This window comes from Astatotilapia calliptera, chromosome 16 (assembly GCF_964374335.1).
Source record: "Astatotilapia calliptera chromosome 16, fAstCal68.1, whole genome shotgun sequence".
Classification (NCBI taxonomy): Eukaryota; Metazoa; Chordata; class Actinopteri; order Cichliformes; family Cichlidae; genus Astatotilapia; species Astatotilapia calliptera.
Genome location: NC_137437.1, coordinates 16,279,363 through 16,421,007, shown reverse-complemented (window position 1 = coordinate 16,421,007; position 141,645 = coordinate 16,279,363). Strand labels below are relative to the sequence as shown.

The 141,645-nt window shown below is 41.3% G+C and overlaps 8 protein-coding genes and 1 long non-coding RNA gene across 20 annotated transcripts in view; 5 read left to right on the top strand and 4 right to left on the bottom strand.

Moving 5' to 3' along the window:
- piga (phosphatidylinositol glycan anchor biosynthesis, class A) overlaps positions 1 to 7,979 on the top strand; it is a 10,733-nt gene extending 2,754 nt beyond the window's left edge. Inside the window, exons 4-7 of one of the 2 annotated variants that reach the window (XM_026145118.2) lie at positions 2,138 to 2,270; positions 2,610 to 2,742; positions 6,136 to 6,342; positions 7,388 to 7,979. In XM_026145118.2, coding sequence (XP_026000903.2) covers positions 2,138 to 2,270; positions 2,610 to 2,742; positions 6,136 to 6,342; positions 7,388 to 7,630 — 716 coding nt within the window. In that variant the 3' untranslated portion in view covers positions 7,631 to 7,979. Of the gene's footprint in view, positions 1 to 2,137; positions 2,271 to 2,609; positions 2,743 to 4,084; positions 4,402 to 6,135; positions 6,343 to 7,387 lie in introns of those variants that run through there. The other variant, XM_080290834.1, reaches the window with a different exon arrangement.
- A 640-nt stretch (positions 7,980 to 8,619) lies between these two features.
- asb11 (ankyrin repeat and SOCS box containing 11) lies at positions 8,620 to 14,734 on the top strand. The gene is made up of 7 exons (XM_026145119.2): positions 8,620 to 8,850; positions 10,974 to 11,053; positions 11,155 to 11,262; positions 12,592 to 12,742; positions 12,824 to 12,958; positions 13,815 to 14,003; positions 14,221 to 14,734. The coding sequence occupies exons 1-7, from the start codon at positions 8,754 to 8,756 to the stop codon at positions 14,343 to 14,345; spliced, it is 885 nt and encodes a 294-aa protein (XP_026000904.1). The 5' UTR covers positions 8,620 to 8,753; the 3' UTR covers positions 14,346 to 14,734.
- A 4,536-nt stretch (positions 14,735 to 19,270) lies between these two features.
- Positions 19,271 to 24,220, bottom strand: LOC113008058 (gastrin-releasing peptide receptor-like). Its single transcript, XM_026145197.2, has 3 exons — positions 23,787 to 24,220; positions 21,965 to 22,316; positions 19,271 to 19,736 (listed from the first exon to the last, which is right to left on the bottom strand). Exons 1-3 carry the CDS (start codon positions 24,203 to 24,205, stop codon positions 19,422 to 19,424), a joined length of 1,086 nt encoding a protein of 361 aa, XP_026000982.1. The 5' UTR covers positions 24,206 to 24,220; the 3' UTR covers positions 19,271 to 19,421.
- Positions 24,221 to 37,881: 13,661 nt separating this feature from the next.
- LOC113008333 (lanC-like protein 3) lies at positions 37,882 to 49,110 on the top strand. Of its 4 annotated transcripts, XM_026145686.2 has the most exons (6): positions 37,896 to 38,541; positions 40,839 to 41,009; positions 41,142 to 41,192; positions 43,129 to 43,294; positions 43,380 to 43,587; positions 47,384 to 49,110. In XM_026145686.2, the coding sequence occupies exons 1-6, from the start codon at positions 38,008 to 38,010 to the stop codon at positions 47,541 to 47,543; spliced, it is 1,290 nt and encodes a 429-aa protein (XP_026001471.2). In that variant the 5' UTR covers positions 37,896 to 38,007; the 3' UTR covers positions 47,544 to 49,110. The 4 variants fall into 4 exon arrangements, with proteins under 4 accessions (XP_080147203.1, XP_080147202.1, XP_026001471.2 ...); XM_080291077.1 differs by lacking the exon at positions 43,380 to 43,587 and having other exon boundaries at positions 37,882 to 38,541; XM_026145688.2 differs by lacking the exon at positions 41,142 to 41,192 and having other exon boundaries at positions 37,900 to 38,541; positions 40,839 to 40,962; positions 43,097 to 43,294.
- Positions 49,111 to 51,582: 2,472 nt separating this feature from the next.
- Positions 51,583 to 61,129, top strand: xk (X-linked Kx blood group (McLeod syndrome)). Of its 2 annotated transcripts, none has more exons than XM_026144871.2 (3): positions 51,583 to 51,957; positions 56,061 to 56,323; positions 59,073 to 61,129. In XM_026144871.2, the coding sequence occupies exons 1-3, from the start codon at positions 51,713 to 51,715 to the stop codon at positions 59,999 to 60,001; spliced, it is 1,437 nt and encodes a 478-aa protein (XP_026000656.2). In that variant the 5' UTR covers positions 51,583 to 51,712; the 3' UTR covers positions 60,002 to 61,129. The 2 variants fall into 2 exon arrangements, with proteins under 2 accessions (XP_026000656.2, XP_080147201.1); XM_080291075.1 differs by having other exon boundaries at positions 51,588 to 51,957; positions 56,061 to 56,449.
- A 1,098-nt stretch (positions 61,130 to 62,227) lies between these two features.
- LOC113007864 (dynein light chain Tctex-type 3) lies at positions 62,228 to 66,520 on the bottom strand. 2 transcript variants are annotated; one of them, XM_026144872.2, is made up of 5 exons: positions 66,335 to 66,520; positions 64,846 to 64,887; positions 64,627 to 64,750; positions 64,432 to 64,509; positions 62,228 to 63,158 (listed from the first exon to the last, which is right to left on the bottom strand). In XM_026144872.2, exons 1-5 carry the CDS (start codon positions 66,359 to 66,361, stop codon positions 63,082 to 63,084), a joined length of 348 nt encoding a protein of 115 aa, XP_026000657.2. In that variant the 5' UTR covers positions 66,362 to 66,520; the 3' UTR covers positions 62,228 to 63,081. The 2 variants fall into 2 exon arrangements, with proteins under 2 accessions (XP_026000657.2, XP_080147204.1); XM_080291078.1 differs by having other exon boundaries at positions 62,228 to 62,951; positions 66,335 to 66,487.
- A 1,933-nt stretch (positions 66,521 to 68,453) lies between these two features.
- On the top strand, positions 68,454 to 113,416 carry sytl5 (synaptotagmin-like 5). Of its 4 annotated transcripts, none has more exons than XM_026144491.2 (17): positions 68,454 to 68,767; positions 94,991 to 95,319; positions 95,410 to 95,625; positions 97,458 to 97,570; positions 97,696 to 97,792; positions 98,389 to 98,479; positions 98,606 to 98,699; positions 100,655 to 100,755; positions 101,370 to 101,459; positions 104,312 to 104,377; positions 105,633 to 105,811; positions 105,891 to 105,993; positions 106,119 to 106,280; positions 106,373 to 106,481; positions 108,728 to 108,866; positions 109,383 to 109,591; positions 110,222 to 113,416. In XM_026144491.2, exons 2-17 carry the CDS (start codon positions 95,201 to 95,203, stop codon positions 110,362 to 110,364), a joined length of 2,031 nt encoding a protein of 676 aa, XP_026000276.2. In that variant the 5' UTR covers positions 68,454 to 68,767; positions 94,991 to 95,200; the 3' UTR covers positions 110,365 to 113,416. The 4 variants fall into 4 exon arrangements, with proteins under 4 accessions (XP_026000276.2, XP_026000274.2, XP_026000277.2 ...); XM_026144489.2 differs by having other exon boundaries at positions 68,455 to 68,767; positions 98,389 to 98,485; XM_080291074.1 differs by lacking the exon at positions 68,454 to 68,767 and adding an exon at positions 68,837 to 69,520 and having other exon boundaries at positions 98,389 to 98,485.
- Positions 90,583 to 94,169, bottom strand: LOC145421180 (uncharacterized). Its single transcript, XR_013902483.1, has 2 exons — positions 93,551 to 94,169; positions 90,583 to 91,240 (listed from the first exon to the last, which is right to left on the bottom strand). It is a non-coding gene; the product is annotated as an uncharacterized LOC145421180 (long non-coding RNA).
- Positions 113,417 to 117,869: 4,453 nt separating the features above from the next.
- On the bottom strand, positions 117,870 to 137,335 carry srpx (sushi-repeat containing protein X-linked). Of its 3 annotated transcripts, none has more exons than XM_026145011.2 (10): positions 137,114 to 137,335; positions 129,950 to 130,006; positions 126,122 to 126,310; positions 124,995 to 125,171; positions 124,293 to 124,419; positions 124,061 to 124,182; positions 122,995 to 123,174; positions 120,861 to 120,994; positions 118,599 to 118,720; positions 117,870 to 118,508 (listed from the first exon to the last, which is right to left on the bottom strand). In XM_026145011.2, the coding sequence occupies exons 1-10, from the start codon at positions 137,172 to 137,174 to the stop codon at positions 118,325 to 118,327; spliced, it is 1,353 nt and encodes a 450-aa protein (XP_026000796.2). In that variant the 5' UTR covers positions 137,175 to 137,335; the 3' UTR covers positions 117,870 to 118,324. The 3 variants fall into 3 exon arrangements, with proteins under 3 accessions (XP_026000796.2, XP_026000795.2, XP_080146487.1); XM_026145010.2 differs by lacking the exon at positions 137,114 to 137,335 and adding an exon at positions 136,969 to 137,056; XM_080290361.1 differs by lacking the exon at positions 129,950 to 130,006 and having other exon boundaries at positions 137,114 to 137,280.
- Between the last annotated feature and the right edge of the window lie 4,310 nt (positions 137,336 to 141,645).

The window sequence follows — 141,645 nt, the reverse complement described above, 5'->3', positions numbered from 1 at the left end:
TGGAGAAGTGGAGGACAAAAGAATAAGTGACAGTCTTTAAAAATCTGTCTACAGCAGATGAAGAGTACCTGAAAGTGATGTGCTTAAGAAACAGGAAAAAATCCAACAGATCTGATACAGTAAGAGAGAGATGCACCTGGACCATCAGCTGATCCATGTACCTACCATTCACTGAAAACTTATCAAAAATAATGTCAGTGGAAGAGTACCAAATTACACAAGAACTGGACTGCAAATGAGTGTCAGCAGCTCTTATGGGTGAAGGATCCAAATTTGACATTTTTAGTTAAAATCATTGTTATTATGTGTGAAGACGATCGTGGCTCAAGAGTTGGGAGGTCGCCTTGTTATCGGAAGGTTGCCGGTTCGAGCCCCGGCTTGGACAGTCTCGGTCGTTGTGTCCTTGGGCAAGACACTTCACCCATTGCCTACTGGTGGTGGTCAGAGGGCCCGGTGGCGCCAGTGTCCGGCAGCCTCGCCTCTGTCAGTGCGCCCCAGGGTGGCTGTGGCTACAATGTAGCTTGCCATCACCAGTGTGTGAATGTGTGTGTGAATGGGTGGATGACTGGATATGTAAAGCGCTTTGGGGTCCTTAGGGACTAGTAAAGCGCTATATAAATACAGGCCATTTACCATTTACCAAGACAGGCAGGAGAGAGAAACAGTCATTTGTAAAACATGCTGGAAGCTCTGCTAGTTCAGGAAAAGCATCCCTGGAAAGAAAAATGTGCAATCAAACTTGGGCTTAAAGGGCACAGTATATGTAGCTCTGTTTCACTTAATAGTTTTAGAGCTACAGAAATAAAAATTCAAGTGGGGTTCCTCAAGGATCAGTTCTCGGTCCATTACTCTTTAATTCTTAGTGCTCCCACTTGGCACTTTCATAAAAAATCATAATACATCCTGTCAGTCTTGCATAGATGATACAGTTGCTCCTATCATTTACTTCTGTTCATAAACCAGTGAGCTTCGTTGATGACATTAACTTCTGGATTTCTCAAAATGTTTTAGAACTGAACAGAGACGAATCAGAATCAGGCTGCAGATGTGGCCGCGCCAAAAAGAAAACAGTGAAAGTATACACGTCAGGGACAAGGGGAGGAAAAAAAAAGAGCTCTACTCAAACTGGGCTCCTTACTGGGAGACCAGTTTGAGGACAGTAAAAAAACACCAGCACAAAAAAGCACATGAATATTCACATCTTACACCATGTAAAAGGACGTGACATGCAACGGGGGAGGGTATGGGGTAAGGAATGATCCGGTGCAGACAGCAGTCGTCTTGTCCTGCAGTCGCTGGACAGACCTGCTGTCTACATCAGGTGGGTAGCAAGCATCTGGGGTGTCTGGAATGGTGTAGGGTAATGAGTGTACATCTGTGTCAGTGTACGTGTGTGTGTGTGTGTGTGTGTGTGTGTGCGTATCCTGTGTTCACCCGCTTAAGCAAAAGTCAACAGTCTAAACACAGTCCCGTCATCAGGGAAGAATTTGTTGTTCCGGAGCGGCATGAGTGAGGCAGATGGTTGTTTGGGTTAATGTGAACAACTGCATCCAATTTTAATGCAGAATTACCTGAAAAATCATTTTATTGGTTCATAAAACTCACACTGGTTTGGCCTCCCAGTGCAATAAGTTACACTACACCTAGACCTCTCAGGTTATCAGGCGTAGATCTTTTAACTGTTCTCAGAAGAAGATCAAAGCATGCCAAGAAAACTTACCGTTACTGTAGATGTGTTCTTTGGAACATTGGAACAAGGTGCCTGCTGACCCAAGATGGCTTGCATCTGTGCCGACAAACAAAAGCACGGGCTTATTGTGTGTGTGTGTGTGTGTGTGTGTGTGTGTGTGTGTGTGTGTGTGTGTGTGTGTGTGTGTGTGTGTGTGTGTGTGTGTGTGTGAGAAACTTGGACTTTATCTCTTTGTAAAGTTTGTTGTTTTCACTGTCTTAAGACATTATAGACTTACTCTTATTTTGATGTATTTACCTTCTATGTTAAGAACCTCAAGGTTACATGTAATGAAATGTACTATGTAACTAAAATAGCCATTGCCTTTGCTTTCCATATGAAGTTCAGTAGAGAACTGCATCACTCTAATAGTGGAAGGAAGTCTTCACTTTCTTTCCTTCTTTGCAGGAATTGATCTTCTTGGTGGAATAATCCCGGAGCTTTGTCTCAAACATCCTTACCTCCACTTCCTGATTGGCGGAGAGGGACCAAAGAGAATTGTTCTGGAGGAAGTGAGGGAGAAATACCAACTACATGACAGGTACTGCTGGATGCGCTTATTTCCTGAGATAATGATGTCGGCATCTTTCAGGATCTATTAAAGCATGTCTAAGTATTTGTATATTAAATCGTGTCTGTGTTACAGCTTTAGTTTACTTTTCTTACCACAGGAGCAAATCTCATATAAAGAAACTTTCTGTAGTATATTAAAGAACCAACACTGTTATAGAATTTAATTAACTGGAATTTACTGCCATTGTTTTGTGTTTCCTTTACGTTTATTCAACACCTGGAAATGATTGTAGATTAGTAGATAAACCCAGGGTCAATCACTGGGTTCCTGAGTAAAGGTGCTACCACTGTGTTTTGATCTGCACAGGGTACGTCTGCTGGGCGCTCTGGAGCACAAAGATGTGCGTGGGGTTTTGGTTCAAGGCCACATCTTCCTCAACACGTCGCTCACTGAAGCGTTCTGCATGGCCATTGTGGAAGGAGCCAGCTGTGGACTGCAGGTTTGCTGCAGTTTCTGTTCCTCCAGCCATAAACCACGTTAAGTTCCACTGTGATGGGGTTAGCTGCTGTCTGACAGATCTGTCATTGATACACAAGGTCAATGATATGAAGTCCGGTAGCAGTGACTCTCGGTGTCAGGATTTCCTTATTTCACTTTAAGTGAAACAGCTTTTTTGAGATAAACACACCAAACATTTGAGAATATTTCTTTAATACAAATGGGAGAGGGCACATCTTGCTGCTACAAACATGCCACAACCTGAAGGACGGTTTAACCAGATTAGCTACATGATGTTATTAGATTGTGGGGGTAAACTTGTACATGCTTGTCATTACATGGTGCAATATTTCCCTCTAGCTTTATCATAGTATCAATTTTAACATCTTGTTTACTTACCATTTAGCGTGCCAATCTCTTAAGATAATGACATCTTCTGATGCACAACCAGTCATTTTATTGGAAACAGGCCAATATTTGACCTAAGTTGCCCCCAGTAGTCATCCGAGGGGCGACAGATCTAACACTGAATCTTTAGACCTTAAGCTCAGTTCATGTCACAAATCTAAGCAAAGAAAATGCAGATAAACTTTTAGTTTTTTATAGAATATATAATAATGTAATAATGAAAATTAGACTTTATCAAGACGAGGCACTTTCAGATCACAGAAGCAGCTCTGTGAAAGCCCATTCGGCCAAGCGGAGCCGGCACAACTCAGTTGAAGATGCTGAAGTGTTCTTGTGGCAGATTCGCCGTGGGCGTGTGCAGCTCATCTCATACCGCTGCTTAAAAAAAACTGAAGTACATGAGGGAGACGTGGGAGAGGGAGGATAGACCTTTATGTAAGAGCGGCAAATGCCAGACAGCAGCTAACCGCATCACAGTGGAACTTAATGTGGTTTATCGCTGGAGGAACAGAAACTGGAAATGTCATTCTTGTTATTTCGTGACGTTAGACCTACAGCTGGAAAAAAGTAACCTGAGAATCCATGAGAGAATCCTCTTACCTCCAGGTTATTTCCAAAAGAAATTACATTGGGAGCTTAATTTCTTTTGGGATGAAAATGCCTTCGAGCTAACAAACAGGCCCGTTTGTTATTCTTTCCTACTAGAGGGAATCCTCAGGTTTCATAACTATGGGGAAAAAAACGGGGAAACACACGCAGGTGGCATTTAATAACGTAATTTCTTCTTACTTTCTTAGTCAGACTGTATGATGAGTTATACCCTTTTCTGCAGATTCTTACACAGATATGCGTACAGAGATTACACAAAAAATAATTGCTTATGGGAAGACGCAATGAGTAACCACTCTTTATCTGTGATTTATTGGGACACGTAGGTTGGACATAAAGTTGAACATAAGTTGAACTGTGCCATAACACAGGGCAAGAAAGGAGACAAGCACAATGCAGCAACTTATAGTGTAAAGTGTGAATGCTGTTGGAAGAAGAAGACCAGACACCAGCGAGGGAGGATAAGAAGGACAGACGCAACAACATTGTCATCCCCTATGTAGCCGGTGTATCAGAAAAACTCAGGAGAGTTTTCTCCAAGCATGACATCCCGGTGCATTTCAGACCCAGCAACACGCTCAGACAGAAACTGGTTCACCCGAAAGACAAAACGCCAAAACACAGACTTAACAATGTGGTGTATGCTGTACAGTGCAGCGAGGAATGCCCAGACCTCTACATTGGAGAGACCAAACAGCCACTTCACAAGCGCATGGCACAACACAGGACAAGACTCAGCAGTCCATCTGCATCTTAAGGATAAAGGACACTCTTTCGAGGATGCCAATGTTCACATTTTGGACAGAGAGGACAGATGGTTTGAAAGAGGAGTGAAAGAAGCTATCTATGTCCACTGTGAGCGACCATCTTTGAACAGAGGCGGGGGTTTACGACACCAACTCTCTGCCATCTATAATCCAGTTTTGAGATCCCTTCCCAGACGCCTTAACGCCCACTCACACCCTGGGCCATCTGATCTCAGGAATTCGCATGATAAGGTGGGGCCAGGTTTCACAATGAACACACCCGAAACTCTGGCTGGGACCCACACCCAGTTTCACACCTTGGCTCAGGCGATTAGAGGATCATCAGGGGGTCCTTTTGTCCCTCTGTGGGGGGTTACTCCCACTAGGTTTATATCTGGGACTCTCCACCATTTGACCTTAGAACTGAAGAAGCCTCTCGGATGAGAGGTGAAACGTCTTCAAGCAACTTAAAGAAGTCCAGACGCTTTTCTTTGCAAGCTCCTTTGACTACGATGACCTGGATGACTGAGAACCTTCACAGACAATGCTGTTGGATGTGTATATTTACAAAAATACCTATATACACATTTATCTTTAACACCTTGAGCTCAATCAATAATTAATCTATCAATAAAAATGTTTTTAAAGACAATTCAGTTTGTAAACATGGAATTCTTTACTCTAACTTTATTTTGTTAGTAATATTCCAGTAAAGTGGAGTTTATTTGGGAAGCTTTTGGATGTTGATTGCTGTCATATAAACTTACCAGACACTTTATTAGGTACACCTCGCAGGTACAGGGTTAGACACTGTTTTGCCTTCAGAACTGCCTAAATTCTTCATGGCACAGAAATGGATGGTGGACGTGCAGCTGTCATGATAGCATCACACAGCTGGACATCCACAACGGGAACCTCCCTTTTCTTCAAATCTCAAAGCTCAGTCCACTTGAGCTAATTGTGATGTTCAAGAAACCAGTTCGAGATGATTTGAGCTTTGTGATACTGTGTGTTATCCTACTGGAAGCACCCATGATAAGGTGGGCATGCTGTGGTCATGAAGTAATTGACATGATTACCAACAGTACTCAGTTAAGATCAGTGCTCAGCTGGTCCTCAGGGGCCAAGAAAATACCCCGACATTAGTCTGCACTGTTGATGCAAGGCAGGATAGAGGTTCTCTGACCTCTGGCATCAACAAGGCATTTTCTCCCGGAGAACTCCAGAGCACGGAATATTTTCCTCTTTCTGGCTGATCAGATATTTGCTATAACAAGCAGCTGAACAGGTGTACCTAATAAAGTGGCTAGCATTTCATTTTCCATGACTCCTAATCTTTATAACTTTGTACATCTTTGACTGAAATTGTCACGTTACCATAGTGATATGAAAGTGGGTACACCCTGACATCACTGTTTGAGGTTCCAGGTACAGCAGAGCTTCCTTTTTCAGGTGTCCACAGAGCTGTGGTGCTAGTTTTAGCTTGAGGCCAAACACACACAGTGGAATTTTGCTAATAATCATTCCATGACATATTTTATACTTCAGGAAAACTTCTGTTTTTCTGTTCTCTCTTTTTTGCGTGTGTGTATGTGTTTGTCAGCATCTGTTTTTTGTCTCTGTTTTCTTAGGTGGTTAGCACTCGTGTGGGAGGCATTCCAGAGGTGTTACCTGAGGGTTTGATTACCCTGTGTGAACCCACCGTCCGTTCATTGTGCGCCGGTCTGGAAGCGGTCATCGCTCGGCAACGATTGGGCAACGTCCCGTCGCCTGCTTCCAATCACATGCGTGTGCGAAACCTCTACACCTGGAGGAATGTTGCGGAGAGGACCGAGAAAGTAGGTTCCCCAAAGACACCCACACTGGACCGTGTGCATGTAACAGCTTGTTTTACATTTTTGAAGAAAATGCTATCAAAGCATAACATTTTATTGTGGAAAATAAAAGACACAGGTGTGCCCTTTCATCACAAGGACATTTTCATAAATTGAAAACAGCAACTACTCTGAATCTTGATCAGATAACTCATTGGACGACTGCACCATCAGATAAGGCGTCCAGATTACCACACTTTGCGTAAACATGTTTTCTCTAAACATTTCCCACAGTATCTGATTTCCAAAAAACTCTCTCTCTTGCATCGTGCTTAGAAACTTGTGAGGTAAGAGATAAAAAGCTGAGGCACATCAAATTTATCTTGAGTGTCCTTTTTTTCTTTAATTGTACAACATGCTCAAACACATCTAACCTGGAGACGAGCTTTGCTCATTCATTATTTCTTATGGTTATTTTTGTGCCGGTGCAACTACGCTACCAAATATGCTCTTGAAAGGTACAGGAAAACCTCTGCTGTATGCAAATTCCTGTATGAAACTCTCTCTCTTTCTCAAGCTTGACAGTCATGCAAGGCAGCTAGACCTGACAGTTGTGTTTAGTTTTTTGGTATTTTCTAAGTGCTTGGCATTGCTCCATGGCTCTGTTAAACAATGGCATACCTTTAAAAAAAAAAAAAAAAGCTAGCAGTGTGTTAAAGTGCACTCTGAAGTCAATGTCAGTTTGTAAGCAGAGCCCGGCCTGTGAAACATCGCGGCACATTCAGGTACAACCTGTGAACTCTCAAAACTTGTATTCAAATAGCCAGAAATGTTTTTAACATACAGAAGTTTCTGCAATCAGCCATTTTTTCTTCTTCTTTCACAGCATTTTTAAAAAATAAACACAGCAAAACAACAACAACAAAAGTCTATATCAGTATTTAGAATTTCTAAAACAAATCCAAATCTAATCCTAAAAAATGTATTCCAGTTTATGTCTAGGTGGTGGTTTTTACATGTTTAACTACTGAAGGACACTCAGGTGATCAATGTGTTTTTTCCCTGTCAGGTGTACGACAGGGTGGTCGGAGAGGAAGTTCTTCCCCTGGACAGACGGTTACGGAGGCTGAGGGCTCACTGCGGCCCCGTCGCTGGCTCCATCTTTGCGTTTGTGGCCGTGCTGGACTTCCTCTTCCTGCTGCTCCTGCAGTGGCTGATGCCTGATGGGGTCATGGATCTCGCCGTCGACGCCACAGGCCCTCAGCGGCAGTGGAGACAGGAAAAGAGCCATAAAAATGAGGCTTACTCCTGATGTGCCACAGAGAGCAACAGAAACAGAAAGTTGATGACAGTGACCTCTCAGCACCTCTGCCTCTCTTCAAACTGCTTATATAAGTTTCCTATGTGATCTTCATGGTGCGGGCTAACATTTTGTTTACATTTACTCACCAAAAGGGAGTTGGTGGAAGAGACTTTTTTAAATAACTGGAATTTGTTGCACACCTTGCGAATTTATAAGCACTTTTTGAAAATGTAAAGATGACATTGAACAGAGAGGGTAAAGGGCTGGCTGCTTGTAAGCTCACAGGGAAACAAAGCTACTGTAACTTATCGAGAGACCTCAAAGTTTGTTTTTTAAATAAAATCCACTGTTTTGTGAAGCGTGTCAGAGCATGTGCAGCGGTGTACACGCTCCTACCTACTGCGGTACATTTGTGAATGAGGAAGCGTCTAAAAGTAGCTTTCATGATTGACACTCCTTTGAAACCTGCGAGCTTTTTTTTTCTTCTTTTTTTTCTTTTCTTCAAATGATAAGTAAACTTTCAGAAAACCCAACGTGGGAACCAAAGTGTACTTTCTAATATATATGGCATGTGCTATGTTCTCACATGTAATTTTTGCAGATCCTGGAGAGGCATCAAACAAATATTTGTTTTGTAGATGAATCTGATTGTAAGGAAGAGTGCCAAAAAAAATCACACTTGTGAAAAAGGAGCTGATAAATAGGTGTCGCTCTTCAGGGTCAGCGACGGGGATTTGCAAGACAGAAACAAACATCATATCAAGAAGTTCAGCATGTGTTCAATGTTAAGACAACATGTTCCTGTTGGAGCTAGGGACTTTTTTTGTTAGTTTAAGGCATTTCATTTAGTTCATGTGGCAGTAATATATTTAAGGGTCTTATGGGGCTTGTCCTGGTCTGTGTGTCTTTAAGTGCTTTGTTGAAGACACCTCATGATCATTCTAGCAGCTATTGTAATGTAATGCATATACCGTTAACTCTGGCCATTCACTGGGGTGAGAGTGGGTGGAAGGTGGTAATGTGGGGGAGGTGACCAAGGGCCCAGATAAGAGAGTGAGGAAGGCCGGATTCAGGTTTGTGTATCTGGCTGGGTGAAGGAGGTGAAGGAATCTGCTGCTGTTTCGTTTTCACCATGGCTGCTGTGCAAACAGACGTTTCCCTGTGGTCGCAACCTTGGGAGAGGCCTTTGTCCATCTACGGAGGGTTGGTTTGTAACTCGCTGATGGCCGGTGAGTTTAATGTTTGTATGGTTTTTTTGCATCAGTGTTTCCAGGCCTAAAAGCTGTCCATGTGAAGTCTGATGCTGCTGTAGACAATAAAATCTGGGATGAAACCGGTTTAGCATTTTAGGGTTGGGGGTCATGTTGAGAAACCAGAAGTCATAGCTGGACTGGCTAGCTGGATCAGTCCAGGCAGTCCAGGTGGGCCGATGGTAATTTTTGGTTTAAATGGGCCGATGTTTTGTTGTTGTTGTCTCCCCCCCCTAACCGTGTAAACAGTGACAGGTGGCGGATTGGATAGATGCTGGCAGACGTGTAAAAATAACTCAATTGTTTGGTAGTGGCTATGGTGGAGCTTTCACAGATTCAGTAAAATTAGCAAGTGGTGGAAGCCAGCAGGTGGATGGGGGGAAGGGGAGGCGGAGGTGGAGAGACCCAAGGCGGCTGTCAGGTGAAATGAGCTTCAGGTAAGAAGTTATGACCTGCAGTCTGTCTGGGTCAGATATAAACCAAGTTTAGGTGCAGTTTATTTTTGTTGTGCTAACTTTTTACAGTCAGTGACGATAACTCATACTGTGTACTAGCTAGCATGACGGAGTTTCTATACAGTTGGGTGGGTGCTATGATGTTACTGATAGTGAACTTTATTTTATTCAAGGTTAGTTAGTAGAGTTGCCTACCGTCCTGTAAAAAAACGGAATCCTCTGGTATTCAGAGTTAATATTACATGTTTTGTATTGAGCTGAAAATAAACGCGATTTGTCCCGTACTTCAGCTACAATAAAAAAAGAGCCTCTTCTTCTCTCATTCTCCCCCTCCCTCTCTCTCCTGTTGCTACTTCAATCATGAAACTGATCAATGATCAGCTGATCTGCTTTTCTCTCTTGCTTGTTTATCTCCCGCTTTGCGCCAGAAAGAGGAAACTAGCGGGGGTCGCGTTAAACAGCAGAAGCGCCTTTAAACTTGATCAGCTGTTGTTAGAATTTATTTAATATTACTTTCTAGTATCAGCTGATGTTTGTTGGAGCCACAGCAGTAAAAGCTGCTGGTCATGATGTCGGTTTGGTTATCTGGTGAGAGGGAAACATGAAGATGAAACCAGGAGATGTCCTTACTGAATCATCAGAGCTGTCAACAGGTTTACCTTTTAGGTGACATGAATGGGTTGAAGGAAAGCTATGAACTGTTTCTGAGAGACAAATAACACCAGGATCCTTTTTTTATGTAGCTGACAGCTGGTAACTGTGCAGGGGCTTTTGCCATGGGGCCAGGTAGGGCATTAACAGGGAAAGGGGGGCACAAAGAAATACTTTTCTTTGTTATTCTCATTTAAAATTTCTAGCTTTTAACAAATAATTATCCGAATCTTACAACCAAAGTTTTCATCTGATGTCAAATTTATAGAAATCCATTATTGTACGCAGTAAGTTTTTTTTCAGGGTCCCAACACAATTTCCTCAGAAGAAAGTACTGTACATGATGCCAATATTTTCCCACATTTTCTAGATACTGTACTAGTACTTTGTGTAAAATGCCATCAAAAAGTCAGTTAAGTTTTATTCTTTCTCACTTGTCTTTCTGTCTCCTTTCACTTTTAAAAGGTTGCCATGTTAGAAAGAATATTTTGCCCTGCCATGCTGTTTATTGATGTGGTAAATAAATAGTTTATGAAAATATCACTAAATCTGTCATTTATTATTTTTAATATTCAGTAATGGTCATGTCTCACCTCTAGTCTTCTCTGTCTTAATTTCAGGTTTCCACCATATGTTGTAGATAGTTCAGGAAGTTAACTCAACCAAGCAGTCTTTGGGTTTCGGCTAAGTACTGTTTAGAATACCAGAATAAGGAGGATGGTGTAGGTTTAAGTTTATTAGATTGATACATATATACCAACAAGACTGTGTACATCACTGTCACAACAACGTTTGTTTTCATTCAAAGGCTTTATGGTTTTTCCTATAATACCTGGTGGGCCGGTCTCTAGTCAAAATGCCTGGGCTGATTTTTTTTTTTTTGTCCCAGTCCAGCCCTGCCAGAAGTGTGTATGTATGTGGATGAGGTTACAGTGGTCTTGGTCTTTGTGCTTTCTGAATGTGGAAACATAACTAATTAGATTCTCTGTGTCTCAGACTTCTGGTCTGACAGAACTCCGCTCCATGAAGCGGCCTTTCAGGGCAGACTCCTCCACCTCAGGGCCCTTATCGCTCAGGTAATCTTAAATCTTGATTTGTACGTCGAGTACTTACAGTCTACAACCCGAAGACTTCTTGAAAAGAAGTCAAATGAAAATCCTCTGATCTCTCCCTGCAGGGCTTCCATGTTGACACAGTCACCATGGACGGGGTCACGCCGCTCCACGAGGCTTGCCTCGGGGCTCGTTACGCTTGTGCCAAGTTTCTTCTGGATAATGGAGCAAATGTAAGAAGGAACAGATACATTTTTCTGTCATCAAAGAAACCCACAAGTTTTATTTTGCTTATCCTTTTTGAACTTGATGCTTGATGGAGATTATAGATCATTTGGCTATTGCCCAAAACAAATGTGAGGCCAGGCATACATTTGATTTATGTGACGTGAGATAATTAGGTCATCGCTCACTCTTGGTATTTCTTTCTTAGACAAACAAAGACTTGGAAAATGATTCTGTTTAACTTGTCTAGCATTAAGGTTTCATCAAAAGGAAAAACCCACAGAAGTATAAGAACGTCATATCGTAAACCCTCCTTTGTTGTGCTAGCATGGTCTCAAACACGTTTCAGAACCTCAAAACTTTGAAATTATGTACAGATGCACCCTAAAGAGGTTACAGAAAAGGCTACATTTTTAAAAAATATATTAAATTAAGAGCATTTGGGTTGGAATGCAGGCATTTAAAGTCTTTTTTTCCAAATAAAGATTATTTTTGCACTCATAAGATGAATTACTTTAGCTGATATTTTGTATTTAGTGATAAGAATTTATGTACCGTCTCATTGCTTTGATCATACATGAAAGTGGATCCCTTCACTTTTGGTTTGAAAAGTATTTGATGGATTGAAACTCAATCCTAAACTTCACATACACTAATAAAACACTGGGGGTTGGGGGAATCTAACAATTCGTTTTATCATTGTTAAGTTGATATAAAAGACTTTGGCTTGTGTCACAAGAGAGCAAACCCAGCAAATGGACTTTAGGCCTTCATGTATTAAAAACAACCCCTATATTTAAAATTATATTAGCTTGTCCAGCTAAATAATCAGAATATTAGTGAGGGCTTATGTGTAAGTGCCCCAATAACCTCATGGATGGATGGATGTTATAAAAATGGCTAATTTTTAAATAGTTAATGCAGTTCTTTTGGTAAACCAATTAATTTACAGCTGAAAAAATCTGCACCTCAGTTGCTTGATTTGATTGGTTTGAGCATCGTACTCACTTTCCTGTAAATTTCACTACAGGATGCCTGAAATTGTGCAGTTCAAAAAGAGCTGAGCTCATTTGCGAACTCACAGATTCTCCCGCTTTAACACAGATTTTTGTTTTCACACGTTTTAAACCACATCTGGTGTTGTTGCTGAAGAGTTTAGATTTTACTGGAGAAAGGTCAGAGCTGAAATCTGCATGCAAAGAGGCCTTCAGTTGTTGGTTGTCTCGTGTGTTTGCTCTGTTTGAGCATTTGTGTATGTTTGTGTCACATGCATGAATAAATAAATGAGGTACACTCCGTTCTTTTGGATGCATTTCCTCACAAACATCATTCTCAAGGCAATGGCAGTGTCAACAGATGGCGCCACACCTCTCTTCAATTCCTGCAGCAGCGGGAGCGCTGCCTGCCTCAAGCTCATCCTGCAGCACAGTGCCTCCATCCACACCACCTACCAGCTGGCATCTCCAATCCATGAGGCTGCCAAGAAAGGTACACAAAGGTATCCATTTACAAGAAATTTCTGGTTATGAATGTGGACTACATGTCAGCATTTGTCATCTTCTCCTCCAGATCACAGAGAGTGCCTGGAGCTGCTGCTGGCCCGTGGAGCTCAGATTGATCTGGAGCTGCCTGACGTTGGGACGCCACTCTACTCTGCCTGCATGGCCCGGGCTGCAGCCTGCGTAGAGGTGCTGCTGTATTCAGGTAATATAAGTCAGGAATAATCACCAGTCACACCTTTGCTTTTTGTTTGTTTCAGTCATGAAAATTAAGGCACTTCAAGGCCCAGTCTGTATAATAGTCTGAAGTTTTTTTTAATGAAAAACTCCACTCTTTTAATTACACAAACCAGTCTATCAAACAGTTGTTTCAGCAAACACAGTAACAGCTCTTTTATTCGCTGTATACAGTTGTAATTATTAGTTAATTATTTCATTTAGTGTTTTCTCAAACGAGAGGATTTCTTCCTTTGACATAACTTAGTCGTGAAGCTTTTCTTCTGTGCCGCCTTTCATCTTTGGGACTTAAATGCTCAAACTAGACTGCATATCTTCGAGTTTGGCTCTGCTTATCAGACAAACCGAGGCACTTGAAGGTGTCAGTTGACATTTAACACGTCTGTCTTGGATTTTGCACGTTTGAAACGATAATCGCCGAGCAAAGGTGAACCAACAGGACAGAACCGTTCGTTCCAGCCATATAATATTTAAATACAGCTGACATTTTTTGTTTCTGCTGGGCTCTGAGTTACTTTTAGTGGCACGCTCTGCAGTTTCTCTCTATCGCTTTCCATCGAAGCAGAAACTCGGTGTCACAGTTCACATCAGCACACGTTTAAAAGCTTTTCTAATCAATCCAACCTGTCAGACGTAACAGCCAGTCTCAAAACTATTCAGAGCTGTGCTTTGGATTTATTTTTGAAAACTTTTTTATTAGTAGCTAATATATAACGACGTGCTGCTTTAACAATAAATCACTTACAACACACGGATGGGTTTTAATCAGAATTGTGTGATTTGCGTGCTGTTATGTGTTGAACTCTGTTTGCATGTTTGAGCAGGAGCAGATGTTCAGATCGGATGCGGGCCGGACAGTCCTCTGCATGCTGCAGTTTTGGGGGGAGGAGCTGACGTTGTGCATCTTCTCCTGGACTTTGGAGCTGATGGGTGTCGCAGGAACGCCGAGGCGAAGACTCCTCTTGATCTGTCGAAGCCAAACAGCTCAGTGAGAGCTGCACTGCTGAGCAGAGGTGTGTTATTGTCCTGTCATTATTTCATATTGTTATTATTGTTTTACATTGTTTCTTTTTAATGGTATTTTTATATTGTTAAGCACTTTGTGCAGCATCGTCTGTGTGGAAATGTCCTATATAAATAACTTTGACCTTGACCTTTGACCTTTTTGCACTTACATAGAGGACCCTCACTTCCTTTTATTAACAGCTGTGATCTGCCTCCTGTTCCCAGGTCCCTGCTCTCTGTCTCAGCTCTGTCGCTTACGTATTCGTCGAAGTCTCGGAAAGAGTCGTCTGCACAGGGCCTCGAGCCTCTTTGTCCCTCACAGTATCAAGGACTTCCTCCTCTACCAATGACACATCTCTGCCGTCCTTTGCCTTTTTTTTTTTTGCTTTTTTTTGCTTCGCCATTCAAGAAGAAAGGATAAAAGGCGTCCACATTCAGAGAGTTTTCATCCATAGCTTCATAATTCAGATGCTTTTAGTATTATAATAACAGCTTTCTGAGAACTGCTCAATGAAATCTTTTGGATACAAGGGAGGGACGCTTCAGGATAAGCTCTGTTCATCCTGCAGGGACTTTAATGTATCAGGTTTTTGTATTTTTGTACTTTCTTTTCAGCGCTCATGAATTTTACATGATTCCAAAGTGTTTTTAAAGTTGAACATCGCCAATTTTACACATCAAAGTCTTTTATGTTTGGGAGTACTTGTGCATATATTAAAAATAAGTTGTATAAAAACTAGCTCCACAGGAAGCTTTGTGGATGTCATTTGAATAAGCATCAGCTGGGGGTGAAAACTGCAGATCAGACCTTTTTGTAGCAACCACAGACTGTGTGCCTATGAGTACAACACAGGAGAATTCACACCACTAATGTTAGAGAGTTGCATTCTGGGTAATGCAGGTGGCAAGTTTTGAAAAAAAAACAAAAAACAAAATCTTATGTTAAAATTCTTTTTCTCATAAATGTTTCTAATGGTTTTGTAAACTTAATGTGGCCTGTTTTGTTCACATTTCTGTGTTTTTATTTGTGGAATCTTTCGTATTGCCGTTAGTACACGGGCCGAGGTGGTCATCACACATCGTCTCTCTGACATCACACAGAGTAAGACTGAGGGTTTCTGAGCACCTCACAGGATGCTTTATAACTGCTTTAATTCTTCGTGATGCTGATTCAAAAAGGCACCTGAAACATTCCTCATACAGTTTGGTCAGTGTTGATATGACAGCATCACACAGCTGCTGCTGATGCTTCGACTGCGCATCCATGACATAAGTCTTGCGTTACACCACATCCCATAGGTGCTTTGCTGGATTGCGATCTGGTGACTGTAGAAACTGTTTGGTCACAGTGAACCTGTTGTCATGTTCAAAAAACTAGTCTGAGATGATCTGAGCTTTGTGATATGGAGCATTAGGACAGTAACTAACTGAACTAAATCAAATAATACAATATATTACAAGGTTACAAAATAGCCCGAATAAACACAAAACACTGTAGTTATACATTTTCCAGTATATTACACATAATTAAATAGTTGAAGTTGAGGTGCTTCATATCATGTTGGCTTTATTTCTTCTGTAGAGGATGTGCTGCGGTGTGTATTTGTGTGCTTTAGATGGAGGAATTGTACTGCAAGTTAGCCACAGGCAGAAATGATTTCCTTTGTCGGTCAGTGGTGCATTTAGGGTAATCCAAGTCTTTCACTGACTGTGCTCCTGTGACTGGACCTCATGGAGTGGCTGGGAGGTACTGTCTGGCATTGTCCTTATCTTGGACAACAATACTCAGATATGCTGCAGGATGTTGGTACCAACAAGCCCAAGAAAATATCCGCGCACCAATAATCCCCAGCAGCCTTAATCAATGATACATCATCTGAATGTTGCAGCAGAATTCCCATCAGTCCAGGAAACATTTTTTAAATCTTCTGTTGTCCAGTTTTGATGATCTTGAGTCAATTCTAGCTTGATGTGTTCTCCTGCTGCTGTTGCTCGTCTGCTACATTTCACTGTGGATTCAAGGATGTTCTGCATTTCTTTGTCTTCTCTGAGTCACTGTTGCCTTCCTATCAGCTTGAAACTGTCTGATTATTCACCTCTGAAATCACCGAGACATTTTCCCCAAGAGAACTGCTGCTCCGTGGATATTTTATCCTTTTCATTCAATTCTCTCAGCTGGAAATTCAACACAGCATCTTGACCATTCCTACATGGATAAATGTACTGATTTGCTGCAATGTGACTGGCTCATTAGATATTTCTGTTAAAGAGCAGTTGAAAATAAAGTGGGCGGTGAGTGTATTTATGTCACAAGACGCACCTCAGACACCATCCTGAAGAGAACTAAGCTTCTGGAGACAAACTGTTTTATGCTTGATTACGACTGAGCTGCGTGTGAATGATACATTTGTGTACTTGCACGTGCTGTGGCTCAAAATAAGAGTTTAATAATGAGGGGCAGAAAAATAAAAACAAAATATACTGAAGGAAAACAGCAGCTGCAGTAAAGGATCCAAATAACTGAGGGTTAGTGTGTTTTGTGGCGGATGTTGCTCAGGGGGAATTAATTTTCTGACTTCAAATGTCACTCTGAAAGGTCACCTCTGCAAAGACCTGAAAGAACTTGTTGGAACAGATTTAACTTGACGTGTCTTCACCGAGACGGCAAAGAAAAACCTCAGCCTTCAGAAAAGGCTTTGTAAGGGCTGTATATAGCATGTACCGCTCATTTGTAAAGGTGTGTATTATAATGAGTCTCCTGCTGCTCAGTTTGAAACTCAGCACTTACCATCAAACTCCTGATATAAAATTAGGCCTTAATTCATTGCTGATTCATTCAGAGATTACAAAAAACCTCAATCGGGCAATTAAATAAAATTATTACCAACAAGATGATTTTATGTCTCAGTTCTGAGCTCCGTTCGGTCGAGTCGCTTGTTAGGAAAAGGTCACACAAGCAGCTCAGGGAAAGACTTTGTACTGCGATACAGACGAACTCATCCCCAGGTTTTATATTTATTTAGGTTTAATGAAATGCAAAAAAAAGGTTCCTTAAAAAGGAGAACTGGAGATATTAATACAGCAAAATGTTGAGAAACAAGGCATCCGTTATTTCTAAGTTGATGCTGGACTAATAAGGCCATTTTATGTTTGTTTATTCTTCACATTTTTACCACAGTACATTAATTTTTGTTGGGATTGACATTCTTACCCCGACAAAGGACGACACAGAGCAGTTGAGGTTATATTTCGTGACTAAAAATTAGTCACAAAATAAAAATTTAATTGAATATTCGTCCAAATAAAAGAAATGAAACAACAACTTCTGGTTGCTTTAAATGGCTGCAGCATTACATTAAAAGAAAAAGAAGGCTGTTGGGTTCATCTTCAAACACGTTACTCTGAAGCAACAAATATCTGCTGAATGTAACTGATACACTGCACAGCTGTACACAAGCAATCAACACTTCACTACCTCACATTACTGCACACACAATGTGTGATATCTCACAGTTTTAATAATGGGATTAAAAAAAACAGCCAATAAATGTGGCTTAATGTTTCTCTGCAGTACACTGAAGCGCACAAGTTACTGCGTTCAGCTTGAAGATTTTTACAGCTTATGAACTTTCAAATGTCACAGGCGATCGCTCCTCCGCTGACATTTTTCCTTAAAAATGGCATACTGTAGATATAAACAAACAACAAAATAAATATTGAGCCATTTCATGCATGGTTCACAACGCAAGTGGGAGTGGAACACGTCATTTAATGCAACAGAAAACTATACAATATACAACAACGCCCAGTTTTATTTCGCATGGTTTGTGGTTTTACATCTGCAAAGATTTGAGATAAACATCTGCATCATGTTTTTAAAGAAGACTTCATATAACTTTTTTATATTATAGGTTGACAGATGTTCATATTCAAATGCACTCATTGACCACCTTATTAAGGGTTCACAAATATCTAATTAGCCCATCACATGGAAGTGACTCGATGCATTTAGGGATGTAGATATGATCAAGACGACCTCCTTAAGTTCAAACCGAGCATCTCAATGTGGAAGAGATGTGATTTAAGTGACTTTGAACGTGATATTGTTTGTTTCAAAAAATGCTGATCTCCTTGGATTTATTCCCATTAAACTCTCTTAAGGGTTTACAGAGAATGGTCTGAAAAATAAAAAATATCCAACGAGCTGCAGTTCTCTGGGTGAAAATGTCTTATTGATTTCAGGGGTCAAAGGAGAATAGTCAGGCTCATTTAAGTTAATAGGAAGGCATTATTAATTCAAATAACTCATTACAGCCCAGGTCTGCAGAAGAGCATCTCTGGATAGGCTACAGCAGCAGAAGACCACACTAGGTGCCACTCCTGTCAGCTAAGGACAGGAAACTGAGGCTGGTTCAATGGGTTCTAATTTCTGCTGGACCCTTTGACTAGTAGGATCAGAAATTGGCATAAACATGAGCATAAGAATGCATCCTGTGTTGTATCAATTGTTCAGGCTGCTGGTGGTTTAATGGCGTGGGCGATTTTTCCCTTAAAACCACCAGGGCATCATTTAAACACTCAAGCCTACCTGAGTATTGTTGCTTAACATGTCCATCCTATTATGACACCATGTATCTATCACTGATGGCTGCTTCCAGCAGGATAGCACACCATGTCACAAAGCTCAGATCATCTCAGGTGTTTTCTTGAACATGACAATGAGATCACGGTACTCACATGGCCTCCACAGTCACCAGATCTTAATCCAGCAGCTTTGGGATGTGTTAGAACATCATGGATGTGCACCTGATCTGCAGCAACTCTGTGATGTTGTTGTATCATTGTGAAGAGAAATCTCTGAAAATTCTTACTAGTATCTTTTTCCATCAAACTTGGTTTAACTCAGTACTAGTATGGTGTACATAACAAAGTTGCTCGTGAGTGTATGTTTTTTTTTTTGCCTTTCTATTTTTGTGCAGCGCTGAGATCAACTCATCATACATTTCCTCATACAGTAACATATGGCAGGCACAGCCTGCAACACTAAGCAGTGGTTTTAGTTTATCCATAACATCTGCTTGTATTTTAACAGATATGATTTATACAGTTACATTTTGGAAACCCTGACCACATGTAAGGCCAAAACAAAAGTTTTCAAAGTTTTGAAACTTGAAAAGTTTTAAATGTGTTCTTTGTTTTCTGATTGTCTAGAATTGGGAGAACAATGTATGAAGAACCAAAATTACATATTCTGACTGTTCAGACTTTGGTTTGGGGTCATCACGACAACTTAGACCTCAGAGGATCTTTAATTCATTAAATTCAGGTACTATTATGATATAATAATTTTCTATCATGTTACTGAACTTAAAAGTGGCTCAAATCCTGCCAAAGCATGGGCGTGAAGTTCATGAACACCGATTGGTTCAGACGGTCGTTACATTTGTGCTCCTGCTGCTCTGGCTGCGCAGCTCTGTGGGAGCGGAGCAGCACAGAAGCTGCTTTTTGAAGTGTTTCCTGAAGCGTTTGCTCATCAGGTACAGAGCAAATGGGTTCACACAGGAGTTGGTGAAGGCCAAGATGCGAGCGCACACGCTGGCGACGAAGTGGCCCAGCGACGTGTCCACCTGGTTGTAGTGGTAGGAGCGGTACAGGTAGATCACATGACTCGGGAGCCAGCAGAACGCAAACAAGCCGACAAACACAAGCACAGTTTTAGCCAGACGCTTCCTGGACCTGATCTGACAGGAGAGGAGAGAGAGGAGACAGTAAGTTCTGCATCAAATGGATGGATGGGTGGAGCTTTAGGTCTGAAAAGTAGAGCCAAATGATTCTATGCAATGGCCAGCAGGGGGCGACTCCTCTGGTTTAAAAGAGAAGTTTGCCTGTATAGAAGTCTGTGAGGAGATTACCTAACTTTGCCCTGAAATTATAACCTCGGTGAACACTTTCCTGATAAAGTTTTGGCCTCAGTCGCTTGTTTAAGGTGTTTTTGAGTCTTTCATGATATATACTTTATAAATGAGGATCTAATTTAGAGTAAAAGAAGCAATAAAGCAAGGTGTGCTGTAGAGAATCATTTGGCATTAACAGTTTGACTTGTGGAGAAATTATTGTTCAGTGAAGCTATCACATTCGCAGTATGTGCGTGGCCTGTCTACATGCAGAAACTGTATGTTGTCATATGGGCACAGTGTCAGAAATATGTGGTGCAGCTGGTCTGTAGATACTCCAGGTTGTGCTGCTGCTGGTCCATCAGTCGGCTGAGGAGAAGAGTGAAAGACAAAGTGTTCACTCCTGCCTCTGTTTCTGTTTTTCATGCTGTATTTTGTTTGACTGCATCACAGCAAGACGGTCCTGGGTTTGAATCCACCATCTGGTCGGGACCTTTCTGTGTGGAGTGGGGAGAACCCACGCAGACATGAGACACAGTTTATCCCTGTGTCTGCGTGGGTTCTCACAGGTACTCCTGCTTCCTCTCACAGTCCAAAGACATGCAGTTAGTGAGGTTGGTTTACTTGGTGATTCTAAATTGCTCATAAGAGTGAATGTGAGAGTGAATGGTTGTCTGTCTCTCAGGCCGGTGATCTGTCCAGGGTGTACCCCGCCCCTCGCCCTATAGTATCAGGGATAGACTGCAGCACCCTGGTAGAGTAAGAACTGGATCAACACAAGCCTGAATAGAAAAAAAAAATTTTGTTCACATTTCTGGTGAACTCTGCTGTTGCTCCCATCCCTGTCACCCCGATATGTTGACTAATCACAGCATCATCCATGCTGAGCAACATTTGGGATTTTTGAGTACATTTGCGTTGGTTGAAAACCCTCTGAATAGGCTCTATGTACGCAAATACATATGAATATTGGACACAGTCACTGTAGCATAAATGGATCATGAATGTGAAGTTGTCACACTTGGTTTCACAAAACTAGGATGGCAAAGGCCAGAACTTTTAAATTGAAGCTTCAAAACAGGACTTTACTAAGCAATTAACCCAGTGTGTAACACCATTACAAAGGCCTCATTAGACATAAAAGTCTACAGTCCAAGGTTGTGTTTGTGTTTTTGTGAACTGAAGGGAAGTTTTCACTTTGGCAGATAAAAAAGTGAATTTCTTTTTCTTTTTCTAAATTTGCACTAAACCTTAATTTTCAACTATAATTTGCAGTTAATCAGGGGTTCAGGGACTCCTTTACTGGGAGACGTTACCAGGCAACCAGATGAGTAAAAGAAGAAAAAACCTTAACCCCCCCCCCCCACACACACACACACACACACACACAAAACCCCAACAATGTGTTTTCAGACAGTGGCCAGCAATTACTTTCATTATCAGCACATCCTAATTTTTTCTTTAATAACTGTTTGATTTTAGTGCATTGAGTGAAAAATGTCCTTCATTCACTGAGACCCAGTTTAACATCTTCACAGTGCTCAGCAAACTCAGAGATGTGGTTCAGTATCTGACAAATTTGAGAATTCGGAGTATTATGATAGACGAGTAAGATGACCTGATGGTTAGTGTGAATCATGTCCACAGTTTCTTTCTCTTTGTCTCTGTTGGCTTTGAAATAAAGACAAATTAGTCCACCTCTAATCGCCTTTCAGCCAACTAACTGACCTCTGACTGATCCTTGGGCTCCCAGTGCAGGTTAGTTTCTGGGTTTTTGGAGTAGGAATGAAACTTTAATGGACAGTGGGGATCAGTAGGGTCCCAGCAACAAATGCTCCAGCTCCTGAAGATGTTAATCTGGATAAAATGTGCCAATTAAAGTGAATTAAGACTTTGGATACAGCTGTTACCCCTGCACCCAGTGGTAAGCTAATTAATTGTGTGAAGCCCTGTGAGTCCCATGTCTAATCTTCTCAGATCAGAACAGAATGATCCTCAAAAAGAAAATAAAAAACAGCAAAAAGATGAATCTATTCTGCATTTCAGAGCAGAATAAGAAGAGCTCGGGGTCTGACCTGCTTCTGAAAGTGCAGGTGTCCCTCGGCGGGGATGTCCGCGGAGCTTCTGACCAGACTGCGAGCGATGAAGCAGTAGTAGACAGATATGATGAAGAGGGGCATGATGTAGAAGATGAGGAATGAGGCGGTGGAGTGGATCTTCGGGTGGAGCTCCCCCGCGTGAGGGTAAGGGGCGCAGGTCACAAACGTCTCATTGGTGTGGCTGGTGGTGAAGGTGTGCAGGTCGGAGAAGACGGCTTCGGGCACAGCCAGAGTCACCGAGAGCAGCCAGATCATCCCTGCGCGTAAACCGATGCTCAGAGCAGCACTGGACTTGTTGATGTCCAGCGGTTTGACGATAGCCTTGTACCTAGAGGAAGAAACAGCATTTGTGAATGAAGACGAGCTCAGTGCAGTTTCTTCATTACGCATGCAATCAAAAACAACCACAAAAAAAAAAGAGAAACGATTATCTCATGGCTGATTTTTAACAGCAGGCACGGTTGATTTTTTTCTAATCAAACCAAATTATCTCTCTGTGGCAGAGAAAATTAAAGCAGGCTTTGAATGAAAGGAAGCAGAAGATGAGAAAAGCTCCTGTGGCGGAAGTCAGAATGCTAATTACAGCTGGTGTTAAATACTCCAACTGTGGCTCAGTGTTTTCCTACAAGATATCTTAATAGCAGCAAAGCAGTGAACAAACAGAAAAACACTTTGATGGCTACGCTGCAATCAGCTTGATTAACTGTCACGATCTTCCTGTGTCTTTATTAAATTTGCAGGATAATTAAACACACTGGAAACTAAAAGCGTCCTCGACATATTTTCAGACATTTGCTTCACTTCAATTTTCACCCGGAACCCGTTTTTGATCTTAGTTCAGCACAGTGACTAATAATCCTCGGACGTGGACTCATCTATGCACGTGTGAAGTCAATATCTCAAAAAACAACAACAAAAAAACAAACAAAAAAACCAAACAAAAAAACCAAACAAAGTAAACCCTTTTGGCAACGACAGGAGAATGAAATAATATTTTTTAATGATTGGTTTAACCAACAAGAAAATGTTTTCTTTGTACTGAATTCATGATTTTCTGGGGCAACAAAGTCATTGTTTAATTCTCAAAGATCTGAGAAGAGTCTGACAGACAGATATTTTTCCATTTTTCTGCTCAGATCATTCTTTTTTCTTTTTCGCCTCTGACTCTGTGCAGGGGTACGGGCCCCCAAGTGTGAAGCTTTATTTATATTTAATCAATCTATACAAATAATAGCGCACTTAGTATTCCAACAAGAGCCTGATGTTTATCGGGTTCCTCTAAAATCTCATTTAAACCAACAGAACCGATTCTTCATTTAACCCAGAGGATTCAGAGACACTGCAGTGGTGCATGCTTGTTGTTGCATGTGGGAAAATATGAACACTGAGCGTGAGATTAATAGAGATTAGCTCAGGTTGCTTTCTAAATATAGATTTGTTTTTTCAAATATGTTAAACCATATACTGTTTTCATTTATTAAACAAATTGTTATTTATAAAATTCCTGCAGCATTTTAAAACATAAATCGAGAGAAAAAAAAAACATCTGCCTGGCACTGATTCTAAGAGCTATTTACAAAGAGGAGTTAACTGAACTACACAAACAGTCAAATAATCAAAATATTTTTTTGGAAGCAATTTGACTGTTTTAAAATTAGACTTTCTACATCTTGTGTCTACGATGCTGGAGCCATGCGTAAAAGCGCATTTCCCTCCATCATTTGTAAACATATTATCCTGCCGTTAACACAACAGCACAAAGAGTTATAGTAGCTCAGACTGGCTGTGTGACAAGTACCGGTCAGCGGAGAGAGCAGTGAGAGTGAACACGGAGACTCCCACAGAGGTGAGCTGGATGAAAGGGATCAGTTTGCATCCGACGCGGCCGAAGAGCCACTCGTCCACCAAGTACCGGCTGGCGTCCACCGGCGCGCAGGTCACCAGTAGCAGCAGGTCCCCCAGAGCCAGACTGGATAGGAATAAGTTGGGCACCGTCCGCATGGACCTCACCAACAGACACGTCTTCATTAAAGTGACATTTCCAATCAGCCCCACGATGATGATGATCCCGTAGATAGCAGCGATGCCGATACCAGGGAGCCAGATGCTGAAGTGGTGCTGCTGCTCTCCTGCGGACTCCCAAAATACCCTGGAAACATTCAGGAGCAGAAGTGTGCTGTCCTCTGGGGTTAACAAGAACGACTCCTCCAGCGACATATCGGTGGTCTTCAGTCTACTATTTCAGTCCTAATAATCATGCCTTTGTTGGCTGCTTTTATAAACGATACCTCCCTGCTCACGCGTGCGTCACAGGCTTAAAGAATGGTGGGTATAGTGTGATCTGACAGAACACTTGTGTTAAAGGCACTTAAAATCAACATATTCCTCACTCAGAGGCTGGGAGGGCTATTTACATGTTTACATACACATGCTTTCTAAGTAGGAATCCAAGAATATGATTGATATGAAGGAATCAGCCTTTCAGTGAAGGCTGACACCAAAGGAGTGCGTAAAATTGAGGTTACGCTGCGCATTTGGTAACAGAATGATATCAAGATGCCTTAAAGATCAGTATAACTCACGACTTAACATCAACATAAAGAGATTTCACATATGCCATCAAGTTTATTTTTTCTAATCATACTGGTTAACAATTGACTTCTATTGGATGTGCTGTGGAATTCAATATGAAGCTATTAAAAACGTTAGGTTGGACAGCACTTGTAAAAGGAAAATGAATTATGTAGCTCAGCTACACAATATTTCGCCATTTTGTACTCAGCATAAATGATCTTTATTGAACATAACATGCTCTGTATATTGCTTATGTTCATGTGTGATGTTTTTCAGGAGGCGGCGATGTATGCCAATAACTCATACACCTACGTCTCAACAGCTTCTTGTCACTTGGTCACTGTTTACATTATTTATCAAAAGACTGCTTCCTGATACAATCTGTACAACATTCCTCTCTTTTTCTTTGGATGGTGTTTTCTTGTCAAGCTGCAAACAAAACACGGTTAAATATTTAAACAGTTATTTTCTTCTGGAGATACATCAAAGTTGGACAAAGTCCAGCTTCTGGATTGTCATATTGGCTTCATTTCGGCTTCTTAAATAGGGAGATAACACGTATACTTATGACAAAATGTCACCATATATCATCCAATATGTCTCGCTTTTAAGACCTATGCAGTGCCTCTATCTGGCTCTGAACCAGGCCTTATATTTCCATCCATCCATCCATCCATTCGCTTCCGCTTACCTTATATTTCATGCTGCTGAAATCATCAGTTACATATTCACGTGTTACTGATGACTCAGCAGCTTTATGGTCTCCTCAGTGTAGGAGAGCTGTTAATTTGACCAGCTAGTGAAGGTCACATCTTTCAAAGTTTTCTGTTCCCCCTTATTTTCCAGGTAACTTTTCATCATCACTATTGTGATGGAGATTTTTATGATTCTGCTTTTTCTCTGTGTCAAACTGACCTCCCTGAGTGAAACTCAATAATCTTTCAGATATATCACGCTGATGTACGAGGTAGCGTTTGCACACAATATTCTGAGTGTGCTATCTGACCATGACAGATTGAAAGGTTTTCCCTATATTATGACTTTACAGAGGTGTGCACAGAGTGCTGTCAGGCTGTGTGTACTGTTGTTTGAGCCTTTTACAAATGTAAAGAAAACTCATAAAGCTGACTGTGCAAAAGTCTTAAAATTGCACCCCAGGGCAGCTGTGGTTACAATGTAGCTTGCCATCACCAGTGTGTGAATGTGTGGATGACTGAATGTAGTGTAAAGCGCTTTAGGGTCCATAGGGACTAAGTAAAGCGCTATACAAATACAGGCCATTTACCATTTACCATTTAAAATAGATGTTCTAGCACCAACTGCCACAGAAATTACTCTTTTCATTGGTTGTATCTCGCTTAGAAATGTCTTTCTGCGTGCAAATCCTCCACCAGTCTTCTTCAGCAGGGCTCTCTCTGCTGAAGCTCTGCATGTGCCACTGCTGTACATGCTCTGTGACACAATCTTTTATGCAGTGTGAGCAGGTGTCGAGAATCTTTGACTAAGGTGTAGATAGGAAAAGTACTTCAAAATAAAAGCATGCAAAATATATACAAACACGCATGAAAGCATACTATAAAGCTAAATCAATAAAAGACGCAATAAAGCAGTAAAACTACTTATATTCTGTAACAAAGGCAACCTGGCTGTGTGCACTGAGATTTATTTCAAATTTCCACAACAAATGTGATGACAGAACTGGGATCCCATCTGGAGTCTGAGATGGGCAGTGACTGGTTATTCTGGAAAAGCTTTGTGAGCCTCTGCCTTGGAAAGTTAAGAGATGAAGAGATCTTACCTTTTTTTTTTTTTTACCCCAGACCAGCTCCACAAGGATCTCCAGGAATGGACTGTGTTGTTCTCAGAGGTGAGATATCTGAAAATAATTGCTGTAATTTTTTAAAATATATATTTTCTTAGGTCGCCCTAAGGTTTACTGCTGTTGTGACTGTTTCTCTTGGTTGAGAGTCTAGATTTGTGTTGAAAACACTGTAGTAGAGATGAAGACCAGACTAGGAATTTGTGAGCAGGGGAAATAAGTATGGTAAAGAAAAGCCAGTGGATTACATGGCTCCAAATGTGGTTTCATGTGCAGGAATAATATGGAGATGGAGCAGTGCTATACATGTTCGGTTAAAACATTTTAGGTTTCCACAAGGAGAAACATTTAGCAGGACATATCTAATAGGTTCTTAAATGACCTGGCCACAGCAGACCACATACCTTTGGCTACGACATTTAGTGTTGTGAGTCTGTCTATACTGACAAGTTACAAAAAAGGGGGAAAAAGGGAAATGAAAGTACAGTTTACAGACCGATAAAGGCACCATTGATGTACCATTTGATGCCAAAAACATTAAATGGGAGAATCAATGTCACAATACTGATTTAGGCTTTAATGATGGTGCTGAACCATTCTTTCAAAAAAGGACTAAAACCATATAATCATATCCCTGGATCTGAACTCTATATAGTCTGAAGAAGCTTTTAAAAAGTGGCTTTTATCAGGTAAAGCTCGATACGGACCAGAGTATGAACACAAGAAATGTGCGAATGCAAGATTTAAATGTGCAGGGTGCTTTATTAAAAGAAATGAGCATGCCATGAGGGCAAACTCCATGCACAAAAAGCTGCTGCAGAATAATTTGTATGAATTTTGGAAAGAGGCTGTTAACAATAGTAAGAGGCCTCTGGCAGCCAGTCCTGATGGGATTTCTGGGGCTGAAAATGTTGTTGAAATGTGGAGAAAAGCTTTGTAGGGAATTTCCTAACTGTGTTAAAAGCGATAAGTTTAATGTTGGTGAGGTTTCTAACAATGAGTGTGTTGTTAGGCGGGATGAAGTGTGCTGTGCTGTTGAGAACTTGGCAGGGAACAAAGCATGGAGCCCTGATCTGTGCAGAAGAATCTCAGCATTACTCACATTGTATTGTTAATGCGTGGCGTCCTACCAGACTACATGTTAACTGTTCTGTTGGTACCAAATAGAACATTTTCACAGACAAAACTGGTTAAGTAAAATCCAGCCCAGAAAACTACAGGCCAGTTGCTCTGACTAGCATGCTGTCAAGGCTTCGAGAATATAAAACCACTAATATTCAGCTTGGTTTCAAAAATAAACACAGCACTGATGTGTGCATACAGGCTCTGAAAGAAGTTCTTCTAATACACAGCAGCTAAGACAGCACTATTGATTCAATTAAAAGCATTTTGTTGTATTATTCATGGTAAACTAGTACCAGTTACAAGGATGCTACTTACATCAAACTAAGCAAATCTGATGGGGTTAGAAAACTCTGGGGTTCATTGAGGTGGGATATTGTCTGTCAGCTGTTCAGTTCAGCTTATTTAGAGATGATCTTTCTAAAACACCAAACAAGCAGGATACTGGATCGTGATGGAAGAGAGCCTTTTTAATCATTTGATGTTTGCTGATCTCCTTGACGGCTTGCAGCAGCTGCAGTTTGATTTTGAATTCAACCCTTAAAAATAATGTAGTAATGATCGCTTCAGCTAAGGTGGACTGGAGGCAAATATTCAGTGAGGTGACTAAAGTTAGATATTTGGGTCACATCATCAGGGATGATCTCCGTGATGATGATGATGATGATGATGATGATGATGATGATGCACCCTTGTGGTAAACTGTATGCAGCAGCAAATGCACTAGTCTGTAAATTCCATATGATGGATGATGTTTTTAGAGCACATACTCATACAGTGCAAATAAATGATATGAAAGTTGATGGGTGGCATATAATGATGCATTCAGGATCTTGGTTGTTGTGCTCAGAGGTCACATTTGACAAGTGTAACCTAAATGTGATACGAATGTTCCCTTTCATGGGTTGCTTACAAATCTTACACAGAAATTTACATGTCGGTTAATTCAGTGCGTTTTGTCCTCATGTCGTCTTTTATTAATTTTCCGTTCTTTTATATTCAAATGGACTACAGTGTCTGAAATAAAGTTTCTCTAATGTAGTTGGAAGGGAAAAAAACATAATAGAATACAGGAGATAAAAGCCAAGAAAAATATGAAAGATTTTATTGAAATGCAAAATCACCTGAAGACATTAAGTGTGTGGAAATGTGACGCAGGGACAGAGAGAAATCTAAAGAAGAGCTCAGGAAAAGAGAAAAGAGGAAAGGATGAAACCTATAAATTCTGGTCACGGCTCTCCTCAGGCTAGTCAGAATGGTCACACTGAGGCTCTGAGGAAAGTCTTGACCTCCACTGCCTCCACCACCACCATACAACAAAAGATGGACAACTCACAGCGGCAGCAGACTCTTCCAGTGATTCTTTACTGACCACAGCCCACCAGCAACGAGCCCTCATTGGAATGCACGACAACCACACCAGTGTTGAGTCCACCACACCAGACAACAACAAGTAGACCCTCCAGCTGCCCTACAAAAGTCCACAGTAGTCTTTGGCCCTGGTCAGAAGCTCAGATGAAAGAAGTCATGGCTCACGACTCGTTTCCCAAAAAAGACATCAGCACACAGTCTGGTTTGGGATGATGATGACAGGGAGGTGTACAGAGAGGTCATGTGAGGTCAGACAACATTCACCTTGAAAATAACCTCAGAGCAGAAGAAAGTGGACAAAGAGATCCACATGTAGGCCCTCGCTTTTGTTAAGGTCCTGGGTCTCTTACCCAATCCTTTTGGGCTTTTTGGACTTTTTCCTAGTGTCCCACCTTTTTGTGTAAAGCCTCCATCAGTGATGTTATTTCCTCTTTTTATTTTGGTGACCTGTGTCTAGTGTGTTTGGCATTTAGTTACTCTTACCTCATTACTTCATGCATTTATTGTCATTGTCATTGTCTCCCCTCGCCCTTTGTCAAATCATCCCACTAGGTGTGCTGTCCCTAGTGTTTTTCCTGTTTCACCTGTTTCTGGACTGCCTGTGACTTGTTCTTTTCTTGGAATAAATCCTAAACTTTATGTTCAACCTTCATCTACCTCATTCGTCATTAGAGCCCTGGCGTGCAGCTATTTACACATGTAATACCAGCTGCTCCCCACCTTGAAGACAAATTGACAGTTTCTAAGTCCCGTGTGTTCAACAACCTGCGGAGTTCACCCCGTCAGGGCATCAGGACAAGTGGTGAGAGAAAGTTTTACAGTGATGATAAACTTTGAACATGTACTTTTACCGTCTTCTTGTTGCCAATTAATCTATTAAAACCAGATAGATGTTTAAGAAAGTTATTAAAGTAAAAATAAAAATTTACGCTACAGTTTAGAGAAAAACTCAGTGAAATGATTTTATGAATTTAGAAAACTAACTAATATAAAATAAAAAAAAACAATACATACCTACACCTACGAGAACGTCCGTCCACTGCTTTCAAATGCTCTGTGTTTTTATTATATTACCTGTACTAAGTTTCCTAAATCCTGCCTGCAGTGCATGTCCTCCATAAAATTATATTTAAAAGGACCAAAGCTAAACATTTTCAAACAATAAAAAATACACTGAACGTTTTCTAGAAACTAACTAAAAAAAACAACAACACGTAGACTGTCTCTTTGCACATACCTCTGGATGTACAAGGACAACTTCAGAAACAAATGCCTCGATATCACAAGCTCCTTGTAGTCAAAACATAAATGTGCAGCTCACATTTCAGCCTGTTTAGTCCACCAAGTCTGCTCCCTATGGGTCGCTGTCAAAGCATGACAGTGACAGATGGGAGGATTTTGGCTCGTTTACACGTGTTTGGTCAAATACAATGCAGTTCTGTGAAGCACTGCAGTGTTTAAATCCATGCATGTTGCTGCCCGTTGCTGTTGAAGTGGAAGAACATAAATGTGTTGCTATATTAAATGGGCTGTGCTCACCTCACCTCCCAGACGATTAGAGATGTGTGTAGGCCCCCAAGCAACCATTGTGAGATCAACATGTTGAAATACTGCAAAACTAATCTTACTGTGTTTTCCCAAAACACACATGATGTGACCCCCACACTGGGTGAACATCACATTTACGGGGAGAGCAGACGGGGAGAAGTAAAGTGCTCTCTTCCACCAAACACCAGGTCAGGGAGGAAAGTCTAAACTCCCATTGGCAAGGGAGACGTGCCAAGTGAGCTCTGCCTGCACTCTGAGCTCCAGCCACTGGCCCACTTTAGGGCTATAAAGCAGTAAGGTGTGATGGACTGACTTATCTGTGCTCTGACATGTCTTATTATTTCTCTCCATACATCAGTGTGACAAATGCACACCAAACCAGAGATGAAGGACATGCAAACTCAGGATCTTAAGGGAGATTTAGTCACCTCTATGAACTGAATATGGTGCCTCATTATGTTTGTCATTCAAAGTTTTTTGTCCTCTGTTCCGTTGATCGCTCGCCTCCCGCCCACTTAAACAAAAACACCTGACATGTGCCTGACCGGATCCCAACTTCTCATCTAGGCTGAGATACGGAATCTGATGTTTCAGAGCCTGCCTTCGTTTCTCCTTAGAGATCGCTACGCCTCAAGGAATGTCTGTGCCATACACAAAACCACCAACGTGCTTCCTGTGACTCTCACACACACACACACACACACACACACACACACACACACACACACACACACACACACACACACACACACACACACACACACACACACAGTGATGACCTACATTGAACCTGCCTGGATTTTTAGGTCTGTTGCTTGTGCCGTATTTGTGTAACAGTGTGATTAGTGAATGATGGAAATGGAGGAGTGTGTTGGATTTTTTTGAAAAAGTCCAGGTGACCTTCATGAACAAAAATCTCCATATTATAATCTTTCAGATTACGACATGCTGATGTGCAAGTTATCTTTTGCACTCCATGTTATGACTGTATCCTGTGACCATGCCAGACAGATAACTTGTCTTCATAAAAATTCCAAGTTTACAGCCTGTCTTTGTCCTAGAAGCATCCAGACTGCTGTCATGCTGTCTGTGCTGTTGTTTGACCCCTCTGCAAAAGTGCACCGCGATTTGTTTCTGATTTCCGCAGCGCTATCCGAGGCCTCTGTCTCTCGCGCTGGAGACATAGAGGGAGGCATCACTTTCTGGGGCATCAGATGGGGCCATGTTGAGCCCTAAATCATTTTCTAATATAAATGCAAATTGAGTTGTCTTGTATCAATGCAGCAGATAAGACAGATGAAAATATGCTTCTCTGAGCACGACTCGAGCCACTTTAATTTTCCAGAACTTTACTAAAAATTGCCTCAAATGTTTTTTTCAAAGAACAAAATGGCTGCAGTGTTTGGTAATTCTCCAAATTACCCCCCTTTCCGCCCAACCACAACTTCCACCCCCAGTGTGTGCACACGTTTCTGCTATTTGGAAAATGGCCATCAAAGTGCACTTGCAGTTGAACCGGGCTTTTATCTGAACTCCCAGAGAGAAACTCGCTCCAAGAAGCTGACATTAATTCCACCGCCGTAATAACTAGCTCGACCAAAAACAACGTTTTCTAAGCGCTGAGTGCAGCTGCATCCACTTTTGTTTTCTCTTGATGTTAAAGCAATCTCTTCTCCCGTGCGCCGTTTTAGGATAAATGCCCATAAAAAGCTTTGCCTTTGCTTAATTTGGATTTATTTCACTTCTACTTTGTCTTTTTTGGGGGGTAGAAAAGTGAAATTTAGTGGTGAAAATTTTGAATTAGTTCTATATTCATAAGATGGCCTTTACTTCCAAATTCATATCTCCTTGGCCTTCATCCTCTTTTTTTTTTTATCTCTTTGCATGCAAATGGTGGCAAAAAAGAGTCTGGTTTCAAATTAGAACGCTCAAAGCTTTTCACCATCACAATCTCGACTCTGATAAATACTCGAATCATCTTGGAAATGGCACACAGAGGGACAAAGCTGTAATGAACAGAGTGTGTGCCTAACACCTGTGACAGCCCTGAACATTTCACATATTTCTTGTAGGTTGAATAGAGCAGATTAAAAAAGCAACAGTGCAGCTTTCTTTTAAGTCTGCATTTGCTGGGATTGCAGAAGAGTAAAAAGTGTGATAATACAGTAAATCGTGTTTTGGTCGTTTACTGCTGCAGGGCTGTTTTCCACCTCTGAACACTCACGCTGTCACTGAGAGTTAAATTGAACCTGTTGTGCTCATTTCCAACTCTGTATTTTGATTCTTAGACTCTACAGTGGCTCTGCATGACACCTGGATCAAAATAATCTTTCTGGCACTTGGACTTGACGCAGCCCCCTTGGTTAATCTTCTGAGTGAAACAAGAGGTTTTAGCTCCTGAACCTTTAAGCCAGCCTCGGTCTGATTGGCCAAACAGAAGGCGATGATGTCTACTCTCACAGATAACCGCCTGATACTGAGTGTTTGGTTTAGTATGAAGTCTTTGGATCTGTGCAGCCACACAGCTATGAAGTCAATAACTGCATGCACCCTCGCTTTTATACAGTTTATCTGAATTTCACTTCATACAGTGCACACAGAAACAAAAATAATGACACGTAAATCTTGAGTTTAAATATCATACTCATATTTACTGTTGGAACACATGAACCCTGTTTGTAGTATGCATATTTAGTTAATTTTTGTGTATTATATTCAAATTTCTTAAATGATTTCTATTCTTTCACCAGCGTTAGGGGTACCAGTTAGCTGTTGAGGTGAACTGGCATCCATAACTCTGAACTGGATAAGCAGAAGAAGATGGATGGATGGATGGATGGATGGATGGATGGGCTACACCAAGCATCACAGGAGGGTGGGTAATTAATCCATTCATCTTTATAATTTAGCTTAGGTATGTAACCAGTTGTGTCTGATTATAAGTTTGAAGTAACTGTTTTTGCGTCTTTGTTTGTTTGTTTGTATTTGTTTCACCTTGTGGGTCTGAGTGGTCAAATCAGCCAGTGTTTAAGTTCCCTTTGTCTCATGTTCTTAAATTAAAGAGAAGAAGGAACAGCTCACGCCCCAATCCCACATCATCCATCAGACATTTAGGAGGCAGTTTTATGGCATGGCTGTGTATGGCTGTGAGTGGAACCAGCCTATTAGAGCTTATTGATGATGTGACTGCCGACGGAAACAGCAGGATGATGTCTGAAATGTACAGTGCAATAGTCTCTGTTCAGATTGAGCCAAATGCTGCTAAATCTCTCTGGCCAAGTGCATAGTGATGCACAGCAATGTACAAAAGCAAATCAAGGCAAAGAAATGGGATATTCTTCAATCACTAAGTCAGTTGACTGGTCTCTGCCCGACAGAGGATGCGCCACAAACAAGCTACAGCTGAAGGTGGGTGAAATCAAGATCTAGCAGAGTATCTGAACTTCAAAAATATTTGTAATTCCCAAACATTTAATGCAACATTTTTCTTAAACCCTCGAAATTACAGCTGAAAGTCTGCACTTCGATTACATCTCGATTGTTTGATTTAAATTCCACTGTGGTGACGTGTGATAGGAAAACACAACAGGTCCTCTTGAATGTTCACAAGATTGTTTTGTTAAAACTTTGGCTCTCGCTGCCAATAAAAGCTAACTAAGCAAAACTTTATTTACATTGTATTTGACTACAGACTTTGTCAGAAAAGGAATGCAATTATTCGGATAATAACATAACAAACACCTCAAAGAATTTTTTAATTGAAATTGAGAGAACTCAATCAGTGTTTGCAGAAGCACTCAGACTCTTTACTGAAGGAAAAGTACAACAATGCATTTTATATATTAACATTTTCCACCATGATCTGCTAAAAAAAAAAGAAGATTTTCTTCCTAATTAAACCAAGCGTAGCTCATTAAAAAGAAGACATTTTTCACACCAACTAGTTTTCCTTTGTATGCTGGATATTTGAATTCTTACAGAGGTTATAACTTTGTGCTCCCTCACTAATAAGCTAGTGTTCCTCCTATTTTAAATTGTGGTGTGGGTGTGAAATTTCCAGCTGGTGTGCCATTTGATTTTCTCACCTTTGTTTTGTAGAAAGTGAGCAAATGCAGTGAAATCTCTCTGTTAATTTCTGTCTTTTAATTGCTCTTTTGTGTTGTTGTTGTTTTTTCTGATCTTTTTGTATTCATTTTGTTTCTTTTGGACTTTTTCCCATACACCCTCTTGACTTTGGTTTGTTTCTCTGTGTGCATTTTGAGTCTCTGTGTAGTCACTTGGCGCCCATTATTGTGTTTGTATAATTCTGTTAGTTGATTTTACCAACCAATTCAATCTGAAGTGATTGGTGAAGCGAAGCTCCTGACCCAGTTAAGTAATCCTCTGCTCAGTGAACTCTCGGTCACAATTAACAGCGCCATGCGTCCTTCAGCACCATGGATAGCAGCCAGAGTGAGCCTGCGGGCTTTTGTCGCCACCTGCTGGTCAATATGATTAAGTGACATGAATGAGTTCACGTTGATGAACAGCAGAAGATGTTAATATTAGTTATATTGACAAACATGGAAGCAGAACACATTATGCCTCATTCCTGTACCAACCAGCATACTGGATATTTCCCAGTGGCCCCCAGGATTACAGGCCTGTGGCACTGACTTTCCATGTCATGAAGACCCTGGAAAGACTCATCCTTGACCAGTTCTGACCTATAGTCAGGCCACATCAGGATCCCCTTCAGTTCACTTACCAGCCCCACCTTGGAGATCAGGACCTGCTACGCCCATCTGGACCAGCAGGCAAGCACTTCGAGGGTCGTGTTATTTTTTTTTTTTACTTTTCCAGCGCATTTAATACCATCAGGTCGATCCTCCTGGGTGATAAGCTGACAGCGATGCAGGTGGATGCCCCGTTTGTGTCCAGGATTGTTGATTACCTGACAGGAAGACCACAATAGGTGCATCTCCAACACTATGTTTTTGACAAGGTGATCAACAACACAGGGACACCAAAAGGGACCGTCCTCTTCCCTTCCCTCTTCACCCTCTACACCACAGACTTCAGCCACTGCACATCTTCAGATGTTTTCTCATGACTCAGCGTAGCTGTGGTTGACTCCTTTGTCACATGGTGCAAGCAGAATCATCTCCAGCTCAACGTGACAAAGACCAAAGAATTGATTGTGGACTTTATGAGGACCAGGAAACCTCTGACCTCTGTTTCAATCCACAGGGTCAACGTAGACATTGTGGAGGACTATAAATATCTCGGATTACACATAGATAATAACCTGGACTGGGTTAAAACAGCTCTGCACTTTACAGGAAGGGCCAGAGTCATCTCTGTTTTCTGAGACGGCTGTCTTTTAACATCTGTCAGTCAATGCTCAGGATTTTTTATGGGGCTGTTGTGGCCAGTGCCATCCTCTATGCTGTTACATGCTGGGGCAGCAGGTTGAGAATCGATGCCACAAGACCCAATAAACTGATCCACAAGGCCAGTAATGTTGTGGGGACAGAGCTGGACTCCTTGAGGTGGTGTCAGGGAGGCAGATGTTGTCCAACATAAGGACAATGCTAGATAATACCTCCCACCTACAATACGACATGCTAGCCAGTCACAGGAACACGTTCAGTGAGAGACTGGTATTACCCATAATGCACCACTGAACAACACAGGAAATTATTCCTGCCTGTGGCTGTCACAGTCTGGCGAGGGCAGACTGTATGAATTGAGAAAAGGACCCAAAACGCAGACTCCAAGGAACAGGGAACAAAACTTGAATGTTAACAAAAGGCGAGCCGTTTAATATGGCTGGTAGAAAAGGTACAAACAAAGGGCAAGGCAAACTGAAGCAAAATTAACACAAACCTAAACTGGGGAATCTAAACAAACAATAAGAAAAACCTAGACAAGAAACTTGGAAGCATGGCATGGCATCGGAAACATGGCGTGGACAACAGATGACCTGACAATCACACACTGAAAACAGAGGACTTAAATACACAGGAGGTGATTAGGGGAAGTGGAGACACATGAGGAAACAGCTGACTAGGATAAACATAATGATGCACAGGCAAGAGTAAAACTAACCGCATGAGCACAGAACACAAGACCCCTTTTCAAAATAAAACAGGAAACATGCAGACTTAGACACGACAACCAGAACTTGACAATGTAAGACACAGACATGAAACGCATGAAGAGCAGGGGAGATTTAACATGGTTGGAAACGGAGGGGGAAATAATAAGAACTAGAAACACTTAGGCATGATAATACAAACTTGATAACATAAGACACGCAGCATGAAACACGAAGGGTGAGGGGAAGCTTAAATACAGGGGAAGAAAACACAAGGAGTCTAATAACCAAATGAACTTAGATAACCTAATGAACAAAATAAACTCAAACTTAAAACGCTGGGTCAAAAGACCCAGGACCATGACAGTGGCTCTCTCCTCCATCTAATGTACAGGACACAGTGCAGCAGTTAAACCCTTTTGCACATCCTCTAGAGTGAAATAACAAATAACATGTTTTACAGGTTAGAATAAAAATGTCAATCATATATACTCCACCTCTGCAATATTCTGGATATAATAACTGAGCTATTTTTACATTTCGGAAACTTTGTAATATAACTGTGTTATTTTGTTTAGTTCAGTCTGTTACTGTTCTTATTGTTTGGGAGCAACTGTGACCACATCATTTCCTTAGGGATTAGTAAAGTTTCCTCTTTGGAGCAATGATCCGTTCCAGATTCAGGTTTGTCATACAAAATAAATTCACAGAATATGATGGCAAATCTCTAACTGCCCAACAACATACAGCACAAAGGGTTATAGTACAATTGTATGCGCAACATGAAGCAAGCTATTGTTTCAAAAAACTAGTTGAATTTGATCAGCTTTAACATAAGAAATTAAAATTTTACTTTTCTTTTACATATCGAGCTTGTTTATTTTATTTTATGTTACTTTGTAACTGAGATTCTGTCTTCTGTGTGGTTTTCCCTTACTGGGTTACTTTATTTTGCCATATTGTTTTGTATTCTATTGATGTATTCTACTTTATTTAAGTTTAATTATTGGTTGTGTTTATTGTAACACTTGGAAGCACCCGCAGTTATCTTAATAGGAGGAAATGCACGGGCTGCATGAAGGGTAAACTGTCTCAGAGTGGTTGATGTTCATGACCATTCAGGACTTGTGCAGACTACTAACCAATAAATACACACCTGAATGAATTTTACTGCATAGTTTCCCATTAAAATGCATCTTTAGCCTGTTTTTGTTGTGATTTACTGTTAAAAGAGGCCAAACCATTCTCTATGCTTGTTGTGGCTGTTTGCGACTCTGCTACTTCTAGAAGGACTGCTGAGAGGGTGCAAGCTGGAGGCTGACAGGCTCAGGTCCTTCCAGCCAATATGAGGCTGAGCCATCACTGCTCGCGTCCAATCAGCTGAGACCTGATGGGATTGGATTAAAGTGTTTCTCCTCTTGGATACTTTGAGTAGCTGACACGGATCTGCGTTATCAGTGGGTCCTGCGTGCACGTCGTGCTGTCTCTATCGGCTTTTCGTCGGTGATGGAAAACACTCGCTGCTTTGCCAACCGTTTCTCCGACTACAAAGGTGCGCTGCTCCCGGGCCAGGGCGCCGAAGCTGCCGTGCCCGTCGTGGTCGCCAGCATAGATAAAATCCTTCAAACTGTTCCCATCGACCTCAGCGACTGCGACGGAGGGCTATACGATGGGCCGGCCGGGGTGGCTTACATGCTGTATCACGTCAGCGAGTTCCCGCTGTTCTCTGAGTACCGGGATGTCTACCTGAAGACGGCCAAGCAGATCATCGACATGTCGGTCAGATACGTGGATGCGGAGCCGGACGAAAACATGCGTGCCGCCTTCCTGCTCGGCGGGGCGGGCATCTACGCTGTGGCCGCTATGATCTACAAGTCCCTGGGCTTGGCTGATTTCGTGAAGCCGCTGACTAAATTCCGTAACCTGTGGGAGGTGTGCGCTCCCATCCATTTTCTGGAGTGCGGCTCGGATGAGCTGTTTGTAGGGCGGGCTGGGTACCTGTGCGCCGCCCTGGTCCTCAAACAGAAGCTGGGCATAGAGGTGAGCGCACAACAACAGCATGGCGCACTTTAAAATGATAAATCCCTCTCCGAGAATAAACTTCAGCTGCCGGAGCTGCCACTAACGAAAAACAGGTCTAAGTGTGGACTAGATTAGATAAATACGTATTCCTAATCTGAATCCAAAAGCTTGTTTACGTCAGTTTTTTCTGCAAAGGTTATTTTATAGACCGAGATTTTAAAAACACAAGTGATTCCAATTTTTATTTCGAAGCTCAAGGTGCTGTCATAACTTCCATTTCATATTGCAGTTCATTGATTTAAATACTTCTTATTAGTTTACTGATTATAAATTTTGTATGAAAATCTCTGTGGGAAAATCTCAAATTCCCACAGAAATCTTAACATTTTCCTCGGACAGTAACTAACTGGATAAATCCATCATCTCGATGAATGCTGATAAAGATTTTCTCACTAAATAAATTGTCCGATTCTTCTCACACCATTAATTATACAAAATAAAGATAAAAGCAGATAACACCACAGGGAGTCTGGGTACAAGTTTTAGGGCGTTGTGTTGAAGCGCTGTTTACGCCCACTGCTGGACAAATTGTGTGATGCACAATTTCCAAATTCCTCCAAGGTGGGGAAAAATGAGGGCGTATATAAAACTAATGTTGGCCTTGGTTCAGCGCTGGTGACTGGTCATTGCAAGTGACCAGTCACATTGTTATTAAGTCATAGCTTGACAAAAAAAAAAAAAAAAAAAAAAAAAAAAATTATATATATATATATATATATACTATTCAGCCAATAACATGGCAGCAACTCAGTGCAATTAGGCAAAGTAGACAAGGTCAAAATGACCTGCTGAAGCTCAAACCAAGCATCAGAATGGGATGATGGTATGACTACTTCAGCTGCTGATTCACTGGGATTTTCCCACACTATCATCTTTGAATGATCCCCCCCCCCCCCCCCCCCCCCCCCCCCCCCACATGTTGTTGATCAGAACTCAGAGAAGAATGGCCAGTCTACCTCAAACTCAGGAGAAGACAGAAGTAACTCAGATAACCACTTGTTAAAAATGTGTTCACATTTTCAGGTTGGATAAATTTAGGATTATGTTAGGAAGGGCATCCAGCATAAGAATCTTTCAAATGAAAGGTAACACCTTGTGACAAGGGAACAGTGGAAAGTAGCTTCATAAGGTGTCGCTGTTCCCCCTGTGAGACGTTTGGGTTACATGCCCTGAGACTGCTGAAAGAGCAGCTGTATGGGTTTCACACCTTTATCCATTAACAGGGAATTCAAGTGTGGAAAAAAGAGATGTAAAAAAAACCTTTAGTGATTTCAGAGAGAGATCTGTGAGACCAGACAGACTGGTTCAAGTGATGTCACTGGAGTCAGCACCACATGGATGTTTGAAAATGGAAAAAAAAGGTTGTTATGGAGTAGAAAAAAGTGAGTTTCCCAGACATCTGTGGCTCACTGTAGTGGATGTCTGCCTGAAGCTAACAGGTCTTAAACTTTTCGTCGTCTCAAAGTCAGTTTTTTAAACGTGTCAAAGACCTTTACATAAAATAAGTAAGTAATCGCACCACTCGTGAATTCTAATGCTTGTTGAGTGCCCCAGAGATGGTGGTTACTAACAGCTGTCTAAATGAAGCTCTTGAGCAGCAGCTAGAAATTATGCAACCATGGTGCAGTTTGCAAACAGCCCTATGTTGATGCTTTGCATTTCAAAATTTCTAAAAGTGTTAGTCTGTGAGTCTTTCTCAATAAAACATTTTGGAATCATAAGCTTTTATTTCACACAGAACTCATCCCTGCAGCACTTTGTCAGCATAATATAACCAAATGTTGTGAGTCACTGGAGTTACACTGAACATGTTGTTGGTTTTGACATAAAAAGATAACAGATGAATAATCTATGTTAAACATTAAGCCTGCTTCTGCTTTAAAAGTTTTTATTCTTGTCATTATTCCTTTAAACATTCATCACGAGTCAGTCAGTGTCATTATTTTGCATGATTAGACCTGTACTTGGAAATGTTTGGGGCTGGCTTTGCTGGGGGAGGAATAGCAGCACAGGAAGCCTTTTCACTGAGCCACTGTGCATTATCAGATGCTGGGCCTGCCTGGACTGAATCAATACAACCATCATGTTTTTAATTACACCTGTGCTTCAAAATATTAAAATGTCTCCTGGGAGAAAGGTCAGTTTGCAGTGTGGGTGTGCACAACCATTAAAATGTTTAATATTTTAACGCTGCACAATGTATTTCCAATTGAGTTTTTATCTGTGTTAACTGCAGTGTGTCATTTGCTCTGCAGATTCTGAGCAAAGATCAAATCAAATCTATTTGCCAGGCCATCATCGAGTCAGGAAAACAGTATGCCAGGAAGAAGAGAAAGCCTTTCCCCCTCATGTACTCGTACTATGGAACAGAGTACCTCGGTAAGAACCACCAGCTTCGTGCAACGTTCAGTGCCCTTGTTATAAAGGTAGTGTAAATGCACAGATATCAGGATTTTTCACAGTTTCAGTCCTCTGACCACAGCAGGAGCTTCTGTTGTCACAGGACTGGTGTGTTCATGTGTGTAAAACTAACTGTCCTTTTCCTTGATGGGCATCAGAGGAAGAGACCCCTCAGGGTTGAAGTAACTTTCACATCAACAGAGTTCATAGTAAGCATAGCCCTGCTGGCCACTTTTGCATGGATACAGCAACATCTTTGAGGATGACGAGGAAGTGGAACAGTTATATTTTGAGAGATCTGTAGATTAGAAATACCTGGATGAAAATATATGCTGAAGATCCTGCATGTGTTCTCAGTTTGCCTGTCATGAGAGGTTTGCTATTGGAGGAGTTTCTTGATCGATTTGCGGTGGGCTGGGCTGCCTCAGAGAGTCTTGGTTTCCTGCATGTGTTTAGCATTATTTAGGAAGTCTCGCTCCAGGATCCCAACGAATTACATCCATGTTTGATGATTCTGTAACTTACAATTCTCATCCAACGCCAGTGCAGGAGGAAGACATTTCTTTGGTGGAGTCTGGGGTGGTGGATGGTTGGAGACAGGCGCTATGGGCCTATGATAAATGCTTTCCTACGGTAACTGATTCAGTCATGTTCACAGTGTTTTTTCACGTTGCTTTCAGGTCATTTAAACATTATATGAAAACCTGAATATTCAGTACAAAAGCGCAACAGTGCAAAAGTCTTGAGCCACCCCTCATTTCCTTATATTTATCGATTAATATGGGAAACAGCTGCAGTGATTTATTGAAACATGTGCAAACATACATGGAAATACAGTTTAAACAGCAAAAACAGATTCTGTTTAATTCTGTTAAACTTGAAAGTCAATATTTGCGATGATCAGCTTTATTCTCCAGCACAGCCTGAACTCTCTCTGGAAAGCTTTCTTCTATTTTCTTTACGCAGTTTTCAGGAATAGTGCTCCGGGCTTCTTACAGGATGGATCTTGGTTCCCTTTTGTTCCATTTTCTGTCAAGATGATCCCACACAGCCATTGCCACTTTCCAGATGGTATCACACTTCAGTGTCGTGTCTTTTTATGCTTGAATGATTTATAGGTCAGTATTTAGTGGCTTATTTAAAAAAACAAGTCCTCTGAAAATGTCCAGGTACAAAGACTGGATTGAATTTGAGTGAAAAAGCAGCCAATGTCCAAAAAAGAAACCCAAACTTTTGAAAGACCTTCAGAAAGCCTAGAAAACTACTACTAAAGACCATTTTGATAATGACAAAGTCTGGCTCTTTAGAAGCAAAACAAAAAGAAATTATGAGTGACTCAAGACATTTGTACGTTACCATAGTTACTACCGTATTTTGAGTATTATGTAGTTGTTACCTATAATGTGAGAGTTTGGAAATATTGTCATTGGATGTGGAAAGCAGTTAAACTTGATGCGAATCTAAAAATGTGCAGAATCATCCAGCTATGATGTTCTTGTCAGGAGATAATCTTCTTGGATGGTTGCAAGGCTACAAAGGGTTACTCTTCTATCTCTTGTTATTTCCAGCGTCAAGCATGTCCGTATACTTGTAATTAGATCAGTGTGTAGACGTGTGTGTCTATTGTTCAGACTAGAGGACCTCCGGACAACACATGTGTTCAGATAGTCTGAAGCCTAATTACTCTATATTACTGGATCCCTTCAGTGTCTTTTTAGCTCTTTAGTACAGGTGCTGCATTCCTGCATCATGTACAGTAAATACTGTCCTGACGAAGTGATCTCTAGTTTTGAAGCATTCTATTTGTGGGCCAGATGTCATGTAGCTGACGGACACTTCCCTGTTCTTGCATCAAGTTCGGGCTGCTGATGTATTTCCTCAGTGCTGGAAAATAGGACTTTATGTCACCTATCAAAACTGTCAAATATGTACAGTGAGCTCCGGATTAGAATGGAACAAAAACAAGTCCTCCCGTTGTGCTCTGTGAGCGTTTGCGCTTTTGTGCTCTGGGTGGTGTCCGTCTGTGTGCCTGGCATGGTGTTTTCCTGCATGCCTGATTTTGTTTGTGCATGTGCGACCCTCCCCACACACCTCGCCCTCCCTCCTCTGTCAGGCGCAGCCCACGGCCTTTCATCTGTGCTGCAGATGCTGTTGAGCTACCAAGACATGCTCAGTGGGGCTGAAAAGGATCTGGTGTGGCAGAGTGTTGATTTCCTCATGAACCAGGAGCAAAACTGTAACTGGCCTGCAGAGCTGGGAGCCATCATCGAAAGGGAGAACGAGTTGGTGCACTGGTGCCACGGAGCCCCGGGTAAGCTCTGAGCTGTTAATGCCCATCATCCTGTTCCTGTCCCGTGGTTTAGAGCCCCACTGCTACACTGTCCTGTCTCTTACAGGTGTGGCGTACCTTTTCGCAAAAGCCTATCTGATCAATAAGAAGCCACAGTACTTGGATAAATGCATTAGAAGTGGAGAACTCGTATGGCAGAAAGGTCTGCTGAAGAAAGGTCCTGGGATTTGTCACGGAGTTGCAGGCAGCGCATATGTCTTCCTCCTGCTTTATCGGCTCACAGGCAACTCCAAATACATCTACCGTGCTCAGAGGCAAGAAAGCCCTCCTTTTCTGGGGAGCTGCAACAACCCAGCAAACATTTTGATATTGAATAACTGTTTTTTGTCAACATCAAGTTCGAATAAATACACTCAACAAAAATATAAACGCAACACCTTTGTTACTGCTCCCATTCCCCATGGGATGGACGTAGAGACCTAAAGCGTGTACCAGTTCCCACGAATATCCAACAACCTCGCACAGCCATTGAAGTGGAGTGGACCAACATTCCACAGGCCACAATTGACAATCTGATAGACTCCATGCGACGATGTGTTGCACTGCATGAGGCAAATGGTGGTCACACCAGATACTGACCGGTTCTGGGTCCCCAGACCCCCAATAGCGCAAAAAACTGCACATTCCAGGGTGGCCTTTTGTTGTGGGCAGTCTGAGGTACACCTGTGCACTACTCATGATGTCAGATCAGCATCCTGATGTGGCACACCTGTGAGGTGGGATGGATTATCTCAATATAGCAGATGTGCCCACTACCACACATTTGGACTGATTTGTGACCACTGTTTGGGAGGGATGGTTATATTGTGTATCTGGAATGAATTTTAGGTCTCTACGTCCATCCCATGGGGAATTAGATTAGATTAGATTAGATAGAACTTTATTAATCCCTCGGGTGGGTTCCTCTGGGAAATTCGATTTCCATAAAAGCACAGCACCGACAGAAGTTACAGAGTTACAGAATATTATATATATATATATATATATATATATATATATATATACATATATATGTACACACACACACACATATATATAAATACAGAGACAATATAAATAAAATATACGAAGGGGATAAATAGAATAAATAGGAATAAAAATAAAAATACAAGTGAATTGCACATTTCAAGTATTGAGTCTATTGCACCGTTGACTATTTACAAAAGTATTGCACAAAAGGTAATTGCACAGTGAGGTGAAGAGGCACTACAGCTTAGTTGTTCCCCCCTCCTTTGTCCTCCTGTTTCCCCTCCCTCTCCCCTCCAGGGAGGAGTTAAACAGTCTGATGGCGTGTGGGACAAAGGAGTTTTTAAGTCTGTTAGTTCTTGTCTTTGGGAGAAGCAACCTGTCACTGAACAGACTCTTCTGGTTGTTAATGGCCGTGTGCAGAGGATGCCCAGCATTGTTCATAATGTCCATCAGTTTCTTTAATGTCCTTTTCTCTGCCACTGTCACCAGAGTGTCCAGCTTCATGCCGACCACAGAGCTAGCCCTCCTGATCAGTTTCTCCAGCCTGGATGAGTCCCTCTTTGCTGTGCTGCTCCCCCAGCACACCACAGCATAGAAAAGTACTCCAGCAACCACCGACTGGTAAAACATCCTCAGGAGCTTCCTGCAGATGTTAAAAGACCTCAGCCTCCCGAGGAAGTACAGTCGGCTTTGGGCTTTTTTATACAGGTGCTCTGTGTTGCATGACCAGTCCAGTTTATTGTCCACCCACAGCCCGAGGTACTTGTACTTGTTGACCACCTCCACCTCCTCCCCCTCTATCTGAACCGGTAGTGGACCTTCTCTGGACCTCCCGAAGTCCACAACCAGTTCCTTAGTCTTTGAGGTGTTGAGTTGCAGGTGGTTTGTGTGACTCCATGCGACAAAGTTCCTCACCAGACTTCTGTACTCCTCTTCCTGATCATCCCAGATACACCCCATGATGGCTGTGTCGTCTGCAAACTTCTGAATATGGCATAATTCAGAGTTGTAGCAGAAGTCAGAGGTGTACAGGGTGAAGAGAAGAGGGGACAGCACAGTTCCCTGTGGTGCTCCTGTGCTGCTGACCACTGTGTCAGACGTGATGTCCTTCAGCCTGACGTACTGTGGTCTGTCGGTGAGGTAGTCGGAGATCCAAGCCACCAGGCAGGGGTCCACCTCCATCCTGTTCAGTTTTTCTTGAAGCATACAGGGCCGGATGGTATTAAAGGCACTGGAAAAGTCAAGAAACAGGATCCTGACCGTGCCTTTTCCCCCATCCAGGTGTGAGTGGGCTCTGTGCAGGAGGTACAGGATGGCATCCTCCACTCCGACACCCGCCTTGTATGCAAACTGTAGTGGGTCCTGGGCATGTTGTACCTGTGGTCGGAGGAGGTTGAGGAAGAGCCGCTCTAGAGTCTTCATAAGATGTGACGTCAGTGCCACCTGTCGGAAGTCATTCAGCTCATTGGGCCGGTTCTTTTTGGGGACCGGGACGATGCAGGACGTCTTCCATAGGGTGGGCACTCTCCCCAGTCGCAGACTGAGGTTGAAGACTCGTTGTAGCGGCTCCCCAAGTTCAGCAGCACACGCCTTTAGCATCCTAGGACACACCTTGTCTGGGCCTGCTGCCTTTCTGGGGCAAAGCCTCCTCAGTTGTCTCCTGACCTGATCCACTGTGACACTGGGAGATGTTTGGGAGGAGGGGAGGGGGGGAGATGTCTTGCTGCTGAGAGAGGGATTGGAGGAGGGGGGTGTCATGGTGTCAGGAATGGGAGCAGTAACAAAGGTGTTGCGTTTATATTTTTGTTGAGTGTAGTTTCAAAATGACAGCTGACCTGACATTGGTTTGAGGTACTTCAAACCATCAAGGCAGCTTATGTGAGAGCAGTGTGTAATTCAGGGTTTGGTAACATTAACATCTAACCATCTACAGTTTGGTTTCTGCAGGTCTACTGCATCCAGTTTCTACCAGGAAGATGATGCCAGGGTTTCAACCATGTCTGCTATTAAGAAGTGTAACATAAATGTGATTAATGGCTTTGTAAAACCAAAATAGTGGGAATATTCAGGCTGTATTCAGCATTATCTGGTGTGTGTAAAATTACTGGTGATTTAAAGGAAATGCTTAAAATTTTGAGAACTTTTGCTTGTCAAGAATTAGATGAGTAAATTGACACAATGGTCCTGTCTTCGTGTCTATTTGAAGCTGACCGAAGACAGTTAGCATAATGTAGCACAGAGCTACATGGGAGGAACCAGCTAGCCTGGCCATTAAACAGTGAACTGTCATTTTTACACTTTGATTTTTGGACACATTTCAAGGGCTTTAGGGGTCCTGGCATGTGAATTATTTCACCTTTATTATATTACCTTATCAAAGCCAAGCTGTCTGCTTTGGTTTATTTGCAGTGCTAATGCTAAGCTAGGCTTCCTGGCTTTTGCTACATGTATAACACAAGGAGTGCGGCATCAATCTTTTCTAACTCTTAAATGTTTGAAAAAAACACATTGGGCATAACAAGAATCACAAAAACTGTTTCATCACAAAAGCTTCATACATGTGGGTCATGTTTTTACATTAGCAGCAGTGACAAACACGCATTATCTACATCTACAGCAGCCGTTGTCATGTGACTTTTACACTATATGCATATCAGGTCTGTGACTTTACATGATCTGCTTGCCCTTTGCAGCAATAACATTTACAGTTGATTGTGGAATATCTTGGTAGGAAGAAATTTCACAAGACTTGTTGCAATGATGACATCCTGTTAGAGCACCATGCTTCAATGTCATGACCTCTTTTGAAACAACCTACTCTTTTACAAATGTTTGTTTAAGTTGTACTGCGTGGCTAAGTGCTTGATTTTATACACCTGTGGCACTGAAAACACCTGAAATCAAAGATTAAGAGGTGTGGCCCAATGCTTTTATCCACATTGTGTACATTTATTGTCTTAAAAGGAGGTTCAGAAACTTCAGGTGCACTCCTGATCTCTACAAGAAGTTATAGCTCAGTTCTGGACATGCTGCTTTCACATTGTGTTTTTATGTGTCTCCATTCTTGTTTTGTCCACACAGGTTTGCAGAGTTCCTCTTCACTGAGGAATTCAAGGCAGGCTCTCGCTCAGTTACCAGGATCTACAGTCTGTTCGAAGGCCTGTCGGGGACCGTTTGTTTCCTGGTCGACCTCCTGCAGCCAGACCAGTCAGAGTTCCCTCTGTTCAGTGTCTTTGTGTGAATGGACTGAAAGGTTACTGCTGTTCACTGACCTGAACAGACCCCGCCCCTTTCCCAGTGAAATCGCTAAACAACTTATAGAAACTTTAGAGTCAGGATTGATATTGTGATCAGAACGAGAGTGGAGGGATGAATGTTTTTTGTTTGGGCTTTAGATCAATATCACACAGAGGAAAGTTGCTGTAGAAAAATTGTCTTTTTTCTGTTTGAATGTTGAGCTTTGAGGCTTTATCCGATGCATGGCACTCACAAAAACATTGTCCATTGTTGTCACTAGTGATGGAGGTCTATATGAGATGTCCGTTGGGCGTATACATCAATAAATCTGTTTGGGGACAAATAACAAAAAACAAAGATGCTTCTTGTAACTCCAGATTCGTCTGGGAATCATCAAGTTTGCTTCTGTATCGTAAAAGTAATGCAGTGATAGTCGTGAATGCATCCATGGGTACAGTGCAATATTTTTAATGGTGTAAACAAATGTAGGCTAAAAACAACGCGGCCACAACTAACTCACTGACTCCGCTAACACTAAGCTGTACTTCTTGTTTACATCACCCAAAGCGCCCAGATTGTTCCGTCTGTGTTGTCGTCTGCTTTATCAGGGTCACTCTAAGAAAGGAGCCCAGCACTAAAGTACAGAGATGAGAAACTGAGATATTCTTCCAAGATGCTGCTCTCAGGTCAGAAACACACAAGCTACTTACACATAAAAGTAAAAGGCAATCACACCCCAGTCACACACACAAAAAAGCTGCAAACAGAAAAACGAGTGTCACATAAATGCCTTTAAAATTTTTCTACCAGTTCACCAGCTCAGCGTCACATATCGCAGACCTTTGAGTTCATGTCTTTACATAATCGCAAACTATAAAGATCATCAAAGCTGGGTGGGGAGGTACAGAAGGGATGTAACTGTTTATCGACATAAAAGTAACACTTTGTTTCCGCTGTGCTGTTCTCACCCGCTGAAGCTGAGGTTACGCCTTGTACCAGTGTGACAGCCATTTGTGTTTATTAATATTTCAAAACTATGTTAGCTACTGTGTGGGTACTTTCAAAGTGATCAATATGTTGTGATTGGTTTCAACTTTTACCCTACAGATAAACAATAAGTTAGTCTGTACCTTTGTGATGGAGATGGAGGAGAAAAGAACAAAGTGTGCTGCCGATGTGAGAATTTCACTCTTCGTCCAACTCAGTCCGTTTCTTGAGGCGACTCTTTCTGTGGTGAATTTCTTGAGCTAAATGCGCAAATGAGGCTTTACAAACAAATGTCTAGCTTTCAGATATGATATCACATCTCTCAGAGAATAAGAAGGCAGAGAATACAGGAAACTGAAGATGCTTTGGGAAGCTTATATGAACATGTGGCTCATGTTGATTAAAAAAAACTGCCTGCGAATAACAGCAAACCAAAGCAGTTTCCCAACTTTAACTGAGCCGGTTGTGAAACATTTACAAGCTGTACATGTGTGCTGCTGTTTTTCATTTGCAATCCAAGCTGTTTAAAACAATACCTGCTACTGGATTATTGATACCAATAAAGTGTCCAGATGACAAAATAATAGAGATGACTGGTGTTTTATTCAAGGGAAAGGCCTTGCAGGAAAACACACTCAATACATGAAAACACAGAACCGAAGCGTCCACTGGTGATTGATGAGGATCTGTTATTGGAGACTGCATAAAAACTGATGACTTTTAATTGCTGTAATATTTTATCAGCTTTTCAATGCCGCTTTATGAACAATGTGACAGAGAAAAAAAATCCCCCTGTGAGTGGATCAGTACTCGCAATAGAAAAATATTACACTTTTTCAAATGTATTTTTATGCTTTTCAGAGCTGGAACCATCGAGCTTGGATGTGCTGGTCCACAACCGCACAACAGCCGTCAGTGAGGTTCATATAGATAAATAAATGATGCTGTACATACTTGTTTAACAACATTTTAACAGTATTTTATAGGTATATGCAAGTATGTATAGGTTGCACTAATTATATTTCAGTTTTGGGGGGTTCTTTTATCAACCTGGCTCCTGCTGCAGTCTTTAAGGTTAGAGCAAAAGTGGAGGTTGAAGATGGAGCTAGTTTAAGTCCAAAGGTGAAACAAATAGACTTAACCATCTTCTATGACCACATGGGGGGGTAACAGGTTTTTTTGTGGTTTTTTTTACAAAATTAAATTTAGCTTTTGTTCCTGTTGTTTCTCCTTTTGCATTTAAAATTGTTTACTCAGTTAATATATACATTCAGCTGATTTAATTTTGTTAGCCATTATTTTTTGGTGCCGTTGTATTTAGCTGAACCTCTCAGTGCCCATTTATTTCTTAAAATGGCTTATTTATGTGATTGTGCATATCTGACATTATTTTTGTTGTTTGTGGGGTAAAATAAAACCCACATTTTGGAAATCATTACACTTGTGCCTGTAATGGCTGCTTAGTCCCTGATATTGGTAGAGGCACTGAACAGTTGGCTTTTAGAGCGTAAGAGGAGAAGGACGCTTCGCTTTGTTGCAGCCTATAAACATTTGTAATTTAATGGAAGCTGCGTATTCTGAGCAGATAAAAACTACACTATTACATCTTTTATTTTATATTTTACCTTTATTTTAATCCATTATAGGAGTGTTGAAGACAATGTGAAGATATTAATACTTAACGTGGGTTAGAGGCTCTTAATGTCGTCTAGAACAGAGTCTCAATAAAATGTCTGAACCTTTCTCATCAGTATTAAACTCCAGCACTACAGGCTATTTAGAGGTGAGTATTTGGTCCAGCTGCGGCCCACACATGTAGTGGGCCACAGCTGTTACGTGGGTGAGCTCAGCTGCCTCAGTGCAAGAACATTTTCACCTTACATGGGCCAGATGTCAAGTCACACCTGTTCCTGCCAGGACTTTAACTGAGCTGTAAGTGCCAAAAACAACATAGGTCTCATCTTGGTCATATCCCACATACATGTACACTCTCTGGCCACTTTATTAGGTACACCTTGCTAATATTGGACCCTATTTTGACTTCAGATCCAACAAGATGTTGAAAACAGTCCTCGGAGATTATGGTCCATATTGACATGATAATATCGCACACTTTCTGCAGATTTGTCAGCTGCACATCCATAATGTGATTCTCACATTGCAACACATGCCAAAGGACTGTGGAGGCCATTTGAGTGCAGTGAACTGTCCCGTTCAAGAAACTAGTGTGAGATAATTTAAACTGTGCAACATGGTGCGCTATACTGCTGTAAGCAGCCATCAGAACATTGATTCACTGAAACTGTCATGGTCCGTGGAAGTGTCTGGGGATTTTCCAGCCTGAGTTAGTGTGTTTCCTGCGCGGAGGTGGTGTCCCACTTGTGTCGTTTCCACGACTAATCAGCAGGTTCTTTAGGTCAGCGCTGTCTGAATGAAACCCTTTCAAAAAATTTGGACCAGCTTGCTGGTGACAGGAGACACCGAGAATGTGTACAGTGTCAGGTTTATTTAAAGCTGACTTATGTGTTCCTTATTTTTCTCATATACAGTTACAGTAGTGTGTGTGCTCGTACAGTTTCAAATGTTTTTAGCCTCTGTCACAACTTCACTGCAGCAGAGGAACATTTGTTATGATTTGGGGGCGTCAAAGCAGCTTTGCGACTGTGTTACGTAGAGACAGTTTCCTGTGTCACGTTTGAATTGTAAGCTTTTCCTTCCTTACAGACTAGTCATAGCTCATGGTTGTTGTTTATTTGTTTGTTTTATGTTTAATTTTACGTGACATTAGTATTTGGGCTTTCTGGCTCCATGATGGATAGATTAGTAGGCCTGTGAAATTGTCCAAAAAATGAGTAAGCTGGTTAGTGAATTGTAATTGAAACTCTTAGCCTCATGGCCCTGCAGATGTTTGCACCACCATTGTAACATCAGTCTTCGGGGCGTTATCGTCTCGTTGACTGGCGCTTCAGTGCGCACTGGAGAGCGCAGCGCTTCTTGCTCCCCCAGCAGTCTCTCCCCGGGACAACACTTGGCTGTGAACCTGTCCCGCCTGCCTCACATATCGCAGACAAGCTGCTGCTCCTGCGGCGGCGTTCCTCCAACCGACGACTCGGTGGTTTCGTTATGGACGTGCAGACTCTGAGCGAAGCAGCGCGCCGCATTCCCCAAATGGCGGAGTGAGTGAGGATGCGATTCCCCAGTTCCATCTTTGTGTCGGTGTCTCTGTTCACGGCCGAGACCACGGCAGCGCTGTACCTCAGCTCTACGTACCGCTCCGCCGGAGACCAGATCTGGCAGGGGCTCACGCTCCTCTTCACGCTCGTACCGTCCGTGCTCGTGCAGCTCACCCTCACCTTCATCCACCGGGACCTGAGCAGAGACAGACCGCTCATTCTGCTGTTGCACATCTTGCAGCTCGGTCCCATCGTCAGGTCAGTGCTGACATGTTTACCTCCGTTTGTCAAACAGGAGCTTGGATCCCATTGTATCCACAGTGTCCACTGTGTTCTGCCGAGGGCATGTCTCTTACCTCCCACAGGTGTCGTGCCCACGGATGTTTTTTTTCCTCTTAAAAACATGCCAGGCCTGCCAGCGCATAAGCTGCTTACAGATGGTGCGATGAATGCATTGCGCACATGCTGTTGTTTTCATTTTCTCTCGCCTTTTGTCTGGTTGGCTCCATACATACTGGCGCATGATGTGCTGTATGTCCGTGTTGTTCAGCTCGGAAGCAAAAGGCTGATCAATGTTGCCACTGTTGATCGATATATGTTACATATATACACAGCTGGCAGGCTGCTGAGCCAAAGCACTTACAGTACAATAAGGTCTTCTACCAGTTTGATCACCTTCAGCCATGATCGTTCGGGCAAAGCTGATTTATGACTGTTCTGACTGAAAGGACATTAAATCATCGTTATGAAGCCTAACTGGAGTCGCTCCACACTCACGGAGAAACCTTTAAATCATAATAGGCCCGGTCTTCCTCTTTGTATAAGCCTGAGCCCAATCCTGTACATAGAAAGCATCCCTGCTGTACACACAGAGATGAAACTGCTATCAAACATACAAACAGCAGGAAATCTGACTCTGGTAAACTCATTAAAACCCACTCATGGTTTGCAGTTGGTTGATTAATTCATTTCCAGATGGACAGAAGAGTGATTTACAGACTATGTGTGTGATTCAGTGATGAAATGGGAAGACTTGCTCTTGTCTTAGTTCAAAGTTGGTTATGTTATGGGTTGGTACATTTCTCCTCTTTTTCCTATGTTCGATAAACCAGAAATTTTGGATTAGTCATTTGGGAACTGATCAGCAGTTTCATCACAAACGCAAATCATTTTAGTAGTTGCCCAAAGGGAAGTAAACAATAGAACCCAGCGACTGATCTGCAGTGGTAAAGACTAAGCATTAAAGGTGTTTCCATTATTAAAATCGAAATAGACTTTTGTTTTTGTAACTTAAACCTAGAAAGGCTTCAGAGGGAAATCCTATCTTTCATTTGACCTAAAGGTCAGACTCATGCCATGAATGATGATGACGACTATGGAAGTGCAACTCCACATGCTCATACTACCACATCTGTTTTTATCACTCACTCTTTAAGTCCTTTCTGAGCTAAAATGCACAACTGGTTTCTCAACTGTGAACATGTATCATGTTGGACAAAACAAGCTGATTTAACAAGTAATTATTTTTTAAGATCGGTTATTTGAGCAGTTGATTAAACTCATGGGTGTTTTTCTAATCTTCCTCATTCAATTCAAGCTTTTGCTATTTTCCAAAATTAATAGACCATATTAATAACAACTGTGACAGGCAATCCTGACAATCTAAACAACCAGTATTTGCAGCCACACATACGGTAATTATGCCTCCTCATGATTCAGCTCGTGAATAGAGTCGTACTGAGCAGCACAGCCTCCCTACCCTCCCGACTGCATTCAAATGATTACTGTTCAGACCTCTACATCCTTCCTCGGTGAAGACCAGATCTAAGAATAGCACATGTCACTGCTGGCTCCTTATCTCTGACAGCAGACCGGGGAATGTCTCTCTCTTTCTCTGCTGCAGACAGCACAGCAGCACTTCCTCCTCTTGACTTCCCAAAACAACACCTCTGATATTTTGATGTGTGTCACCATCAGAGAAAGTATTCAAATCTCTCACAAGTCTGCGTTGGGTGTAATCATTTCTTCTGTTGTCGCCCTAAAGAGAAGTGCTCTTTAATCTATTTAACACTAAAGTGTTGCTGAAGAGTAGTTTGTCAAAATAACAGAAGTCTACTTCCGCCTTTTCTGCAACTCGAAATAATTTAAAGCTCATGTACAACTTAAACAAGTGCAAAAGCTTCAAAAAATTGCATAGATGTGGGATTTTTAAATGGGCGTATGCAAAATTATTAAACAAATTATCCTTAAGATGTATTTAAACCTCCAATAACATTTTTTTTAAATACTCGTGACTCTGCAGTAATGTTACAGGTCAAAAATCTAAATGTTGCTAGATGAATGGGAACAGAGGCCTCATAGGCTAAAGGGACAAATACGCAGAGCTGATCTGGGAGTGAAATGACCTTTTAACTCTTGAAAGCTTATTTGGAGAAATCTTGTTTTTTTCTTTTGTGAAGTGAGCAGTTTCTGTGGTATTTCAGGCCTGCTTGTAGAGCAAAATGACTGGATGTGCATCAGAAGTCTTTATAAAGTGACGTGTCCCAACCTGCCATCGGGGATATAAAAATAGTGGTTATAACTGCTATATTTCGTAGCAAGAAACGTGAAATAACCAAGTGAACTGGGTCACTTGTAATATGAATCCAAAGCAGATGTTTTCCTCGCGAGCTGGTGGAGACCAAAGACGAGCAAAAGAGAGCAAATGCTGATTTCAAATACACACGAGTGACTGAAGCATATGACTATCATTCTGCCAGCAGTTCATCATATGACCTGGAGTGTTGTAAACAGCTGTTTACATGATCCTGTTACATAAGTTCATGAGTTTTGTCAGCTAAAGGATCCTGTTCTACGACGTCTTTAAGCTGTTCTACAGGATTCAGATCTGGTAGCTTGACAGACATTTTACTAAACTCATCATGATGTTCATAATGAATCCAGGTTGCTTTTGCTCTGTGACAGGCTGGGAGCAGCCATAAAAACATGCTGAACTCTAAAGGGCTGCACATGTCCAGTAATAACACTAAAATAGGCTGTGGCATTGAAACAATTGCTAATTTATATTAATGAGCCCAAAGTGTGCCAAGATGACAAGACAACACCACCCCTCCCCCAACAGAAAAGCCACAGCTTTTTTGTATTCAGCTGACATCTTCAGCTTCAGTCTCAGGATCGGACTCATTTTTCACTGCAAGATGCTGTTCTGCTCAGCAGTTAAGAGTGGTTATCTAAGTCACCGTAACCTTTTTCTTATCTCCATCCAGCCCAACCGTTTTGGCATCACCGTCTGCAGCACTGCTGCTGACACGATGGGTTTTTTGGTTGTTTTTTACTCAGATGTCTCTGAGTAAACTCTAGAGACATCTGCGGTGAAAATCCCAGGAGAGTTGCAGTTTTAAAAATAGTGAAATCGAGCCATCTGGCGCTGTGATCACATTTTTTTCACAATTCTGTTGTTTAATGAAAACATCTGCAGGATTTTGCATCACCAATAGTCGAATAGTTACATGGGATTGCAGGTGTTCAGGTATTCCCGACAACATGCTTTGCTCTGCAGAGACAGAGCGCGAGACTGATATTCACCCTTGAATGACGTCGTTTATTTTTACTAACTCAGTGAGGCGTTCACTAAGCACGTCTGTTCAGTGTAAGTCATGCTGATAAACGGTGTGTCCCTGAGCACTCCTGTGGCTAAATCCTTGCGACTTGCTGTTTACCGGCTGTGCATCAGCACTGCTTGACAAGGACAACGCTGCCTCAACCTTTGGCGCTTTGCCCGCTCTATGCACCTCAGTGTTTTTAGAGTCGCACTTGCCAATACATGACTCTGTCCTGTCATTGAGGCCTCATTTGACACAGATAATGGATAGCCAAATGAGGATCATATGAAAATTACCCCTGGCTCTTTGGGCTTCTGTAGCTGCTCATAATTCTGAGCAACAAGCATTGAATTAATATGCAGAATAAGCTATATGTATTCTTCAGCTATACTTATTATAAACAGTAATAAACTTTATGTTACATCAAATTTAAGCTCTGCATAATAGCATTTTTCCTGTAAAGTACAACCTCACATAAACTCACAAGACTATATAATCAGCAAGCAGAGAAATGGACTAAATCGGCCTTAGAAGGAAAATGAGTCCTTTCCTTAAAGAGCTGTTATGGCCATTAAAAGATAAGCACAGTTCATTTGCCTTATGCTGGTCAGTGTTTCTAAATTAAATAAAGAGAACTACCTTTACAACACTGTGCTGAATTATTAGATTAGAGGGTTGTTAATGAGACAGTACAATATATCCAACTTTCATCAGGTGGATGAAATCCGATGCACACGCTCATCTCCTCTCCTGTTTCAGGTGTCTGGAGGCCTTCTGCATCTACGGCAGCGTGGGCCGCGTGGAGGAGCCTTATGTCAGCATCACGAGAAAGAAGCAGATGCCCCGCAGGGGTCAGGCAGAGGAGGTGGAGCGGCAGGTTGGGCAGGCAGAGGGGAAACTGTTTACGCACCGAGCGGCCTTTGCCCGCACCTCTGTCATTCAGGCCTTCCTGGGATCAGCCCCCCAGCTCACGCTGCAGCTCTACATCTGCGTCCTGCAACAAGGGGTGTCCATCGGAAGAGGTGAGGGGAGCACGTATGACGTAAGCGTGTGTTTGTGTGGGACCGGACAGTTTTATGGATCATCCACCCATCCGGCTCTGCTAAGAGTCCGTCACAGGTCCTCTACAATGTGGGCTGATCAGCTAAGTGCGATATTGGAAATGAGAGAATGGATGTTTTCATGAGTCAAAGTGGTGTTATGTAACCGCCTCTCTGATACTAAAGATGGAAAATGGTGATTCTGTTTGCCAACAGGGAGCCAGGCTGTGTGTGTTTCTGTGTATGTGGAGTGGGGGGGTGAGCAGGTCTATTCCTGAGTATTCCTGGGAGAAATCGAGTAAAGGGTTCAAACAGTCAAACTAGGACATCTGGTCTTTGAATTGGGTCAAAATAAAAGATTTTATAAATATCTCAGTCTTATTTTGTGTCATAGCCCGAACATGAAAATCTTAAATTACATATTTTAAATCTGTCCTAAAATAATGGTCCCATATTGCTATAGTCATTTATACTCATACCGCCAATTTAAGATCCCATCTTTATTTTCTTGCGAGTGTAAATTGTTCACTTACATGGAAAGCACAAACAGCTTTTTGTTTTGTTTTTTAAAATCTTTCTGAAATCGATCTGTGAACACATGAAGAAACAACCGTCTAACTTCACTCATAATTTGTATATAAACCAACTAAAGTAACTGAAGTGTTGTTACGACCCCCTCTGCTAGGCGACAGGAGGGGAGAAACATACACCAGCCCTCTCACAAAATCTGAGTAAATAAGGGGTTTTAGAACAGAAAAGAACAGGCAAGAGTAAAAGCTTAGGGTTAACTAAGGCAAGCCAGCATCACAAAACTCTAATGAAACTAAGTTCAGCTGTATACCAGGTTTAAACAAAGAGCAACACAGCAAACAGGTTTAACAAACAAGCTTCACATGCAAAGCAGACGAGGAGGCCACTGCATGTTCACCTCAGAGCAGCAGTTCACCATAGTGTGAAGGATCTTCAGCCTTTTATACTCCCCGGTGCAGACAATCAGCCAGTCAATTGGTCATGGAGTGGTCATGGGATCTCCAGGCAGCCAATCGTCCGCGAGGTCTGGCACACTGTGATCTGCATAAGCACAAAAGGGTAGTCTCACTCTCTCCAAGGCCCAGGGCCGTAACAAGTGTTAAATGGGATGTTAATGGCTCAGCATGTGTAAAATATTTTATGAAAGAAAACTAGTTTGTATAAAATTATGTTGCATGTAATTAAACTGTGATATGTTGTTCTTCTTTTAACCTTTTTGGGTTTATAAATAGAGAAATAACCTAAAACTTTAGGCCTGTATGTATTTAGAGGCCTATCTCTGCTTTGTGCCTTGTTACTTTAATACTGTGTACCTAGGGGAGAAAGCTTTAACTACACCTTCAGTCTGCTTTTGATTTGTTTCAATTAGCAATCTCTAATCACAGATTAGTTTCACGTGCAGAAAATGCCAAGTTAATGGTATCATGTCTGTGAAGGTTCATCCACTTCTCCCTGTGATTCAGTCTATCCTGTAATAAACTAAAAATGTCAGCCTTATTACTGTTCTCGAATATTACAGAAAACATAGTAATTTTGACAGCAGAAATTTAAACTCATACCAAGCTTCTTTTATATGCACAGGACGTCTGTTTTCTTCCAGCTGTGAAATGAGTCTGCAGTGGCCTGTCATATCTGTCTTTGAGTGAGACGTTCTGTCAGTGCTCCAACGTCACTGCAGTGATAACACTGTGTGACAGCTTTCATAGTCATCAGTGGATATTTTCTTATTTTCATTCTCTGTAAACCCTGGAGACAGTTGTTAGAAAATCCCAGTAGATTAGCGGTTTCTGAAAAAACGAACGCAAACATCCTTCTTCTCCATTCTGATGCTTAGTTTAACTTCAGCAGGTTGCTTTGATCGTGTACGAATGCCTAAATTGAGTTGCTGCATGCGACAGCTGAACTATGGACACGCGCACACATACACTTAGACTTACACTGATAGGCACTCACTCATCCCCCCTCCCTTTCCAACGCCTTCGATGCTTGTTTCCTGCGAGGGAACACGGCGGGTCTGTGTGCCGCGCTGGAATGGTAGCGCTGTGCAGGGCGGCTGCTGTGTTCGCTTCGGATTACTCCTCACCCCCCACCCACCCCTGTGGCTTGTCATGTCTTCACAATGTTGTGCTGTGGACATTTATGTGCTTTTTTGTGCAGAGGAGTTTTTTTGTTTCCTGTTCTCATGCTGTCCTACCATGGAAGCATAGCATGAATTGGGGTCTCTTTTTTTCCTCTTGTACTTTCCCCATTGTAGTGTACATTTCAATGTTTTTTCTCTGATTCTACCAATCTCCGACCTGTATGTTTGCATGTAATGTTTGTGCTATATGTGTAAGGTCGGGGGGGGGGGGGTCCCATTTCACTGCAGGGCAACCTGCATGTGACGAATAAAGCTTTGATTGATTGATTGATTGAGATATTTATCTTAATTACCAGTTAAGCAGATGTACCTTACAAAGTAGATGGTGAGTTTAAAGCTCTATTATCATATTTTTTCTCTCAGAAATCTGGCAACGCAGTACTTCATGTACACACTCACCTTGGTAGAAGAGTTTTTCAGGAACGAAGCAGTGTTTACATGGAATGAGCTGCAAAGTATCCTAAACTGGAGACGTGCTTTCACTGATTTATAGGCAGATTTGTTTGTTTTATTTTTTCCAACTTTTTTAAAAAAATGACTCTGTCTCTATCTGCATGTCAGGCACACTGATGGTGATCTCCCTCCTGTCCATTGTGTATGGAGCCCTGCGCTGCAACATATTGGCCATCAAGATCAAATATGATGACTATGAAGTGGACGTCCGGCCTATGGCTTATGTTTGCATATTCCTGTGGCGAAGCTTTGAGATCGCCACTCGCGTTGTGGTTTTGGTCCTGTTCAGTTCGGTGCTCCAGCTTTGGATCCTGCCTGTGGTTCTGCTGAACTTCCTCGTTTTCTTCCTCTACCCCTGGATCCTGTTCTGGCAGAGCCACTCCCCTTTCCCTGAGAATATAGAAAAAACTCTGACCAGAGTGGGAACCACCATCGTGCTTTGCATGCTCACGTTCCTCTACGCTGGCATCAACATGTTCTGCTGGTCTGCCGTGCAGGTGAAACTCAGTGACCCAGACCTCATCAACAAGTCCCAGAACTGGTATCGCATGGCCGTGTACTACATGTTGCGTTTTGTGGAAAATGCCTCGCTGCTCTTGCTCTGGTACATCTATAAAACAGACATCTACAAGTTCATCTGTGCCCCGCTGCTGGTGCTGCAGCTGCTGGTAGCCTACGCCATCGCCATCTTTTTCATGCTGGTCTTCTACCAATTCTGCCACCCATGTCGGAGGCTCTTCTCCTCCAGCATGACCCAGGGCCTTTGGGATTGCTCCTCACTTCTCTGCCTGATGTGCAGCTCTGGCTCTCCACAGAACCGGCCCATGATGAAGGAGGCCCCGACCCCATCTGCGCCAAAAGAGCCAGCCACACAGCGGCCCCACGACACAGCCAGCGACAGCACAGACGACATGCCTAACGACACGACGTATGACATGCTCAATGACACCACCTTCGACACGCCGAACGAAATGGACAGCAACATAGGAGGTGGAATAAATGGCGACATTAGACACGGTGTACCCTGCACCGTTTAACGCATCAGAATTATTCTTACGTGCCATTAAGAGGACATTATCTAACCTTCTTTAATCTTTTTAAGTGCCACATGGATCCCTCATACATCCATTGCAATTCTACATGAAGCAAATGTGTCCTTAACGTGAGAGCTATCCTTGCTGTAAACGCGCAGCCTGTCTTATCAGACTACATGCCAACAATTCATCCTGCAGCCTTTAAAACCAAGAAAAAACCCACAGGCACCATCACCTCACTCTCTTCTTTAGGTTCGGAGACCGTGTCCACGTATATGCTGCATTTACTGATCACAAGGAGCCAATGCATTTGAAGTGATTGTATTTAGTGTCTCTTTGGCATGGAGGCGTGCATGTGTGGAGCCTCAGACGAGGTGTAACTGGTTACTCTGCAGAGGAGGGGGAGAGCCGGCCCCGTGCTAGTTTTTTTGGCCACAATTATGCTTTTGTACTCCTTAATAAGAGCTTTAAGATTAATACGCGCTGCTTTCGTGATGTGCTCGTGTTTGATGATGAGATGTTAATCGCCACACGTTGTAAAAGAGCCTGTTCCATCGCCAGACATACTGTTACTGTAAAGCACGGACATTCCCAATGGCTTTTGCACGTTTACACAAAAAAAGAAAGGACTTTGGTGGTTTGGTTCATTTTTTGAGCAGCAGCAGCTGTAGTGATGTGCTTTGTTTGGATGTATTTGCATTTTCCTTTTCTTATTTTCGCCTATTATGTCTGTCAACTGTGTTTCTGTCTGTCTGTCTCTTTAGTTGGAAAATTTACACTGAGTGCACGCGAAACATTTACTGTATCTAACTGAAAAAGAGTCTGTGTTTTGAACTGTTAAAAGTATTTATTCTTATTTCAACCTTTAATGTACTAAGAAAGCAAGAGATAGAGAGAGAATGTGATTGTGGTTGTTTTTGCACTAACTACTTTTTGCAACGTGTCTGCAGAGAGATGATGACCTCGGGAATCACATGAATGCTTCTTATGTTTGTACAAATAAGAAAAGCACTGTTTAAGCCAAAAAAAATTAATATACACATCAAACATATAGAGACACAAAAGGAGGCACTGAAAATATGAAGTCGTACTTTAAAAAAAAAAGAAATTAAATTTATATTTATATGTGAATATTGTCTTGCATTATTTTGATCTGTCACGCAATGTGAATCTGTGCTGACCTCTAGTGGTTGATCAGTGAAACTGCCTGTTTTAGCAAATCCTCGTTTGCAGATGACTAGTGAATTTTGCTCTATCCTGACTTACTGAAGTGACCTGGGAGGGATCTGTGTGGCTAGTGGGATGCTCTAAATGCAAATTAAAGGCACCCACTGTTTACTTAATTATCTACTTTAGCAAAGGTGCATTGGCACACCCTTTATAAAAGACTTCTTTTCAGTGGGTTGGAGGTGGACACAGAGAAAATCAGGATATTTAATCAGAAATAAAAATAAATTTGACGTAAATGTTGAGAATAACTTGTGTTTCAGTTAAAAAGTGTGTGGCAGCATTGTGCACCAGCTGAAGATGAGACAGGGAGGACTGGCTAACACCAACATACAAAGAATTACAGTAATCCCATGGTAAAGATGTGGATTATGGTTTTAAAATTAGATTTCAACAATGTTTTTTTTTTTTTTTTTTTTAAATCTTCACCAACTGTCTCACCTGAAAGAAGCTGGATTTCACCACTGCACTGATCTGACCATCCGGTCTAAAGCCGCTGTCCATCCTAAAACAAAAGTTTGTGACAGTAGGCTATCCATACTGTGCCATAGGGTAAGTCCCACCGGTGACATCAGAAACAAAAACAATCACCTCTTAAAATTTAAGACTTAGGCTTAAGATTTAGAGCCATGAAAGCTTTTAGTTTCTCAAGACACTCAATTCAAATTTGAATAAAGCAGTCATCCTTCCCAATAGCAGAGGCCCAAGTATTGAGCCCTGTGGAACCCCACATGACTAATATGAAAAGTTCTCTGAGCCAGGTACGCTCTGAATCACTCCAGAGCAGTGCCAGAAATGCATACACAATGCTCCAAGTGGTATACAAAAATATGCTACACTGAGTTGAAGGCAAGTTTAAGCAAATGTGGTGCTATGAAGAGACCAGAAACTAGAGTGAAAAACCAAGTACGCTGTACTCCAACACTGGTTAAATCCATCCTCTCATCCAAAGGTGTTGGCCTTCAGCTTCTTTATCAGTGCTCACGAAAACACACAGTGGAACATCTTTAAGGACTTTATTGGACAAAATTCAACAAAAACAGTCTTGAACTCAACAGTAATACAGAAGATCTTAAAAAAAAAAAAAGAAAAGAAAAAAAATCCTGGTTACAGGGACTGACCATTAAATGCATCACAGGAAAAACACTGTTGTTTTGTCTAAACATTTCAATAACTTATTAAAATATTAATATAGACTAGTAGAAATACAGTATACTGTAGTGATTACTTAAACAGAGCTTCTCTAACATACAAAGCTTCTTATAGTCATAGTTCAGTTTCTATTAAGGGAACATAGTGAAGGAGACAAAGTTGCAAACATGCTAACATTTTCTAATTAGCAGCACAAAGCACAGTTGAGACTGAAGGAATGTCATCAATTAAAATTAAAAATTAAAATAGTTTTTCCTGAGGGATGAATATCAGTGCTAAATTTAATAAGAAACAATCCAATGAATGTTCAGATATTTCAGTCAAAAACACAAATGTAAACTTCCTGCTGCACACAAAGAGCAGTCATCTGTTTTTACACAACAGGAAAAAAAAATACAGTCAACATGTGGTACTTCTGGGCCAAAGAAAACACCTGAGCATGTTTGAGAAGTACTTTCCAAACAGGTCTGTTTGCAGATCATGACTCCAGTCCAGACCAAACAACATGTTGTCACTGTCAGACCTGCACGTATTCACAGGCTGCCAACTCACAAACCAAAACTGTTGTTCCTGCCTGCAGGGAGAAATAGATACTTGTAGGTCAGCGTCTATCAGAGGGTATATAATCAGAGGATCTTCAGTGTCATTCAAGCAAAGTTTGAGACATGACAGTGTTCGAAGATGGAGAGGTGGGCGCAGGGCTGTCACAGCGCCACAGCTACAGCAAACACACTGACCACACAGTACATGGTGCGGTTCTCCCACCTGACAGTACAGCTCCCTGAAAACCCACAGACAAGCAGAGGAAATTACTCCAAATCATACATGAAATACATGTTTTTATGATTTCATTTATAAACCAGTTTTGTGGGCAAGTTATTCAATAGATCAAAAAAAAAAAACTGACCAACAACCATGGCACCATGCATCAACATAAGGGAGGCAAATCTGGTCTGAGTGTTGGGGGGTGTTACAACCCACCTCTCATAAATTAATTAACCCGGTTTAATCCAAAATGTAACATCAGTGTCATATGTAAAATGCAAACACAGATATTAACTATTATTATTGTTATTTCCACAATTATAGCTCCAAGTTGGCAGCACAGTGGTGTGGTGGTTAGCACTGTTGCCTTATAGCAAGGAGGTCCTGGGTTTGAATTCACCCCCTCTCTGGGCGCTCTCTGAGCCTGTGTGGGTTCTCCAGCTTCTGTGTATGTTAGGTTAAATGGAGATTCTGCATTATAGCAAGAAAATGTGATTTATTCTAACATTTGAAAACAAAAAACAGAAAGGAGGTTTCTGGCACAACTTCACCAACTTCTAAGCTACATAGAGAAAAGAATAAAAGATCAGTCTCTCCAGTCTATTTAAGCCTAGTCCTTGACTAAAAACTTCTTTCAATGGCAATCATAATCAAAGTTTTCTAAGATTAGGCTTAATCCATGTGTGGGAAACTGAGCCTTTAACTTATCCTCTTCTCCATGAACCTTGGTCGTGGGTGAAGCAGTCCCAGAAACTTCTTTAGGAGCACTCCCTGTCGACAGGGACGTTTCAGTTTTAATGAAAGTCTGAAAAAATTAGAAGTCCAGTAACTGGTGACGAAGTCCAGAGTGTAGATCAAACAGTTAAGTTGTTCCATGTGCTGAAAATATTTTTTTGGAGTTTTAATTTCCTCCATGGGATTAATAATTACAAGAACACGTATAGGTTTCATTATGATTTCATCTGCTTGCAGGCAGGTCTGTGCTGGTCCGGCCATCTACTTATATTTTTATTATAAGATCATTCCTCTATTTTATGCTGTGGGTGATTGAGTACCTCTGTATTTTGACTGTTGTGGTTATTTTTTGTTTGTTTTAAATCAGTAAAAAAAAAAAAAAAAAAAAAAAAAAAAATCACTAGATAAAACTGATTATTTTCTCCTCTTGGATGTGGAGGAGAAAAAAAGTGGCACATCACTCTAATGTGTTATCATTTGTGCCACTTCCAATTAAAAATATTGGATTTAAATGATTTTGAAATAATCTTTGTTTGTTTTTTTGAGTGTCTCACCATCAGTGGCTGTGTCCCAGTAGCAGGAGTTGGCTGTGTGGAGCCCAGCGCCGCTCTTCTGCATGATCGTACAGTTCACTGGGACAGATCAGAGAGCGGCTTTACAACAAACACACGCTTACCTTCACACACAAACGCTACAAATAAGCTTGATGTCCTTGAAGCTCACGTTATCGAACACAGGGACTTGCTCACCTATGTATTTGAACGCCCGACCTTGTTTCACCAGGTGAGTGAGTGAATGCTCCACTATACTGGCCGTCCACTGGTTGACTTTACTCTGGTTATAATCTGTTCCACCGATGATGCCTTCAACGCACTGAGATTAAATCAGTAAACAGGAAGTCATCCATCCATCTGATTGCATTTAAAATACTGTTTATTATGAATGTTTCCAAAGATTAGAGAACATACCTCTTTTACCGAGACACTGATCTCATCGGGATTAAAGCCGACCTGCAGGATCAGTTTTAAAAGAAGCACAAAGAGGATCCGGGTTATTCCATGAATGTTCAATCACTGCCTCCACCTGAATCCCTCAACATCAACAGATTTTGTGTGCGGTCATTTTCGTATATTTAATCAAGTGATGCGAAATCTGATGTTCATGCTACAAAAATAGTCCTCATTACAGGTCCTTGAAGTACACAGGGCAGGCTGAAATTTGGCCCTTTTTAATTCATCATATTTTTCCCAGTACACGAGATTAAAAACAAGTGAGAATTTCAAACCAAAATCTGTTTTACAGGCAACTTTGACACCAATATCATAGGATACGTCATAGTTTCAACTGCACAAATGAACTCTTATGACACAGAGGAACAGAGACGTGCATTTGTATCCTGGATGTTTTATTTGTTTTCTGACAATTCACTGGCGAAAACTTCAAAAAGTACATTTTGATTAAACCTGGTGATGTCATAGGCGGCTGGTTTAAAAAGAAAGTTAAAGACTTCATTTTAATCTGAGTAAAAATAATCTGAACTGGAAATCATCCTAAATAAATCACATAAAAATCCAAGTCCATGTTTCATTTGTTTTGTTTTGTTTTTAAATGCACGCTTCGGTAATTTTATATGCGTGTGTATTTTCTCTAAAATAACGTGCCCATAAACGCACCACTGAACTCTCATTAAGGTCGACATTCTGCTTTGAAATTAAAGTTGCATGAATCACATTTTTGAATCACAGTTAAACTAAGTATTACTAAATGAGTCAGCTTGCCCTCACCTCTGCAAGTAACTAATAACCATTTTATTTTATTTTTAATGAGAGCAGGAAGTTCTTGTCCTACTGCGCTTCCTGTTTGTATAGCAGAGGATTTATTGCTTTGTATAATGGAGATTTGAGACCAAACCACAGAAGTGTCCAACTCCAGGCCTCAAAGACCAGTGTCCTGCAGGTTTTAGATATCAATGATTTATTCATTACCAGCCACTAAAGAATTTCGAGACATGTTGAGGAGGAAATTTAGTCATTTAAATCAGCTGTGTTGGATCAAGGACAAATCTAACACCTGCAGGACACCGGCCCTTGAGGCCTGGAGTTGGACACCCCTGAAGGCTTTTCTCATTTCTCCAATTTGTGCCTCCTCGTCTCCTATCCCTGTGACCTGGAAAGCAATGTCAGTGCACCACAATGAAGGATGTTTGCATCAGGAGGATAGAGAAAGCTGTATTATTTGTTATTAATATTAATATCAGATGATTAACTGCATGATCACATTTTCCCTTCATTGTATTTGAGGCTGGGTTAAATTAAAACAAATGTTATCGCCTTAAATAAATCTGATAACAGGACCACACCTAGCTAACAGGCTAAGCTAGCAGCTAGGTAATTTAGCTGTAAGTTTACTGCTGGCTGCGGACCTTTGGATGAACTTCGCTCATAAAGAAAGCCGTACCTCCTCTCCAGAGTTATACTCCTCCATCGCTGCCGTCACAGATAACACTGCTGCCTGCCCTCTTTGTGGTCTCCGGTGTGTCGGCTGTTATTGTTCCTGTTCACTTCCTCTTGTTCGCGGATGACGAGCGACGAGAAGAGCTGGACCCGCAGCCTGAAGCGGGACTCTGTTTTCTCTGTATCGCCTCTCAGTGGCTCAGTTCAGACATTACAAAAGCGTTTTAGCACAGAAGCGCCACACAGAAAGAAATATACTGAGAAACACAAGAGGAGAAAACATTTGTGAAACCTTTAGGATGACTAAGATTCATCAAATATGTTAGAAAAATGACTATACTTATTATATTACTATTCTTTTTTGGGGGGATAAACATGGTCAGCAACAACACTCAGGTAAGCTGTGGTGTTTAAATTATGCTCCGGTCCAAAGGGCTGAAAATATCCCACACACCATTACACATTTCACTCTCTACTCACGTCCTCTGATGCAAACAAGCTGCCAAATGTTGCCCATAAATGAAGTGAAATGGATTTAAACAGCATTTATAAAGGATGACTGGCAGGAAGCCCTGGTCAAACCTATCTCTACATTTAATAGACTGAGAGAGACTCAGTATAAGATTTGTTATGGACTACATATCACTGTTGTTTTGCACAAGACAAATCTCTCTCTCTCTCTCTCATCTGTGCATTAAGTGCCATTCTGATAGGGAGGAAGCATCAATTGATTTCCAAGTTCTGGACAATGATTTCCAAAGAACATAATGAGATATTTAAAATAAAGATAAAATGTTAAAATCCTGGCGTTTTCCTCCCCAACCACAGCGCATTAAAGCCTTCTGGAGAAGTTCCTTGTAATTGCCAGAAAGTGTATTTTACACAGTTGGATCAATGCTTCTGAGCCAAGTGTTACCCTTTGTTACCGGGAATGAAAAGACTACACACAACTTTGTTTTGTGTGTGTGTGTTAAACTGTTTGGTGTTCATTGATAAAACTTAAGAACAAGTATTGGGGGAGAAACAAAGAAGATTGCACAAAAGCCAAATGATCTAATTGATTAGAACAATTATTAGACTGATCATTTTTTACTTTTACATATAGGATTTTGCTGTAGCCTACTTGTAAAACAATCATACTGCATTATTTTCATTTGCTTAATGGTATGATGGCTAAGCATCCATCCATTATCTTCCTCTTATCTGACCTTGGGTCACTTTTTGCAGCAGGGTAAACAGGATGTTGTTGACGCCCTTCTTCAGCAACACTTTCCAGTTCCTCCTGCAGGATTCCGAGGGGTTCCAGTGCCAGATGAGATAAATGACCTTCCCAGTCGGTTCTAGATCTAACCCAGAGTTTCTTTCAGGTTGGGCAAATATCTGAAAAACCTCCAGAGGGAACCACCTCAAGCAGCTCCTTCTGAGCCAAATGAGCAGCGACTCTACTCGGCGCCATCTCTAAGGCTGAGCCTAGCAATGAAGGCTGGGCTGTGGGTAAAGGTGGGTGTCTGACCCCCAGCTTCACAGACTGGCAAAAAGCATTTGTTAATTTTTTCAGATTTGTTGCAACATTTTTAATTTGATTAAATTATTATTCAGTCATATCTCTAACCCTTCAAATGATCCCAGTAGGTGTTCTGTTTTTTTAACGAGTTACTATATTAAAGAGTTCACTGCCATTTTGCGGCTGATTGCTCAGTGTGTTGAACAAAAACAGACAAATACAGCTGCTTGGTGTGTGGATGGATGAGTCAGATTGTGTTTGACATTTTAAATGTAACCAGAAATCCTTTTTATTTCAGACTCCTGCACTGTTTACCAAAAGGTGTGCGGCACACAGACATAAACAAGTTGTGTGCCTTGTTAATATTGATTTGTGTGTTTTATCCAAAGATAATCAACCCTCCCAGTCCTTCGTGAGACTAGTAAATAAACAGTCACTCTACAGCAGGCATCTCCTGCGGCCATTACCACAGAAATACAGACTCCCAGAGGATGCCAGCAGGGAAATCCATAATACATAATGTAGCAGTGACAAGTGGGAGTTTCCCTCAGCCTAGATCTGCACTGCAGTGTGCGCTTTATGAACCGACTTGCCCTTTAAAGTTTAATTTATACGGACAATAAGAAGAAAAAGAATGAATGTCGCATTGTCAGAAAAGAGCCATTTCTCTGTCTCTCTTTCTCTCTGGCTCTCTCATTCACACACACACACACACACACACACACACACACACACACACACACACACACACACACACACACACACACACCACGCCCCCTCCTGTCGGGAACACCCTGGCTGTGGATCTCTGCCTTCAGACGGTGCTGAGGCGCACCGACAGGCTCTCACACGGTTCATGATTCTCGGGCTGACTCCGCAGCCGGCCGTGCTCACCCCCCTCCGGACCCTCACCGTGAAAGGCGAGCACACCAGGTAAGACACCGCCGCTCTGCAGGTCAGCCGGCAGCGCTCCGGGACGCTGAAACACCGGCGCGTTGCATACGGCACATATGGTCAGCAGTGCAGCTTGTTCGCAGTTCCTGATGTTTTATTTGTGCCTTTTCCTTGTTTTGCGGGGACGAAAGAGGAGGGGAGGGGGCTCTCTCCGTCCACCATCACGACCACGACCTCAGAGGACTCAGCACACATCAGTGGGTCCAGACAGCCCCGCTTCTTACCTAAAGTTAGGCGCGTTTGGGCAGGTGCATTGCAGCAGAAAGCTGGTATTTCCCTTCTTGCCTCCGCTGATTTCGACGGTAGATTTACCTGTTCGTTAATTTAATAACCTGTTGAGAATGTGTTGCACTGCTGAACTTGTTCCAGCAGACCGAAGAGCTGTTAAAGATGATGTGAAACATAAATAAAGCACAAACAATGCGTGTTTAGATCAAGTGATCTGAGCTGGGTTTGATGTGACAAGAAGTGACCGTGTAACAAGGCTGTTTCATCCTATTCTTATAATAAACCGAGTTTTAGCCTAATTAGTGATGACCTTGTCCGCGGAGTCACCAGGATATCCCACCAGGTCTTTTCATGGGGATTTCACCATAAAGGTGACAGGCGCACAGCAGTGGCCTCGGGATGCTGCTGAATGTATGGAGGCTGGGCTGGTTGTGTGACACAGTGCTCATTGTACTCTGGCTGCGCTGATAAAGAAACAGGCTGACCTCATTCTGCTGTTCAGAGGTGGGTTTTGCTTCAGATGAGCAGAGGTGCATGTGGGTGATTCAGAAATGAGAAGTTCTTCTTCCATTTGGTGGTTGAAATGTTGTCAGCTGCAGGATGTAAAAAAAACCCTCTGCTCAGCTACCAACAGGAAAACATGATGTATGCAGGATTTATTTATTAATATTTTATGCTTGGTTGGCTTTCCATCAATTTGGGGCCTCAGCCGTGGAGAATAAGTAATCATCGGTGACTCAAATGCATATTTGTGTGTTTTTGTTTCGGGATACAAAATGACAGAAAATTGAGGAAAAAGTGGCAAAAAGGATGTTTTCTGATTGCCTTGTTTTGTCTGAATCAACAGCGTAATAGTGAGCTTTCACTCAAGAATAGTTCATTTTTTCATCAGTGATTTAGGCTCCAGAGTGAATTATTTGTTTGTAGATGGGTTTTTTTTTTAAGTGCTAAATAATTTTTGATTTAGAGAGGATGAAGTTGAATACTTTTTGAAATATCCAAGCAACAAGAAATCACCTAATGATATTTACACAACTGGTGAAAAAAACCCTTTTAATTTCTTTCTCGTGTAATCAAAATAACAGTTTTTTCTTTCTTTTTCTTTTTTAATTTGTCACTTGTTTGAATTTGCAATATTTGATTTAAAAAAAAAATATTTGAAGCACCCATTGAAATGAGGAGCAAGTTTGCTCCTTAGGTCAGACATGTGGGCTGATCCATAATTAAATTGTATTTACTTTTCTTATTTGGCCTCAAGTGTTACATCTTAACAGCCAGTATAATGTGAAAATAGAAAAGCCCAATTCAACTTTCCCAAGTGGCTCTTAGACCTCAGACAGGGTTGGCTGCTGTCCAGAGTGGCTACTTAACACTGACAAAGTAGATTCAGACGAGAACTGGCAACGTTTTCATCTGTCAGCCCCGTCCACTGAGTAGATTTAAACAACACTGCTGAGCTAATGAGCTCATATATTGCATAATTTTTATTATGAACCCCTAAAGGCCAATGTGAAAGATCCAAAATGTACACTGCTGTTTCCTTCATAAACAACAAGCCATTGCAGTGTAAGAAATTATCCTGCCGTACTGTAATTTGTCATACTGACGCTTCCCTAAATTGGTTCATTCGGCTCCTCTAAGCAATAGGTGCGGTTATCATTTGAGGCTGTTGTATCGTAGTCTCGAGCAGGGTACCTCGGTGATGATAACCGAACCTTCATGCAGCACACCCGCTGTGGGGGTTGTGAGGGGAACAAATGGGCAAATAAAGAATGAGAGAAGCAAGCGAATGTAGGGATTCCCTGATGTCTTAACACAAAGGCAGGGGAGCTCATCCAGTAGTGCAGAAAGAATCCCTGGGGATTGCAGTCACACAGCATTAGAGGTCTCCGGGATCTGCCGGCACAGGATAGAGGAGTGTGTGCGTGCATTTGTATGTGTGCACATACATTTGCTCGCACATGCATTCTTGTGACAGACACTGCAGGCTGCAGCCAAATGTGCCAGACTGATACTTGTGTGCTGCAAATCCAAAACCTCTGCTTAAAGTTTGAGTCATGGTGTGGCTCTTTGTATCAGATTGACTTGAGACAAAACTATTATACCACAAATATGTCATACTTTCTACAAAGTCGTATTTCAAAAAGCAAACTAGACAGCTGCACCACCTTTCTGTAGCTGTCTAGATTGCAGTATCTGACTAGCTCATGCTGCGCTTGTGGTTGATGCTCGCAGCGTTGTCGTGAGCTGTGAGATCTTGTTGTTGTTACAGATAAAGAAGGTGAAGCTTCTTTGGGAAGATGGTAAAATGTTGCTCAGTGCAGCATTTAAAGCCTCAATCTAAACTTGGTGTGCTCATATTCATTTCTATTTTTTTTACATGAGAAAATATGTGAAGATATTTTCTGGAGTCTGAGAGCCAAAGTCCTCTGATTTCTTACGCTTCCTTCCATTCTTGTCTGCCTAACCGATTCAGGGTCCTGAGGGAGTGGAGGGAGGGTTTTTGGAGACTATCCCAGCTACCATAGTTCGAATCAAGGGGTACACCCTGTACAGGTTGTTAGCCTGTCGCAGAGCTAACACAGAGAGACAGACAACCATTCACATTCACACCAATGGGCAATTAAAAATCACCAGTTAAACTAACGTCACTAACTACATGTCTTTGAACTGTGGGAGTAAGCTGGAGTAAGGATTTCTTAGGCTGTATGATAAAATGTTCAAGTTGAAGGTTATAGTGCTGGATAAAAGAAGAGTAGCTAAGCCTCACACCTGACTTGCTGTATCCATAAAATATTTAATTCATTCCCTTGGCTTTGTCCATAAACTGTATATAAAAGATGGCCATGGCTTCTGTCTTCAGAAAGTGTCTTAAACAAACATTCATGTTTATGTCTGTGGGTGAAAAACAACATGTGGTGATCTCTAGGCTGTATCGTCATATAGTCCCTTTCATGTGATCACCAGTAACTGATACGGTTGTCACTGGGGCAGGTAAGTGGAACGGGTTAATGTATACTAGTTAATGGAACTATATCCACCCACCATAATGCATACTGCACACCAGCGAGTTTATTTCCTCCATTTATCTCCTTCACAAAGCGACCAGCAGATGAGCCTTGTTTAGACTGCATCGAGCGATTGGAAGTACCGTAATTAGTGACCTTAAGTGGATGGATATGAGCTCAGCAGTTAAAGCAATGTTAACCTTTGTGTGACTTTTGTTTTCCTTAAAATTTCCTCTTTAGGACTAAATTTATAGTAATGTGTTCAAGACTTTCTTTGTGAAATGGCTTCCTGTCGCTTCTCCCTCTTCACCCTGCCCTCCCTTTACAGCAACACGCACACAAAGCTCTAGTGAAACCAGAAGTTTAGGAGAGGACATAAAGTCAATGTCTCTTCAAATGGTCAGTTTTATTCACCTCTGTTTTAATATAATGGATTTAATTTAAGTGGAGTGCAGAACATAGATTTGGAAGATGGTGGCATGAAGCTTTAGGAAGGCAAAATAAACTTCATATGAGCCGAGTAATAACAATATGTCATGCATTAATATTCTTCACCCTCACATGTCTAACTTAACAGTTATTTTTTAAATATTTGAATATTCTCTTAACACAATGGGCCTAAAATCACACAAAAGACATAAAATCTGGCTAAATAAAGTCTATAGTTTTGTTCTTTGTAACAGCTTTTTACCATATTGAAACAGATTTAAACAAACAGTGAACTGATTTCTTGCAGAAGGGTTAGTGATAGATTTTATTTTGATACAGTCTTTTCTTGTAATTTTACCAGTTTGGAAATATCTCATACTTGCAGTCCCTAATATTTCAAGCTTCATCTCTCTGTTAATGAGACATATGAATGAGCTGGGGCTAAAAATACATAATGTGCTTGCAGTTTCCTAGAAAGCCTGGAAACTTGAAATCCTTTTTTTTTAGTTGTTATTCTCCGCCTCTCTAGGGAACCCTCTTTGCCTCTTAAACAACGTCTCTCTGCATTGTTCATTTACTCATATTTTCACAGATGTCTTAAAGAATTATGGAGATTCACACATCAAACTGTCGTCCTTTAAAGCGCGAGTCATATTGTGTTTAAGATTGGTGCACAATTACATTCAGATTAACTGCTGATGCCTGAGGTGCTGAAACAAAGCTCCTCCATGCTGCTGCACTGAATGTCTGATCTCTGTAGTGCAGTGTTGTGCGGGGTTTCCCTCCCTCCCACTCACTGATGGCGCTCTCATCCAAAGCTCTCCAAACGCATGCTGCTTGCCCGTTTGGTATGCAGCCTATAGCCCCGCGTGGCCTCAGAGATGCACCGCATCCTTGTTCAATCACAGCAGCAGCAAGGCAATCAGTAGGCAACCTGTCCAAACAACAACCCCGCGGATGTGGGAGGGGAGGGGAAAAGCATCTCGACAGCAGAAATGTAATTTGGAGGCAGTGCTGAGGGAAAGGGCTCAGTTGAGTAATAGATTGCTGGTCAGGGAGTGATGCCTCACTGTCGCCCTCCATAAACCTTGAATGTGTGGACACATGCCTCTGTGGGCGCTGCAGTGGGATGATGGGACACTTGAACCTAAACACAGAGTACAAACACTGAAAATGCCCCTTTTTTATTTAAAGTTGTATCCTTATCTTAGTGTTTCACAGCACTCAGCATGCTGACCGGGATGTGCCAGTGAAGAAAATCCACCCAGCACGGTGTACATGTAACACAGGCATTAATTAAATTCATTGTTGACATTTCGTGCACATTACGGTGTTTAATCATAACTATTTTAACCAGCTGCAGTGACGTGAATGGATGTGAGGAATTAATGGAAATGTGCAATAAACCTGGGCTGTGAAATGACTGCAGAGTTATGAATGATGAATGGAAAACTACTGATTAAAAAGCGCTATATGTTTGAAAACCAACAAATGGGGTATTACAGAGTTGAATGACTGTTATTTATCATTTAATTATTTGGCATTTTGCTTCTAAAATATGTTCTAGTTAAATGGAAATCAACTGGATTTGAGCTTTAGAGTTAAATCTTGATATTTGGATGCTAGGAGTCGACTTAATCTTCCTAAAATCGATGTGACATGCTGTTAAACTCTATTAGTAAAGTAACTTTTTGACAATGGAGCCAATAATCAAAAGAATTGGGACTCCTAATAAAGGCTAGCTGCTAAGCTCTAAGCGAATAGACTTTTGTTTCCAGTAAGCGCAGGTTTGGAAAACATAAAGCTGAATCTGAAGTCAATGTTTACCTGCTGCTGAAGAAAAAGGCGAGGTTTTATATTTCATCTGGTCAACAAGGACTTTTATCAGAATGAGACAGGAGGTCACTGCCTTTATGTCGTCATAACAGACGGAGACTCACAGGTGTAGGATTATAACATAGTCCTCGTTGCTGTGTACATTTGAATCATGTAATCCTGAACATTAATCAGAAGTTTCGGTTAAATTTTCCGCCGACCTCACCCATATTTGTCGACAAGGGCAAAGTCCGTATTGGTTTTGTTGGTTCTGAGAAATGCAGTTGTGTTTTTGTTTTGTGTCTTTAGTAGTCCTCTTCTTACATTAAGGTCAGATCATGTTGGAGTTTTTAATTCATTTGAGCTCATTAATTAGCTGTTTTAGTTCCTCCAATGACGTTACAGTTCATTGACTCACATTTTTATATGTCGCAACACATCCAGTGCAGCGTGATTTCGAAAGTTGCATAAGTTAGAGATTATTGAAGATTTATAAATATTTGACTAATAATTTGTAGACTTCAGAGATCATTTGCTAACACATAGTTAACCTTGGCTCACTTTCAAATCCATGCAGCTGGAGATTTACGTGGGTGTGAATGTTGGTTTGTCTACTGAATTAAATACAGAAATAGTTCTTCATAGACCCTCCTGATATAATACTGGAAATGTGTTGGTGAGCAGGCTTTGAAAGGCTTCTAGTTGTTCTTCAAGCTGCCTGCTAATTACAGTAGCCTGCTTATGAGCAGAACCTAGCTCACATTAGGTTAGTATGCTGGGCCCTGATCACACATGCCTAGAGACTGGTTGGCAACCACCTGGCAACCACTTGTTGCTAGGATAAAAACAGTATTCCTTCCTGACTGATGTCAGTCGCTGTTAAATTGACTGCTAAAGCCCTAATTGTGTAGGCTCTAGAGACCAGTTTGTGAACCACTACTAACCATGGGACACTAGAAAAAAGTTGCATTTCCCAATCTGTAGTTGGCAAGTGTTTGCTGGAGGTTGCTGGCAGTTAGGCGAAATTTTCAGAGCTAAATGGCGGTACACCAAAAATCTACTTGTGATTGCTTTGGTTGCTGGCAGATTGCCGTCATCACCTGTAGTCTGTATAGAAAACGCCAACTACTCTCCAACCAATCACTAAGTGCTAGTGCAATGCGAACCTGAAATGACAGTTTGCAGTTAAAGTAAAAGTTACATGTTTGGAAATGCGTTCATTTTAAGTGAAAGCACAGCTCGAGTCTTTGTTTCCAGTTTACGTATCAAGTTTTGTTACTGCTTGGTCTTTACAGCTGTTTGCAGGCAAATTGCCATCTTCCATGCAAATTACAGGCGACTGTGGGAGTCTGTTAGTGACCACAGCAATCACAAAGATTTTTCTCTTTGTGCCCTGTTTCACCTAGCAACAGACAGTAACCTCTAGGGACCGCTTTCCAACAAGTCGAGGACTACACTTTTTCCCACGTAACTGAGGCTTTAGACCTTGAGAACTTTGAGTGACTGTAAATCTATAATCTATAAGAAGTCTTCTAATAGAAGATCCCCAGTCCAAACCAAGAAGGAAAACGAAACTCTTTGGGGTTGCATCAGCAAGTTTAGCTGCTGTTAAAAATCTGCCAAATCAAAGTTCCCAGTCTTGTGTCTTGAATTTTTGTACTAATTTGAAGTCTCCCATTCCTTCTGGCAGCTTTAGTCTTGCTTTATAAGAGTGCAAAGTGATGTTTCACAACATGACACCCTTTCGTAAAAATGACTAATCCACAAATTAAGCACAATTAAAGCAATATAAGGCATGAACAAACCTGTTAGCTGCTTCTTTGGTAACGCTTTCTAATTGCGAGTTGGAGGGGCATCTTTGAACTTCAAAACAAAACCTTTTTCCAGCCTATGTGAGAAATCAGTAATTGTCTGTGGTTGCTCTGAAATGCAGAGCAGGATGCCCTTTCTGTCAAAACGTCCTGTGCTCTAAATATTGGTTGCTGAATGCTAATTATTTTGCAGAAGCAGTTGTTTTGGCTCCTAGCCTGGATTTTCCACAAGCATGTGGGATGCCAGGAGCTGGCATATAGAACAGAAAATGTTTTGTTCCATTTCAGATGAATGTATGTCATGGCCATTAACAACATAATCCTTAGGAAAATTATAAATGCATGCTCTAACACGTTATGGGGATAAATAACATCCAGAAGTGCTTTAAATCCGGAGGATTCAGGTCCCACCTGTCTGTCTAAACAGCAGTTTGTCTTTGCTAGAAGATCTTTATTCATCGATCTGCTGTGGAGGCTCTGCCAGCCCAGACGCTTAACACTGAATTTCATTGTGCATCTGTCTAGATTTTCCAGCTATGCTAATGTACCAGCATACAGCGCAATAAAGCCGAAATGATGCAGGGCTTATCATACGAATTTTCATAATCCATTAGCATCTGCCCAGCCTTAAATTACACATGCTGTTCAGTTGTTACGCTGTGATTAATACTAATGCTGCTATGAACATGTACGCACGCATGCATGCAGAGGATCTCCCTTCTGTCCATTAGCTTGTAGTGTCTTGAAAAGATGAAGGAAAGTACAATTTGGTTGGACTGGAGTGTTATGAAATAGTCAACCATGTTAGTGAAGGGAGCTGGTTTAACCCGAACATTTCTCTCACTCCTCTCCTCTTGAAGAAGAAGCAGCAGTGGCAGCAGAAACTGGGTTAATGAGATCCTGCCTCAATCTAAAAGCTCTTGTCTCTTGTTCTTTAAGTGTTTGCGCACTGGCAGCATGCAAATCTATTACATATCTGACTATGTAAAGTTTTCTCGAAACATAAAGACAACATTTTTAAATCTTAGTTTAATCTGTTCTTTAAAATCTGCCTCCCCTCATCAGAGGGTATGATGGCAAAGAGTAAAAGATTTCAGACTCTCTGCAGTGAAAATCTTTGTTTATCCAACAAACAGACTTCCTGCACTTGAACCGTCTCACAGTTTCTAAACAGTGCCAGATTTGAGGAACAGGCGCCAGACTGTGGCTTCAGTTCTGGACAATTTTACTGCTGCTTTTCAGTCCTGCCAGAATAAACTGGCAGCTTTCACACTGCAGAAATGAGAGCAGCTGATCATACTGAAGACTGAAGGACCAAATGGCATCTCTGTCACTGGCCACGCAGAATCTAAGGAAACAAATGTAATAATACAGGTTAAATCATTATTTTGATTTACATCAGAGGCTTGTCTTATTTCAGCAGGTGTTTTACACGTCTGCTGTAGTTGTGAGAACCATTTTCTAAATTAAGTCTTGTAAGTGGGTATACATTTTGTCATCATGCACTTTTATAAAGCAAGAGAAGTACAAACAGATCAATTTGCAGATGTAATTCAGTGTTGTAGGCTTTGCAGTGTTTGCAGCTGTTGGTTCTTGGTTTTACCCTTAAAAAACATCATATCTTGTTGATTTCAGTCACTCTGAGGTCATTCTAGGGGCAAGCTGAATTCTTTTTGTCAATGTGATGCTGCAGATTGATTCAGACCTGGCAGTAACAATTTCAATTACAATGTGAGATTCTTGTCAGAGTTTCATTCTGAGTCTGTGCTGCTCATATAACATCTTCCATTGTTCATATGGGCTGTCTTCTGTAATATGACTGCTAGCTGCATCGTCTTGACACGGTGTATTATTGCTTACAGTGCATTGTGTGCAGCCCACACACTATAAACCAACCCTTTTCCCTCTCGTCTTGTTGTTTACCTTCAAATGTCTTAACTGTTCAGTACACCGTTCACTGTAAACATGACAGCTCTTTTTGTATAAGACAAGACCTCAAAACCCATATCAGCTTCAGTGTAGATTACCAAACAAAACTGCAGTTACTCCAACAATTACAAAGCACTCCATCTTCGTTCCTGCATGAATCAGATGGAGGAAGTGAGTCATCAAGCTGAACGAGAATTCCTATTGGGTTTGCTGGCCTGTGGGACTCCAGATGCAGTGCGGCGCTGGCCGAACAGCTGAAGCAAAAACCTAGCTGTGGTAGGCCAGTGTCAGCCTAAAAGCAAATCTGGCACCATAAGGTGACTTGGGAGGGGAACATGATACAGTGTACAGTGGAATACTTTGAGGATTCCCAGGAAAAGGGGATGGCTTGCACATCACTGGGGAAAATCTCACTGAGGTAGTTAAACCACTCCTCATAGCAGGGCCCCCTGGGGCCTGAAGTTCTGGATGCTGTGGTCTGTCTGCATGGAGGTCTGAGGTGGTGGTGCCTATTTTTAACAAGTGGTGCTGGAGGTATGGTAGAATTACAGAGGGGGCCATACTCCTCAGCCTCCCTGGAAAGGAAGGCCAGGGTATTGGGTAGGAGAGTCTGTCCATTAGTCAAACCTTGGATCAGGAGGAACAATATGGTTTCTTGTCCTGATTGCCAAACGCTGGAGGAGCTCTTAGTTTTAGGCAACAGTAATCACAATGCTGAGGAGATGAGGAGAAGAAAGGTCCTTTGTTTTAGTTTGATTTGTATTTCTCTCACAAACCGCTGTGTTTTAAGGCATTCTGTACTCCAAACAAGGCTTTTGGGGTCAGAACACTTGGTGTGCATTAAAGGTAAAAACCTGGTGTACGTATCTTTCCCTTTGAAGTCCAGATGGGCTTTTCTCTTCCTGGAAGTCTTTTATTTTACCAGCAACACCTAACAGCACAGCACAATAATCACGACCAATTTTCTGGCTCTGTCTCTTCTGCAGTTTCTTTGCTGGTTTGTTTTGGAGGATAAACAGCCTTTTCCTGAGCTCACGCTGCCCTTTTCCTCTTAATTAGCAGGTGAAATGACACAAGCAACCTTTCAGCACAAGGACAAGCAGCCTTCAGATAAGAGTGATGCCCGAGAGTTCAGTGAAGGTGAAAAGAAGAAAAAAATGGAAGGAGTGCAGGGAGATTAAGAGAGCACAGCTAACGGGGGTTGAGAGAGGGGGTGGGATAAGACTTTTTTTTTTTTTTTTTTTAGAGGAACTGTCTATGCTGGTTTGTTTTTCCTATTTTCTGCTCCATTGAGCCTGGCAGGGAACTGTGGAGGCCTGCAGGCTTGATAGGTCATTACAGAGGACGGCTCTGCTGCGAGTGTAATGTTACAGCGGCTGTGACATGTGTGCTTCATGGCTGTAAGGGCAGCACTTTAAATGTTGGTCAAGGCTTGGTAGCAAATGTGTTAAACATCGGTGGCTTGTATCTTAACTGTGAAAGACAGCCATGGAGGAAATCTCTTTTTTTCTTTTCAGTAACTCAAGAAAGGAATTTTTTTTTCCAAATATTATTCACAAAAAAATCTGAAATATCAAAAATCTAAATTTCAAACTCAAGTTTTTCTTTTATTATCTGTATATTTTATGCATTCTAGGTAGCGTTTTAGCAATTTAGCTGGTGTCTACTAACATAATGTAATATATAAACTATACACATTTCTGACATGCTCTCACTCAAAGCTTAAGCTGTTAAATGAAGGATGGAAAAACATCATAACAAAAAGTAAGCTTACCACTTCTTTTAAAAAAAAATGTAATATGACTTGTCCTGCTGGTATTTGAACCACAAAATGGACTTCTCGTTTGTCTGTTTGAACAAAATGATGCCACAATGTCAATTTCCTTCTTAAGTGTCATTGAGTTTGGAGCTGACTCAGAGTAAACATTCACTAAGCTAACAGTCACTTTAAGTTTGAGTGAACTCTGGTTTCTCAGCAGTAGTTTGTTCCTCCTGCTGCCAAAGATAATGGCTGAGTCCTGAAAGACAATTGATGTTGGGTTAGCTCTTCTTACCCAAGTAACTCTGACAGCAGTCGGATCAAAGAGAAATTGGTCAGAGAGTAAACATTAGAGCAGGTAACCGTTCATCTCCAGCCCTAGTATAAAGCGGCAGAAGATGGAAAATCTCATATAAACTCTATAAACACTAGACAACTTTATTAGCTATACCTTGCTAGTACTCAGTCAGACCCCATTTTGCCTTCAGAGCTGTCCTAAATCTTTGTGATACAGATTCAACACGGTCCTGGAAACACTTCTCAGAGACTTTGGTCTATAGTGACATCATAGCATCACACACTGGCTGCAGATTTGTCTGCTGCACATCCATTACTTGATGTCAGGTCAAAGATGCTTTACTGAATTGAGATCTGCTACTAAATGGAGGCTATTTGAGTAAAATGAACTCATTTTTATGTCCAAGAAACCAATTTTAGATGATCTGAGCTTTGTGACATGGTGCGTTATCCTGCTGGAAGCAGTCATCAGAAAATGGGTATGCTGTGGTCATAAAAGAAACAATCGCACACACCATTACATCACCACCAGCTTGAACCATCGATACAAGGCAGGATTGAGCTATGCTTTTTTTTTTGTTGTTGTTGTTTTTGAAAACTTCTTACCCTATCTGCCCCTTCTCACTCTACCAGCACTTAACACTACAATCTACCTCAAGGTTCAGAAATGATCTTCTTCATCTACGTTGTAATGCGTGGTTATTCGAGTTACTGTCAGCTTGAAGTCATCTGGCAAATCTCCTCTTATCCTTGGCATCAACAAGGCATTTTCTCCTCGAGAACTACAGCTCACTAGATATTTTCTGTTTTTCAAACCATTCACTGTAAACTTCAGAGACGCTTGTGTGGAAAATCCCAACAGATCAGCAGTTTATGAAATAATCAGATCAGCTCATCTGTCACCAATAAAGTCAATTAAATCAACTTTCTTCCCCATTCTTATGCTCAGTTTGAACTTCAGGGGGTTACTTTTACCATACAATGATACATACATTGAGTTACTGCCATGTGATTGGTTGATTAGATATTTGTGAAGCAGGTGAACATGTGCACCTAACAAACTGGCTATTGAGTGTTTGTACCCGCTTTAAACATCCTCCTCTCCCACAAATCCAAAATAATATTTGGAAGGTTGCAGGTATCAGGTTCTTTGAAGTGAACTACTTTTTACAATACATTTTTGATGAGGTCTTAATCAACAAGCGTTTATAATTGTTCCAAACTGTGCAAACGTGGAGGGGAGAGGGGTTGTTCCCCATTTATAGGAAAAATGTTACAAATTTTGGGACGTGAGTATAAGAGAGATTTATCCAACTGCTATTACAAACAAAATATCCTGAGCAAAAACCTCCTGAGTGTCTATAGCTCAGGAGGGTAGAGCAGGTTGTGTACTAATTGGAAGGTCAATGCTTGATCCTTGGCTCCTCCACCAGTGACAATGTTAGAAAACCCTGAGGCGAGATACTGAACCCTAAGTCACTCCTGTTGCATATGTCGGATGTACGAGTGTGTGAATATTAGCTTAAAGCTAAGAAGAAAGTGCTTGTATGAATGTAGATGAATGAGGCATCTAGTAAAAGACTCTCTGTGTGCTCAAATTGAGTAGAAAACTGCTATATAAGCACCAGTCCATTTACCATTTACAGATGTTCTTACTGGGACACTAAGTGTGGATTAATTAACTACTATCTTATTGGCAGGTTCTTGACATATTGCTCACACTGCATGGTAACAAGCTGCCAAGGCCTTTAACAGCTTACTGAGATACAGTGTCAAGGGCAGTGATTTTTTTTCCCTCCAACATTTATCACTGGAAAAGCGCTGGAAAAACGTCTGCAAAGCCAACATTAGTGGAAACAGACTGCTGCAAACATGTAACAACAAATTAAGTATTTCGCCTGGTGTGACGGTGGGGTTATCCGTGGGCGGGGGAGCTATCTTGGAATAATGAAGCTTGAACAAATGAGTTTTTCTAAAGCTTTTCCTCAGCAGGCAGCTTTGAATGCTCTCACACAGGGCGAGACGCAGTGATCGGATAGCTCAGCTAGCAGTCATCCTTTCTTTGAAGACGTTTGTTAGACTGCACTCAGCAGCCAACAAGAAGTTCAAACAAAACCCGTTTTTTTTTCTCTCAGACACAGGTGGTCACAACTTTTAGGGATGTTGCAGGAATCCTTTAAAGTTACTCCCCCCAGTTCTGTTTTTGGGAAGGTGCTTATAGTATTTGGGGATGGAAAGAGGCTGGAGATGAAAGCAAATGTGAAAAGCACCTCATTTGAAGCAAACTGGCAGCTTGCATCCAACAGTCTTCTGAAACAGCCAGACTCGAACAATTATGATCACACAGCGGTTGACTGGCTGTTTGGAGATGAGACACTAAAACTCCCTCGTGGTTCCACAGAGCTACTTCTGCCACACTTTGTGGTTGTAGACTAGTGTAATGTTTGTTTGTTTTTTATTCCTTTTTTTTAAACGATCATCATGTGTCACCTCTCTGTGATTGCAGCTTTGACTGTGGTGGTTTGAAGCACCTTTAAAGCACTTTTGCCTTCAGATACGTGAACAAAGTCACCCCACTCTAATCTTCCGTCCAGGAAAGATGACTCGTAGACAGCCAATCGAGGAAAGATATCGCAAAGTTTGGCTGCCGTTCTCCTATATATGTCTTTCTGCTGCATGTTGGCATCACCTTCTTCGCAGACAAAAGGCCAAATCAGGCGACGACAGAGTGTTAGTCACTGTTATGCAAAGTGTCAGGCTTGATGGAGGTGGGTTATTCATATCGGCACCTAATGCTGCTTCATTACCTTTAAGCCAACCAAGTAATTAAGGTTTTAAATTGGATTCCAGTTGACAAACCGTGGTGAGCCGTGTTTCGGGAGAGTTATTGATATGCAGGGAGTTCAGGGAATGAATTGATGAGCGAGGAGTGAAGGAAATTCACGCTGACAGCAGGTTTTCGCTGATTGGCAGTGACACGAACAGTGTGTCTGACAGACCTCCAGGCTGAGAGAAAGGGTCATTAGTGCACTGCAGATATATTATCCACCCTGAGGTGTGTGTGTTAGAGTCTAAGCAAGAGACTAAAAAAGAGAAATCTACGAATGCTTTCCAGTCGGACAAACACGTCATGTATTGTTGCTGGTGTGATTTTTGTCCTCACCCAAATCCACCTCACATCTCTTCCCAGAAACCTCTCCACTCTGCTCCAGCGTGCCACATCTCATCTCGAGCTTTCCGGTGAAGACGCAGCCTGCCTATTGATTTCACCCCACTGTGAACACTGGTTCACATCCGATAGCAGGAAGTAGATTACATGGTGGGGAGATGCACGGCTGAGATAGCAGGATAAATCTTATTTCCGCCCTCAGATAAGATGGTTGAGCTGGAAACCATTCTGAACATGCTTATGGATTGTTGTCTGTATCTGCACAGCAGAAAGCAATAAAGTAAGAGTCTGTGCGCTAACTGCTTTATAAAGAGCTTCTCAGTCTGAAGACTCTCCGCTGGTAAATTATGTTGTCCTGAGCCTGGCTTTTATGTGCAGTCGTCTATCTCAAGAGGTTTGTGCTTCATCTCATTCTGACGCTTAGAGAAGTAATTGAATTTTATGTCTGAGTGTAGATTTGTCATCATTGTGAGATCGGTTGTAAAAGTATGTGGGTTAAAAAAAAAGTTTGACTCACAGGTGCAAAAGATCAGAAGCAAACGGTGTACAGGAAGCAGGCTGAGGCAGAATCCAAAGCACACGCAAGATTAAAGAAACACAAGAGCTGAGGCACAGAGTCGGTCGGATCAGGCTACTAAAACTAGAAGAGCCTTTGTAAAGTATTAAGGAATTATCCAAAAACCTACAGGTTTCTTTCTTAGCACAAAATCAGTTTGATAGTTTTTGTCCTGCTGACACTGTAAAGATTTATCCAGCAAGACACAAGTCAACATCGTGGCATCAATTTTATTTTATTTTTTTTAAATAAATAAAAGTATCTGAGCATTTTAAATGGAACCACAGCAAGCCCATTTGAGTCATACCTTCAATTTGTAGTTGTACTTAGATGGATGTGTGTGGCAGTGCCGAGAATTGCTTTCCTGTTAAAATGCTCCAGCTCTGGTTGAGCAACACGTTTTGGACATTATCTTCAAGCACTCTCTTTATATGATGCAGTATTTATTGTTAAATCGATGACTGGAAGCAGGCCCGAGGCAGTGAAGTAGCCCCAAACCGCATTCTGATCACCGTGCTTCAAGGCTGGTTTGAGGCTCTCCTGAAAAGCTTTCTTTGGTTTGCACGAAACACGTCTGCACTAACTCTGCAAAAACAACTCTGTGTCCATAGCACATTACTCCAATAGAGCTGCTCTTTGTCTTCATGGTCATTGGCCAATAGTCTTTTATGCACTGATGTTTGCTCTAATACCAGATGCTTTTTGTCTGGCACACCTCCCATATAGGATCTGATTTTACACGTGATGACTATTGTTGCGTCTTTACCTTACAAGATAAAACACACCTTGAGGGGTTTGTTTTTAGTAACATCATTTTTGCACCAAATGGCCTGTTCCTATTGGTTGGCAGCTGTTCAAAATTAGATGAGCATATTGCAGTAAAATATTTTATTTCATGTTATTAGGAGATCTTTTCAAATCCCCTGCTAGGATCATATTCATTCCCAACCTTTTCTTCTAAAGGCGTCTGAGAATCCTTTTAATTTGATCTGACCCTACGTGACCTTTTTCATAATCACTCAAGACTTTTGTACAGTGCTGTGATTTAATGGATGTGAAGTTGTGATAAATGTGACTAATTACCAAGATGACGTTGAAGTTTAATTTTAAGCGTAAGTTGTTTATCGTGCTCATCTGTTAGCACTTTATCAAAAGGATCTTTGATTATCTAAATATGCTCAACAGACGCGTGCCGACTGTAAAGATTTCCACTCTGAAAACAAAAGCGTTTGAATGATGGCAATAAATTGAGAATCTATCAATAATCTGTCGGTTAAATGGGGTGTAATTACATTCTGTATTTGTTTGCTCTTTCAAGCAGGTCTGCTGTATTGGTGCAGTCTGCATGGTAACATAAGCAGCGTTTATGAGTCAGAAATGTGTTTTTGCAGTACTGTCAATATAACACGAACATGACAAACGCGCAAGCGAGGGGTGGTGATTAAAAATGTGTGCGTAAACAGGTGTACTGTACCTGGGGGAAAGAGGCACTTGCTATCCAAAGAAAACAGGAATTTGCTCTGTCATATTCTCTGGTGTTTGCAGTGGCAAGGCGTAAGCAGCTGTGAAGTGTGTTATTATTGACCTTGGATGGTGAATAATTGATGCTTCCTACACTTAGAGGAAGTCTGCCCTTGTGTGTTTGTGTTTGCTCCACATAAAGACCCCGTGTTGTTTGTCTGAATCCGGCAGAAGGTGGTCTGCGGCTGTGTCAAGCGACCCGCTGTTTAATGGTCATCAGGGATGATCTCTGTTATTCATCATCACTACCGAGTCCGACTGCATTAATGATTCAGCATCCTGTGAATCGCCGCAGGAGGATTCAGAAGCTATACATTAAAACAAAAGAGTTGAGCCACAGTACAATCTGCCAGTTTTTATCCTGGGGAGAACTTCCCCGACTGACTGACTGTTATAAATGAAGCTGTCTGATACATAGAGCTGGAAATCTTTAAACTTTATTAGGTGATACAGACTCTCAGTTCTTGTAAACACTTCTTTGGGCGATATATATTGCTGTGCCTGGGGACGTTATCTAGAAAAACCTGTGCCTCCCAGGAGATGAAGAATCTGCTGATTAAAGGTGAAGGGATAACTCTTTAAGGAAAAACTGATCTCTCGAGTCAAAGATCTAAGCTGCTTCTTGCTGCAATAACATGTCTAACGCTGGAGTTGAAGCCGGTGAATTTTCAGTTTGAAGAAGTCAGCGTGACCCACATTTTCTACATAAACACACTATATAATGTTCTCACAACCTCACTCATCCCGCTAGAACTCTCTCACAGAAATGCTTTGTGCAAGGCTTTCAAGGTTTATAATCCAATATGATTTATCGAATTGCAGCAAAACCTTATATCATCTAACGCATATCTGGCATTGAGAGCTATAATTAAAAATATACTGCAGTGAACAGTAGCTAATGCTATTTCTGTGGTGCTGACATTAAGGACTCTGCTGCGCTACTGTTTTCGTTTCACACCTTCTCTCCATAGAAGTCAGACTCTATGTGCTGTCTGATGAAAGGACGGCAGTGTTTTATTTTGTTATTTCCTTATTTTATTTGTTTGCTGTTTTAAAGAAAATCCACTGGTTTATTGTTTTTTTTAAATCCTTAGTGACAACGCCAGCTGTGTTTGTTAATGTTGGGGAGTTTAATCGGCTATGATGGATGGAACATAACAGTTAAGCTGAAGCAAAATGCTCCCTTGGAGTCATTCTGAGCTGCTGCATCATTATTTCACAAGTAACAGAGATGAATGAACTGTACATCAGTGCCTTCTTTCCTTGTCAGACTCCAGGGTGGGGGGGCACACATAAAATATTACAGAGGGCTGCTCCTGGTCTTTGGGATGCACTGAACCCTAGTTGTAAGGTTAACTGTCTGTAGCACATGACCATGTAAAGAAAATTGGAAAGCTAGCATTTGGCTCAATTTGTGGCAGTGATTGCTTTTATGTACACCCACCTGACATTATATTAGGTACACCTTTCTAATACCAGGTTGAATCCCCTTTTTTGCTTTCAGAACTGCAGAGTTCGTCATAGCACAGATGCAACAGGTTGCACGAAACATTCCTCAGGGATTTTGGATTTCATCGTCATGCTCAAGAAACCAGTTTGAGGTGATTTGAGGTTTGAGACATGGCTATTGTTGCGTTTTCAGTTTCACCCCAGTTCTTTTTATTCCTCAGTTCTCCAGAGACGACACCGGAACTTAGTAGTTATTTCACAAAACCTTTATCTTCAGTCACTCATGCACCTTCCAGAAGTGGAGAGAATTCCTCTGCAGATCTCAACTTCTTTGTCTGGTACAACGAGTTTTATACAAGCGACCCCCCACACCCCCCATCGTAAAACCCACACGGTGTGTTGTAAACCTAAAACACTGTGTTTGTGTATGTATGTGCGAGCAAGTGAGTGCCTGCGTGTGCGCGTACCTCTGTGTGTTGTGTGTGTGTGAATGTGTGTGTGGGTGTGTGTGTTTTAACAGTGTGTGTCTGTATATGTGACTTCCTGCTGGTCATAAAGTCATCTCCTCCCACCCCCAAGTCACAGCAAACTAAGATCCCCACTCGGGTATCCCTTGGGGAATCTCCACTGAGCTGTTGGCTTCTTGTTGTCTTACTCTTACAGCTAAGGATGAGGAGGGTCTCCTGCAAACCTACTTCTAAGTTGTGACAGTTATGAGCCTTTATTACATTCAGGGACAAAGGTAACAGAGTTTTCCTCTCTTTCCTATCTGTTCCATATAGTCCTAGCATCCCCCAACTGTGGCTTCCTATTTCCTTTTATGACTGGCAGATCAAATTCTGATCCTACCATTTGAATGTCACAGCAGGAATCAAGAGTTATCAGACCAGTTTTCCAATGCTAGTGAGCCTGTGTGAGTTGCGGCCTCAGATTCCTGTTCTTAGGTGACAGGAGCAGCGCCTGGTGTGGTCTTCTGTTATTGTAGCCCATCTGTTTCAAGTTTCAACATGTGGTGCTCAGACCAGCCTGTCTGGCACTAACAACCACATCATGGTCAAAGGTTCTTTTTCTTCATTCTGATGCTCAGTTTTAACTTCAGCAGGTTGTCTTGATCATGCCTACAGGCCCAAATTCATTGAGCTGCCTTCATGTTATTGGCTAATTAGATTAGCCAGCAAACCAACGGCGGTTTTCTTCTTGAACTCATGGGAGACTGGGCCATTTTTGCCCAGTCTCTTTCTTATTGTTGAATCATGAACTCTGACCTTAACTGAAACATGTAAGTGGTTTTTTAATGTTTTTCTGGGTTCGTTTTTTTTGACTTCCTGGATGAGTCGTCCATGTGCTCTTAAAGTAATTTCTTCAGGCCGGCAGCTCCTGTGAAGCATTACCACTTTTCCAAATTTTCTCCATTTGTGGAAAATGGCTGTCATTGTGGTTCAGTTTAGTCCCAAAGCCTTAGAAATGGCTTGTAACCCTTTCCAGACTGGCTTTTTTTTCTCAGGTGTTTCCGTTTTGTTTTGTTTTTTTATGAGTGAAGTAAAAAGTGTTTGTTAAAGAAGATCATTACTGTAATTAAATGTAGAAAATAATGAGCATCTCTAACCTGACTGCAAGATTATTGGATATGACTAATGTTTGGCTTATTTCTGCCACATCAGTTTGATTATAATTTGATGATTTTGCGTATAGATTTATTCTGTTGTTTATAAACTGCAATAACGATTTCAACCACATTAGCAGTCAGTATTAAATAATCGCATATGTATTTTTTCCCATCATTTCCTGAGTGTGCAGAGTTGAATGCCTCCCTCACTAACTGCTTTATGAGTAAGCACTGATGTGGGTGTACCCGGTGAAATATTGTGTTGTTTGCAACATGCAGTAATGCTCAAATAACAAAATAATAGTCATGAAGTCTTCCAGTTAAACCAGTCACGGTGTGTGTATAGAGTTTCATTCAGCAGCATATTGGAGCTCGAGACTACTTGAATTTAGTTCAGTTTTTTTTTATTTTTTCTGCAAATCTTAAAGTGCTAAACAACTGGGGAGAACAGATGTTTATTTTAATCAGAGCAGCAAAACAATGTGAGCAGAGGGTACAGCAACCATTACAAACAAAACATGAAAGACACGAGGGAGATGGTGACTGATATTTCATATTTCATCCCCGTCTTCTCTCCGGACCCAAGATGACTGGATCTCAGTGTGGGGGGGGAGGAAAAGAAAGTTCAGAGGCATTTAGAATCATTTATTTAAAAGCCACACAGCAGCAGGATGTGACGCTGAATCAAGTTGAGCTACAGTGCCTGTACTCCTCACAGTGAAGAAACAGTGCAGCAATGCAGCTCATTGATGTGTTTTTAATTGTCTTTAGGCTCTGTTACATATGAATGTATTAAAGGACTCTGGATAAAAGCGTAGCACGGGTACCGAGGATCACTCAGTGTTGGTTTTGGTCTTTAGAGGGGAATCTGTGACAGTAAGGAAAATATAACACATCAACAATATCAACAAGCCCATCGTTCAGAGGCTGACAGACATACTGTGTCTGACTCATCCTGTTTTTCCCCTTGGAAGGTTTCCTTTCTGAGAGAAAAGAGCTGAAATTAAAATACCGACGCTTTTCTACCAGCGTCCTGTGGCCTTGGACTTTGAATTATTCCATCCGGCCGCTGAATGCTCAGTTCATGTTTGTTGCATGTTCATTTCTCACTCATATCTATTTTGCTCTTCTGCCAAGTGGAGCCCACCTGCGACCTTTAATTGGCAGATTGATTCTGCTATTTGTAAGCTCGACCACCTGCAGAAAAGACCAGACTGACAGCTGGTGAAATGCCACAGAGTTGCAAAACACAAGGAAGACCGCAGTGTGGCTTTGTGGCCAGATGTCCTTGATAGAGCACAGAGTCGGTGACAAACAATCCATTACATGCTTGGATTGTGAACAGTGCAAAATATGAAAACCACCGCTGTGCAGCGAGTGATCGAAACAGTGAGTCACCGTACTTTCCTCGAAGCAACGTTTATTAGCGCAGAGCTGAGCAGCCAGTGTGTTTCTTCCACTCGGATCCCAGAGTTTCACTGCCTCCTCACTCGTGTTTACTCAGGGCAGAGCGGTAGCGGGAATGTGTGTTGTGTGTACTCAGGGAGGGCTGCATCAGGATACCAGCCCTACAGTAGCACACACAAGCGGACACACAGTGCAGTGCCTGTGACTATAACATGACAGGAGCTTAGATAAATATTAGTTTTGCTTTATTTATCTTGTTGACCAACTATTGTTCGTGAGTGGACTGTACGTCAGAAGGGTCATGTGACATAGGCTGTGTTGTTCTGCTCCGTATTTTTTTTTATCTGATGCACAAAACTAAACCCAAACACTACCACAATCATAACAGAAATTTTCAGTATTTGCAAAATTATTGTGTTGATTAAAAACAAGCAAGATCCCTTGGCAACAATGATGATTATGACCTTTATGAGTTTTTTTTTTCTTTTTTCATTTTTTAATGGCCCGTAATAATCCCCTTGTAACTGCATCTTATTTTCTGTTCTTGCTTCTATCCATGCAGAAGTAGAAATCCTTGTAATTTTCATTAGATCAGTCAGTTAGAGGATCACATGAAGTGTGAATTAGCTGATGCAGAGATAAAACGTCTTCTGCTAGTTTCCAGATTTTCCACTTTCATGCCACCAGAAGCTACAAGCTAACATATATTTTGTCAACCCTGTAATGCCAAGTGTATCATGAATTCTTGTGAGTTGTTGAGGCTGAAATGCTGAATATAGCAAATATGATACAAAATAAAACTAGTACATGTATAAGAATATTTTTTTATTATTTTAAATATAAATGTAAATAATAATAAGTAAATAATCCAACATGTATTGAATAGATAAGGAAGTAGAAACATGTAATTATACAGCAGATTTTAAATCAAAGTGTGTAAAGTTAAAAATAAAAGTACATTTAAAAAAGTTCTTAAAAAGCTTAGACCTCAGGATGGTCGAGTGATTGGGAAGCGACGATCTTGAGGGAGTTTATGGCTAGAGGTTATCTACCACATGCACGTGAAAAACATTTAAAGGCTTTAAATTCAAACTGTACCAGTTTACACTGGATTCTGTCATACCCAGGGAACCAGTGCAAGGCTGCTGTATTGTCCTTTTTGGTAATCAGTTATTGGACTAATTGTATATGTAGGAAATGACTGACTGACTCCAATATACAGTGCATTCACATCAGACATTTCTAGATGTAAAAAAGCATGAATAACCTTTTGCAGATCAGAAGGTTTTAAAAGAGAATTTAGTCTGGATGTTGTTCTGAGCTTTAAGAAGAAGCCCACTGAATCTCACTCACAACGCTTCTTGATTCTCAGGCGTTTTCTTCAGCTTCAACTTGAGGATGAATATCTCGGCAGCTGTTATTCGTCCTTTCTCGTCTCATTGAGCCGTATCACAAGGTCACGTCTCTGCTTTAGGACCAGATACAATGAAAGACCTATGTTATTCCTGCCATCTTCAGATGTACTACATTAGCATGCTAACATCCCCAAATTAAACAATAAGCATGCTAATGCTTGTTCTTCCTTGGCTTTAAGCACAAGCTAGAAGTATGGCTGCAGAGGCTCAACCCAATCCAGGATTTCTGGGACAGATACCCATTTTTGGCAAGTAAAAGATCTCATATGGAAGCTTGTTTCCACCACTGAAAAACGAAAAAGTGGGGGTTTATCTCAAAATTGTAAAATCAGTAACTCAAAATACGTCAGAATTTTAAAGTATTCTCCCAATATCTAATTATTTACTGCGATTTTTACATTAGTAAGTTGAAATTTTGACTTATGGATAGTAAAGCTTTTTACTATTTACCATTTTTATTTAATTATTTATTTTCCCAGTGACAGAAACAAGCTTCCATACATTCTTGATATATCTGAGCCAACTTTGACTTTTCATCACTAGCTGCTTAGCTGCATTTGCTCCAAACAGCAGAGTTGTAGCATAGACACTATGTGTCAAGCTGTCCTAAACATATTTTTCTTCATCATATTCACTATAAAACTGCTGCTCTAATGTCTGCACTGATATTGTTATCAGTATCACTGACAGGTTCATATCATCCTAAAATATTTGCCAGCCCATATATGAGCAGTTTTTCTTGTTCCAAGTGAAATCACACATTAAGTTAATAGCTGATAAAAGGCAAATCTGAATTCAACTGCTTGAATCATTTAAATTCTAAGGTATCTTTTATTATTCTCTTTATCAAATCCCCAGCTGACGTCTAAAAGGTGAAGCAGTATCTCTTCACAGGTTACAATGCAGCTGGAGTTCGGCTTAAAATGCCATAATTGCTGATGTCAAGATGTGCCTTTGGCTGCAAATGAAGCTGTGATGAAGTCTGCCGGTTCATTAGTGCTAATTCATGTAAAGTGAAAGGAAGAGGGAAGAGAAGAAAGGACGAGGATGAAAGAGACAGTAATGAGTAAGGACTGAAGGAGACTGGTGTGGGCCTGGGCGGATCTCTCCAAGCCGTCAAATTTGGTTTCCCGACTTAATTCACGCAAGCACAGGCAGAATTTTGTCCTCATTCCACCCCATATACATTAGTATGTCATCTTTGTGGTTGCTTTTATTGTGCACAATATTCTTAGCAGTTTATTTGATCAGGCACTGCAGCGAGACGGAGAATATTCTCTGTGTGTTCAGATACTTTCAGACACATCAGAAGAAATCAAAGCCACTCAGGGTTTCCTTAGCACAGGAAGGATTGGCATTTTCACTCATTTACACTTTTCCTTGTGGACCTCTTATCATAATCAGGACTGCTTTAGCTCAGATGGTGCAGCTATTAGTTGTAGGGTTAGTGGTTTGTTTCCTAGCTCCTCCTCATCATCTTCCTGTCTGTCTGTAAGTCTTCAGCTTTTTTTTCCCCGGTTGTTTTTCTGATTAAAAATTCAAAAACTTCAAAGCACAGATCAAAACAACATACGAGGGAGACTAGATAAAAGAGCTAAATTATATAAAAGTGTTGGAGCAAGACACTGCTAAACTCCAACCTGCTGCTCTTTGAGGCTGCACCAACAAACACAAATGTTTTAAACGAAATAATAGTATCAGCGTGTGCAAATGCAAACCATGAAAGAGATGATGTTTGGTCATTTCAGCTTTTTGATTTGGTCTGGTTTTGGTAGGATGTTACCATGGTAATATTTACTGATGGGATTGTAGCACAGAGGGCCAATCATGTGAGAGGGTAATCACGGGCAGCAGGAGAGGAGAGGGCAGGTTGATCACACAGACTGAAATTGTTTCATATTCCTGTAGCTTTGTAGCATCAACCTTCTTTTATTTATATTTTTAAAGTTGTTGTTGTACTTTTTGAGTGCCTTAGGTGTTTTTATTTATTAATATAGTGGCTCTGCTAGAACTTTTATTGTAGGTTTAAGAGCTGCGGAGATGAATAACCGTTAGCTGCTGCAGAAGAATGCAGTGAACCGTATTGATTTTAAATACAGTTCACTGCAAATGATCGGTCCTGCCTTTTAGCAAGTTTATAACACTGCAGAGTTGGTTTGCAGACAGATTGTTTTGGTTAATGTTTGGCTTTCAGTATTGGGTATTTCAGTCTTTTGTAAAACTGATTATAGTTTAGCAATTCTGACTCTGTTTTTAGTGCTGTGGCTGGTTGTGTCCTCTGGTGATGTTCCCTTATGTTCGGTGCTGATATTGTCTGTGCTGCTGCATTTAATTAGTGTCATTTGAAGAGTAATTTGGTTTACATTTCACGAAGACGATAATCCCAGTGCTCCATCACTGGGTAGTTAGCTTCCAGCCTTTAGGATGGTTTTGTTTCTTCTTCTTTTTTCTTAATGCCTTAACAAATGGTGGTTTTGTGGCTGATGACCCACACTGACTGCTGCGACCTTTTCATGGAAGCCCTTATGTCTTGATTCACCTGTGATACAAAAAAGTGCTTATTACTGCCGGTACAAAAGCAAGCTGCCTCGTGACGGTGCTAGAGGTTAAAATAAAGTTGTGCTAATTAAAGCAATATATTCAATAACTGTTGAAACATGTCAGTAAAAAACATAAATGTGGAAGTTTATGTTTAAAATATTTAACAGTACCAACATTACAATTTATGTATGGACAAGAAAGTCACCCATCTGCACATGGACTGCACAAGGGTCCAGATCTGTTGTTGAGAAATCTCTCTCCAGTCCTGAGTGAGTGCATTGATAATTGATGAACGTGTCCCAGGTATGTTGCGCAGGACACATATCGGGACTAAATGGTGGCTGACAAAGTGTCTGGATATGCTCCTGATCCAGAGAGACCTGCACTGCTCTGTCAGCAGGGAGGGCAGCTATTGTTCTGGTGAAACAGCCGCAGGGTGGGTGCTGCTGCAAGAATAGCACAAGTACAGGTTGGAGCACCTGATCTCAGCACCTCTGTGCACTCAGATTTCCACCAAGAATAATCACATCATACATGGTGCTCTCGTGGACATGCAAGGCTGCAGCAACACCTCAGAAACATCACCATGTGAGCTCCTTTGTGTTCAGTAGACAAATTTATCAAAGGCACTGTTGACTCAAACCAATCAACCTTATCAGAAAACTACAGAAAACTAGATTAAATGATATCCTGAGAAATGACTTTACAGTACAACAAAGATTTGAAAGCTTATTTCACAAAATAACACTTATAACACCTGTATGTACTATAGTGTATATAATCCTGTGTGTATGATTGTTCCCATCTGCGTTATAGATATCTGCATTTCTTAGCAGACTGAGCAATACTGCCATCTCTGTGGCTGTGTCAGGTTATATAAAAGCCGTTGCCATGAAGCTAGGTGGTTTGGTTTGCAGGTGTGCAGATAATTAGTACAAGTCTTGTCGGGAATTTCACGGAAAGATAGAGCTTTGCTAATGTAAGCTCAGCAGCAGCGCTCTGAATGTCAGGCTCAGCTCCTAATTGGGAGGTTGTTAAGCTGCTGTGGAGCCGTCAAATGTCTACCAATTACTTGTGCTTCCACTTGTAATACAGAAAATCATTGTCTTATTTTAATTAATGCTTTTCAAACTGGCCTGAAGACAGGTATATTAACCAGGATCAAACAGGATTTTTTACCTCGAAGCCGTGATGATTTATAAAGTTATTATTGCCAGATGTATGTTAGTGACTTTTCTTTGTGTCTGCTTGACCTTGTCTAGGTCTCCAGGGAGTTCCAGCTTTCCCTCCCCCCAAAATAAAATCAAATAAAAGAAGAAGTTCTGGAGAGACCCTGGGAGCTTTGAATTCATACCTTTCCAGCACTAAAAGAACAAGATGAACACCGCAGGATGATGTAGTTCTTGCTGACGCCCTCCATGCAACGTATTCCCCTGGCTGACATAACTGGATAACTGGTGACCGTGGGATCAATGGAGCAATCTGGGAAGGATCTGAACCTCTCCTTTCTGCTGGAACATGAACGAGAAATGATCCTGAAGGTGCTGCAGAAAGACGAGAAGCTGAGGAAAAGAGAGGAGAAGAGGATTCGGTGAGGACTTCCACGTCACCATTTAAACTCACCGTCATCACGTTTACTTTTCTTAGTGTCCTGTGACATTCTTGTGTTTCTGTCCCGCAGGAGGCTGAAGAATGAGCTGCTGGAGGTCAAACAAAAGGGTTTCATCCGGCCACATGATTTGGGAGCCCGACAGTGCACTCGCTGCCTCAAGACTCTGGGCCTGATCTTCGACCGGGGCGATCTCTGCGAGGAGTGCCAGTCTCGAATCTGCAGCAGCTGCCGTATTGTGAACCCCAGAACACGCGAGTGGAGATGTACCTTCTGTGACAAGCTCACGTAAGTGTGACATCTGAAGGGGGACCAGAGCAGCGTTCAAGCTTTTCTTTGTACTAAAGATGATTAATTGCACCACATCTGCCTCCATTCATCTGTGAGGGTGCCCTGGGGTTTCACTGCTGTGATCTACAGGGCTTAAAAGAGAAAAAAGCACTGCTGGTCTGTGTAGATCTATCATGTTCAAAAGTTAAATGAGCTAACATGTGAGGACTAAACAGATACAACATTATGCAACATCTTTCTCTGACACTTACCTTTTCTTTCTAATCAGGATTGTCCTTAGTTTCTCTTGAACTTACCCTGCACTATTGCCACATTTAGAGTTTTTCTGGCCTCTAAAATTTGCAGGGTTTTTGTTTATTTGTTTGTTTTTAGCTGTAAAGCCTCGTTTTTCAGCTGGTTGTTTTACTGTAGTGTGATTGATCAGGTGCTGTGAGCTCTGTTTGGAACCATAAATCTTCCCATCTCTGCTCTGACAAGCCACTGTCCCTGACTGTCGCACACCTGGACAGTGAAAAAAGCCAGCAACCGTGAGCCGTCACCAGCCTTGGCTCCTGTGTAGTGATATTTTGAATCAGGGATTTTTAAACTGGTACCGTACGTACAACATTTGAAAGGTGCATTTAATGCAAATATCCCCAGTTTCTGTGTGACAAAGCGTCTCGACGCACTAGTATTCGAAACAAATGTAGTCTAATGAGCACTCGAAGGTTTCCAGTAATTCTCCCCGCCTGCTGATTTCCGTGATGGAGGGCTAAATAACAGAAACACCTCCCTGTGCAGTTCATTAGTGTCACAGCAGCTTAATAACTGTGCTTTTAAATAGGCTACGCTCTAAAACAGTTTCAGCAATAACTCAACATTATAACCCTCATGAATAAAGGTGTTATTTTTAACGCTGAACTGAATTAGCTTCGGTGTCAGATAAATAGTGTGACCGAGTGTGTTAGGATATCTTCAAACCTCGTTTCTTTGAACCTTTGGGTGCTCCTGGTGGGCGTAATTGTCCAAAGGCTTTTTAATGCCACTTTTGATTGTATCCTGACATTAAAACCTGCTTTAATCTGCTTTAGCTTTAAGCTCCAAGCTTCCAACTACCTGTGCGTGGTGGCTCCGAGCTAACTAAACATTCACATTTAAAAAAATGTTTCTGAGAAATAAAGACGCAGGTTTTCCACTGCTTAGTCTGAATAATTATGCTGAGGCCAGAAGATCATGTCTGCAAGAAGTAAAACTTTTCTCAGCTCACGCCCACACGTGTAGCGAAAAGGTTTACATGCAGAAGATCACAATCCGAACCAGGAGGAAGGAAAAATGGATTTTGCCTACGGGTGCCGGATTAATTTCAGAAGTTAGGAGGGTAAAAGGGAGAGAGAGAAGTAAATGCCCACCACTGTATTCAATAGTTTTTATGCTTTGTGCTGGATCTGTTCTCAATGGTGATTGAAAATGCAAAAAGCGTGACATAAAAGTGTCGAGCTATGATTTACAACTCGTGTTTAGTGTTAGTTAATGAGACTGAGATGCAATCGCTGGCCAGTATTGCAGAGATGTAATATTGCAACAGCAACACTTTCAGAGAAATATATTTTTCTATGTGCAAAGTATTACCAAAGCTAAAATTCAAATGTTTTTCTCATTTTTGCCTGCTTCATTTACCCGGAGTTCTTTGAGTCGCTATTGATGATTAAATTGAGAATTCAGAGACTTAGAAATAATGTGCGACATGGGAGAATAGAGCACTTTCATTCCTTCTTGTTTCCTCTGATTTTACTTTTACTACATGTGCTGTCTTGAGGTGTTGATTCCCCTTTAATGTCTTTGTACGACAGGGAGCTTAAGGTGTCGAGCGGAGAGTGGTTCCTGGAGGAGAGGTCTAAGCGCTTTGAGCGGGGGCAGTTGAGCAGTGAGGTTGTCAAACAGACGATCCTGAGCACCCCGCTGAGTGAGTCCGACTGCTTGTGTTCTTCAAACCAGAATGATTACAGTTGAAAAGACATGTTAACGGTGCAACAGAGAAGCAAATGTGCTGATTTCAATACTCACTGGCTGATGCGTTTGTTCCCAAAGGCCCAGAAGTAAAAAAGGCCGCCCCTTCAAAGCAGGAGAAACCTGAGCCTGCAGTATCCAACAGATTAACTGTACTCAATGGTGCCAGGAGAAAAGGGTAAGCAGATAACACAGAGCTTTAACAGCTGTTTAGCTTCATACAAACACATACTGACCTTAATGAATTAAACAACATGAATGTTTAATGCATGCAGGACATGCAGCACATAGACAGGATAAAATCATCAGAGAGTAAATGTTCAATGTGTTGAGTGTGCACCTCAGTGTGAAAGCATTAGAAAAGATCATATGTATGTATATGTATATATGTATGTGTGTATGTATGTGAAGGCAGCACTGAGAGGCATACAGACAGAAAGCAGAGCAAATGATAAACAATAGACGATAGAGATTTACTTTCAGCATTTCATGGAGTCGCAGTTATTTTATCACTTGATGAAATAACTAGTTTTGTCCAAGCTAACAGACCAGCACCTCCAAGTTGGCTAAAAGTTGGTTCTACTCCATTACATCTTTATTTTCTGTTTTTGCTTAAGAATACAAGCAATAAGTAAAACAAAGTTAATCTGAAATATTTTCAGCATCCAAAGCGCTTAAGAAGCAAAGCTGAAGCAGTTGCCATTTCTGGAACTGCCTTCAGTGTTAAACTCTGGATTAGATGCTGTTATTCAGCTGACCTCTGTGTTTTTTCAGGGGTGGTGCAGAGGGTATGGAGTCCATGGCATCCAAAAACCTACGTCCCCGGTCTCTGGACAGATTGTCCCATCTTGATGCTAATCGGAGGGTCAGGGTCAGCAATCGATGCACACAAACAGCAGCGCACTGGGGAAAGTTTTTACATTTGGGGTGGAAAGCGTATTTTAAAGGTTTGCGTGGTTTTGTTTGTTTGTTTGTTTGTTTTTTAATGCAGCCTGAAGGAGCAGAGAGTGACGACCCTGAGGGCGCACCTGAGAAGAAACCTTCTGGCCCGAGCATTTCTGTATCCAGGCCCTCAGTTTCATCAGGTATTTTAATTTTTGTCCCTGCACAACGAGGTGATGTGAATCCTGCCACCGTCTCACATCTTCATAGCTCTCACACAAGCATTTTGATAATTCACAAGCTATCGAAACAAGTCACACTTTCAAGAACATCACCTTTGAGGGTTGATGCAAAAGCACTCGTCTCCACTTCAACTCAGACTGTAGCTCACAAAAGATAAAATTATTCCTTCCTTTTGGAGAAAATGTCACATCTGCACGAATTAGACTATTAACTTCTACACTCCAAAGTGCCGAACCTCTTCATCTCTTTCAGAGCACTTGCCTATGCTCCTATCTGCTGGCTCTGTAACTTTATCAAGGTTTTTTAAAATGGTTCTGATGAGGGTTTTAGTTCAAACAAAGCTGAATCTCTACTCAAAGCCAGTTGTCAGACCAAAGCAGTAAAAAAATAGTTGTTTTGGTCTTAGTATTTTTCTGTGCCTGATTATATAAGAACTATTCACAGCTTATTTTTCTTTCTGAGACTTTTTTAAGCTGCCTGAGGCTCATTTAAGGCCACAGCTCTAAACAGTGAGAAAGGCAAAAGGGTGTAGTTTGGAAAAGGCTTCACTCTCAGTTCCCAGGCCTGGCAGTTTTTCCAGCATAAAAAGAGAGAGGAAGGACGCAGAAATGAGCTCTTAAAGTTTTTTTTGTGCTGGCACTCAACAGCCGACGGGCTCCTCCAGGAAACTGACTGAAAATATAAAAACTTGATGTGAGATATGAAAAAAGACCCCTCAGCTTTCAGTTTCTACTCTCCAGAATTTAATTTAGAAACATTTCAGGAGATATTTTTGGAAGTCAAAACAAGATCTGGAGAAAAGAAGAAAACATTGAGTGAGCGGAGGGAATGCGCACTTTCTAATTAGAGAGGCTCTGCATAACCCCCTCATATGACTGCAGAGTACCTGCAGGAAGGTTTAGCTGACGCGGGGATTATGGTAAAGTGCTGAAGCACAAACAGGGTCTACACAGCAGAGATATTGGAAGGAAGCTTTACCTGCAATCTAATTAGAAAAGTCAGATGGAAATGACTAAGAGAATCCCAGAAAGTTGACGGTGCTCATCTGGACGAGTGGTAAAACGTTTCTCCTGCTGAAAACGCTGCGCACGATGAACGGAATCAACCTTCTGAGGTCTAACAAATCTGCAAGACGATTTTATGGGATAAGTTCTTTGGGAGCAAGTGGCATGGAGTTCAGATGGAGCTGTTTGGCCGCAATCCAAGGTTTCAAATGTTCAGAGAGAAAAGGGGAGAAGTAAAAGCGCCTTGCTTTAGCTGATGGATCAGGAAGATTGGATTTCCACAAATGTCACTTAACTCTGAAAGCAAATAGCATGCAGCTAAGAAGTGAAACTGAAATAAGCAGCCTTCTACAACAAGACAAGGATCCTAAATGGACCTCTGTCTCTTGCATCTTTCTGAAAAAATTTTTTCAATAAACTGTGTTTTTTAGACCTATTTTAGGAACATGAATTAATTTCACTCCAACCAGTCGCAGCAGATGGCCCCGCCCCTCCCTGAGCCTGGTTCTGCTGGAGGTTTCTTCCTGTTAAAAGGGAGTTTTTCCTTCCCACTGTCTTTAAAGTGCTTGCTCATAGGGGATCACATGATTGTTGGGTTTTTCCTCTGTATGTGTTATTATAAGCGCCTTGAGATGACTGCTGTTGTGATTTGGCGCTAGATAAATAAAACTGAATTGAACTGAATTGAATTTAAAGCAACAAATAGTTGGAAAAGAAATCCTACATCATAACAAGAAGATTTATCTGCTGCAGACGGCACGATTGAGCAAATAGGAAGTTAATAAGTTTCCAAATCTGACCAGAAGTCCGCTGCTGTCTGCCTATATTTCTCAGTGTTTACGTTACAGCACTGCACCTTCAGAACAGTTTTCCTTATTTCTCTTGCCTTCTTCCCTCTCTTCCTTCATCAGATCACAGTCGATCAGAGTGTGACCTGTTATCTCCCGGCTCTGAACCCAGTGACAGTGCCCTCTCTGTCAAAAGCCGCTCAGTCCCCGGCCTCAACGAAACGGTAAGCGCCATCATCCCACCCCCACTCCTCCTTCACACTCATCACACATTTGATTTTTCAAACAAACTCATAAATCTCTGAGTGGGAAATTGCCGCACCTAGATTTTTTTTTCCCTCTGTTGCGCATTTATACATGATGTGGTTACACACTACAGTAAGCTCGGGATCCGTGGGCCGATGAACTCGACACGATGCGTCAGATGTGGGACTGAATGTTAATTTCACTTCAGAGCTCACTTCAAAGAGCATGACAGGCATCTAAACAGATGTAGGCCAAAAGCAGGTGGAGGATGTGATGGTCAGTGTCGGGCTGCTTTGTTTGTTTTTCAGCGAGCAGCAAACAGAAAAACTCTCAAATGTTTTTTTTTTCTTTACCTACTCATCCATTCATGCACTGTTCATTGTAAAAACAACCACAGTGTGGTTTTGCTCGTGAAAATTTAATTACCGCTCTCTGTCCGGTCCTGTCTGATTAAATTTATGGAAGCTGCCTGCATCCACCCACACAGCTGCCGCATGGAAAACTGCACAGAGCACAAAGACGCTCTGGCCGGCTTCTCGCGTGTCATCTCCCGTGTCATCTCCCTTCTGACTGAATCCGCTGTCATCCACAGGAGTTTTCTGACGACGACGAGGACATCGATGCCCTGATGTCAGCCCACAGCAAGATTACGAGCAGACGCCTCAGCAACGCCGTGTCAACGGTAACACCCGTGCTAGATCACTCACAAAATCAAATAGTAATAGGAGTTCCCATGTGGTCAAACAGGTACACGATTATGCTCCGTATGCACACATACCGTGCGCTCACCGCCAGATGTGTGACTCAGATGTGTGCGTTCTAGTGTTGACTGTGCAAACACAGACTCAGCTGTGTCACGAACACCTCCTGTAATAGGAAAGCTTAACCCTGTTTCCGTAAACTAAGTAGTCGTATGGAGGGAAGGGTCACTGCTTTGAGGCGTGCAAGTGTGTTTATGTAGGTTAATGATGTGCGCTTTGCGGGAAATATGTCATCCATATGTAAATACTGAAAAGTGGAGATGTGTGTTTATATGAAAAGCTAAGATTTGAAGCTGCACCCATCTATATTTCAAACTAACAATGGAAGTAATGTGAGGCCTCTAATGAACTCTGAGGAATGATCTCAATCTGCAGTCCTGCAGAAGCATTTCGAGATGATCGTTTTGTGGAAGTGGAACGGCGCTCATAACACGACATTAGCATAAAAATGGCTCCCCTGTGAGTTCTGAGGCATGATGACTGATTGTTTAATCATGTGTAGTTTATCAAAGTTCCAATAAAGAGACTAAGGTGTCAGATTTTTTGCATTTTCTCACTCGTCATGTCCGTCACGTTGTCCATTTCAAGCCCAAACAAGATACACTATAATCACCAAAAGCGGAAAGGGAAACTAAAAGCCTCTGCTGTCCTCTAGATACGAGCTGCAGCTGTTTTTCTTTTTTTCAAGCTTTATTGAAAACAAGACAGCCATATCTCACTCTGTCTATTTACACTGCAGTTGATCCATAGCACCTATCTCACAGGTGTGGGATGACACCAGCCTATACGTCGTCTGTCATCTGTCAGCAAGAATATGACATCATAATTACCTGATGTAGCCCAGCAACCGTTTTATCAGACTACTACTGTGTAGTCTGATAAAACGGAGTTATTATATTTTGTTTTCTTTAATTCGTTTTCAAATTTCTCTTTACCTTTTAGTTTTTCTTTCAGTTTCGTTTTTATTGTTTGAAGATGTTTCGTTTTAGTTCAGTTTTTATTGGTTTTAGTCTTTTGAAATAAAATGTCACGAGTACAATTTAGGAAAATCACTTCAGGTATTACAATAAAAACAACTATTTAAAAGCAGTTGACGGTCAGTCTCATCGACATCCAGAGTCTCAACAATCACGTGCATCAGAGCGTCATCATGTAAATTGTAATAAAGTTTTTGCCACTCTAACGAATCTACAAACAAAGAATATTACCTTTAAATTATATTTTCATTTTCCCAATTTAAACTTTTTGTTTTGTTTTGTTTTTTCAGTTAACCGAAATGTTTTTTCACATCCAGTTTTAGTTTTTAGTTTAAAATAACTTTGGTCTGAATCTGTTTTTCGTCCACCTGTTTTCAACCAAAAGCCTTTGAACTGAAGAAGAGAGAGTGGGCTCTTAGAGAGGGCTGAGGCCTGGAGCTAATGTTACGTTTTTCAGACAGAGGCCGGACCGACTGGCTGCTAACAGGCAGACTGAGACAAAGAAGCATCTCTTTTCTCCAGATCATGCAGATCTGCTGTAGTCAAGCCCAGAATACAAATACAGAGTTAAGTTTCATTTAATATCAAAGCGATAGTGTTTTTTTTACTTAATTGCTCATACATTTACTTGATTAAGATATGCATATTAACTTCTTCAGGGGAATCAGTCACAGCCAGCTCTAAACTACTTTGGCAGAAAAGCAGTTATTTAAATGTCGAGATAACAATCTTATTCATGACTCACTGCGCTCTGCTCGTCTCCTTTGTGAGCGTGTTTAGTTTGAGAGCTGGGTAGGTAAATGGATGATATGGCCAGCCTGTTTGACAGTCGATCTTTCTGTTACAGTAGCAGTCACTAAGCTGCTGTTGGCAGTATGAATGGAAGTAGAAGGTGGTGATGAGATGTGATGCAGATAGTTCGCTGTCACTGACTCGAGCTCTAATATACTCTGCCCACTGCTGTGATTCACTGCACAGAGGGCTTTTGTGGATAATGAAGGCACAATGAGCTACTATTAGAGGCATTTAATGGTTCCCATGATCTATGACATGTTTTTTTTCCTTTTTTTCGGTTTTAACGAAACCTTTTTATTTTCTGGTGAGGTAGGGGGTAAAGGCGATGTGTATAAATATCATAAATATCAACTAAACTATACGTTTATTAGACTTTTAAGGAAATAGTAGTGGTTTTTTTCATGACTGTAGCAAACTAAAAAGCTAGCCAAGTGCGTACATGTGTATGACACAGATACCCGCTGATCAGTGCTGAGGGACATTAGAGTAAAATACTGTTATTGCACTCATTAGAACTGAAATACAGGGGTTTTTTGTATTGTCATTATTTTCACTCTAATGGTTGATATTCACTCATCTGCCACTTTATTAGGTACACTGTGCTAGTCTTTTGACTTCAGAGCTGCTTTGATTCAACAAGGTGCTGGAAACATCCTCAGAGAGTATGGTCCATGCTGACATGATAGCATCACACAGCTTCTACAGATTTGTCTGCTGCACATCCAACTAAAACGAAGCCAAACTAATATGAGCAGTGCTAATGAGCAGTTATTGAAAAGTTAAATATTTAAATCTGCAACGATTTTTAAAAAGATGGTTAATAGTTTAAAGGGTTATGTCCCATTTCTTTCTCGTAGCAGTTGTCTATCCGTTGCATATTTTCAGATTTCACAGCTGGACGAGTTGGTAAATCTGTGATTTCTAACACACCAGAGAGCTCAGTACTCACTCTTTCCTCTTCTATCTTTCTTCATATATGTTTCTGCCTCTTTTATAAATAGTCTTCCACTCCTGGATCAGAAAGAAGGTGGGGGTACCTCAATGTCCCCGACTCAGATGCTGAGACTGTAAGCCTCTCCTTTGGTAGTTGTGCATGCTTTTATTGCACATTCACACAGTAAAGGTGCCGTAGCAAAGCACCAGAACCTAAATATTACATGCAGGTTTCAATAATATATAGAGAATTTTCATGAATATACCATAAGATGATATTCTGAGTGTAACTGCATGCTCACTGCATGGTTTTGCTCGTACTTTTCCTTTTTTCTGTTGGTGCTTTAATTTGGTGCCCCTTGCATTTAACAAAGCCATTTGTCATGCTGACTTCCTGCAGGAAATAAATGAGTAAGACTTTACAGTAGAGGTGGGGTGAGAGAGCCAACGTGGCTCAATTCTGGCTTCTGGAGTCTTTTGCTCCCTGGATAGCAATATTATTATCAGTGGATTATGCCAGTTTTATCCTGTCTGGAGCTACAGCAGTCATGCTTTTAAAGACATGTTCCAGACATAATTACCTGCTGTGATTGCAAATATTTTTTTTCCTCAGAAAAATAGGTTTGGCAAGAGTTCAGTGTGAGGGGGAAAATTGTGATGGTGAATGTGGCATAAAAATGTTACTGTTTAATTTGATGGGCAAACAGTGAAAATTCAGGAGGAGCAGCCACCCAAGTCAGAATTTTACCGCTTTTTAACTTTAAAAAAAAAAGTTCACTTTTATTATATTACATGTTTGCTAATGTGGCTTTTATTTGATGGAGCAGACCTAATTTCTATGACAGTTATAACCCTGTGGATCTGACTATTTAAGCTGACGACCAACAGCAACAAGTGTTCTTCAAGCAAAGTCACATCTCTCTACACTCTCAGTTGACACAGTTTGCTGCATTCACAGGTCTGATGTGACTGTGGACTCGACATCTTTAATGTTCAGTCTCTGAAATTTCCAAAAATGGCAACAAATGCCGGTTAAACTTCTAAAAGATTGGCCAAGTGACAAATTCTACAGAGTCTACACGCTGCTACATGTCACGCATCCTTACATATGTCTTGACATTTCCAGACAGAATATAAATGCTTTTTCTCATTTATACCCCCTGAAAGCTTCACGTTTTGCACTTCCCTCAAACTTCCAGTGACAGCAATGATTGACGTGAGCCTCAGTCTGAACATTGTGCAGATTTTCCTCCTCTTTTGTTCATCGTGTTTTGTTTCCACTGTATTTCATCACTTCTCTTGCGTCACATGCTCCCCTGTCTCCCTTCTCCCCTCCTTTATCGTCGCCGTCTCATATCTACGCCTTTATCTCTCACCTTGGCCTCGTAGAGCAGTATAAACAGCACGATGAGCATGTACAGCGAGACCGGTGACTATGGCAACGCAAAGGTGAGCGGCGAGATCCTGCTCAATGTCAGCTACAGCTACAAGACCGGCGCTCTCAGTGTCCTTGTGAAAGAATGTCACAACCTGGCAGTAGGAGATGAGAGGAGGCAGCGCACAGATGCGTAAGAGAGCACGCACGCACACACACACACAATGGCGTAAGAGGACTCCGTTATAACCTGCTGTGTGTTCTTGTGGCAGGTATGTGAAGACTTACCTGTTGCCAGATAAGTCCCGACAGAGCAAGAGGAAGACGAGCATCAAGGCCAACACCATTAACCCTGTTTTCAACGAGACTCTGCGGGTGTGTGAGAGGAAAACTCAATGAGAGCTAGAGAGCAATGAATTAATACGTTACATCATAAAACGACATTCAGTTGATCTTCTCTTGTGGGATTTTTTTTTTTTTTTGAACTTCCTCTCTCTCAGTATGTGATCAGCCACTCGCAGCTGGAGACACGAACCCTGCAGGTGTCCATATGGCACCACGACCGGTTTGGACGCAACAGCTTCCTGGGAGAAGTGGAGCTGGCCTTTGACGCCTGGAAATTCGATTGCCACATAGAGGAGTGGTACACACTGCAGCCCAAGGTGGCAGCCTGAATCAGCACATATAGTGTTTTTCAGCTACCTCGTATAAATATGAGCATCTGGTTTATTAGTGTGTGTGTGTGTGTGTGTAGGTGGAGGGCAGTATAGACGCAATGCTCCAGTATAAAGGAGAACTAACTGTTGTGTTGAAGTACATCCCTGAAGGAAAGAACGTCACACCGACTGCGGACCAAGTACAAGGTATGTTCATGGCTGTCATCACCATTAAACTTTACAGTATGATATACTGTATATAATAAGATTTCTTGACATCTGGAGTACATTGCTGCAGATGTTTTGTCAGTCTGTGTTGGCAAGTGTGCTGTTCTATGCAGCAGTCTGCTGAGAACGCAGCATCAGAAACAAGGATGCAAGGAGACTGGACAAACTAGTGAAGAAAGCTAGCTCTGTAATCGGAGCCAGACTGGACATGCTGGGGGAAGTGGTGGAAAGATGCACACGAAAGACGTTAAAAGCCATCCTAAATAACTTTGATCTCCTCCTTTACAACACCTTTATGAAACCAAAAACCATCAGTACTGGAAGACTCTGCTCTCTCTGTTGTAAAACAGCAAGATATAGAAAATCATTCGCACCCACAGCCATCAGGGTTTCAGTTCTCATACAAACCGCAGATGAGCTGTCAGACATTTGAATTTCCCTCGGGGATCAACAGAGTTATTCTTCTTCTTCTTCTTTGCTCCTTATTAGTGACATTTTAAACCACAAAATCAAAAACATGTTTGTTATATTTAAAACTTTGAAGTTCTGAGGGTCTGAATAATGTTTGACTGCACAACATGAGTTTGTGATAATGAGTGACCTACCAGTGAGTTGTTGATTTGCTAATGAGGATAAATATATATTTGCCCAACCCTCTTGGATCTAAATAAAATCCTTCTTATCCCCGTCTGACCTGAAAACATTGTTTTTCGCTACTTTCAGACGTTCCCTGGTTTTTATCCCCAATTACTGCAGCGCGACTGCTCGACTGCTGCCCAAATGATTAGAAAACAGAAACTGACCTCCTGTTTGTGACTAGTGAAAAATATTCCTAGACATCTATAAAGCACTGCATGGTTTTGTAGAGCAAGTGGTGTTGTTAAGGTTGGTGCAAGCAGAGGATTGTCACAGGGGTCAGGGCTGAAGGAAATTCTTTGATATTTTTTTTTCTATATGACCCTTTTTAATCATACAGACGTGTACAGACACACGCCCCCCCACACACACGCACACACACACTCTCCAAAACTAATACTTGTCTTAACCAGATGCATGTATGGATCAGGTCTGGTAAATCTGAGAAGGAAGGAATGCAGTGGGCTAAATCACAGCTCTAAACTAGGGGCTGAAGTCCAATGTGCACAATAGCTGCTATAGCTGAGACTTTTTGGGGGGGATTAGTGTGTTCTTTTCTTGTGAAAATCCTGATAAGATGACCACCTGACCACCAGATTTTATCACTACAGTACACAACATCTGTTTGCTTGCAACCAGGTACATCTTAGGCTCCTGAAGGTACTCATCTATATCGTGGAGTGTCATTATGTTGCCTAGCAGCCACCTACCAACAGATAAAGAGGCCCATTTGTAATTTATGCTCCTGTAATGTCTTATAAAAGCATTGTATCATTTTAATTTCACAACATCTAATTGATTTCAAATGCAAAACTTTAATTATGCAAGCTATTTTGTGTTGAGATTGCATTGCCTAGCAACCACCTAACACCTGACAAAAATTACAAACCAAACAATACTGCATCATGAGCATGCAGTAGTTATTTAAAATGCGAAAAATGCAAATGTCCAAAATATTGAACAGAAATGGAAAAACTACGTTTGTGTTCTTACACCAAAAATATCCACTATGCTGTCTGCAACAGATGATGCTTGTGTGGATTTCATCACACTAAGTAACATAAAAACTGGTTAACATAGGTCTTCATTTTAAAGGTGGGTTTAAATTGAGGCTTCCATCATCTTTCACTGACCACATCTCAGAAGAGATACGAAACACTTCCTTTGTGAAACTTTTGCTCTTTGCTGGCTTATATTTATAATAATAAAGCATGTAACTATGGTAACTGACGTGGTCATGTGTGACATGTGGCTGCATGGTTTTCATTGCTGTGGTTTGCATGAATTAAATTTGTATCCTGAAATTCCTGAATAAATAAAACATGAAGGGCCATATGCTTTACAAGCATGAGTCACTACTTTGTAGCTAGTAGGGATAGATATTATTGAACTTAATGCCTTTATTGATTCTGCAAAAAGGTGCAATTTATTTATTGATTTTTTTTGTGTAAGTCAGTGTGCACAGGTCATTGATATCTCTTTCTTACTGTTATGACTGATTTTATTTAATTTTGTATCTAATGTTACATATACATTATAAACTTTCGCTTGCACATGGATTCATTTGTCTGCTTTTCCTACCAACGCAGTGAAAAAGAGTTTTCTGAAGGGCAAAAAGACGAGCCCTTTAACTCTGCCTGAAGGGGGCATGGTTGAGCTGCTGGTCAAAGGAGCCAAAAATCTCACTGCTGTCAAGTCTGGAGGCTACTCGGATCCTTTTGTGAAAGGGTGAGACACTGGTTTATGAATTTGAATGAGGTAATGAGGTTTTACGTCAGAGTAGGCACAGCTTTTATGAAGCACACATATAACTTACAAATGTAAATGATCTAAATGATATTTGACGTCTCATTTCAGAAAATGTAATCTATTTTGGCATTTACAGTGTGTTATTCTTCAGTTTAAAATCTGGCACTAGTTGTAAATCCAAATCATGAAGTTACATGGACACAGTTTAAGACAACAGGACTAATTTTTCTGCCTCTGTAGTCACTTTTTTACTACTTCTGAAGCTGTTTCATCTCTTTGGGTCAGTCTTGCATCTCTTGGAGCATCTCATGTCTTTTTTTTGTCGTCCTCTGATTTCTTTTCAGTGACCGAATTTTATTTATTTATTTATTTATACCATTTTCCCCTACCAGTATATTGATGCAGTATGGAAAATGAATGATAGTGGACTAAATTGTGATTTCTTAAAAAACACAGCTTGAGTATATGCTAAGTAACTTCTATCCTTTTTCTTAGATACCTCCTCCCTGATAGCAACAAGTCAACCAAGCACAAGACCGTGGTGGAGCGACACACCGTGAACCCACAGTGGAACCACACCTTCACCTACTGCGGCCTGCAGCCGGGAGACCTCAACAACGTCTGCCTGGAGCTGACTGTGTGGGACAAAGAAACTGTGTCCAGCAACGTCTTCCTGGGAGGGGTGAGGCTGGGAGCTGGTACAGGTAAGACTGTGTGGCAGGAAAACAAAATAATCTGGTTAGCCAGTGTTATGAGAGAAGGAATTTCCATGTATTTTTTCTGTTACAGTCAAAATGTTGCAGAAAATGTTTTATTATTTTTTAAACAACTCATATGTTGTATATCTGCTTGAATGGATGCTTTTATTTATCACATTAATTAAAATTTTCCTGTGAGCCAAAGTCAGACGTATTTATATTTATTCATAATTTTGCTACAGTCCTGTCACATCCACAGTGTAACAGACATTTTCCCATTTCAGCCTACATTTTAGATTTCCCACACTTATAAATATACTTTTTTGTTTTTCGGACTATGTCCGAGATTAGAGTCACAGGCATTATTTCGACATATACTGACATCACTATTTTAAACTCTGCTCGAATTAAATGTAAACATCCATATGTCTGTACAAAAATAAGGACAGGTATTATTGGTGTATGAGGAAAAGAAAACTGCCTCATGCAAACCTTACTCTACTAGTTCTCTTCAAGCACATGCACGGTTTGCACATTAAGCAAAAATCATAAAGCATATGGAAATCCTATTAACTGTGGGCTGTCTAGTTCTAACAAAGTAAAACAAATGTGTGTGTTTCTCTCTGCTCCCATCAGGGGAAAGCTATGGGAAGGAGGTCGACTGGATGGACTCGTATGGGGAGGAAAAGCGGCTGTGGCAACGAATGATTGAAAATCCTGAAGTCCCTCATGAGTGCACTCTGATGCTGCGATCCAGCATGTGCAAGCACAATACATGAACCCAAACGAAGCACAGCTAGAGAAAAGACTGAGACTGGAAGGGAGAAGGGAAAGAAGTCGTCTGAAGGTGTGAGGAGGAGCTAGAAAAGCGGAGCGGTCAAGGGGTAAAAAAAGAAGGCAGTGAAGGGGTCAGGACTCAGAATAGGAACCAAGCCCATGCCTCTCCCTGCTTCTTTTCTCTTCAGATCCCTTCTCCCATCCACAGGAGCCAGTCATGCCTTACAAATTCATTCACATGTGCCCCTCAGCCCTCAAAAGCATCTAGTCTTGACCAAACACTGCTGTTTATGGAAAACCAAGTGCTGTATTTAACATACTGTACCTTCTGAATAAGCACAGGGTGACTCCCAATATGTCCGCCTGTGTCTCTGTGAGTCATTTCTGCATGTAGCGGCTGGAGACCATTCACAAGGCATTAGACGAGGCACCGATCAGTTATAAATAAATGTGAACACTCCCCTTATAAACAGCAAAGCTGAATCCTGTTTTGAAGCACATGGGATGTTGAGTTCATCCCCTCAAACAGCTGCGTACAGGTGTAGAAAGTGACTCACTCTTACTACTGTGCTGCTCAAGTACTCAAGAAGTACTTTCACTTGAATTTACTTCTTCATAGGCTTTCTTTTAGATTAAAGAAAAGATTAGCAACAGAACACTTGGAGAGATTTAAATTACATATGCATACATATAATTTAATAAAATGAGAAATAAAATGAAATTTACTTAGTTGACATTGAAATAGAAGAGCAGGAAAAAAGTCACTTTTGAGAAGCTGGGTGTAGCTGGGTAATTTTTCCATGGATAGTATAGCAATAGAAGGATGTTGTGAATCCTGTACGTTCATTGTCCCCATAGGATGTACCCTCAGGATGATAATGATTCCCTAATATTCCCTTGGGCTTTGCCTGCTGGAGGAAGGTTTCACTTATCCTGTAAAGTGGTTATATCAGTGTTCAAAACTGCTGTGCTGGTGAATCATGAATAGTTCCTGGTTGGCGCATCCTAGTGAACCCAACTTTCTCAATCAGCCGCTCAAGGGTCGCATTTGAATTTTGAATACAATATCTTCAACCTATAAATTGTGTGAACAAAATGTTATGGCATTCATAACCCTCTTAGAATTCTCTTTTAATAACTCTTGCAATCTGAACATTTGTTTAGTGCCCCCATCTGGTCAGAACAAAGTGCTAATTTGCAAATGTTAGCATGCTAACACAGTAAAGCTAAACATCACACTATCGGTATGCTAACTGTAGCGTTTAGGTTTGCTGCTTGCATGGCTGTTGTCCTTTTAAAGTGCATCTGCACGGGAAGCGGTTTGCAGTAAAATGCTACAGCAAGTCAATGACATTTGGCAACTTTAAGCTACCATGGGTGGAGGAGGGGGAAAACACTGCCACAAAGTTGATGGGTACTGAGACAAGCTTTCCTCAACTTCAAGGCAAGTGGCTTAAGCAAGTACTAAGTAAATTAGAGGGTTAACTAGTAACCACATATAACCCTAACCCTTACCCTGGAATTTATGCGTCGTTTACCAAAACGATGGGTCAAGCAAATCGCTCCCTGTGTGTATGCAGCTTTATGCTAGGTTCAGACGACACTATGGCCTTTGAGATTACGCCGTTATAGACTGAAATTATTTGACCAGTAATAGAGGTAATTTGTGCACATTGCTTGAGTTGTCCGTCATATTGAATGTCATGCAACCACCGATCATGAGTAAAATCTGTATTCCCCAACTGGTTTGCAAGTGGTTGCTGGATGTTGCTGGGTAAAGTCTCAAAGAGGCTGCTGCACCAAAAACCTTGCAATTGCCTTGGCTGTTAGCAGGGTGTCAAGTTGGGCTGTAATTTGTGTGAAAGATGCCTTCTTGCCTAGAAACACTCATTAACAACTAGCGAAGTGCTAAATAAACTTTAGAAAATGCAAGGCAAATGGAAAACCCAGAACCTTCACCTTCAAAGTAAAAGTCAAAGGTGCAACTGTTGTGGTTATTATCGCACTTTTCACAATGGCGCTACCACTCAGTGAGTAGCTGGCGCGTCTCTGACAATAACTACAACCTGAACAGTCTGTTAGCAACCAAGGCAACAAACACAAATACATGTTCTTAAACAGGTCAAGGATTTTTGCTGTCAACTGGTAAGTGCCATCAGTCTCTATGGCTGTGTGACTCGGGCCTTATTCACTTGACCCTACATTGTCGCACGAACAAAACAGCAGATGTAACATGATTTGGAAAATGTCACTAGCCAGTAGTTTGCATTCTTTCATGACCTGTGTGATGCACACAATGCTTGTCTTCTACCCCAACCCCTGACACCTTTCTGCTGTTTTGTAGTCCAAACCTGACGTAGTCCTATTCTTTGAGGGGGGAAAAAGAAAGTTGCTTTGTTTTGTTTTTTTTTTGTTTTGATTGACTAATTAATTACAGATTACCCAGCTTAGACTAGCTTTGATGTAAATTGCTTAACACTGTATCAGTGTGATAATAGAAAATGCATGGTATTAGAGAAAAAGAAAAGATTATATAAAGCACTGACATTGTCACTTTACTCCTAGAAAACAGTTATTTGAAGTGCGTTCCCAGCAACCCCTGAGAAGGAGGCTGTTTGCTAAGAGTGAGTCAGCACTGAGGCGAGCGCCTCCATCTCAGTAATGAGCCGGTGACAGTCGGTGACCTTGCCCCTGTCGCCCGGAGCTCTGTGGTCCACCGTCATGCGTTGAAACGCACAGTTAACAAAAACTCATCTCAAGATAAACTCCGTAGAGCAATTCTTTATGTGGAATGCCAATTTTGTCTGCTTGTCCTCTGAAAACGTCCGCTCTCAGCTCCCAGTTTGACACCCAGTTATAGTAATAATACATGTGTTAACTGTCCAGCATACATGACAAGTCGTGCAATACCCAATTACTGAGAAAACTCTTGATGTACAGCATGTACTCTCTGTTGTCTGGTTTCCATGCATCAGATTCACTGTTTGAAAGCCTATTTCATCCCAAATGTGTTACGAGAATATTTTGAATTAAACACTCTTTCCATACACTGTACCCATTTTAGTCTTGATTTTACTTTGGCTCAGTCTTAAAAACGTGTTCATTTATACGTTCAGTCATTGTTTGACTCATTTTACCGCAGATTCCTGCATCAGTGCAGTGTGCCATGAAGGCACTCGGCTTGTGGCACTGCTTACGTGTTTCCTGAGATCTGGTTCAGGTGAGTTTGGTCAATCAAGTGCAATGACAATATGGTCAGCAAACCATTTGGTGGCAGTTTAGGCACTGTGGGATGATAAGACCTGTTTGAAAGGGAAATCAGCATCTACGTACAGCTGGAAACATGAAGTGCTTTCCAATCTCCTTTTTGATGGCTGCATCGATTTTCATCCACTTTGTTTTATCACGTTCAACCAACACCAGCAGATGACCTGGAAACTTCACACTGGACTTTATAAACACTTTATAAACACTTGTTTTCAGAATGCTTCTGTACGTGCAGCTATCAAACAACATATCCAATAAAGAGCTCAACATCGTAACAGGTTTAATTCTGTGGCCTTAAGGTCACCTAGAAAGTGGAAAAATATCCCCATAGCTGGGTCTGGGTGCAGTTTCCCCCTCCAGGGGCAAGGGTACCTAGACCCGGGGCTTAGAGTACGCTTGGGGAGTGTGATTGTGTGTACAGTGTCTATTTATGTCTGTCTCCACGTTGGGTGATTGCTGAGTAATTGCATATGAGAGCATGAGGGTGGGAATGGATGTTTGTATCTGTGTGTGCCTGTTTGTTTGTGTCTTTATGTCAGGTTGGGTATCAGACGCCACCTCTCTGGGGACATCTCAGGCCCTCCAAGGTATGGAGGCCTATCTCCCCTCACCACTCCCCCTGCCAGTGGCCGACGCCCGCAGACATCGGGCGGTTCTTTGTGTCCGGGGATGGGCGTCCAGGTACGCACCGGCTCACTCCTTGTGGCTGCTTGTCGGAGCCTGGAGCCTGGGGCTCGCTCGGACCTCTTCGGGGGTGGGGTGCCCTCAGCCTGGGGCTTGGTCACTCTGGCACAGCTGGCTGCCGGCGGAGCTCACGAGCACGTCACTGCAACCCCCCCTGGCTTCTGCTTCGTGACTGGTGAGTGACCCCTCATTTGGGGCTCTCCTCAGCTCTTTCCGGGATAGTAGAACGGTTGCCCCTCCGTTGGTCTTCCTTGGTCTCGTGTGCTCTGAGGGCCTCTGGATGTCTGGAGCCTGGATCTCCTCCATACCTGCTTCATGCCCAGGAGGACGGGGCTATGGCTCCCCACACCCTCTAGGAGATCATTACATGAAGGAACCTTTTAAATACAAGCGCGCTCACAGGTGTACACACAGGTGCTCACAGACACAAGCTACACCCTTTTTAGCTCCTACCTCAAAGCACACTGTGCAGTGTCGATCCTACGTGCCGCACAATACAGGGAGTGCAGAATTATTAGGCAAATGAGTATTTTGTCCACATCATCCTCTTCATGCATGTTGTCTTACTCCAAGCTGTATAGGCTCGAAAGCCTATTACCAATTAAGCATATTAGGTGATGTGCATCTCTGTCATGAGAAGGGGTGTGGTCTAATGACATCAACACCCTATATCAGGTGTGCATAATTATTAGGCAACGTCCTTTCCTTTGGCAAAATGGGTCAAAAGAAGGACTTGACAGGCTCAGAAAAGTCACAAATAGTGAGATATCTTGCAGAGGGATGCAGCAGTCTCAAAATTGCAAAGCTTCTGAAGCGTGATCATCGAACAATCAAGCGTTTCATTCAAAATAGTCAACAGGGTCGCAAGAAGCGTGTGGAAAAACCAAGGCGCAAAATAACTGCCCATGAACTGAGAAAAGTCAAGCGTGCAGCTGCCAAGATGCCACCAGTTTGGCCATATTTCAGAGCTGCAACATCACTGGAGTGCCCAAAAGCACAAGGTGTGCAATACTCAGAGACATGGCCAAGGTAAGAAAGGCTGAAAGACGACCACCACTGAACAAGACACACAAGCTGAAACGTCAAGACTGGGCCAAGAAATATCTCAAGACTGATTTTTCTAAGGTTTTATGGACTGATGAAATGAGAGTGAGTCTTGATGGGCCAGATGGATGGGCCCGTGGCTGGATTGGTAAAGGGTAGAGAGCTCCAGTCCGACTCAGACGCCAGCAAGGTGGAGGTGGAGTACTGGTTTGGGCTGGTATCATCAAAGATGAGCTTGTGGGGCCTTTTCGGGTTGAGGATGGAGTCAAGCTCAACTCCCAGTCCTACTGCCAGTTTCTGGAAGACACCTTCTTCAAGCAGTGGTACAGGAAGAAGTCTGCATCCTTCAAGAAAAACATGATTTTCATGCAGGACAATGCTCCATCACACGCGTCCAAGTACTCCACAGCGTGGCTGGCAAGAAAGGGTATAAAAGAAGAAAAACTAATGACATGGCCTCCTTGTTCACCTGATCTGAACCCCATTGAGAACCTGTGGTCCATCATCAAATGTGAGATTTACAAGGAGGGAAAACAGTACACCTCTCTGAACAGTGTCTGGGAGGCTGTGGTTGCTGCTGCACGCAATGTTGATGGTGAACAGATCAAAACACTGACAGAATCCATGGATGGCAGGCTTTTGAGTGTCCTTGCAAAGAAAGGTGGCTATATTGGTCGCTGATTTGTTTTTGTTTTGTTTTTGAATGTCAGAAATGTATATTTGTGAATGTGGAGATGTTATATTGGTTTCACTGGTAAAAATCAATAATTGAAATGGGTATATATTTGTTTTTTGTTAAGTTGCCTAATAATTATGCACAGTAATAGTCACCTGCACACACAGATATCCCCCTAAAATAGCTAAAACTAAAAACAAACTAAAAACTACTTCCAAAAACATTCAGCTTTGATATTAATGAGTTTTTTGGGTTCATTGAGAACATGGTTGTTGTCCAATAATAACATTATTCCTCAAAAATACAACTTGCCTAATAATTCTGCACTCCCTGTAATATTCAATATTTAGTATTTACTGTTATATTCACATAGATGATGTTTATTATATTGCTCTTTTTTTTTTGCTTGTTTTCTCTTTATTCTTTCTCAACCGGTGATCCAGGTGATTGATATGTATTTTTTTTGTCTGTTTGTTTTGTTTTTTGCCCTTTATCACTGTTTTTCTTTCCCTCTTTCTTTTTTCTCTTTTCTTTCCCCCAGTCATGTCTGTCCCATGTGTAGCAAGTGAAAATAATATAAAATAAATAATAAAAGCAAAAAAAAAGGAAAAATATCCCCATAGTTTAAATTTTTAATGTTCAGGCTAGCCAACACCAGGAGATGTCGGGGAAACCACAATCATTATATTGCAGAAACATCCCACGGGACTCGTTAACACCTTGGATTCGCTGTGTCTCCACTCTTCCACCAGAATTTAATTTCTAAAATTTGATTTCTAAAAAGAAAAGCAAAATGTGATTTCATCTGAAAAGAGGACTTTGGATCACTGAGGAACAGTCCAGGTAAGACGCTTTCTGATGTCTGTGGTTCAGGACTGACTTAATATTAGGAATGAGACATTTGTAGCTTCTTTCCTAAAGATGTGTTTGTGTGTCGTGGCTCTTGATACAATGACATCATCCTCAGTCAGTTCTTGAATAAACTTGTGCACCTTTTCCCTTCCAGTATTCTGTTTATGTTTTGATGGATGATGGAAAAAAAAACATCTGGGTAACTGTGGAGTCAACAACATGATTGTGGCTGATTGTACTGAAGATGCAAAGTATTCATACTGTTTAAATTGTATTTCACTCAAACTGAAATAGATATACTAATAATCTGAATATTTTGTTTTGTTTTTTCATAAGCTATGAGGCATATTCATGAAAATTTAAATGTCAAGTTCAGGAATCATCTAACTGAAGACCTTCAAAGGTCATAAATATGCCAGACTAGGATGTGTGATTCTCTGCATGCTTCCACATCTTTCCTTTTCCCAAAGAAAACCAGTGGACCATTGAGCTGTAGGACTATTAACCAGATGTCAAACAAAGAGCTAAACATCATAGCATGCCCTTATTGGCTCTTATAAAAAAAATTTTTTCCCATATTTAAAATGCAGTGTTGCAAAAACAGTCCTGGAACCAGAATTTGTCTGCTGCACATCCTTTCTTTGGAACAACCTAGTAAGTGATACTGAACACAAAACGAAGCTGAGGATTGTTAAGGCATAAAATTCAAAACAAGAATACATTAAATATTCAAGGTTTTCCTCAGATTACTCAATTAAACATAAGGTTTAAATGTTTTGCAAATCACTGCATTCAGTGGGGGTTTTTTAAGTTGTGGAAGGAAGTTTTTTTGCTTCAAGGACAATTTGTATTTTAGGAAAATATTTAGTACTGACTTATCGAGTTCTCCTGTGAATCATTTGCCCTCTTAACTTTCTCTCTTTACTTGTCCTCGGGCCCTTTTGCAGACTGCTTCCTCACACTGACGCACACAGGAGCACATCCTTCGCACTAGACATATTTAATCAGTGTTTGCAAATTCAGACACAGATGCACTGCATGTACAGAGTACATCCTTATTGGGAAAGGTGCGACATAAATATTAGGTGAAAGGTCTTCCAGTTCATACAGTAAAAAGACTTTTTTTTTTTACAAAGTAGTAAGACAATTATTCTGCTTTGAAAATAATAATAATAATAGAACAAATAAAATACAGACAAGACACAGGAATCAGTATGACTGTAATGCACTGTGTGATTAGCACCATGACTGACATCCAAACTTTGACACACACACACAAACAAACAGACATGCTCGCGCACACAGGATACAGGGCAGATTTGGTTCAGGTAGGAACGTGTGACATGTGGATGGAAACGGGAGATCCGAGTCTTTTCTGCTGTGACGAAGGAGGGAAAGCTCAAAGATGGCTGACAGTCCATGGAAGTGTACTGGGCGTTTTATGACTGGCAGGTCTGGCCCGCCTCCTGCTGTACCAGCATCTCGTCTTTGCGGAGGGGGAAAGTGTCGATGGTGGTGAATAATTCAGCCGCTGTGATTGGAAACGGGTAGCGTTGTTTGTCTATGCCCTGCTTGTCTACCAGCACCATTTGGAAAGACCTTTGAGGAATCTGGAGCAGTAACCTAAGAAATGCATTCAGTTCAATGAGCAGGAGCGAGCAAAAGTCACACATGCTGAAGTTAACAGAGGTGGGTGTGTTTGCATGTTAGTACCTGAGCTGCAGGGCCAGTCCTGGAGAAAGCAGGTTGTGTCGAATCCGGCCGACTTGTGCCGGGTAAGTCCCGACCAGCTCGATTACTGTCACATGTCTCAAGTCCAGGCCACACTGAGCTTGCTGTTCTCACAGGACACAGACACACAGATCCATCAGTTTTATGTTTTTGATTACGTTCAGCGCCACTCGAAAACAATGCTGTCTCTGTGCATGTGTTTTCCACATGTACGTATGACTACACTGTTTTAGACTGTGACTAATTTGGAGCCAATCTTGGCTCTGTTTCAAGTTAAGAGCTTGATCTGGAATCTCAAATCTGCAGCACACTAGAGAAAGCAGAACTGGGAGACATCGTGTGTCCAACAAGTATACACACTGGATTTTTGTTCATAAAGAGAGGGGGAAATTTTAATCCAGTGGAAACCCCACTCCTGTCCTTATTGCATGAACAGGAATTCAAACAATCTGGCAGGCTGTTGATGTTGGTCAGCAGGTTAAAGTTAACAAAAATAGATTTTAAATGAGACATTTTTCACACCAATAACTGAAAAAAACAATGTGCCTACAGTGCTGTGCAAAAGTCTTGAGCCACCTCTTAGGTCCAACAATTTATTTAAATGTCCGGGCTTCTTGAAGGACTCCCAAAGCTTTTCTTTGGATGTTTTGTGCCTCTTGTTCCGTTTTCTGTCAAGATGATCCCACACTGCTTCGGTAATCTTGAGATCCGGGCTCTGGGGAGGCCAATCCATGTCTGATAATGTTCTATTGTGTGGTTTTTTTCTATCCAGGTATGATTTTATTGCATTAGCAGGGTTCACTGCCATGCTGAAAAATGAAGCTATTGGCAATCAGACTCTTTCCAGATGGTACCCCTAACTACATGGTGGATTAAAATCTGAAAGCACTTTTTCTGCATTCCTATTTGTCCTTACTTCTCTTTGCTCTTTTCTCAGACGGCTCATTTTTTCTGGTTTTGATTAAGTAATATTGTAGAGTCCTTACCTTCCAATATAATACTCCATGAGGTGACTGCTGCTGTGAATTGGCACTTTGTAAGTAAAACCTAACTGAATAACTGTTGCAAGCATATTAATAAACAATTTATTGTAATATTGATATTTCGACTCATCCATTTATATAAACGCACGAATGCTACAGGATCCCTGCGTACGTGGGTTATACATCTGTGAATGTACAGGGGGATTTTTGTCAGTGTTTCGAATGATGTTCAGGTGATAGAGAACTTGTACAGCACTGCAGTTTGCTACTTATTTAGTATTAATATACTAAGGTAAGTATTAGAACAGTGTCTACACATGTGCTTATCTTGCTATTAAAATGTGAAACTATCTGAGCTAATTATTAGCCCTTTATTTATCCAGGTAAAAAATCTAATTGAGATTAAAATTCTCATTTCCAAGAGACGCCTGACATCATGGCTAATCTGCTATGTTATTATGAAAGCATACAGTTTAGTACATTTACGCTAATTTACAGCTACACTGACACTCCTTTTGCTTTTTAAGCTGTGAAGTTGTGGCACACAACACAGATAGATTTGGACAGACTTCACTGAGCCCTGAGGGGAAAATCTCTCCACAGTTTGCATAAAAACTCATTTCAAGTTAGATCTGCCTACTCCACACAGCCCAAACTTTCTGACAGTTCCTTTGTCTGCTACTGCAGCAAGATGATTTTTAAAGTGTTTGCAGTGAATAAATAACCATACTGATGGGTCAGTTGTGTAATTGTGTAAAATTATCACCATTTTCCCAAATAAGGTGAAAATGAACTGTTTTTTCCTTCACTTTCAAACTAACTGTAGAAATTCCTGATAACCAGTCGACAGACTGCAGGACCGATCAGTCATCTTGTTCACAAACTGACACCGGTTTATCTTTCAGCTGATATCCGAGTCACTTTGAAAGGTCAGGCATTTAAAAACAGCTCTGACTTAATGCTGTCTGATGATGTGGGAAAGCATCCACCCCAGAATAGCCTTATCAGAGCCAGTGTCACTATCATTTATTCACTGCCGTGACATTTCGTGTTCATCACCACAACACCCTCTCTCCTATTTATTTATGTCACCACTTTTACCCACTTAGGTGGCAAATCGGGCGAAAAAACCCCCCACAAACACACTGAGGCTGTCTTTGTGTGCATCATCACAGAGGACCCAAGACGCTCCGGCGTTGACTTCCACCCCTCCATCTCAGTCGACTCACATTCAGCTCATTAACTGAGAGTCGTGCCTCACCTGCAAGTTAGTCATCTGGAAGCGGTAATTATGATTGGCAGCCGTTGGCGCGGAGATAACGAGGAGCCTTCGCTTCTCATAGAACTGGTCCAGCAGCGCAGCAGCCGTACGCACTCCCACGTTGATGTTCATGGCTGTGACGACATTGAACGGACAATTTAAAGTGATGAGACAAGGCGTGACACACACGCTACAAAGAAAAGGGTGCTATTACAACACATTATTTCTGTGAGATGTTTCATCATTGATTGTTTTTGGCTGCTCAGGTGATAAAATCAAATTAATGGCTCACGGTCTTTGACCCTTGTTTTCGATTATAATCCTTACCTTTTAACGGTCCTTTGTGTTTCTGGAGGGTTTTCCTCGTTTTCTGTGCCTCCTATGTTTCCTCTTTCTGCTTTTCATCGTTTGTCTGTGTGTTTGTTTCTGAAAGTCAGTTCCTCCTGTGGCTGTCTCGCCTTTGTTCCTTTCCCTGCCTTCATTATTGTCTTGACTGAGTCCATCCCTGCCTTATCCCTCTCCCTGGTGTGAGCATTTAGTCTGTGTCCTCTGACCCACAGTCCTAACCCTGTTGTTGTCCCATCACCCTCATGTTTTTTAGTCGCTCTTGATTTCTCCAGCTGGCTCACTGCTTTCTTTTAGTCTCTTTGCGATTGGATTTTATTTCTGTATTGATTCTCGTGCCACAATGCGCATCACTTTTTACGTTTGGTAAACAATAAAAGCACTTTTTATATTTATTCTGCGTTCCAGTCTGTCTCTGTAGGTCCAACTTATGAGTTTCATTGGAAATGTGACAGAACCGAGTCGAACACATGACTTTTGTTATTCAACTGTTGCACTTTTTCTGTCTTCTTGAACATTTAATGGAGGACCGTCCAGTATTGATCTGTCCAATCGATCGGTAAGAGGCGCCATATTGTCCTCATTTTGGATTCTCATATAAAACCAGAAAAGGTTACAGGAACTATATGAAAAAAGAAAATGCACTCCAATATCTCTGCATTAAGCAGGATCCCTCTGAGTTTCTGTAGTCAAAAAATGACCTCCACCTCTGTTTTGATTACATTCAATGGTGAAGAAACCCACTTACATAAATATCAGGCCATATAATATTTAACAGGACAGAATTTCGATTTTAAAACGTCATATTGGGCTAATAAGTAAGCAGATTTTGTAAATGAATGCAAACTAAATTCTCTAAAGTCCTTGAGCTCTCTATTGAGTAATGTCCAAGGCTCATGGTTTCAGTTTCTGTGATCATTCACCTTTTCAGACTTCAGGATTCCCTCTCATACTGCAATATTTCTACAATTAATTTAATCATCAGCAATTTCAGCTACTTGTAAAAACTCCCAGCAGGTTACAGGACAACAAAGTGTCTCTCTTACTGACTTGTTGCACGAGCAAGCTTTTTCCTCTGAAGATTTCATCCCAAAAAGCAAAACTAAACAGTGAAAATGAGGCTTTTAGGGAAGCTAGATAAAAGCTAGTGGTATATATATTTTTTAATTGCCAATTTAAATTGTATTTTATTATTTTAAGTTGTATCATATCGACAAAAAAACTGATCTATCAGAAGTTTGTCTTTGTCTTTAAAGTCACTGTATATTGAACCTTCTCTTTAATGAAGTAGAGATTCGCTGCATTTCAGCCAGATGGGGGAAAAAAACTGCCAGACAAAGCAGCCAAAATGACGGCAAGACACAAAAACATTTTGACAGCCAAACCATATGAAAAACAGACAAACTGAGTAGAAAAAAAAACCACCTAATGAAAACCACTGCATATGATTCAAATGGTTGGAAGTGAAGCGTTTATACTCACAAAAACATAAAGAGACATAAAACAGAAACCCACTGGAGAAGATGTGAGCAGTGAGATGAAAACTACTTGCATGTGTGTTGGTTGTTACTACAGATTTTGTCTTTTTAATAAATCCTGAAGTACACAATGTCTACTTATAAATACAGGCTAAGCACATGACACAGTGATGGTAAAACGAGTAAGAAAGGTCTATGTCTATGTTTATCCTTCCATTTCTGAATGACTTAAACTAATACAATTATTAAATGAAGATTGTCATGTCTGTACGAGAACAGCTTGTATGGCTTGAACAGGATGCAGTACTTACGTGCACAGGTTGTGTCTGAGCCCGACCAGGTGAGTCCATACTGACACACTCTGGCAGCGCTGCCCCGTAGCTCGGAGCCGCCGGTGCAGGTGAATTCACAGGTGGCTCCGTAGTTGTCTTTGTCACTGTCACACTTCATGTAACCGTTGTCCGGAGGAAAGAGAGGGCTGCAGCGACGCACTGTTCACAAAAAGAGACGGTAAGATTCTGGAGAATTAGCTTTTTACAAGCCTGATTAACTCTTGCCTAATAGATATTTGCCATATTAGTCTGTATCATATGTTCAGACTTGGCTTATGCATAAACCGTTGTGCTAAAGGGGAAAATAAAAGCTGGAGTTGCATTCAGGTAACTGCCACAGTACTGTGCAAAGGTCTTGAGCTGCCCCTAGTTTCTATTTTGCTTCCAAGCAGCCAGTCTTGTCATTTTTTTAAAAAGGGATCTTTGGAGATTACATTTTCAGAAAAACGAATCATTCAAGCATAAATAAGGTACCTTACTCAAGGAATGAACCAGTGTTTAGTCCCCTCATAATAAATTGTATCTTTAGCCACTTTGATATGGCTATTTTATCACCACCAAGGTTTTTAGCAGAACCTCTGGCATATCTAGACATGAAAAAAAAATCTGAGGAAACTAGACAAGAAGAATAAGCAGTCCTAAAAAATGCTATCTACAGCAGATAGACATTATGGGCATTAAAATTCAAGCAAAGATCTGAAACAGAACCAGAGAGATGGATGTATGTAGGTGGATATATACTGTATTTCCATATATTTTTGCACATGTTTATTTTTGCAATAAATCACTGCACTTATTTTGCATTATACTGCAAGACTTTTGCACACATATTCTGTATGTACCGTACATCTGTTCTGTCTTGATCTAACACGTTTAACACGCATCCTAGCAAATATTGCATTGCATAATGTTAGTCTACCAATTAAATATATATTTCTATAATCTTTGGAGACTTCTTGGAGATAACCCCCTGAAAAAGTGTGTGACCAAAAACCCTGTTCCAGACAAACGATCAAAATCTTATCCTCTGCTTTTAGAGGCTCACCTCGCACTCTGACAGTGAAGCGGCAGGACCCTTTGTTCCCAGCCCGATCAAACACAGTGTAAGACATTTTATGGAGCCCCTCTGGGAAGTTGGATTTTGAGGGCTTTCCTTTAAGGATAACACTGGGGGGGGGGGGGGGGGGGGGGGGGGGGGGGAACAAAAAACACATTCTCAGTTTTAATCTTTCAACTTGCTCTTGGGGGCTTAACAAGGAAGCAGAAAAGCAACTGACTCTGTGAGGATGCCGTCTGCAGTGTCAACACCCTCTGGTGTGTCCCAAGTCACCCTCGCTGTCAGCTTTCCAGGTTCTGCCCACTTATCCTTCACATTTGGACACTTGATTTTTGGAGGATCAATATCTACAGGAAATTAAAAAAACAAACAAAAAAACTTGTCAAATCTTGTCATCACTGTAACTCTTGCAACATAAAGTTATACGGTGCATCCTCCTAAACCAAATCTAGCCTAGATGAAAGACATGCTTGAAGTACATGAAAGCCATCTAAAAAATCTTTTAAAGCAATACAAAAAGTAGGATGACTGCAGAGACAAAGATGAATCTTGTGAGGAAAGTGTCCTCACAGATTCAGGTGATGACACTGTCACTGGCTTTAGTTCTGTGACACTATGACACTATGTACAGGTCACAAAGCTGAAAGCCATTTTTAGTTCAGATTGGCGCAAAGAAATGAAACACATTACACACTGGTGACGGTCAAAGTCTGCGTATGTGTCTCTGAGTATAACACACAGAGTTCTAACTTCGCCAAACACTGTATCAGGACAAATAGTAATAGAGATGTATAAGTGAGAGCTGGAGCTGACGGTGTGCCTCTGGCAGCTAATTACTTGTTAGCAGCTTAGAGGCTTCAGTCCTCTGTGGGAGATCAAACTGTACACAAAAGAACAACAACAACAATGCAAACAGTCTTACCAACACAGCTGGGCACTCCTGCACTCCACACCGCGTTGTAGCGGCACGTTGCCGTCTTCTGGCCCTTCAGAGTGAATCCGGGTGAGCAGAAGAACTCACAGCGAGAGTTGAAGTAAGAGCCGTCTGAGCACTTGTAGCCACCATTAATGGGCATATCCAGCTTAGGACAACGGATCTCTGAAAGCAGGGTGAGCTCATTGTCATTGTGGTGCTTGCATGAGGGTTTCATTGCAACAGATGCATTTAAATACTTATACACACACACACACTCATGTCTCAGGAGGTGGCAAAGCCTTCAGCTGCCAGACTCCTCTCCTATGGAACGAGCTCCCAGATCAGACTCAGGATGTAGACGCTCTTTCCACAGTTAATGTTTGGTTTGAAACTTTGCTTCTGCTGCAGGTTTTTGATCCACAAACTTCTTTTGAGTCTGGTTCTCCTGGTTAATGTCTTCCTGTTAAAAAAGGGAGTTTTTTCTCCTAACTGTCACTCACATTGTAGCATCTTTACCTTACAGTGTTGAGTACACTGAACTTGTGAATTGGACCAGTATAAATTAAACTGAACCGAGTTGCTGACGTTTGCATGCATATGCAAATTCCTAAGGAGACAAGTGGCACACAAAAGTATAAAAAAAAAAATCCAACAAACTACATCCCCTAAAGAAGACTGTGATATGTGGTTCAAAGCATATAAAATTTCTACTTCTAGAATCAGGAATGAGCTCTAATCACGCAGGAATCACTTTGACGTGATGCTTTAATGTGCAGCTACAAGCTATCTGGCTGCACTCAGAAACAAAATCTCTCTAGAACAGTCAGTACGGTCTCATTTGCTAAATTTGGGCCGTCCACAAAGCGTGCCTGTGGTCATTTTGGATGACGGCTCTGTTAATAAGATTTGAAGGCTTATAGACAGCTTTGGTTTCTGCAGTTTTTCTGCTGATTGGCAGCTCTGTGGAAGGTTCTGGCTCCAAACAGCGGCATCTCTGGGTTCCCAGTTTGATGATATCCCACCTCCCTTCATCCATTTTGATAAGCATGGCTATAATGCGTGTGTTGAATACATGCATGCATTTAAACAGTGAGAAACACAATGTGTGCGCATGTTCAAGTGGACTTTCTCACCTCGGCAGGCGTAGTTAGAGGACCAGTGTTTGCTCGCCATGCACACCACCTCTGAGCTCTGAGCTTCATATCCCTGCTTGCAGCGGATTTTACACCGTGTCCCCATCACGTTCCTGTAGTGCTCTCCTCTGGGTGTGCGACAGCTCACGTCACCATGTTTAATTTTAATGGGTGCGCACCACGGGGTTCCTAAAAAACAGCAGAACGAGGCACTGACCTTTTCTTCATCGTTTTATCTCATGTCTTTATGGTGTGGCCTTGAGTGACAGACGCTCAGTAACAAGCACTTACCTGTGATCATAGAAGCTTAGAGAGAGACTTCCACTGCCAGAGTGAAAGAACAAAAACCCACCCATCACCTTGAGTACAGGCAGATACAGTGGATTTCTTATTACCTTTTCAGTGACTTCCATTATCCAACAGTCTCATGAGGCAAAGGAGATAGTCTCACTCGAGTAAAAGACTGATAATAATGTGTGTAGAGAGCACTTAAGTTTTTGTGTGTGCGCGTGGTTTCAGAGCGTGAAAGGCACCACACCAAATACAGTCTTTATTAAGAATGCAGCTCTTTTTTATCCTTATCCTTAACTGATTTAGGAATCAAAGTTTATGGTACCCTGGATCCATTATCATCTTTCCCTGATTAGGACTGTTCCTGATGCTGATAAGGATGACCAGGGAAAGTTAAAGTCTCGAAAAATAGTGCCTTAATTAAAGGAAGAGTTTGACTTTCTTGGAGATCTTAGACAAGACAGTTAAGAAGTCTATTTCAGGTTTTCATATGGAGCTACAGTACTGTGCAAAAGTCTTGAGCCAACTATTATTTCTTTGTATTATGTTTCAAAAGCAGTCTTGAGCAATTTGTCTTTGAACACTGGCTGCTTTTTCACTCATTTTCAGTCCAGTCCTTATACCTGACCATTTCAGATGTATGTTTTTTGTTTGTTTGTTTGTTTGTTTTGTTAAGCCACTTAAGACTGACCTATAAATTATTCAAACATACAAAGGGCACCAAAAGCAAGGAATGAACCGGTGCTGTGTCTACACATAACAGACAACTTAGCAAAACCATTTTTTTGTTTCTTTAGGCACTTTGTTAATAGCAGCCTGTCATAAAAACACATAATTTGTTTCCATTTCTTTGGTTGAATTGACAAGAAATGCCAAAGATAGCACATCTTGACAGGCATAAAATAGTAATTTTGTCCCAAGAACGTGACTCACAAAGAGCTATTAGCTGAAAACTTGGCATATTTCTAGGCACTGTGTGCAGTGTGTCCTTAAAGACAGTAAGGACCCAGTGCACATGGTGTGAAGGAAAAAATAAGGAAGTGGCAAAACAATCTACAGCAGATGAACTGTATCTGAAAGTCATGTCCTGAAGAACTAGGAGAAAATACAGCAAAAACCTGTGGGAAAAACATCAGGTAAGTGAGTCGTGACTGGTCCTTTGGGCCAAAGTTGAATCATCATCAAAATGTACAGAGGAGGTCAGGAGAGAGGTACAGCAGTGAATGTCTACATCTGTAAAACTATGGCGTTATTTTTGTGCCACTATTCTGAGCGCACGTAAAAATAAATTGCAGGTACAAGTGTTGCATTTTGAGGAGAAATTTATTATTGAGCAAAGAAAAGCTAAATTTGAGTGAACAAAATTCATTGCTGCGTGCAAAAAATGTATTTCAGTGTTTGCTATTATCCATACACACGCACACAATAGCAGCCCCTGTCGCTCAGTTTTTGCACTTGCGCTCGCTCGCAATGTGTTGCTCGCGCTCTCAACATTTCGGAGCAGCATTTTGGCAGTCGTGTTGGAGATCGTGTCTGTCTTATTTATCAGTCATGTATTGGCCTCCCCAATACATGACTGGACCTCAATGGCAGTGTGGGATTATCTAGACTGAAAACAGAACAAAAGGCAGCCAACATCCAAATAAGAGCTTTGAATGTCCTTCAAGAAGAAAGTATATCTAAGTGATTTCAGGCTGTGCTGAAGAATAAAGGTGGTCGTACCAAATATCGATTTTTAAACTTGTTTGAATTGTACAAACTCAGCTTTTGCCTCATATATTTTCCATGTATGTTTACATATGTTTCAATCATTCATTACATCCATTTTCCATTTTTCTAGCAAAGTATAAGGAATTGAGGAATTACTACTACAAGACTTTTTGCACAGTGCTGCACTTTCAGTGACTCCGCATAAGCTAAACTCTGCAGACTGAATTCAGTGTTCACTTCTGATAGATTCGTTTATTAAAGAGACTGAATCAATCTTCTAATCTTCTCAACAAACTTAAAGTAAGAAAGAAAGTATTTCTTTAAAAAAAAAAAATCAAACTATTCCTTTGAGATCTTTGCTTGAAATTGCACATTTCAACTCGCTTCCTCACAGAGTGGATAGCTGCCCATCTCTGTGATGCTTGTGTAAAATTTCTTGAATGTTGCCAAATTTAAGGGGCCACAAGGTTCTTATTCCAATACAGGAAAATCAAAATCTGCAGTTTATTTCCTGCTGGCTCTAGTTGAACATTGAGCCTGCAGACCACCACAAACACACAGAGGAGAATACACACAAGCTCAGGCTTACTTCCAGGTGGAGTCAAAATGAGTTTTCATTACACAGCAAACCACCCTTGCTCCTTCTCTCTGTGCTGGTGTGTGTGTTGGCAAAACTTCCACAGCCAACGAGTAAGAGAAAATATTATATCTGAGCTTTTACACGAGGGGAGAGTGCGGTTTGGCCGGGATGATAATGTTCCGTGTCTAACTGACCCTAGATTTAAAATGGGAAGCTACTTTGACGTAACAGTGTCAGTTTACAAAACTGGCTGAATGAGCTGGTGTTGAATTAATGGAGGAACTGAAATGAGTTCAGCTATTTTTGTTCAAGCTAAACAATTTTTTAGTATTTTATCGAAAATTTTATCCTGTGAAATTCTTGCCTCAATTTAAACTTGGGTGTATACACTATCTGACCACTTCATTAGGTACACATTGCTGTGTATTCGGCCTTCAGAATTACTTTAATTCTTCATGGCAGAGATTCAACAAGGTGCTGGAGACATTCCTCAGAGATTTTGATCCATATTGACATGATAGCCTCACACATGCATGATGAGAATCTCCCATTCTACCACATCCCAAAGCTGCTCTTTTGGTTTGTGGAGGCCATTTGAGTAGTAGTTACGCCACCAACAGTAGCATGAACCACTGATACATTACAGGATGGATCCATGCTTCCGTGTGGCTTACACCATCTGAATGTTACAACAGAAATTGAGACTCATCAGACCAGGCAACATTTTTTCAATCCGCTTCCTGTTTTCTGAGAGGAATGGCATCTTCTGCTGCTGTAGCCCAGCTGCTCTTATGCATGCCTTATTTATAATGAGTGGTTTCCATTTTTGCCCAGGAAACTGAATATTTTCTCTTTTTTCGATCACTCTCTGTAAACCCTAGAGATGGTTGTCTAGAGAAAAGCCCAGTAGATCATCAGTTTCTGAAATCTTCAACAATACCCAACAACCACGCTACATTTAAAGTCACTTAAATCCCTTTTCTTCCCCATTCAGATGCTCAGTTTGAACTTCAGGGGGTCATGTTTACCATGTTTAGATTCACTGAGTTCCACCCATATGATTGCATTATTGCACAGCTGAATAGGTGTATCTAACAAAGTGGCTGGTGAGTGTACTTTCTTAACTATAGTGCATTAATTGTCTACTTCTAATGTAAAAACGTCTTGAATTCAAATGCGAGTTAAGTTTAAACTGATCCTGTATGTCTGCGTGCATGCTGTGGCAGTGACAAACCAAGTGTCGTTACCTCTATAGGTATGAGAATACCAGTCCTCGTCGTCTCCGTAGGCGTACCGTCCTGACCCTGGGGGTAAAAGAAAGCAAGAAAAAAGCAACTAATACAATGAAGAGCTACGTTTATGTTGGGCAATGTTTGAAAGCTTTGTCCTGAGCTGACCTGCAGGGCTTTTATCCGCCCTGCAAAACAGCACCAAGAACAGCCTAAAAGTATTGCTCAACTTCATCTAATCCAGATACCACGGGTGGGAGTAATCAGAATCCACTGGACAGAACACATGCAAGAAGAATAAGTAAGTCCCAAAAGATCTCTGTTTTCCAGTTGGCTTGGAAAAACGAATCTTTTTAACACAGGGATACACTCTGTGATCCTCATTTGAAACGTTTTGCTACAAAACAGCTCCTAAACATATACCCACCATAGCCATCGATATTGTGTCATCTTTAGCAGTGACACATTACTGAGAAAACATGAAAAAAAAAGCTGAAATGTGACACATCATTGAGAGGCACTCACAGCCAATCTGTGAGGAGCCAGGGGGATTCATCTAGGAAAGAGGATGAAGGGATAGGGAAGATAGAGCAGGCCTGGAGCTAATAAAGCTGAGAGGAAATGAGTAAGGATGGGGTTAAAGAAGCAGGAATAAAACTGGCTCAGAGACGTTATGAAGCCCGGCGTGAATGTGTTCTCTGTTCAGGGTCCACAAAGGAGGAGTGTTCAGACCTCCTTCAGCACCGTATATCGGCCACATGTCAGTCAATGAGCCCAAGATAAAAATCACCAGTAGCTACCACTCCTTCTTCCTCAGCGTGGTTTTTCTGTCAGTCTAACAAATGCTGTCTGGGCGAAAATGCTGCAAGTCATATAGCACACAGTTACACACATGCACACACACAACAAGCTTTGAGGTTTCAGCATTCAGATCACACAGCATCGACTGCACAGAGCAAACCCACATACTGAGTGAGTCAGATTTAGCTGTCTAATGGGAAAACTTAAGTGTCTGCTTCTTAATGGGGCGAGGGAGGGAGGAAAGAAAGTTATGGAAAACCAATTACAGGTGTGTCTGTGTGTCTCTGTGTGTGTGTTTCAGCATTATAGTGAACACTAGTTAGAACCACATACACCGTCAAAGTTATCAGCTCTGAAGGAATTTGCAGCAACTGCAAACAAACAGGATGTGATCATTTACACTGTGATGCAACTGGCACTCATAACCCTATTTTTGTGCTTTTTATGGGTAGACTTAAAGATACGTTCATTTATAGAGAATTTGAAGGACTTGTGCATTTGTTAACGTTATCTAACTGATTAGAACCTCGCTGTTTACTAGATTACTAGTTCAGTTTGCAAGACATGCAAAAAACGTGTTTTTACGACTATCAGTTAAAATGTAATTGCTGTGAATCAAAAGGTAGGAAAAGCAGTGCATTTGACACCGTTGCTAGAGCTGTGTTTACAAAAAGAAATAAAAATCATCACTGGATCCTTTTTCACTTTTACTGTGGAGTAATGTACCAAGATGGAGCAGTTACAGTGAGAAATTGCTTGCACTTTGCATAACAAGAAATCTGCTAATTAAATATTGGGGAAAAAGCAATTATTCACAGACTTATTTATTAAAACAGGTTGTTTTTTCACCAGTTACTAGAAAAGTAGCTGCCTAAGGGGTGCCAGGAGAAAGCCTCTTCTCTAAAAAGAACATGGCAGCACAGCTTAGTTTTGTAAAGCTGCACAAAGAAAAAGACTTCTGGAACAGTGTCAGCTGGACTGTTAAGACCAAAGTTAAGATGTTTGGCCTTAATCCACTGAGCCACATTTAGTGGATCCATCCACGCGTTTGTGTTGTTTATGCCAAACTCTGATCCATGCAGAGCTGAGTGATTCCCTTTGGGTTTCCTAACACACATAAACAGGCTTTAATACAATAATCTTACTCATCTTTAACACCTTTTTTAAAAAATTGAGTTCCCATTCCTTCTGCAGTTTTAACATTAGTGAGCTAATTTATTCAGTCACCCTTTATCTTCCTGAGTTTTACTTCATTTAATCCATTTTGTTCTAAATTGTGTTTTTTGGTAACTGCAGTGTGAGAGTTTCAAAGCTTGTGACATAAATAAAGTGCATTCTATCGTATTCTATAAAAATGTGATCACTGTTTTACAGCCACTCATTTTTCACTGGCTGCATGTTATCAGAATGGGTCACATGATCACTGAAGTTGTTGTAATAACACAGTTTGCCTTACTAAAACCACAGACAATATAAAAGATAGATGTAGCTTCATAGTCGGAAAAGTGAAGCCACGAAGTGCCTTAAATTTGCATTCTTTATGTGGCCACCAGGGGGCAGTGCTTGTGGCTGCAAAAATGCTCCCTGTCCTATTGAACTGTGTGAACTTTTCTGCTGAGTTTATGGACCCAGTTGCTAATTTTGGTTCATACTGAATTAAAAAATAAAGTCTCCTTTCTAAATCTTGGTCATTCTATATTTTAGAAATGAGGATAATCTTGGGTATGTTCATTGGCTAATGATATGTGATTGGCAAGGTGTTAGCAAGTGAGCATGCAGTTTCACAGTCATCCCGTCTCTGGACACAGGAGGGTAATGAGACACAGGTGAAACCAATAAGGACACAAGTGAAAGAAAAGCTAAAGACAAATGTGTATCTGAACTTTTACAGGAAATACCAGGAAAGGCTGGGAAACTTAAAACAAATGGATAAAATAACCTAAATAACTAAGAGGATGAAAATAAGTTAAAAGCTTCACAATAATCCAAAAACAACTAACAAATCATAAAAACAATGAGACCATGACAAGTCATGCACATCACTACTTTTCATAAGCTTAAGGTAAAAAAAAAACCATTTGCCTCACTGTGTAACTTATAACTCCTTATCATTCACAACTAAAACAGCCAACATGTGTAATAAAGATCAATAAAACAAACAGAAATGCTCCTCTCAGTATAAAAAAACGCTTTATGTAACACTTTTGTAGCTTGGTGTTACCCAAGAGTGTGTTATGGTGTTTCTCATTCACCCATTCAGAAACACTCACACACCAAGGTGGTCACCTGCCACCAGGAGCGACCTTGGTTTAGGAACAGCCTCAGTCTAAGGACACCTCACCAAAAGCTGCATCTTTCAGCTATATTGGCTAAAAGAATAATAATTTTCTTTAAAATGGGATCAGATACAAAATCCATGATGAATGATAATCTCACCACCAGGAGAGATACAACAGCCATAAATCTTAGTCGAGCCGATCAATAGCCTCTCCCCAAACTCAATTATTAATCTCTGTATAATTAAATAAGATGAAACGCTGTTGTGCCACACTGGCCTGCAGGGAACAAATAGTTAACCCTTCCCACTCTCTAAAAATGCTTAGCACACATGTAACTTATTCATCCACTTTGTTTACACGTTGCAGAAACCAATTTGGGTCTTGGCTCTGTAATAAACAAAAGCAACTAAACAAAAGCATTGGAGCTCAGATATTCATCTTCAAAGAACAAATAACTTTTTCTTATATTGTTTACTTTTGGAGTAGACATCTTTTTTTATCTTTAGACAAACAAGCAGCCATGAAGGACGGAGGGCACACAAGGATGCTCAGAGCAGCGTGAACTCTCCCATCACTGATGTCTCCATCTGCAGCTCTCAACAGCTGCTGATACCTTTCTCACCCATAGGTGGGACAGATTTGATTGGATCACAGCAGCTACGCAGCTGGAATAAATGGACTGGGTCTGGTTTGTGCTTGTTGATGAGAGAGCTCCACATTCAAAGGATTTCAAAACAGGGATTGAGCGATCTGAGACTTTCCTTCATTTATATTTAACGAATCTGTCAACGCGATGAGGAGGGGATCGGCAGCCAGCATCATCTTCCTGTCCATCTCTCTTACTTCAAAGGAGTTGTCAGTGTTAACAGTGCAGGAACGGCAGGAGCTTGCCTTCCTGAGAAACCTCTGGGAGTGAATATGCTTTAAATTACAGAGCCTGATTCTCCAATTAGCTGTTCTCTGCAGGCCTGTAATACAAACCGTCATTATGTGGAAGAAGCTCTTTTCCGGTAAATGTGGAATCGTGGCTGCAGGCTACCAGAGGGGAAGAATAATAAATAAAATGCGCTGTCATTTCTGTAGAACTCAATTCAAAACGCCACGATTACAAACTTACATAATTCCCTTTTTTCTGCACTAATGACTTGTGTCTCACTTACACTCACGTCTGCTTTGCTTTTCTCATTACATCAGCAGTTTCTGACCCTGAGGAGCAAACTGCTCCGGGTTTCATCTCCATTACCTTACATAGAGGTACAGTGTTACACCCTACAACCCACCACAGCGAGTGAAAACCTATTAAGGAAAGTAAACTCGCCTAAGTGCTCTCAACTGATGACGCCTTGATGCATCTGGTTTGTGTGTCTCGTGTAAAAGCAAATACTTATATCCAGTAAAACCTCTGTAGGTACTAGCCAAGCAGGATGAAGCACTTCATCACCTGAGAGATACAAAATAACTACAAGCTGTTGGCAGCTGAGGTGTTTGACTCATTCAGTTAGTGTTCACCAGGTTCACTGCTAGAAACCAATCATTCCACACCGGGTCTTTATTTAGCATCTGTTTGTCCATTCGTAAAGCAGAGACAATCAATATTTCTGCATCAACAATGGGTCGGATGGACCCCAGGAAGGATAGTGAACACTAAGGGGGGATGTGGGGAACACTGCAGTTTCTCCTGTTTTAGTGTTTCAGTTCACTCAACATTTTCAGAGGAAGGCAACAATTTTTAGAGAAACATTTGATCAGCACCACACAGACACATGCCATTCAAATGGATGTATGCATCATGTATCTTCAGGATTCACAGTCCAAAATAATCTGCATTTATCTTAAAGTAACCATTGTTGCAGCCCTTCATTTCATCCACCTTCTCAGACAAGCTGTTGTCCCTCATAAACAGCAGAGCGATAGACCCATACATCGATATCCGGTGATTTAAAAATATAACAGAGTGATATTTAGACACACGAAACAGATTTCTCTAAAATTTCTCAAACATGTGTTTCTCTCGTCACTTCTTTACTCTTGATTTTAGGTTATTGGTTGTTATAAATGCTGATACCATTATACCGACAAACAGCTAATACTGGCTCATATATCAGTCCAGCCAGTATTGCTCGGACTCTAATAACCACCAGGCTTGGATATCAGTTTAGTGGGAGAACTGTGTTCCTGAGATGACCTCATGAAAAGTTCGTGAGAGTTTGCAGACAAGACGGCATCTTCAGGGCAAACTATACTGACCACTGCGATCTGCTAGCAACGAAAGCAATCAAAAAGAGGTTTTTGTTGCAGCATCCTCTTTGCAACCAATTTCACAGCCAAGAACCACTCAGGCACACTTCACCTTAGCGACTGGAGGTAGCCAAGGGCCCGTCTCACACTGAACTTATTGAGTTCACTCTATTAATCCTTACAAATATGGTTTTAGTACATCATGGCCACAAGTGAATAATGAAGACTTCATTGAACATTTTGTAAATCCTCCTGCTGCTTTCTCTTTGAGCCACATGCAAACGCCTCTAATAACACTTCAGTCTAAAACTAGCTACCCATTAACCAGAAAGGCATTTGGAAAGTGCATCCTTCACCAAGGTCAATATCCCTGTATTGCAATGAAGAACGTGAACCAGATCCACCCTCAACTCAAATATTGTGGATCCAGGATGGGAAATTTAAGAAAATTCTAAAAAGCTCTAGCACTGACTGAGGAATTACTAGAGAGTTCTTGGTCTGGTCCTTGTGCATTGCTTTGTAATTATGCAGGTTGCGTTCAAGCAGACTTCCTCAATGATGGTACTTGCTGGCATTTCCTCAAACTACTCCCTTCATGAGGTGTATGACCCACATCAGTAAAACATACCCTCATGGAAAATGTGATCTGGCTGTGATTGAGTGACTACATGGCCGTACAGTAAGCCCCCCCCCCCACACACACACACACAAAAAAGAGCCCAAAAGGAGCAAAAGCAACTGCACATCTCTAGATTTGACTCTGGTGCACTGCCAAACAACCCTGGCCATGCCTAACTAATAAAAGGCTTACTAACCAAAAGAAAAAAACACAAACAGAGCCCAGTAAAATAAACTCCTCATAATAGATGCAGGCGCATACACAAGAACAGACCAAAGTCCTGACTGTCGGCTCAATGAGCAGTTTTTAGTGTGTCAGTATGAATCTGCTCCACAGCTTGTGTTCATGTTTCAGCCTGTATGATCATACAGCAGCGGTGAGCCACTCTCAAACCATCTACAGGCACACAGCCACTGCAACTGGCTGCACAAGCTGGGACACACACACACACACACAACACTTCATCCGGACGTACGCTTAGAAGTCGTTTCAGCTTCTCGCTGGAGGCTACAGGCTTTATGTTTCTGGATCTTGCACATCAACGGTGATTAGTTGCATTATGGAGTGACTGCTGTGTTGGACAACGTCTTGTTTCATTCATCCAAAGAAAAGCAGTTATTTTCCACGAAGGAACAGTGATAGAAAAGTTAACAGGGGCAGTAAACTCTTTGGAACTATATGTATTTGGAATTCAACATTAGAACAGAAACTCTTTAGTGTTAAGTAGTGTAAATAATTCCAAACACCCAAAGCCAAAATATGTGAAGGCCCTTTGTTTATTTTAATTCAAAGCTCTTAGTTATTGGGGTCTTTTCAGCCTCTTAGCGCGGTATCAAAGATTAAGAGGTGGAGGCATGAAGAAGCGAAAATTAAACTTTGAACGCAGATCAGCTGCGGGCCTGTGATTAGTGCCACCGACCGAGCTGTGCGCACAGAAACGTCCCCCACATGCACACTGCACTCCCCCCGCTCACCACCCCCTCCACGTAAACACAGCCGCGGTTCACCAAACACCAGCAGCAGGGAGGACGAGAAACCTCAAACTCAGTTCAACTTACAGTCATCTCTAAGCCCAAAGCGCATAATTTAACTACACTTACCCTTCCACCAAGCCACTGGCACCGCCAGAGTCTGTCCATGTGGACTCTCTCTCAAGATAAGCTGCTCTACCATTTGATATTTCTTCTTTTCAGCACGGTTAAAAACGTCCGGAAGATGAATGAGAGGCTGTAAGTTGCTGTTTACCTTCATACCCGGAGCAGAAGCAGAGCTGGACAAACAGGAGCAGCAGCGGCCACATGTCCATGTCGGGACGCGGGACGGACGTTCCTCAACATGTGAAGGGGAGCCTGCAGGAAAGCTTCAGTGCATTCCTTCTTTCTAAAGGCCCGCCTCTTGCTCCAGAAACAAGGGAGGATTCTCTCCACACAGCCTGGCCCGACCACCGGCATGAGGGAGCCAGACAGGGAGGACAGTGCCAGGCTCAAGGCTAAACTGTGACCCAAGTGCATCAAATCAGCCCATTTTATTTTTATTCCTTTAACTTGTTTATTTACTGATATACTTTGTGTATTTTACTCAAGTGACTACTGTGCATATATTTATTTTATCTATCTTTAAAATACACGAAAAACTATCAGTTGTATAGATAGCTAAGTTTATTTGGCCCCTTAACGACATTTGATTGGAGCATTTTCCCTACACCAACATGGATACAACACATGCACATTTCATTGTGTGTTGCTCATATTTAGCTGATGGCTTGAGGAGCAAAATAAAGTTATAAAGTGGTGGATAGGTTTTATTTTGAGACTGAAGTCTCAAAGTCACAATATTTTGGTTTACCTGCAAATGTTCTGTCATCATGTTTGCCTCTCCACGTTTTGGTGCCCCTTGTAAGGTGTGAGGATTGGTCCAAATACCGATGGTATTGGATCAACACTAGCACGATACTTGATTTTGATCCTCTAAGTTCACTATGAATTAATATATATTATTTTACTTATTTATTTTTTAAATAGTTTTATAGCTCATCTGCAACCCAGGTCTCTACAAAAAAGAAAGCATAAATTTGCAGTATCCCACCCCACCACTTTATTGGTGAAATAAGATTTAATGTCACCCCTGCACATTTCACACTTTTACAGCTTCGCTGCATCTCAGAAAAGTAAGTAAATGAGTACAGTTTTGTGCTATGTGCTATGCAGCACATCTCAAGACAAATATCACAAAGTGCTTCACAACAAAATACTAAAAACATGGAGTCCAAAAAAGTTACCTGCAAGCAACATTTTCAGCTCCTTTTTAAAAGAGACCACAGAACTCGGCTCAGTGGGAGAGAGTTTCAGAGTGTGTTGCAATAGCACTTTGTACAGAGTTTCAACATCTTTAACAGATTTTAGATTTCAGCCTAGTTTAAAATCAGATGGACACTTTTCAAAAGTGACAAGTATCAGCCAGTTGTACAACCAGTTTGTAATTCCAGTGAATCTTTTTAAAGTTTTTCCAGAAAAAATCATAAATCTTCAGAAAACTCAGAGCCTTTCTTGCCTTTTTTTAGCAAGTTGATTTAAAATGAAGATAAAAGTAGCCTCGCAGCAGTGTTTTTCACACACATCATCAAACAAGCTTTTATTAGAGTGTGAGTTCTTTAATCTATCACATTTAATGTGAGAAATGGAAGGGGGCTTTTATGCACACTTGGGTATATTTAATTTTATTTTACAAACATGTCCAAACTTCAAAATAATGAGGTCAGTAATCTCTGTGAGCCAAGAGTTCAGGCTTCAGACTGGCCAAACGCGTTTTGTTTTGTTTTGTTTTTCACTTTTAACTCTGTGTGACGTCAGTGAGAGCGGATATCCCTAATATGGTCATCTCAAGCATACACGCCTGACTGTGAGCACACAATCCCCACCTACCTGCTGTTTGCAAGGGGTAACCAATCAGAAGCAACTTGCCTTAAAGAGAGAGGGAAATAAGCTAAAATAGCTTCTTTAAGACAGTGGATGGTAGTAGTATTAGACATAAAATTATAATTTTGAGCTGTGAATCACAGAGCAACCTTAGAGTCCAAGAATTAAAAAAAAAAAATCAGAGATATGGCACTTTATTTTTTGTCCTGTCTCCTTCTGCTCTCTTTTCTTTCCCCTCCTCTTACCACCAACCAATCGCAGCAGATGGCTGCCCCTCCCTGAGCTTGGTTCATTATGAGGTTTCTTCCTGTTAAAAAGGAATTTTTCCTTCCCACTGTTGCTATGTGCTTGAGTCGTGTGATTGTTAGGGGTTCTTTCTAATATTGTAGGATTTATCTTACTATATAAAGCACCTTCAGGGAAATGTTGTTGTAATTAAGTCCAATATAAGTAAAACTGAATTGAATTATTAGGTGCTATTAAGCCTCCAAATGCCTTTTCTATCACTGATCTAAAACTGCAAGTAGAAAATATTTATGGTTAACTTACAGAGTGAACCACTGAATAGTATTTTATAAAATTAGATATAACTGGAGCCACAAAGCTTTTGTACTTATGACTCTGCAAACACATCATTTTAAAAGTCTACAATCAAGAGTTCATGAATGTAAATACAGAAGATCTTACAACAAGGTGCAGACAGCTGGTTACGCTAATGAATATGGGGCTAGATTAGACTTTGGCAGCAAGCATTTAAAGGCGCTTGCACAGTTCTGATGAACTTGTAGCAGAATGATGAGCAGAGACAAGTATGGAGGAGGAGAGAGACTGCTCATCATCCAAAGCATCTGTCAAACACAGTGGAGGCAGTGTTATCGCATGGCTGCAAAGGCAACCCAGGAGTTTCTCAAGGCCAAGCAGAAAAGCAAGGAAGGTCAAGCAGAACATCTCAGTGGATTCTAGACTTTATTCAACTATTAAGAACAATGTGCATCATCCAAACACTTAACGAACCTAAATGTGACAGATATAAAATTACGCATGCACATACCGCACTGCTGACACTTTTATTTATGATCTTGTTTGCATGTAGAATAGTATAATATTTGGTACTCTTAGTTTAGCGAAGGCAGGACTTTTGATCTTTGTTTGTTTGCTTTAAGTTTATGTTCAAAGCATTGCATGTTTCACCAGAATATAAAATAATTCAGTAAAAGTAAAGGTAAAGTAAAATAAACATTAAAAGGTTGTAGTTAGTAAACCGTTACAAATTTTGTCTGAACTTCTGTATATTTGTAAAGTTGAGTGTTAATGAAATCATTTATGATTGGAAACGAGTATTGATGTGTATTGTTGTGGCCGTTTTCTCTGCTCTGTTCCCTTTTGGAAGCTGAAATATTCCCCCGCAGAGAGCTCTTGTTTCTTTCTCGTCCCCTTAATAAGTCACATCCATTCTGTCTTAACAGTTGAAAATAATATCACATAAACAATGGCTGCTTACAGCAACACAGCTCAGCACTTAGTAATGTTAGCCGTTCATTGTGTTTGTGATTCACAAGTCAAAATGTCTGCTGTGAACCAGCTCTGTTTACCTGATAGGGTTTAAATTATATTAACCTTTATGCTGAGCCGCTCTGCTCTTTCATCACCACTGGAGAGCTGCAGAAACAGTGCAACATGGAAACTTGGGCACAAGTTTGCTCCCTGTTTCAGTTTCCTAATGATGAACATTTTATAAGAAGTCGAGCTGAATCCAAGTTGTTTCCTAGCAACAATACTCTGATGAGATGTTCTATAGTAACCATCATGATCTGTCTTTAGTGTTTTGTCTCCTATAGCTGAAACAGAAGCTGTTTCTGTAGTATGTTTTTTGCAAGATCTGACTTGACGTTTACTTGACAGTCTTCTAGAGCTAATGATTGCTCTGTTTCATAACACGTGTACATGCACGCACTGCAGAAAAGCTGAGAGAGTACAGAGCTCCTGCAGGACTAATTGGTGTTTAATTTTCTGTCTAAGACAAGCATGAGGTTTGGATAGAAACCCTGTGTAGTGTGTAGTGCAGCAGAGCGAGTCCACACATGAAGGTGTCAAAACTCTCCTTGTCTCGACAGGGAACAGGAAAGAGGGGCGTGCAGTGAAACGACTGTGAGAGGATCTCCAGAGCAGTAATTATATGTGGGTTCAGGTGACCGTCTTGGCTTTGGTTGATTCGTTTAACACTTTGTTGTGCTGGTTACCACCAGTAATTTTGTCTTAGGACTGTCTCTGGATTTAGTCCGATGAGTTTAACTGTTGTTTACAGGCAAGAGCTGCTTTCTGATCCAGCTCAAGACAAGAATTGTGCCTAGTGTAAACACAAAGTAGTGTTGCAGGAATTTAGTCAACATCAAGGTAGCAAAGAATAACTGAACTTGAGCCATATGCTGAATGTAAAATTTGAATCAGTGAATTATTACAAATAAATAAGAAAGATTTCTACATAATTTTTATGCATCCTGATAAAATTTGGGCTTTTGATGATTTCTTTGAGCTGCAAGTTTAACCCCCAGGGTGCTTTAGGGGTTCGGTTTGTAGGGTTTGATTACGGGTTTTGAGAAAACATTTGGACTTGCTCCACTGACAAAAGGCAGGAGACTGGAGACCAATTAACGGGGTTCAGCTGACAGCAGGAGGGAACAGAGAGAGAACAGATTATTACTGATCGGGGCATGGAGGTGAAGACAATCTGGCAACGTGTGCTGCACACGCCCACTTAATGTGGGGCTGCTGTCCAAGTGTGAGGAGAAGAATTGAGGTCTTTGACTCTGCCCTGAGGCAGACCTGCACTCCCGAGGAAAAAGTAAAAAGCAGTTTTAACAG

What these genes read in the sequence shown, in the direction of transcription:
- asb11 (XM_026145119.2), top strand. Translation starts at nt 8,754, where the DNA reads ATGGCTGCTGTGCAAACAGACGTTTCCCTGTGGTCGCAACCTTGGGAG. An exon ending in TTCTGGATAATGGAGCAAAT is followed by an intron (nt 11,263 to 12,591) that starts GTAAGAAGGAAC and finishes ATCATTCTCAAG; the next exon opens with GCAATGGCAGTGTCAACAGA. An exon ending in CCATGAGGCTGCCAAGAAAG is followed by an intron (nt 12,743 to 12,823) that starts GTACACAAAGGT and finishes CTTCTCCTCCAG; the next exon opens with ATCACAGAGAGTGCCTGGAG.
- LOC113008058 (XM_026145197.2), bottom strand. Translation starts at nt 24,205, where the DNA reads ATGTCGCTGGAGGAGTCGTTCTTGTTAACCCCAGAGGACAGCACACTT. An exon ending in ACTGCTCTCTCCGCTGACCG is followed by an intron (nt 22,317 to 23,786) that starts GTACTTGTCACA and finishes TTCTTCCTCTAG; the next exon opens with GTACAAGGCTATCGTCAAAC. An exon ending in ACCTGCACTTTCAGAAGCAG is followed by an intron (nt 19,737 to 21,964) that starts GTCAGACCCCGA and finishes CTCTCCTGTCAG; the next exon opens with ATCAGGTCCAGGAAGCGTCT.
- LOC113008333 (XM_026145686.2), top strand. Translation starts at nt 38,008, where the DNA reads ATGGAAAACACTCGCTGCTTTGCCAACCGTTTCTCCGACTACAAAGGT. An exon ending in AACAGAAGCTGGGCATAGAG is followed by an intron (nt 38,542 to 40,838) that starts GTGAGCGCACAA and finishes TTTGCTCTGCAG; the next exon opens with ATTCTGAGCAAAGATCAAAT. An exon ending in CTGGTGCCACGGAGCCCCGG is followed by an intron (nt 43,295 to 43,379) that starts GTAAGCTCTGAG and finishes TGTCTCTTACAG; the next exon opens with GTGTGGCGTACCTTTTCGCA.
- xk (XM_080291075.1), top strand. Translation starts at nt 51,713, where the DNA reads ATGCGATTCCCCAGTTCCATCTTTGTGTCGGTGTCTCTGTTCACGGCC. An exon ending in CAGCTCGGTCCCATCGTCAG is followed by an intron (nt 51,958 to 56,060) that starts GTCAGTGCTGAC and finishes CTCCTGTTTCAG; the next exon opens with GTGTCTGGAGGCCTTCTGCA. An exon ending in AATGTGGGCTGATCAGCTAA is followed by an intron (nt 56,450 to 59,072) that starts GTGCGATATTGG and finishes TCTGCATGTCAG; the next exon opens with GCACACTGATGGTGATCTCC.
- LOC113007864 (XM_026144872.2), bottom strand. Translation starts at nt 66,361, where the DNA reads ATGGAGGAGTATAACTCTGGAGAGGAG. An exon ending in TCAGTGTCTCGGTAAAAGAG is followed by an intron (nt 64,751 to 64,845) that starts GTATGTTCTCTA and finishes ATTTAATCTCAG; the next exon opens with TGCGTTGAAGGCATCATCGG. An exon ending in TCGGGCGTTCAAATACATAG is followed by an intron (nt 64,510 to 64,626) that starts GTGAGCAAGTCC and finishes GATCTGTCCCAG; the next exon opens with TGAACTGTACGATCATGCAG.
- sytl5 (XM_026144489.2), top strand. Translation starts at nt 95,201, where the DNA reads ATGGAGCAATCTGGGAAGGATCTGAACCTCTCCTTTCTGCTGGAACAT. An exon ending in ACCTTCTGTGACAAGCTCAC is followed by an intron (nt 95,626 to 97,457) that starts GTAAGTGTGACA and finishes TTTGTACGACAG; the next exon opens with GGAGCTTAAGGTGTCGAGCG. An exon ending in CCGACTCAGATGCTGAGACT is followed by an intron (nt 104,378 to 105,632) that starts GTAAGCCTCTCC and finishes TTGGCCTCGTAG; the next exon opens with AGCAGTATAAACAGCACGAT.
- srpx (XM_026145010.2), bottom strand. Translation starts at nt 137,041, where the DNA reads ATGGTAGAGCAGCTTATCTTGAGAGAGAGTCCACATGGACAGACTCTG. An exon ending in CTCTAACTACGCCTGCCGAG is followed by an intron (nt 125,172 to 126,121) that starts GTGAGAAAGTCC and finishes CCCTGCTTTCAG; the next exon opens with AGATCCGTTGTCCTAAGCTG. An exon ending in AGGAGTGCCCAGCTGTGTTG is followed by an intron (nt 124,420 to 124,994) that starts GTAAGACTGTTT and finishes AATTTCCTGTAG; the next exon opens with ATATTGATCCTCCAAAAATC.